General features: G+C 46.7%; 7 protein-coding genes, 1 long non-coding RNA gene and 2 other non-coding genes across 16 annotated transcripts; 5 read left to right on the top strand and 5 right to left on the bottom strand.

The window, feature by feature from the left end:
• Nucleotides 1-2,135: 2,135 nt before the first annotated feature.
• On the bottom strand, nt 2,136-9,985 carry LOC120677311 (probable LRR receptor-like serine/threonine-protein kinase At1g51810). 2 transcript variants are annotated; one of them, XM_039958462.1, is made up of 13 exons: nt 9,857-9,985; nt 9,205-9,739; nt 6,907-7,373; nt 6,488-6,626; nt 6,299-6,370; nt 5,081-5,152; nt 4,942-5,010; nt 4,640-4,791; nt 4,295-4,557; nt 4,016-4,142; nt 3,179-3,247; nt 2,890-3,079; nt 2,136-2,669 (listed from the first exon to the last, which is right to left on the bottom strand). In XM_039958462.1, the coding sequence occupies exons 1-13, from the start codon at nt 9,930-9,932 to the stop codon at nt 2,270-2,272; spliced, it is 2,631 nt and encodes an 876-aa protein (XP_039814396.1). In that variant the 5' UTR covers nt 9,933-9,985; the 3' UTR covers nt 2,136-2,269. The 2 variants fall into 2 exon arrangements, with proteins under 2 accessions (XP_039814396.1, XP_039814401.1); XM_039958467.1 differs by lacking the exon at nt 6,299-6,370.
• A 21,986-nt stretch (nt 9,986-31,971) lies between these two features.
• Nucleotides 31,972-41,645, top strand: LOC120677296. Of its 4 annotated transcripts, none has more exons than XR_005676256.1 (5): nt 31,973-32,503; nt 32,584-32,769; nt 32,906-33,141; nt 37,895-41,365; nt 41,455-41,645. It is a non-coding gene; the product is annotated as an uncharacterized LOC120677296 (long non-coding RNA). The 4 variants fall into 4 exon arrangements; XR_005676253.1 differs by having other exon boundaries at nt 31,975-32,503; nt 32,584-33,141; nt 37,895-38,750; nt 39,452-41,365; XR_005676258.1 differs by having other exon boundaries at nt 31,972-32,484; nt 32,584-33,141.
• A 557-nt stretch (nt 41,646-42,202) lies between these two features.
• Nucleotides 42,203-50,246, bottom strand: LOC120677288 (probable LRR receptor-like serine/threonine-protein kinase At1g51810). Its single transcript, XM_039958437.1, has 13 exons — nt 50,097-50,246; nt 49,445-49,979; nt 47,100-47,566; nt 46,681-46,819; nt 46,491-46,562; nt 45,295-45,366; nt 45,156-45,224; nt 44,853-45,004; nt 44,508-44,770; nt 44,229-44,355; nt 43,391-43,459; nt 43,103-43,292; nt 42,203-42,882 (listed from the first exon to the last, which is right to left on the bottom strand). The coding sequence occupies exons 1-13, from the start codon at nt 50,170-50,172 to the stop codon at nt 42,483-42,485; spliced, it is 2,631 nt and encodes an 876-aa protein (XP_039814371.1). The 5' UTR covers nt 50,173-50,246; the 3' UTR covers nt 42,203-42,482.
• A 12,255-nt stretch (nt 50,247-62,501) lies between these two features.
• On the top strand, nt 62,502-66,540 carry LOC120677272 (protein SAWADEE HOMEODOMAIN HOMOLOG 1-like). Of its 2 annotated transcripts, XM_039958425.1 has the most exons (9): nt 62,502-62,641; nt 63,995-64,080; nt 64,372-64,417; nt 64,492-64,696; nt 64,804-64,873; nt 65,361-65,412; nt 65,674-65,817; nt 65,970-66,089; nt 66,196-66,540. In XM_039958425.1, the coding sequence occupies exons 1-9, from the start codon at nt 62,603-62,605 to the stop codon at nt 66,241-66,243; spliced, it is 810 nt and encodes a 269-aa protein (XP_039814359.1). In that variant the 5' UTR covers nt 62,502-62,602; the 3' UTR covers nt 66,244-66,540. The 2 variants fall into 2 exon arrangements, with proteins under 2 accessions (XP_039814359.1, XP_039814364.1); XM_039958430.1 differs by lacking the exon at nt 65,970-66,089.
• A 107-nt stretch (nt 66,541-66,647) lies between these two features.
• TRNAK-CUU lies at nt 66,648-66,720 on the top strand. Its single transcript has one exon. It is a non-coding gene; the product is annotated as a tRNA-Lys (tRNA).
• A 6,676-nt stretch (nt 66,721-73,396) lies between these two features.
• On the top strand, nt 73,397-79,059 carry LOC120677247 (protein unc-13 homolog). Its single transcript, XM_039958395.1, has 5 exons — nt 73,397-74,091; nt 75,211-76,074; nt 76,376-76,819; nt 77,374-77,563; nt 77,652-79,059. The coding sequence occupies exons 1-5, from the start codon at nt 73,570-73,572 to the stop codon at nt 78,575-78,577; spliced, it is 2,946 nt and encodes a 981-aa protein (XP_039814329.1). The 5' UTR covers nt 73,397-73,569; the 3' UTR covers nt 78,578-79,059.
• Nucleotides 79,060-80,116: 1,057 nt separating this feature from the next.
• LOC120677257 (cytochrome P450 71A1-like) lies at nt 80,117-81,917 on the bottom strand. Its single transcript, XM_039958404.1, has 2 exons — nt 81,015-81,917; nt 80,117-80,923 (listed from the first exon to the last, which is right to left on the bottom strand). The coding sequence occupies exons 1-2, from the start codon at nt 81,915-81,917 to the stop codon at nt 80,258-80,260; spliced, it is 1,569 nt and encodes a 522-aa protein (XP_039814338.1). The 3' UTR covers nt 80,117-80,257.
• An 11,799-nt stretch (nt 81,918-93,716) lies between these two features.
• On the top strand, nt 93,717-96,892 carry LOC120677264 (short-chain dehydrogenase TIC 32 A, chloroplastic-like). Its single transcript, XM_039958414.1, has 9 exons — nt 93,717-94,075; nt 94,169-94,235; nt 94,659-94,687; nt 94,770-94,978; nt 95,114-95,232; nt 95,605-95,709; nt 95,789-95,855; nt 96,322-96,475; nt 96,582-96,892. Exons 1-9 carry the CDS (start codon nt 93,893-93,895, stop codon nt 96,735-96,737), a joined length of 1,089 nt encoding a protein of 362 aa, XP_039814348.1. The 5' UTR covers nt 93,717-93,892; the 3' UTR covers nt 96,738-96,892.
• Nucleotides 96,893-99,031: 2,139 nt separating this feature from the next.
• Nucleotides 99,032-104,459, bottom strand: LOC120677232 (proton pump-interactor BIP103-like). 2 transcript variants are annotated; one of them, XM_039958382.1, is made up of 8 exons: nt 104,297-104,459; nt 102,214-102,568; nt 101,845-102,039; nt 101,583-101,762; nt 101,309-101,503; nt 100,350-100,448; nt 99,755-100,261; nt 99,032-99,669 (listed from the first exon to the last, which is right to left on the bottom strand). In XM_039958382.1, exons 2-8 carry the CDS (start codon nt 102,556-102,558, stop codon nt 99,334-99,336), a joined length of 1,857 nt encoding a protein of 618 aa, XP_039814316.1. In that variant the 5' UTR covers nt 102,559-102,568; nt 104,297-104,459; the 3' UTR covers nt 99,032-99,333. The 2 variants fall into 2 exon arrangements, with proteins under 2 accessions (XP_039814316.1, XP_039814321.1); XM_039958387.1 differs by having other exon boundaries at nt 102,214-102,562; nt 104,297-104,454.
• A 6,197-nt stretch (nt 104,460-110,656) lies between these two features.
• Nucleotides 110,657-110,795, bottom strand: LOC120696353. Its single transcript, XR_005684129.1, has one exon. It is a non-coding gene; the product is annotated as a small nucleolar RNA Z247 (small nucleolar RNA).
• Between the last annotated feature and the right edge of the window lie 30,734 nt (nt 110,796-141,529).

Below are 141,529 nucleotides of genomic sequence, written 5' to 3'. Positions count from 1 at the left end.
GTCTCCATGGGAAAATTTTCCTCCCAGTTCGTGCCCCGTTCGGGCCGGGTCCGTGGGGATCACACAATGGTTGTTGATCCAACATCTGGTGATTAATTCCTAGGCTGGCCGGCCTCGCTTTGTGGTGGTTCGGACCAAATCAACTTGGCAGTTACTTCAACCAACACGTAAGAAAGAATCCTGGGCGCATAATCAAAGGTCGGTGAATCGGAAGGCCAATCTGCCCTACTTTGTTGCCAACCGCCTCGCCCTTCGCCTGCAAGGCACCTCACACTGCCTAGGCATATAAATAGGATGCATCGACCCATTGTAAGCACCGGAATCGAAGCAAGTCCAAATCAACTCACACTGCCTATAAATAGGATGCATCAACACATTTGTAAGCATGGAAATTGAAGCAAGTGCAAGGCAACCATGTAAACATGGGATCTTCAGTCTAACGCTCTCCCAACTGAGCTATCCCCGCTATGCAACGTACTCATATAATGTGAACTGCGATCCACTGAAATTTTTGCACTACTAAATATTTATGGTTTGAAATGAAACACTATTTCATTCTCAAACCTTATTGATTGGTTATGTTTTTCTTTTAAGAAAAAAAAACAGCAAGAGCTCTACCGTTCGTTCCAGGTACAAAAAAGAGAGTATATAAAGTACAAACTTCCCTTTTTGGCCAGCCGCCTAACATAGTACAAAAGCACACCGGATGCAAGTTGAGATAGATTGCACGGTACAAGTAAAAAAAATCCACGGCAATTAATCAAAACTAACGGAGGGGTCACTATTTTATTTTGGATAACCATGGTTTCATTGTTCTGGTTTCCTTCGCATTTGACAGCCAACCTTATTACCTGTGTGCTCACTAACAAGTACAGATTGAAAATGAATGCACAGACAGGCTCTAATGCACAAACAGGCTCTAATGTGCATTCACAATCCACATCAAGTTCACAGCACAGAAGCCCCAGCGCAGACTACAAATGGACCAAACCATATACTCCCTCTGTCCTCAAATGTATGGACCCAACCATCTTAATTGTGCATTGTTTTTGGGTCTTTTCAAATAGAAAGATATGCATGCAATCATGTGGGGGAGGTACATGTGGGTCAACCTGGTAACGGTTTGGTTTGAAACTGGTTTTACTGGCTTGGGTTTCATCTGGTTATCCTTTGGTTTGGTGGAAATGGGCTGGCAGTAGAAAATAGTTTGGTTTAGTTTGGTTTGTAGGTGAAAGCGGTTTGGTTCGGTTTAAATTGGATTTGAATAGCTGTGTTGCAAATGGGTGCGTCCAGGCATCTCACGTGTGTCTTTTGCCCACACACACTAGGGCTATGGTGTAGCTTCCCTCGCTGCTCAATCTGCTAATGGTTTGAGCCAAAACCAATCTTTGTGGGTTGGTTTTTTCATTTGGGCTGACCAGTTTGGTGGTAATCGGGCTGAGATGGTTAGTGGGTTGGTTCGGTTTGGATTCATCATTTAAATGGGTCAATCTGGTCTGGACTGGTTTGCTCATGGATCCCATCGTCTCATCCGTCGCCCTTATCGGCTCAGCAACGCAGCAGCAGCTGCTGCACGTGGCGTACAAAGGCGTGCCGGGCGCTAAGAAGGCGGCCAGCAAGGCGTACCCAAGCTGCGACCAGTTCAAGGTGGAGCTCTGGATCTCCGACCGCGTTGTGCTCCTCGTGGAGAACTCGCTAGGCGGCTGCATCCACCGCAACTACGCAGCTCCGGCACCAGCTCCACATCGTCGGCGAGGTGCAGCTACCCGTTCGTCTGTCCGTGGATCCACTAGATACTTCTCCCCTCTCCCATGGATCGATAAGAATACTGCTAGGTTGATGGATTCCTAGTTCGATCTCGCACTCTGGTTGCTAGCCCCTCATTCTAAGTGTTCTTAGCCCCATGTATTATGTTAGTTGTACTTCTGATTCTTATCTGATACGGCATATATATGGACTCAACTCTTAAATGGTTCGGTTTGAGATTGTTTTGAAACATTGGTTTGGATCGGTTTTTGAGGCGTGTAGTTTGGTGTGGTGCGGTTCAATCAGTGAGCAAACTAGTAAATAATTTGGGGTGGCTATGGTCCGGGTCTCAGACCATTAGCAGCAGGTTGACATGTGGGGGAGGTGCATGAGAAAAGACATGCTAGTTTAATTAGCACATTCCCAATGCTTAATAATTAGAGGTATGGGAGTCTTCTACATAACCACAATCTATCCTAAAAACGCTAAAATGACTTACATTTGAGGACGGAGGGATTAGACCTCATCTCACCGATGGACCAAAAGAGGGAATCAAAGCCGCATCATCACGCTGCACCGTTCGCGTCAGGACGCTGCAGTACTTCACCCGAGCATCCTCCAGCGCCAGGCTGTCCTTGAGCTGCACCACGACGTCGGCCATCGTGGGCCTCGCGGCGCTGGCGTCCACCGTGCACGCCATGGCAATGTCCACAACCATCCACATGGAGCTGACGTCGAAGGCGCCTCCGAGCCGTGAGTCCGCAATCGAGCCGATGTCGCCAGCGGCGATCCTCTGTTTCACACGCTGGACGATGTGACCAAGGCCAGGCAGCAGCGGAGGCTCACCGGTGGCTGCCTCAAGTAAGACGATTCCGAAGCTGTACACGTCGCTGCTCTCATTGAGCCTTCCGGTGAGGTAATACCTGAGAAAGCAGAAGCCAAGAACGTCAAAGATCATTAGAGCACCAAACAAGCCTTATCACGTAATCACATTAAATCTAGAGGCTGTGTGAAAAGGAAAACATGTTGCATACAACAATGACAACTTTGCTAGTTTTACTGCATATTCGAAATTTCGAATACAAGCTACAATTAAAAAGGCACCAAAATGTTATAGTGCACCGTAGGGAGAGATCGACATACTCTGGGTCCATGTAACCAGCAGTGCCAGCTGCAGTGGCTGATATGTGTGTCTGAGTATCGCTAAGATATGATCTGCTAAGTCCCATATCTGCTATTTTCGCTTGCAGATTTCGGCCCAAGAGAATGTTGCTGCTCTTCACATCCCGGTGAATGATTGGTGGGCTGCATCCATTGTGCAAATAATCCAGGCCTGTACATATAACAGGAATACCTCAAGTTGAAAATATGAAAGAACATATGCCAGATAAAAAAAATGCTCACAAAATATCCAGTTGCCTGTACACCGTACCTTGTGCAGCTTCAAGCACAATTTGTACACGTGTTCCCCAGTTCAGGATTTCAATAGCAGCATTTTTACCTTCATTGTACCAGAAGAACAGAACGATGTTAACAACCTTCACATGTCAAGTTCAGTAAATTTTTGGAAATACAAAATTCATCCAGGTTTCTTGTTCTGATTCTCACTTCTCTATGCTAGAAACAAGACCAACCCTTTGACTACAAAAATATACGCATTGGCTGAAGTCATACAGCAAAAGGAAATAAGGTGTCATCAAGACATCCACAACCAATGAATCCTGAAGGGTACAATGGTTGATGGTCGAGTTAGATGTGATACATCGTGCTGACAGAGTCAAGTCATTCCTTTTCAAGAACGTGGATTGCACGTGTCATTCCTCATACCTAGGCACAAAATTTGTGTCCATGCTGTTGAACCAAGACATGTAGATACCCCAAAAGGTTTTTTTTCATATATTGATTGAAATAACTAAAAAATTTATTTGAGATGGTTAAAAGTTTAAAACATGTACAGATACTAAAACAACCACATAGTCATTTTCCCTAATTAGTACTCCCTATATTTGCAAATAAATGAAGCTTTAAAATTATGTGGCTAGACTTCCTAAACTTTGACCACTAACATACACAAAACTATATAAGTTAGTCACATGAAAGTAGTAAGATTAAACTTGTTATGAGAAACACTAAAAAAAGGGTTAGACATTTTAGTAACATACTGCTTTGAAAACTAACACTCAGAGCTTCTTATTGGAGACCATATCATGTCCAAAGCATAATATATTCAGGACTAGTGTGAGTACTCGAATAAGTTAGGAAGATAAACCTCTCAGATGATCGTAAAGATTGCCTTGAGACATGTACTCATAAACAAGGGCTAAATGATTTTTCTCCCAGCAGTAGCCAACCAAAGAAACTATATTCCTGTGATGCACCTTTGTCAAGCTCTGGACCTGTGTAACGACATTACAAACATAGGAAATATATGTTAACTGCCACAAGCTCCTTGAGTGTTGTGTGACTCATGCAGTTTATTCACGTGTGCCATGCAAAATTACATTTCTGGTGAGTTATGAATATTTCATGGTGGCTGAAATATTAGTACCTCAGCTAAAAATTCATCTAGCCCATGTGATGATGACTCAGAGCGCATCTTGGCAGCAACCATGGTACCATCTTCTAAACGACCATAATAGACTAGTCCAAAACCTCCTTGTCCGATGAGCCGTTCAAAATTATTAGTAATATTCTCCAGCTCCTTATACGTGAACCTCCTATTCTCAGAATCTTGTAGGTGGTCCCCTTGACCTTTTCTACTCATTGGAGCACTCTCCACTTGCTGTTTTCCTATGTGATCATCTATAGAAACTGGTTGCACAAGTATGAGATAACAGAGATACTAAGTAAACAGAAAATATACATGCAGGGACTAGAGTAACAGGATGCACACCATTAGACTTTCGTTTTGCTCTCCAGATGAAACATGCAACAAAAAGTGCAGCCACAACCAGTACAGGGACAACAACTGAAGTAATTAAGACAGCTGCATTTTTTCTTGATGAACTTGTCCTTTTGTCACATGCACTTGTATCAGAATCATATCTGAAATACATAAGACAAAAGGGCAGATTTTAGTATGGGGGAGTAAATTGTCTTTGCCTGCTCACATGTTTAAAGATTGCAGAAACCGATACTATCCAAAATTCACGAGTATAGTAAGGGGAAAAGGAAAAAAAAGAACAAAACCATAACCTGAAAATAAGTGATCCAGTGTAATTTGTGCAAAGGGAATTGCCACTCAGATTGTTGCCAGACACATTTCTGTGAAAAGTGAAAAGAATTTGGTAACGTCCCTGCTAGTTATAAATTGTACGCAAATATATCTACTTACAGAACTCGTAGGGAGGGCAAACTTGATAAGGAATCAGGTATTGGTCCACTCAAGTTGTTATAAGATAGATCCCTGAAATATTTACACCATTATAGTGATCAAGCCCAGAAAATATAGACACTTATTTCAAACCCTACACTGATGAGTTGTGAAAAAAAACTGGGTTCTATTTATATACAGTTACAGCATTACATGTTCCCGATTGTTTAGCTGATCATTGGGATAAAAAAGCCATGCAGAGAGTTCTGGAGCATAATCATGACAAGTATGAATGTATGATTGTTCATCACCATCAGTAATTTTCTCATTTCAATATGAAAATCAAACATGATGTAGGGATACTGTCAAAATCATAGAGGAATATATGTTAAAGATTGGAAAATTATGTAATTTACAGATTGGAAAGAAAATGAACATGTTGGTATGCCAAATATGACCATCATGAAAGAGACGCTCTCCAATAACAGTCTCATCTATTTATGACAAACTATATACAGTGCAACATGATGGAGCATGCACCCCAGCGTGATTTTGTTACTAGTACGGAGTATGTTTAGCCTAGCTTTAGTTTCAACATATTGTGACTTCCAAGCTGAAGTTATAACCAAACATATAGCATTGACTCTTCCTGTTCATTGTGCCCCATAGCATAAATCAACAGTGTAGTGTTAACAAGGTATCAAGAGAATACACCAGGTTCTCTAAACATTGAGTCATCTTCTTAAGAGAATTCCAAAATACAATATATATTTTGGGTAGGTCTTTAGGATGTTGATAAAAATTGTTAGAAATCACTCCATCTCTCTTGAGTGTATATCACAAACATACTAGCTTTTTCACTGGTGCACACACACAAGCGAAAAACAACGCAAGTAATCTTTGGTCAATGCGGCCATATACTAGCCCCTCATCGTTTCTCATTAACATATATAGCTGATACAGGGCTATACAGCTCCATGATATCCTCCTAGTTAATGCAGTCGATGCCTCCTATGATTCTCCCATATTCTCCTTAACTATAAACTGAAATCTAGCTAGCACTAACAGCAATGAACCTAGACAATAGCCGAACCTGGACACAATTCTCTGGTAACAAGATTAATGCTAACATATTCAATCATGCTTAGATGCACAACGGGATTCTCATTCATGGAAAATTCAGATTTCTGACAGAAACTGTAGAAGGCCAAGGACATGAGCAGGTCATGTAGCACTTACAAATTCTCGAGTGCTGTAAGCTTTGAAAAATTTGTAGATAAGACACCACGCAAGTTGCTATTGGAGAGGTCTCTGCATTGCAATTTGAAATCCAATGTTGAGATCAGACGCACCAATAATAAACTGGACTACTAGTACTTGTAAAATGAAAATAAAAGAAAATGAAAGCATACGCTTTTGGATACTCACAATGATGTTATCCTCGTAGTGTTACCACTTGTATTGCTGCATTCCACACCATCCCAAGCATAAATGGTTGGGAAACATGGATCGCCCGCCCAGTTTTTCTTCACGCCATACTCGAATTTGATAGCCATGATGGCGTCAACTTGTGAAGAAAAATAAGTCAGAATGGATGTGTGAGAACTGAGTGGCAAACATTCAGGTTCGTGGTTTCAAGGCAGGTGCATGTGCAAGAGGAGAAAATTTATTTTTCGAAGCATAATGCTTAGCAAAATAACATTTAAACCTCACTTGCGTTTCTTAAACAGGGAGAGAAATCCACAGTAAGACGACAAGGGGTGAACCCATATCGGCAAGATAACCTTAAGCGTCATTTGATCGAACACCGTGAGCGCAGGCAGGTCAGAGGTGAAGATCGAACTCACAGTCATTGGGAAATGTCGTCGGAGTGTCAAAGGCAAGCAGAGTGTACGTCTCAATCGCATTTAACATCGGGGGCGGCTCGGAGACAGCAGCAACGACGAGGGTGATGTTATAGTTGCCGTCGGCGGCCCTGTACCATCCGGAGCTACGCACGGTAGAGGATGCCAGATACGGCGGTCTGTAACTCGGCGCCAGCAGGTTGCCGTTGAAGTAGATGTCCAACTCCCGGAGCTGGGCGCTCTGGAAGTCGGCCAAGTGAAGGAGCACCATGAATGAGTATGCGGGCCTGTTATCCTGCCATGTGTAACTGAGTGTTGTGTTGTCGCCGGTGGTTGTAGCAGCTGTCTGGAGAACAGCCACGGGCTCGACGGAGATCGGATCCGGCTGCATGTTCTGTGTGGTGGAGATGTTCCTCCATTGTGGGTCGACAATCGGCCACCACAAACGGTCGTATGGATCGTCAGGAAACCTTCATAAAATCAGTTAGAAGGATGTTAGCCACTGTAGTCCGTAGAGTTACCATATACAGGGGAGACACGTGGCCATGGATGTTGTAACTTGTAAGGTCGCATGATGTTGTAAACAACTCAAATCAACAAAAAGTAGTCTCATCGAATACTTGTAGATGGATAATATAATTAAGAGTGCTCAAGAGAGTAGAGTTGTGTAAGGCCCTGTTTGGGACCGTGAGCATGATAAGCGCAAGCGGGATAAACATAATGCGGCCTGCTTATGCGATTTTGGCAGCGCAGTACAAATCTCGCTTATTACCTCGTATGCGGCCAGTTTAAGCAAGCTGTTCGGCAGGATTTTTTTTTTTTGCTTTTTTCGCGGATAAGCCCCGCAAACACGGTCCCAAACATGACCTAAGAGCGATAATCACTTATGCTTTAGATTTGTGCTGGAAGAATTTCTAATCGGCTTTGCGAATATCCTATTCTCCTATCATGATTGCATCAAACGCTATCTTCTACAATTTTTTTGCGAGGTTCATCCACACGTTGTTCTTGCTACAATGCAAGCTCACGTTATACTCAGAATTATCCTTTTTAAATTTCAGGGTTAATGTGCGTAATTAGGGGTACCAAATTTTTACACACTATATCTACATGATAAGCCCTCTAACATTCTGTGTTTAATTAATATTGACGAGCTTATGCTTTCTTAGGTGAAATTTTCACTATTTTTGGTGTGTGTATATATATATACTACCTCTGTCTAAAAATATAGCAACTTTTAGATCTGATCAAAGTCAATATTTTCATCTTTTGACCAACTAGTAGAGATGTATGACACTACTTAATTTTCCTTGCATGAAGCAATGATGTCATTTAATTTTCTTACAAAAACAATACATGTGTTTTTCCTTCCATAAAACAATGATGTCTATTATTATCCTTCCATTATAAATACTAACATGAATTATGGATGAATACATATGCAAACAAAAGTAAAGTATACATCAAAAGAAAGTAATACGCGGGTACAAGAGGTGGATATAGAAAATTGCTGGTATAAAAAGTATTAGAGTTTTGGTGGAAATATTTTTTTTATCAATTTTATATTTGATAAGGTGGGCCTAATATTTGTGAGAATTGTTTGAATTTTATATTATAGTATGTATATATAGATAGATAGATAATATCTCTAAAAATAATTAGTTTTAAATAGAAGAGGTTATATATTATGATTGTTGGTTTCATTTGAATCAACTACTACTAATTTTTATATTGTCAATCTTTATGGTTCTTGTACTATTCTTGGACCGAGGGAATATGGAACAATTTACCGTGACCTTGGTTCCGAGGTGGTTGCGAAAAATGCCTCAGTTAATAGATTTTGCCCGCCTTGGTTATAGTTATTGTAGTTGTGACGCATGTCATAACTTCGTCAATCTTAATAATTTGCTAGCTCGGTCTCTCGGAGGTGCTTGTAGAGATATAATTGTGTACATGTATTCACAGGTTAAGTGTGCGTGCGTATATAAGAGTCTGCCTCACCTCGGTTCTGTGTTTTGAGGAAAAAAAACTGCCGCCGACCTTGCTAGCGGTTGTCAAGCTGAATTTAATTTTCCATGTTTTTTTCAGTTGCGTAAACTCTGTACTACTACCTTCCTTCCAAAATATAGGTCATTTTGACCTTTTTAGATTATAGTATTTGTTATACATCTAAATATAATATATGTCTAGGTACAGAGTAAAATATATGAATCTAGGAAAATCAAAACGATCTACGTTTTGAAACGGAGGGAGTAGTAGCGATGTGAGAAAGTATATGACATACTCACATACATACCATACCTTGTAAATTCACCACCCATGTTTTTACGTCCGAACATGGACATGGTCTGGTTGGCCATGAGCGCCGGATACAAGGCGTCCCCGAGGCGCCTCAGCTCCAGCATGGACAGGAACGGCGCGCCATGGCCGGTGTTGAGCAAGCACACCGGCGCCCAGCCGGCCCACGCGACGAAGAGCACCTCGTACGCCTCGTTGTCCTTGACGCGCACCGTGTCCCAGTAGTTGGCCCCGAGGTGCACGTCGAACTCCATGGCCGAGCTGTCGTTCCTGCCGTCGTGGTTGCCGTACGAGGCCCCCAGCCGGGCCAGGTACTTGGCGCCGGCCACCGTGGGCAGCGCGTAGCAGTTGCGCACGCCGGACGGGAAGCTCCTGACCGTCTGGAAGCGGCGCCGCCACTGCCGCTCGTACTCGGGGGCCACCTTGAGATTCTCGCCGGCGTCGGCGTATGTGCCGTCGGAGACGTAGACGATGCCGCTGTCGGGATCCTTGTAGCCGCTGTACTCGTCGTCCAGGCCGCAGTCGATGCTGAGGAACCCTGCATTCTCATACACACATTCATTCAACGCGAAATGAAACGGATAAGGAAAGCAACAAGCACACAAGATCATTTGTGAAAGCTACTGCTAGCAAAGATTATTGTAGATCATTTAACCTGGCTGGCTGGCGACATGAACCGCTTGGGCACTCAGCACCACTAGTACTGCAGCAAGTAATACTAGGAACGCCATCGATCGAGATCGACAAGTCGGAAATTTGGGACGTTTTGTTAGCTTGGGCAATATGGAAGATGAGGAGTATATAATAAAACGCCGGTCAAGAAAGAAGTCTCCTAATACAACCAACCGAGCTACTGTTAACTGTTCTTGGGCCCTGCCTTTTTCTGCAAAGACTGGATCGGAGTGCATGCTGCCCAACGAGCGCGCCTTATAATTTCGATGACATTGCTTCATGGTATGAATTTCGATGAAATGCTGCATTCCCTCCGTTCAAAAATATAAGGTATATTTCAACAATTTATTTCCTATAGATAACACTGCATATTTGTAACATATACTTGGCAACCTCTTATATAATTGCTGCATCAACACTTCCCTCGATGCCATCGAAAATTTAACGCATCCCCTCAATGCCACTGGACCCACATGTCATAGACTCAAAATTCACCCCCTCAGTACCATCGAGTGGCATACAAGGAATGAGTTAAATTTTTTAATGGCATTTAGGCCTTGTTTAATTCGCGAATTTTTTTGATTTTTGACACTGTAGCACTTTCGTTGTTATTTGATAATTAATGTCTAATTATGGACTAATTAGGCTTAAAAGATTCGTCTCGTGATTAGTTAGACTGTGTCATTAGTTATTTTTTCAACTATATTTAGTGTTCCATGGATGTGTCCAAAAATTCGATGTGACGAGTGTCGTAGAAAATTTTTTGAAAACTAAACAGGACCTCGGGGAATTTATTCCTTCAAAAAAAGACTATGGCCATAGATGAGAGTCAACCGAGCTTCACCGACCGGACGACGCGCAGCCCGGCCAGTCAATTGTTGACCATTCCACGCGGTCCCTGACAAAACTAAATGACACGGCACGGTGACGCACCCGGCCAGCTCGTCCTTCGGTCGCCGGGGCTACGACGATGGCCGTCAACTCATACTGTCGCGCACTTCTCGTCAAACAGTTGCACAAGCGAAAAACGGATTTTACTCACGCGAGCTGGCATGGTTTCTATCCAGGGCCGTGTTTGGATAATATCGTGAATTTTTTTTCAAAAAAAACGAATGTTATTGTAGTATATTTCATTGTTACTTGACAAATAATATTTAATCATGGACTAATTAAGCTTAAAAAATTCATCTCGTGCTAATCAGTTAGACTGTGTAATTAGTTATTTTTTTAATTCCATTTAATGCTCCATGTGTTAAAAAATTCGATGTGACGGGTACTGTAGAAATTTTTTGAGAACTAAACAGGGCTTAAATGAAGTTTATTTGCAAAACTTTTTCGCGGATGTGTGTAACTTTTCGACAAAAATCTAATAAGCCAAGTTTTGTCATGATTTATTACAGTGATGCTACACTAACTGCGCATAATCATCTCTTAATCGTACGGTGATTTAGGTCTCGTTTAGATGCAGTAAACTTTTTGAAAGGGAATTATTTCATATTTAAAGTACTAAATATAGATTAATAATAAAACTACGAGACGAATCTAATGAGTCTAAGTAATTTGTCATTAGCATATATTTACTATAGCAATTAATATACAAATTTAGTGTCTAATCCTGATATAATTAGACCCATTAGATTCGTCTTGTAATTTACAAACAAACTATGCAATTATTTTTTTATTTCGTCTAGATTTAATACTCCATACATGTAAGATTCTCATTCGATATGGTAGTTTTGAAATTTTAAATTTTATAACTAAACAAGATCTTATTTTTACAACATGTCAGGTATACTGGTGGAAAATAGCTGACATAAAGTTGTTTTGATGGGAGAGAAAGCTAGCTTGGTCCATCGAGGCTGTGTTCACTTTCCTCCTATTTCTCCAAACTTTCCATCACATCGAAATAATATCGAAACATTAAATATAGCAAATGACCCATGTATGGAGTACTAAATATAGGTAAATAAAAAAACTAATTGTATAGTTTTGATGTACGCTGCGAGACGAATCTTTTGAGCCTAGTTAGATCATGATAGGACAATATTTACCACAAATAAACAAAAAATTCTATAATGTGCTGCAATGTCCGATGTAACTTTTTCTAATACCTTTTCAACGATCTAAACACACCCCGAGTTTTGTGCTCTGACCTGTCAGTCTTTTGTACTGTATCTGTGCTCGTCAAACAAACCTTGACCACTCATTCAAATAATTTTTAATTTTAGAAGCTTTTAACATAATAAAATATATTTATTCGGAGCCCACAATAAATTTTAACCGGCCTGCTCCCTAAATTTAATAAACGCAAGCATGTACAACGTCATTATACACTATTGTGCAGTCATGGTACTCCAATCGTTTTAAAAATTTAAACTGAAACCATTATACATCTAATATCTTGCCTCCGTTAACCTGCAGATGATGTACAACAAAAAATTTGAAATATACATATACATATATAGTGTACCTCGTGATGTACCATTTGAACGCACACATGTACATCATGAAATAAAAATAAAATTTGCATATATTAGTTTGAGGGGAAAGTTACCAACCACGCAAGCTCTGATGATACACAAAGCTTTACAACTTAATACGCATTACATTAATTATAATATTAACATAAACAAGAAAACAAAGGACGTGATCTTGAAACTGCTCCAACAAATAATCAATTAATCAACCGGGACCTACTCCTAACTATCAAATAAACTCATCAAGTCACCTTGCCTAAACCCGTTGAACCTGGAGTAATTTACAGAGGAGTGGAACCTGAAGAGCTTGTACATGATATATAAATTTATACAAGTAACATGCACATACTATCACAAAGAATTAATGAAAAAATAAGAAAAGAAAGAGCAAGCTGTCATCTAGCTCTTCATCTCAAAAACAAAACGAGCTCTAGTGGCACCACACCAAGAGACGAGCACCTTCCATCTCCGCAATGAACAGAATATGGAGACTTTTTCCAAATAATAAATCGATTCACGAAAAAATAAATAAACAAGAAGCCAAGGAGAGGGGAAGAGCATGAAGCAGTGACACCACGGGCATGAACTGGAAGCGCTCGGCCTCCTTCGTGAGCACCATGGCCGTCTGAGTGGGCACGTCCTTGTGCTCGTTGACGGCCGTGCAGTGGAGGTCCGGCGGGACCTCCTCGGGGCGCGCGGCCAAGAGCCATTGGGTGGCGTCGGCGTCGCCAAGGTTGATGACGTGCACGATCTTCCCCGACTCCATCGCCTCCAGGATGGACTGGTTCGCAGCGGCGCCGGCGAGGCTCAGCAACTGGCAAGAGGTCGAGGAAGTGCCGGCTCGTGCGCTGAGCTCGCAGCGTTGGGCACGACCGCTGGGCAGGAGCAGCGTCCGGCAGAGGCCCGGTGAAAGGATGGAGGCCCAAGAATGGGGTTGAATTGTGACTTTTTTTTAATTTTCTAGTGAGTCCTTATCATAATCTAGTATTATCCAATCTATAAATTTGAAATCTATCGACTAAAGCACACTAGCAATGGATTCTTAGGTGAGTAAACTCACTAACATGCTCATCTTTGCCTAAGGTGAAACACACTAGCAACAGCAAACCTTAAACAAAAGTCACACCATCATGCGATTGTCCAGTCAAGTGACAAGCAATTAAGAGTAAGAATACAATCAAAGAAACTTAATTGCTTGAAAGTAAATGCAAGAGACACGAGACAACCAGATTTTTTCCCATGGTATCGAGAAGTTGACGCTCCCCCCTAATCCACGTTGGAGCACCCACACAAGGGTATTGTTCCCTTGCCCCACGAAGAAGCAAGTGATCACTAAGAATGCTCCTTCTCCATCTCCGGAACGGCGAGCTTCACACCGTGTACAAGCTTCTCTTCTTGGGGCTCCCACAAACTCCAAGAGCTTACCAAGAACCTCCCGATCACTAAGACCGTCTAGGTGCCGTCAAATACCAAGAGTAACAAGTTCCTAAGCCTTCACTTGACCTACACTCAGTTGGCCCTAAGCTCAAGCACACTTGCTACACTTGCAAAGGTTGAATTCTTCAAGTTTGGAACACAATCAAGCTCTAGATCTTCATCTCTTGGCTCAAAGCACTCTCTTCTCTTCTCTTGGGTGGCCTCAGGTATTCAATGCGTCAAAGGCATCATAAATGAGCCTGGAGGTCGACTTATATAGTGTGGAGGAGCCCCCATAGTTGCTGCAAACCCACTGCACAAAAATCAGGACCATCGGAATATCCGATGCTAGGCATCGGTTCAACCGGTCTCTTTGCGTCCAAATAGTAGCCGTTGGAAGTTCTGACATTGTGCACAGGCTGCGTCATTGCACCGATGCATGCTCCGATAGTGCATCGGTTAAACTGGTGCAAAAAGATGTTTTGGTTCCTCCAAAACATCGTCTCTGGTCAATAGTACACCTAATGCACCGATGCCTTCCTTAGATGTGTCGGTTAAACCGGTGTTGAAGGCAAGTTTTCAACTACCCAAACATACTCTCTGGGTAATGGTATGTCAATTGCACCGATGCTTATAATTGAACCGTCGGTTCAACCGGTGACTAAGAGTATCTTCACTTGATTCTAGTTTGCCCTGAGAAATTGAGCCGACGTGGGGTCATCGTTCTTTCGGTAAGCTTCGGATGCACCGATGCTAAGGCATCGGTTAAACTGGTGCTGCGGTTTTTCTTGTTTTGAGGCTAAGTCGGATTTGATTTCTTCTTCGATCGTTTCTTCTTCCAAGTGTTGTATTGATTTCTTTGGACTGTCTTGAGCTGTATTTGAGCGAGTGTGCAAGATTTTTAAGGCGAACTCAAATTTGGTCAAGCTACTAACTCAAAAACTCCTCTTAATAGTACGGTCAAGAACTAAAAATTATGAAACCCTAATTAAATCAAGTGTCCTTCATCTCCTTGTGACACTTGAGACTAGAAGGGTCCTTAATATTCGAAAATGAGTCCTTGGCTCGCATGATTGTTTCGAATTGAGGAATATCCATTTATATTTCATATGTGACTAAACCAATCATTGATTTTTCCTTCAAAACACACGTCGCATACGGTTGTCATTAATCACCGAAACTTACCATTAGCATCTATCGGCCTAGATGCGCTTCAACCTCCCTCTTTTTGGTGATTGATGACAACACAAAGTAGAGATACAAAAGATATGAAAATGAAAGCGATAAACAAGCAAGCATTACTGAAATAAGGCACATGTAAGGACATGTCAAGACAGAGCATACACAATATCCAAATAAAATGTCCATACACAAAATCCATGAAGATCCAAACATGCCACAAACCACCAGACTCCCCCTATCTCTACTCCCCCTATCTATCTCCCCCTTTGGCAACAAAGCACAAAAAAGGAAGGCAAAGCTAATCCTGGGCTAGAGAAGGCGGAGTCCTCGAGCTCGGTCCGGTGGTGAACTGCGTGGCGGTGTCGTCGTCGTCGTCCGTCCAGTCGTCGTCAGCCGAAGAGGTCTTCTGCTCGACTGGAGTCATTGGAGTAGCAGAAGTAGGCGGCGCAGAAGATGCAGCTGGCTCTGAGACGACGACCGTGGAGTCCATCGGAGGAGCAGACGTGACGAGAGTCGAATTTGGCGGAGTGGGGCGAACAATAGACGGACGGATCGGCTCAGGCTATGTAGGAGACTCGAAAGTGAGTGACTGAGTCGAGGGGTGCTAAAGCTAGTGCAGGATCTGCTGCTGCCTAAGGAATTCTGCACGCTGCTCGGCGGTTATCACACTCTGCTGTGGAGCAAGAGCAGGAGCTGGACTGGCAAACACCCCGGTATAAAGGAGAGGAGACATCGGGAAAGACGTGAGGGGTGTCTGAACGAAGCCGCCAGCAGGTGGAGGAGGTGCAGCAGGGTCGAACTGGAGCTGCTGAGGTGTAGGAAACTAAGGCTCTGGAAAACTAGTGTGACGGTACAGCTGTCCAAAGCATCCCGAGAAGAAGGTGAATATCTTCTGCTGAATCTGGGACTGCTGCTGCATCTGTAGCCTCATGGCCTCCTATTGCTGCCTTATCCCCTCAAGGACAAGAGCCTGGGCCTCCTGCTGACAAGCCTAATCCACTGCCATCCTCTGCTGAGCTTCAGCGAACCTCTCCTGCTGGTCAGTGAGCCTCGAGAGTATAGCCGCAAGTGAATCTGGCTGTGTGACCTGAGCAGCTGTAACAGGAGGAGCAGGAGCTCTGGCAGCTCCACGCGAGGATCCTGCCTCGTCGTCGTGAGCACCTCGGGGGACGAAAACGGTCAGAATGTAATCCACGTCATCATCTGAGTCCTCAGAATCTATAGCCAGGTAGTGCGGGAGTTGGGACTTTGCTGCTGCGAGTGAGGCATCCTCGGCTGCCATGGGATCATCCGCAATCCTGCACTCAGCCAAGTCACGCTCATCTAGCCTCTGTTGTGCCCTGCTGAAAGCATCTAGGCCCCTAATTCGAGTTTTGGTAATTAATGACAACGGTTTGTGGATTAACGATTTCATTTGAGATAATGAGTATAGGTTGATCCACGGATGAAAGAGATCTGGTTGTGAACGTATGGAGTTTTGGAGATGATGAGCAAAGCACGGGCTCAAGACAAAGGTAAAATAGGGCTTTTGTATTTTACCGGTCACACGGCGTTTAGTGGATGAAAAGTGACCGGATTTGTTGGATAGATAGCCGTACTATCAAGAGGGGTTGTGTACTCATGCTTGACGGGTCTTTAGTGCCATTTTGCTCAAAATGTCTAGTTGCATGGACCAGAGGCTCTGCAGAGAAGTTCTCAACCGCAAAAATACACTGCGGACGGTCCGCCAAAGGACCGCGGACAGTCCGCCTGTGTTGGGCAGTATTTGCCAGAGGCAGTTTCAGTCAGGTGGCAGTGTGAAAGTTCAAATGCGGACGGTCCGCCAGGATTCCGCGGACAGTCCGCGACTGGACAGAATGGTGGGGTCGGCCAGACTTGACTTATATTGGATGTCCCTCTCACTCCCCTCCACCAAACCGCACACAACATCCAAAAGCTCTCTCTCTTTCTCTCTCAAGCACGTGGGGGAGACGACAAGGTCAAGGCTTTTTGGCGTGGTTCCCGGATGGTCCGAGCACATCCCCGGACTCTTCTCAAGATTGTGCATCATGTCCTCTCGGTATTTTTGACGAATCCCTAACTCTTGTTCTTGGATTTCTTTATTGGAAAGAGTTAGGGTTAGATGCTCCGATCTATTTTTGGACCATGGATTCTTGAAAATACTTGGGGTATCCTATTCCTAGTGATGAGGAGATGCTATGGTTAAAATTTGGTTGGTGGATTTGAATCAAAACTCAAAATATGGATGAATCAAAGTTAAGGGCGATTTTGTGTTCCTGCGCAGAACAGATAGGTCGCGGACAGTCCGCCTGCTAGACGCAGACGGTCCGCCGTGGTAGTTCATGAACCGCGGACGGTCCGCGTTCAGAAGTGCGGACGGTTCGCAAGTATCGGATTTTTCAGATGAATGCTGAATTGACTTATATCTTATGGATTGATCCTATTGCTTTAGTAATTGTTCTTATGGTTAAATCTTGATCTCAGGCCACCCCGGAAGATCATCAAGGCCACTACTTCTAAAATCAAGAAGGCAATGACTTCCAAAAGACAAAGAGACAGTGATGACTCCGATGATGTGGACTATGCTCCAAATGTCAGTGAGATGGCTGCAGCTTCTTCAGTAGGAGATGCAGGTGATGAGTCTTCAGAGGAAGAGACTGAGGGGATTGATGATGATGTTACAGATTTGATGGGGCTAGATCTACCTAGCCGACAGTGGACTGCAGAGAGCTATGCCAGTGCAAGAGTAGTGGATCAATTCAGCTTGCCTCGTGATACCAACATTCTCTTCTTCAAAACCGAGGTACAAAAAGATGTTTACTTTGGTCATCTAGTTAAGAAGAATGTATTCAAACATCAGACCATTGACCTAGGCTATATGAGACAACAACAAGTCATGTCTAATCTAGTAGATAGATTTCAGCAAATAGGGTTAGCAAATTTTCTGCAACATAGGTGTGATTGGAATGAAACTGTGATACATCAGTTCTATGCCACTCTAGAGATCAACATGGTTGAGGAAACATTTCGGTGGACAACTGGCAAGAGAACATATTTTGCTACATTTGCATAGTTTGCTGAGGCTAACCAGTTGGATTATAATTTCATTAATAGTGAGCAAAGTATGAATGTTGTGTTAGAAAACCCTCTAGATGAGAATGACTACCCCATGTTCTATGAGCCTGCACATCTTGGAATTGCTAGAACCTTTGGGGGCACTCAGGGTTTGAGGCATCATCCTGCAGTGATTAATAAGATTGTTAGAGTCACATTCATGCCTAAGAGTGGAAACAAGGACAAGATTAGAGGGCACTATTGGAATGTGATATCTCATATAATGAACGGAAATAGAATAAATGTCATTGCTCTTATCATGGATCAGCTTGCAGATTTGAGGCTTAACATGGAGATGAACTTATATTTTGCTCCATACATTATGTCCATCATCAAGGTTAAGTCTAGCTTCAGAGGGTTATGTGAAAGCAAGCACACTCCTTTCAGGCCATTCAAGAATGACAATGCTTTTCTTTTGAGGCCTTTGACTCCTTTCCCTGGAGATGATATGGATGATGAAGCACAGGGGCAGGATGATGATAGTGATGATGATGCTCATATGGGAGCAGCTGCAGCTCAGCATGCCATGCCACCACCGCATCCTCCAGTACAGCAGCAGTGGGCCCCTCCAGCTGGATATTTTGACCCATACTTTGCATCCATGCTGGAGAGTATGTCCTCTCAGATTGCGGGGTTGGCTAGTCAGATGCAGAATCAGATGAACCTCAACTTTCAGAACATGCAGCAGCAGATGTTCCAGCCCATGATGGCTCAGATACAGGGGTTTCAGGAGAGTTTACACTCAGATATAGCAGCTCTTGACTCACGTTTTGAGGATTTGGCCTCTTTTGAGCAATTTGAGCAGTTTGAGCAGAGACAGGAGCAGCTAGAGCAGCGCTTTGATACCTTCAGCACAGCCTTCACTGGATTTTCTGACCACTTCTACTCAGTATTTCTGGCTCCAGTGCCGCCTCCAGAGTTCTACCCGCACCAGCCGTTCTACCCACCGCCACCTCCTCCACCGCCGATGGATTGACTTTCTTGGCAATTGATGGCAAAGGGGGAGAAGGAGCTTTGGAGTGCTTGGATCTAGGGGGAGCTCATGGACTTCTCATGGAGATCATTCGCTTTCGGCTTCCGCTTGCCACTCATGTCTATTTGTGTTGAACTATTGCATTACATGTCTTTGATTTGTGTCTTACATGAACTTGGTTTGAGATTTGTGTTTGGATTTGAACATTTGGCTTGTAATGTGTGATGAACTATGTAGATTTATGTTACTCTTATCTACTTATGTTCATCTTGTGGTTTTGAGGTTGTGCTAACCAAGCTAAATTTCATATCATATATATCTTGTATCTTGTATGCCTCGATTTCCACTTGTAGGGAAAACTCCGTCAAAAGTTTCAAATATATATATGTGTACTTGATATTCATGCAAATTTATATGCAAATATCAAGGGGGAGTTCTCTCTACTCATCGAACTTGGTGAATTTATTCATACCATATTCTGAAATTTTCAAGAAAATGAGTAAGTTCTTCCAAAGTTCAATTCCAAGTCCACCTTATGCCTAATGTATAAAGTTGACTTGAACACTTTTATCTCTCCAAAATTTAGTGTTGTCATCAATTACCAAAAAGGGGGAGATTGAAAGCATCTAGACCCCTAATTCGAGTTTTGGTAATTAATGACAACGGTTTGTGGATTAACGATTTCATTTGAGATAATGAGTATAGGTTGATCCACGGATGAAAGAGATTTGGTTGTGAACGTATGGAGTTTTGGAGATGATGAGCAAAGCACGGGCTCAAGGCAAAGGTAAAATATGGCTTTTGTATTTTACCGGTCACAAAGCGTTTAGTGGATGAAAAGTGACCGGATTTGTTGGATAGATAGCCGTACTATCAAGAGGGGTTGTGTACTCATGCTTGACGGGTCTTTAGTGCCATTTTGCTCAAAATGTCTAGTTGCATGCATGAGGGCTAACGGCGTTTTTAAAAAGATTTGATGAAGACTTAGTTTGAGAGCTAACTGAGTAACGGCGGGCAGTCCGCACCTGAGGGGCAGACAGTCCGCACCCGTTCCAGAGAGCTTGCAAAGTCTCTGGTGGGCTCGCGGCCGGTCCGGCCCAGGTGGGCGGACGGTCCGCCACTTTTCTTCAAAAAATGTACCAGAGAGGGTGTCTCTCTGGTGGGCTTCAAAGTTGAACGGCGGACAGTCCGCCAATGGGGCGCGGACGGTCCGCCGGCTAATCTCAGATTTGTACCAGAGATGTTGTTTCTCTGGTTTGGGCTGAAAAGTAAACTGCGGACGGTCCGTCCTTGGAGCGCGGATGGTCCGCAGGCTAATTCAATTTTGTACCAGAGAGCTTGTTTGTCTCTGGTGAGTCAGATCTCTTAACCGCGGACGGTCCGCCCCTGGGGCGCGGACGGTCCGCCGGGGTTTAACGGCTAGTTCTGACATGCATTAAATGCACTCTGACTCACTAGTTTATAACGGCGGACGGTCCGGTTTTTGAAATGCGGACGGTCCGCGACTTCGCTGAAAAGAGTGTAGCGGCTAGTTTTTGGAGGGATGTCTATATATACCCATTGCCCGACCTTTGGGTCACTCTCTTGACCATTTGGACTGCATACTTGACATCATAGAGCTAAGACATCCCTCCCTTACACACCCTTGCTTAGAGATTGTATTCTTGAGGGTGTGAGAGCTTCCTAGTGCATTGCATCAAGAGTTTGAGCTTTGTGGCATTAGGGAAACTTCAAGCAAGCGTCATCAACTTGTTACTCTTGGGAGTTGCCGCTCCCTAGACGGCTTGGAGAAGAGGATTTCGTGGAGCACCTCCAAGGAGATTGTTGAGGAGCCCCGATTTCGGTTGTGAGAGGTCTTGTGCTCACCTCACCGGAGTGGTGAAGAGCAACTCTAGTGGAATCGAGGTGTGGAGCGGTTCCTTGATTCAAGCCGTCTCAAGATCAAGAGGTTCTTGATAGAGTAGCGGTTGATTCTTGGAATCCACCTCAACGTGGATTAGGGGTGACCGGCAAGTCATCGACACCACGGGATATATTCTTGTGTCAAGCTTGGTTACTTCTCTTGCTTACTTTTATTCTTGTTTTTACTTTGAGCAATTTACTTTACTAGAGCTTAATTTGTATCTTGTCACCCTAGGTTGCAAACCCATCTAGAGATAGCAATAGCATGACATAGGGCTTTTCTTTGTTACTAATTAAATTTCTCTAGTGTTATTGGCTTTAGTTTTTAAATCGCCTATTCACCCCCCTCTAGTCGGTGTTCTTGATCCTACACCTGCGCTGGCCTCTTGGGCCACAACGACCGTCGCGAGGAGCAATAGGAGAGTAAAGGTAGAGAGAAAAATGGGAATTCACACCGGCGAATAAGGGAGCACCACACACTAACCTAGTAACCTGTTACCTGTTCGCCCCGACACTGCTACAATCCTTCTCCGCATATGACAAAGTGACATGTTTACAGACTGGGTCGAAGTCTAGGCTCAAACGACCTATGCATTAGAAAAAGCATTGAGAACAAGAGATGCTGGCTTTAGCCGGGTGGGGCTCCCCTCTTTTCTCTCTTCTTTTCATTTGTGTGTGTTTTGTTCTCGCGGTGTTCACACTACATGGAAATTATTTTTTAGGAAAAATAAAATATTTTTTAAAAAAATGTTTAAATTTGGAAATAAAGATGTTCCATCAAATACATAAAGCACCCTCGACCCCTGACCCCCGAACAATTGAAAAAAGGATCATTGGTAATAGGATGGCAACGGGGCGCACCCTCGAGCCCCGAACTTCAATCCTTACCCGGACCCCGAGTTGCATATCGGGGCAAAATCCATCCCCCACCCCGTTGGGCCCCCGAAACCATGGGTAAATGGGTAATCACCCGATCAGAAATTTGAGTACACATGTGTGTCAACAAAAGTTGCAGGACCTCTCAAAAAAAAATTGCAGGATCATTCGTTTTTGACTTGATCAAGTAAAGACGAAATCAAATCCGCTAGTTCTAAACTTCCAATTGACCAAATCAAATCGGCAGGCTCATCGGAGGAAAATAATCACATAAAGCACCCACGCAATGGCCAACAAGCAGCTTTCCAAACTTATGGACGCAAGCAAATAAATACAAGGGAATCAGACGATGTTGGCGTTAGTGCAGCTTGCAACGAGCCAATGAGCTTTCACTCTTCACGATGATGTGGTTGTGGACGTGGACGGGCGTGTGGAAGGAAGAAAATAAATTGGACGGTGGACGGTGCACGGCCGGAGTACATCTGCTGCAGCCTGCACGGCGATGCTTGCCCATCGGCCCTCGTGGATCTTGGCCTCGCGCCCTCTGCATGATCCCCCGTCGCCCAGAGTCCTGCAGCTCGTCATCTCGCGCCCCCGTCACAGTCCCTCGCGGCCTCGTGCTTTGATGAGAGAGTGGACAAGAGCGACAGCACTCAGAGTAGGTAGTAGCGTTTGCGTGAAGTGGGATAAGGTTAGGGTTCCTGGAAACGTTGGATTTATATTTTATATTACATCCATGGGCTCTTGGGCCGTATTGTTTTATGGGCTAGAAGTTTTTAGCATCTATTTCGGGTGAACCACGGGGGAAATCACAAAAATCTATATCTCTTGTAAAGATGATCCCCGCTCACGACCATTGATTGCTATTTCTCTGAAACCATATTGAGCCACGTCACCTTTTTTGTTTCAACAGTTCGATGTTAGGTACAAATTACATTCAGACCATCCGTTCTGGAATACCAATGTTCTTGCACTTCCTCTCCCTCAAATAATTTCACTTCAATTATTAGAAAAACCATCAATCGCACCATTCAACATTAATCACATCACTCAAACGTCATCGATTTCATTTCAGTTATCAGCCTCCTACAAGTCTTATAGCCCTTCTCGATACCCCCCTCTCTATTCTATCTTTAGCAAGAGAGGCCTGTCCAGGACCAGACAGATCCCCTCCCCAAAGAGGAGGGGGAAGGTGTGAAACAGACCGGGTCCCCGAAAGGCGAACCCAAACCTCTGTATCGTCGTGATAGTCCCTGGATCAGTAGCTATCACATACAGAACCCATTTCATTTGAATATCACAGATATAACTCACGTTTACAACATCACATGGGTTTATTTATTACATAATCCAAAAGATTGTAATACGAATCTCAGAGTACAAGCCCCTTGGGCTAAAAGAAAACAATCAGAAAGCAGAAACGATATCTAGTATTCTGGTCAATCTTCATCTTCACGAATCATCTCCACAGGCAGCTCGGAGTGTAGCTCGGGCCATCCTTCACAACATCTTCCTTTGTCGTCCTGTCGACTCCTTCACTCGGGTCCTGCATCTATCAGGCTATCCCCAAGGACAGGATAGGTTCACGTCACCATCCGTATACAAGCTTTATGTGGATGCAAACGGTATAAGAGTAATGCCAAGGATAGGCTATGTTTTCCTATGCAAGCAAAAATATATAAGTCATCCAAACACCTTTCAACACGGCAGCTCCGGCAACCCGGACTCCCGGTCTCCTATCTTCCACTACAACTGTCTCAACCCTGTTTCGGTGCGGGAACTCCCTCTCCCAGCACCTCAGCTGCTATCCAAGCAGGAAAAATGGTACTAGAGGGAGGTAGAAAAGTATATGTGGTTCTAGCTACATTTGTGGGGCCAGATCTAGAGTTGTACATGACCGAGTACGCGGCTATACGTATAGTTTTCAACCTACAGGGGTTGTACACATGTACCCACTCGCCCCGTAACCAGCCGACCCGTCGACCGACTGACTCCGAGGCACCAGTCAACGAAACTAACGGCTACGGCACCATCCTACTCCCGGTCTGGGGTGCGTCCTCCCGCAATAGGTCGCCCGGGGCTGTGAAGCTATCTAGAATGGAATCTCCATGGATCCTGCGATCGGGGGCTATAGGGTCCTGCCCTCTCCCCCTGACACTGAAACACTATCCTCCTGCAGTAATGGTGCCGCGCATAGCTAGCTCGGGCTGGGTCCCCCCTCATAAAGGACAAGTGGTGTGCACGTTTGACATAGTTCCGTCACTAGGGCCACAAAGTCAAGTCCTTCATCCAGCTGAGGCGAGCGTCTTCGTCCAAAGTTAGCATCCCATCAACACGGTCCGCAATCGATACCCATTACAGGTATCTCCTCCATAACTACACCTCTACTAAGTTCCCACGGCCACGGGAATGGTCTAGCACCCGGCACAGGTGCCCGTCACCCATTACAGGTGCTCACAGGATTGAGCCCAACACACAATCCCCGGCTCCCGATCCGAAGATCAGGGGAAAGGGTCCGCTCGCCCCCGCTGTAACCTAATCACCAACTCCCATATATGTGGAGGCATCTTCCAGCAAGCAAGGACTATCACATCATATATTCCCATACCCCAATTCTCACTCATAGTAGCAATAGCATGCATCAATCAAAGCTAAGTACGGGAAACAAGGAATACGGAAAGTAAATGGCCATGCAAGCTCATCTCATCACTCAATTTGGGAGCGTAGCGTATCTAGCAAGCAATGCCTAATAGGTATTCAATCGCGAATGGGCGTGAACCTGATAGGTCTTCGTGGTCTTTCTTGGTCCTCTGACGTCTTCTGGTCGTCCGATACGTCCTTCTGGGTCCTCCGGGTGTCGGGGTAGTCCTTCTGGATCTTGTGGTCATCCGGGACGTCGGTCAACTCCTCCACATCAGGACCTAGTCGTAATTACGTATAAGTACAGGGGCCAAAGTGCAAGAATGCACAAAATAGGCTCAAAAGAGATCCAACTCACAACAAAACCTATTCTAACGCATAGATCATGATTTAGAAGAATTATGAAACTGGTTTCATATTTTTCGGACCTCCGGTTGAATTATTTTGAATTTTCTACGGTTAAAGCATTTTCTGGAATTAAAAATGATTATCGAAAAAGGTAAAACACGGAGGTGACACGTGGCAACACCAGAGTGTGCCACGTGGCATGATGACATCAGCACAACGTCATCATGACGTCACCTGGGGGTCAGCTCTGCTGACGTTAGCGTTGACCAAGTCAACGATGACCGTTGACGGGTCAATCGGGTCAGTGGGGTCCGCGTGTCAGTGGGGGCCCACAGGTCAGTCTCTCAGTAGTGACTTACAAGTGGGACCCGCGTGTAAGAGCAAAACCAAAAAAAGAAAAAGGAAAAAGGTTGTAAGGGCTAACAGGCCGAAAGCAAGATGGCGGCCCATCAAGGCTCGGCTCACACGAATGGGTAGCTCGGCCTGCGGCTTGCAAGCCGGCTTAGGTTCGGCTCAGGAAGGCGGGCCGGCTCAGGGTACGGCTCACAGGCCGACTCGGGCTGCGGCTTGCAGGCCGGCTCGGGAAGCGGCTCGGGGACAAAGGTTGGCACTGGTCAGGCGGCTTGAACGCAAAAAGGAACGGCTCGGCTTCGGGCTTCCTAGGCCGAAAATGTCCCGTCTTCTTTTCTCCTTTCCTCTTCTTCTTTCTCCTTCCTCATTTCTTTTCCTCCTCTGCTTCTTTCTTCTGGCGGCGGACAGGTTCGCCGGCCCTTGTGGGTCGGCAAGGCGGGGTAGAGGCGGCGAGGTGGTCTCGCGACCCATGGCGGCGACCGACGATGGCTCTCCGGCGGGGCAGAAGTCTGGCGGCTAGGACAACGGCGGCGGGCGGCGGCGGTGTGGCGGAGGATGACCGCGGCAAGGTTGAAGGCGAAGCCGTCCCGCTTGCCAGGTTGTGGAACACATGGTCGAGGGCCAAGAACACGACCTGGAGGCGAGGCTGGGGCGCACGCACGTGGGCACTTGGAAAGCCAAGGCCACCGCGGCGGCGCACATGGCCGGCGGTGGCGGAGCTCGCCGTGGCGTGCCAAAGGCAACGCCCCAGGCTTGCTCGGGGTTGGGCCGCGCGCGCATGCGCGGGCACCGGGTTCCCAGGGCCGCGACATGGCCCTGCCGAGCGAGCTCGGCATGGCGATATGGGGGCAACGCGATGGCGGCGGTCCGGTTTGGCTTCAAGGCGTGGTGAGGACGGGGACTCGGGTGTGCGCGCTCACAACGAGACGTGGCGAAGAAGGCTCAAGACGCACAGCGGCGAGAACGCGCGTGTGGGTGCATCCCAGGTGCTGTGGGAGCCAAAGGCTCGGTCTCTGGCCGGTGCTTGCGTGTGCATGGCCGTGTGTGCGTGCTCAAGGGCGTGGCAAGCGTGCGCGGTCTCCATGCCGCAACGTCGCGACGTAGCAACGACGGCAGGGCACGGCGCGGACACAGTTCAATGGCGGCTCAGGACAAAGTATGCACAAACGAGGCAGAACGGCGGCCAGGCCAGGCCCTCACTAGACAGCAGAAAGGATCGGCGGGCAGAGAGGACGGCGCTCACCGGCGGGCTCGAGGTAGACGAAGGCGAGGCCGTGGCGAGGTGGCGCAGGGACGAGGCGAAGCCGTGCAGGGAGAGCCGCAACGGCGACGTGGTCGAACAGGCGCAGGCTCGGCGTTGACGTCCTCCGGCGGCGGCGCTCCGGCTCCTCCTTGGCGGGGCTGGTGTCGCGTCCTCCTCTTCCCTTTGCCCGGCGGCGTCGAATCCCAGTGGCGGTGGCGTTCCCCGGCCGCGGCTCCTTCCTTCCTTCTTCTTCTCTCCCTCTCCTCTTTCTCTGTTCTGGCGGCTAGCGGCGGCGGACCAGGGAAAAGCACTTGGGCTCTAGGGTTTGGGCGGAGGCTGCGGGTTTTATAAGCGGGTCAGCTAGGGTTCGGGGCTTGGTGCGGGGCACGGACACCGAGGATTGACGCCGGGGGTCGGTGGGCGCGCGGAGGCTACGTGGCAAGCATCCAGTGGCCTCCCGCGTGGAACCTATGGTTTCTGGGGTGCGCGGCGCGGGCCGAGGGAAAAACGTGGCGCGGCAGTTTCGTCCGCTTGTCGCGACGCGGGGATGGCACTGCGCGGGAGCAGGTGGAGGCGGCGGCGCCGGGCGAAAAGCTGAGAGGCGGAGCGGCCTCCGCGAGGAAGAGAAACAGAGAGATTGGGGAAAGCTGCAGGCGGGCCAGGGCGGTCAGCGACCGCGGCAGTTGGGCGAGGCTGACAGGTGAAGCCCACCTGTCAGTGGCGGCGGTCGAAGAGACGTGGCGCGGGCGTGGGCTGGCGAGCGCGTGCGTGGCGAGCAGGTTGGCAGGCCGGGCTGCGGTGCGCACGCGCGAGCTGGGCCGCGGGGCGGTGGTTGGGCTGCGCGAGCTGGGCTTGCAGCTGCGATTTGGGGCCGGCGTGCAGGCTGGTTTGAGCTGAAAACAAAAAGGACCAGCTGGCCGGTTGCAGAGTTGGGCTAGGCTGCTGGTGGGTTTAGGTGCTGATGGGCTTAGGTGGTTTTGGGTCCAACCGGGCTGGTTCGGTCCCGGGTTCGGACTGGGTTAGGGTCGGTTCAGGATAGGGTTTGGATTTAATTTGAATGGCCTAATTCAAATTAAATCCAACACAAGTGTTAGGAGCTGAAATTAAATTGAGGGGCACACCTCAATTTAATTTCCACACAATTTTCACACAATAAAATAAATCCAAATCCAGATTCGAATAAACAAAGTAGAGCCAAATAAATTCGATAACTCCAAATATTCTCACACTAGCAATACATTATCCTTAATTATATTAGAAATTTTTAATTACTAGGATTTTTTAGAAGGTAGAAATCCTACTTAGGTTGATATTTACAGCATTGCCATGAATTTTTTTTGAAATTCACATTTTTCGACTTTATAACATTTCGGAAAAATCCGGGATGTTACAAGATGAGTCCACGACGGAGGTGAGCGCGACAAATGGGCGGAGGGTGGGTGGGTAGGCAAGACGAGCTCTGCTCCGGCGGAGGCGCCCTTGGTCACCGGAGAGTGCTCGATGGGGGACGCAAGCGGACTGGGGAGGTGGGTCGAGAAGGAGGAGGTGCTCGAGTTCTATCCTCGCCGCTGTCGCCGCTGCGGGTGGGGGAGAGGAGGGGAAGAAGAGGACTTCGTTGCGTACAGCTGGATCCGCGTGCGGGACGAGTTGGGTAGGAGAGATGTGAGCAAGAACAGGCCCAGACTTGGCCTGCTGGTGCTGGACCTTCGCCACTTTGTTTGTTGGGTTATCTAATCGAGTTCTATTTTTCTATTTGTTCGATTTGATTTTTACAAATTATTATTGATTGAGAATTCATTAGAAACTACTCTTTTAATCCCGCAACAATATGCGGGAAAATCACCTAGTTCTATATATCTTCCGGAACATAATATCTTATGTAACTTCAACCAATGGTTATAAAACGAGCGGGCTGCTGATTAATCATCTGAGCGCTGGCATCAGGCAGCAGGAGTATATGTGCCTGCTCTGCTCCACGCATCTAGAGTGCAATGAGAAGTTGGATGGATTCCCTTTTGAATTTGAAACTTTGATTTTATTTTTCTTTCAAACCGTAAGTGTGTTTTAGATTCTTTTCGAACCACGGTGTTATTTGGAATTTTTGCAACAAAACAAGATCCAATATGAATATATTTTGGCTTCTCGACTTTTTATTGAAAATTCTACATTCAAATTATAACGCTTCTGTTGGGGATCCCCCCCTGCGAAGGTGGCGAGACCCGAAGGTCGGTCGAAGGTCATCTTGTCCACTGTCCGTCAGATCACTTTCCCTTTCTCTTTGGCGATAACAGGCACGATGATCAGTCCCAGGAGCCGAAGGTCCGGGGAACTGATCAGGGCCACGTCCCCGAAGGTGATGACGAGAACCTTCGGGATGAGGCGGATGGCTCGGAGCAATGAACGATGAAGCCGAAGCATTACCAAGCCTGCCGAAGGTTCTTACCGAAGGTTGCCATATATCATGAAACATGTGATCCAGGTAGAAGTGTACAAGTTGAACTGTCTTACCCAGGGAAATTACCAAATACCCCTGATGTAATCTCTTAACCTCCGAGAAAACCGGAGGGGCATTCTTAGAATGTCGTAATAAGGTTGGGGGTATAAATACCCCTCCCACCCAACATTGTACGGGGTTGAACACTTTAAGAATTACTGTGCAGTTTTGATTGTGCAAACTATTCCATTGTGTTCCTCGTTGCTTGGAACCTTCGTTCTACTTTTTCTGTCTGGCGATCAAGCTCTAGATCCCAACAGCTTCAACATTTTAAATATATATGTTCAAAATTGTAGATATATTTGCAACAATATTTTCATGTGAAATGTTGAAATAGTTCATTAGAATTGTTGAACTAGGTGCTTTATTAATGTTGACTCTAGTGGCTTAAAATGTTGACTATACCAGTTTACTATTTAAACATGGTAGATCATAAATATTTACAGCAAAAACTATCATGGTCGCATAATAGGGGTAGAAAAGCAAAGAAAGCTTCACCTGCCGCCGGCCTATACTCCTGTCATCCTACGAGTTGTTGTGCTGCATGTGTCATGTGTGGTTAATGGCTGCCTGCTGTAAGGATCACTGGGGTGTCCGACACTAGAGGGGGAGGGGGGTGAATAGGGTCGCTAATCGCTTTTCTATTCTAGGGCTCAATCTAATTGCATAAGATAAACCTAACACGTCCTACACATGCTAGTTATGACTAAGGTTTATCTATGCTACCCTCTACTTACCCCAAAAGACTTGCAAACTATAGCCAATCCTAATCAAACTAACTAGGAAAGTAAAGGTAAGCAAGAAAGAGTAAATGCGGAAACGTAATGCGGTAAGTAAAACGGTAAGGGAGAGGATATGCAAACTCCCGTGAAGACACCAAGACACACGATTTAACGTGGTTCGGTTAGGACACCAAAGTCCCTCCCTACGTCCACGGCCACTTGCTCACAAAGAACAAGTGGGATGCCGAGTCTCTTCGCTTGATCACCGTCTTGCCACGCCTCCAAGGCTCCCGACAAGCAAAGGCTAAGTGACGCCAAGTCACAAAGACGAGGTCACCGCCACCGTCTATCTCGAAGCGTCACCACGGCACCATCTTCACTATCTTGGAGCTTTAACACCAAGTAGGGGCCTCCTTCCCCGCACAAAGTGTCGTTGCCACTCCACACCAAGTCGGAGGGTCACACGACAAGTACACAAGTTGCTTGCCGCAGCAAGACTTTCTCTCAAGCTAGTTCTCTCAAGAACTAAGCCTAAACAAACACTAAGCACTCTCACAAGTGTGTTTAAGCCTATATGATGTACAATGAAGCTCTATGGTGGTTGGAGATGATCTTTAGCTCTTGTATACTTCCTTGAACTCCAGCACACTCAAATGACCCGGCCTTGGGGGTATAAATAGGCAGCACAAGCAAATATAGCCGTTGGAGAAAAGCTGCCAGAAATGTGCTTAACGCCGGTTAATCCGACGTACCCCAAAAGCCATCATCGGTTCAACCGGTGTATGTAAACTGCCACTTGAAAAACTAGCCGTTAGCAATTAACCGGTGTATCGCCGGTTTAACCGATGTAATCAACCGGTGTATGTAATATTAGCGTCGGTTTAACCGGTGAGTGTAACTTCTTCACGTTCCTCCAAAAACCACCTCTCTGGACAACTAAACCGATGCAATTGATCGATGCATCGTCGGTTCAACCGGTGTATGTAATTTCATCAGTCTTCATCTGCCAATGCACCGACGTATACATTTTCTTCAACGTCGGTTAATCCGATGTAAAACCCTAGCCCGCAGACCTTCTCTGTGATTGCACCGGTGAGTTCATTTTGCCCTACGTCGGTTTAACCGGTGATAGCAAAATGCCTCAATTCTTGTCCCTTGGACCGAAGAGCTTTCAGGGCGCTGCCCTGAGACCCGCGAGGGGCGGCTCCCCCTCGACCCCTGTCCGCTAACCGGGTAGCGGAACCCCCGTAGGGGCGGCCCTTCGGGTCTAGCTACGTCTATCTTCTCTTTGTCATCACTTGAACCTAAAAGCCTGGGAATGTTTATCTTAACAATCATATTAGTCCAAGTATTGTGTGTGTCATCAATCGCCAAAATATTATATTTGGGTGACTAAAATGATGGGCTGACTAAATTTCCTCTCCCACTCCCTCAATTTGGTCACCCTCTATTTAGGCTACCAAAAGTAAGGCCCACTATTTTTTAGTCTATTTAGTCGGTGCTGCTGGAGTAGAGACTATATTTTGAGTGACTAAACTTGAAAAGTGTGTGATTAAAATAAGTTTTAGTCACTCAAATTTAATCACTCCACTGGAATTGCTCTTGCAGCGCTCGAAAAATCATCCCCGGCTCCGCCCGAATTTCAGGGCCCCACCCCGCTGTCTCCATGGGAAAATTTTCCTCCCAGTTCGTGCCGTGTTCGGGCCGGGTCCGTGAGGATCACACAATGGTTGTTGATCCAACATCTGGTGATTAATTCCTAGGCTGGCAGGCCTTGCTTTGTGGTGGTTCGGACCAAATCAACTTGGCAGTTACTTCAACCAACACGTAAGAAAGAATCCTGGGCGCATAATCAAAGGTCGGTGAATCGGAAGGCCAATCTGCCCTACTTTGTTGCCAACCGCCTCGCCCTTCGCCTGCAAGGCACCTCACACTGCCTATAAATAGGATGCAATAGGATGCATCGACCCATTGTAAGCACCGGAATCGAAGCAAGTCCAAATCAACTCACACTACCTATAAATAGGATGCATCAACACATTTGTAAGCATGGAAATTGAAGCAAGTGCAAGGCAACCATGTAAACATGGGACCTTCAGATCTTCACTCTAACGCTCTCCCAACTGAGCTATCCCCGCTATGCAACGTACTCATTTCTATTTCTATATGTTAAAGCCGCACCGCTCCTCAAGCTGTCGGTTGGCCACGACAGTAAAAAAAATTTACTGCGTCCGATTGCAAATCTACGGCTCCCATTTCACCTCACCCGGCACCCTATCCGTCCTTTGCTATTACGGTAAAAAAAATATCCCCGCTTCCAGACCTTTCTTCTCCCCCAACACCGCTCTTTAATCACCTTCCCCCGTGAGGAGGTGGTGGACAGCCAGCGCTAGTGGCGGGAGGACGCGGTGTTGGCAAGGTGGCACCGACGTCGGCCCGCCGCCAGACCAGGCGCTAGCTCGCAGCCGGCCCTCGTCGTGGCGGCCCGCCAACCCGCCTCCTCTACACGCCTCCGCATCGTCTCGCCGTCCCCGTGTGCCCACGGCCTGCCCTCGTCGCGGCCGCCTGCCAGCTCGCCTCCTCCTCCACGCATCGTCTCGCCGTCCCCCCGTGAAGTCGTCCGGCTGCAGTGCGCTCAAGGAGGCTGAGGCTCGCCTGTCTGACGTGCCCCTCACCACGCCCTTCACCATCACATCCTTGCGCCTCGAGACAATCTCCAACATCGCCGTGCACGTCAAGCTCCGCAACGGCGCCGTCGTTTAAGGGGAGGTTGACCTCCACCTTCCACCCGGCTCCTGTGAGGATTGAGGGCACACACCGGCCTGCGAGTGGCCAGCCACGGCCATGGCTGACCTTGGGAATTCCAACGCAATGTGAGCTCGCTTCTTCCCGGTACGACCCTTGAGCACCACCTCCCCAATTCTCCCTCTCCCATTCTCGCTGCCGATGCCTCTCACTTCCGTCTTCTTCAGTGAGCAGTGAATGATGGTTGTGATTCTACAAATACGTTGTCCTCCTGCGCCTCCTGCACTCCTTATGATTCAAGTGCATACACCTTGTCAGCAGCTTCCAAAGTGTTCGACAGAATGCTTATGAGGAGGCCAACATGAAGATAGTAGTTGTTTCATCTGCACATAAACAACAGGTCTACCTGCCTGGTTAGAATTTTCCCTCTACTTTGACTGGTTGTTGGTTCGATCTATACGATTTACAACTTTAATACTTTATTGCTTATGCTCTACTACTTCCACTGGACTGAAGTTAATAGATGAGAACTAATTTGTATTGCCACAGGTACATTCATCTAGGACACGAAATTCTTTTCTACTTCACCTCCTATTGACCTCTGTGCTTTAGTTTCCTTTTCCCTTTGGGTGGACAGAAGATTGACCCAGTGTGGAGTGGTCTGATTTGGGAGAGGAGCAATTCGATGGGAACGGGGCTGGCAGTCTAGCAAGCCAGTAGCTCAGTGCTTGCATCCTGCAGTGTAGCCACGGAAGCATTCCTCACAACTGAACAACAACATCCAGGTTTGCATATTATTCAGATTTCTGACACATGCTTACACAACGTTTTGCTACTGCATTTAGACAGCGCAATATGTCATGAGATTTATGTATTTTAGCTACTCACCGTATATCCTTATATTTGCAACAAGAAAATTTTTGTTTTTTTAACTTATACGATCCTTCAACATTCCAAAGAACCTCAATTTCTCTTTCTGCTTTATTTTGTGCACTGCCTGGGTTTTTTTTAAAAAAAACTCGGCCGGGTGGGGAAAGACCGCCCCACCGGTATTAGCTTAAGAAGAAGCCTCGGCTTCCCCGACCGAGAAAATCCCCGAACCATGGCCCCGCCCTGACACTGGGAGACGTAACCCCTGGGAACTACCTGCCTGGGCCATGTAAGGGTCCACAGGCCGACCTGGGTCGTCTCACAACCAGTGCTTTGGCACACGGGGCCAGTGAGGGGATTTTTTTACCCTCAGCCTGAAATTCGCTCCCACTGGGAGTCGAACTCAGGACCTGAGGGGTGTCGCCGGAGTGACTAACCAACTGGGCTAGCATCCTTTGGCCTGCCTGGGTTTTTCATCTTTATTGCTTAGTAGATCAGAATGACAAAGACTCTAGAATCAAGTTATTTCCACCATTTATATCATAAGCGTGCTATGCCTTGCAACATCATTAAATCCATTTGCTTTGCATCTATCGCAGCAAAACAAGATGCCTAGTGTGGCAGAACCGCCTAAATTATCCCGGCTCAAGTGCGCAGGCCATCACCATAAAGGCAACATGAGCTTAAACGCATTTCAAACGGAACAATTCTTGGTCTGTCGGGTAACATCCCGATACAACCACCGATTCTCGGATCGAACAAGCATACCCCGCACGAAGGCGAGTCCAGAGATATTACAACCACAATTTTACAACACAGGCATAGTAATGATTACAAACCAGTTAAAACCATTATTACAAAGCCAACTTAAGTAAAACAGTTATACAAACCATAATTTAAGTTCAGAGTTTAAAACAGCGGAAGATAAAACACGACGGCTACAACACGTCGCAAAAGGACACCAGGCTAGCCCAAGCATGGTATCACTCGTCATAGTTATTGCCGGTCGCAGACGTATCCCACTCTACGGACCAGCCAGGAGGCAACGAGCAAGGGTAGTTTAAGCTAGCGATCTGATCCTCAAAACTCATACCTGAAAAAGAGTTTCAACAGCAAGACTGAGTATTCTAATACTCAGCAAGACTTAACCGTCAACGGGTATAAGTAGCCCACCTTAGCTAGACTATGCAAGGCTTTGTGAGGCTCTGGTTTTCTTTTGCTGAAAAGCAATAAAGAGTATGTCCTTACTTTCAAGTTTTAGCTTTCAAGATTCTAGTTGATTAACCATTCTATGTAAGCAACTACTATCCAATCATGGTAGAAATCTAAGCAAACATCAAGATTGATTAAAGTATTGTTGCTCTTCTTACTCTGTGTGGCAAAGAGATCAAGCAGTCTCATTTCATCGTGAGAGGCGGACGATTCTGAATCGAAATTCAACCTTGCAAGGATAACCTAGTACACACGTCTGGAACACCGTCGGGTCATTCCCAAACAACCGTTGACCTTTCTTTCCGGCTTGTGGATAGGGTCACTCTCCCCGACTACAGGGCTCCAAGGCCGAACCTTGTCCCTTGAAGTCGTAGTGTTGCGCAACATAAAAATAAAACTTATCCCTACTGAGAGAGTGAAAGGTATATCCACTCCCCGGTCCAATCGGCTACTAGGCTTGCCGCGTACCATATTTACGGCATGTGACTAGTACTTTCAAAAACTTAATCAGCACTACCACACACCGCGACCTTAGCAAGTTCATCAACACAGACGGGTCTCACATAAAGTCATGATATCGATCACAACCCCGTCCATCGTCCTTATATTGATAACAGAAAGTAAACAGACAATTCCTATAAAGCTCGCGAGTGACAGGCAATCACTCGACTTTTACCGGTCCTATAAGCTTAGCAAGTAGTCGAACTCAAGTCTAGTGTTCAGTACATAGGTTCCTAGGATCATGCATCTAGGGTTTCAATTCAAAACCTAAGAACTGTAAATGCACAAGTAAGTAATAACAGTAAATGATAATAATTTGAAATATAGGTTATGTCCGGGGCTTGCCTTCTCGATAGTTGCTAACTATTTCAGCTCTAGGCTCTTCCGAACTTTGGTCCGGGGCTTCAGTTAGTTCAGCAGTGTTTACTTGAGCTTCGAGATCACCTCCGTCAGACTCCGGGATCAGCTCGTACGTCCCGTCCGATAAGGCAGTCGTGTCTATATGTAATGCAAGAACAACATTAAAAACAGACATGGACAATCGTTTATAGAGTAGTTAAATAACAAATTTAACTACACAAGGCATCATGATCAACAGCACAAGCAAGTTATACTAACTTCATAAAATGAGTGGTGTTTGATTCCTATAGCATTTAACTCAAGGTTTGCTAATTAAATCAACAACTCAGATCACAAACAACAATAAATTTAGCAAAAATTACCCTAAACAGAACATGAACAGACTAAGCTAGCCTACAAAAATCATGTCAAGACATGTAGCCAATTAATCACAACAATTCTTTCATTCAGATAACATCTAGATCAAGCTTGAATTATACAGGTCAAACTAGAGCAAAGTAGAAGCTCAAAATTTAACAGGAGATTAATACAGAAATGAACTAACTACAGTGAATTTTTCATGATTTTATCTACACAGAAATAAATAAGAGAAAATAGACAAAACAGAACAACATATTAGTAAGATATAAATTTAGCTCCTGTTCTAGTCATGAACTGAGGCTCAAACTTCCTGGACAAACTAAGCTACTCAGAAAGAGCATGCATAAATAAATTCATGATTTATTATGAACAGAAACTATTTACCATAATTAAAGTCTACTAAACAAAGGTTAAATCAAATAAATAGCTACACCAAAGAACTAATCATGAAATTTTTATAGCAAAACAAGTGTTACAAGAGTGAACTACCATAAAAGTTTCACTGCAAGACATGGCTTTATACAGTAGTTAAGAAAAAGATGAAAACAACGAATATTTAAGCACTAGTAACACAAATTAAATTATACAGAAAAAACTTGCAACTAAAGCCTAACATATTATGGTTCTACTGCATAGAGCTCTTCAAGAGGATTCCAAAACATCAAGATTTGCTATTTTACGAATTTTCTACGAATTGATATTGAATTTCAAAGATCACAGCAAACAATTACAAACAAGTCCCTATAGCACTATTCAAATGTGTCACTGACTACGCAGATAACCCCCTGGGGTTTTTCAAATTCAAACACCGACGTCCCTAGCCGGGTCAGAGAGGGGAGGCGGGGTTTGACCGGCCATTTCCCGGCGAGGGGCTCACCGGCGGCGAGGTTAGAGGGGTGTGGGAGCTTCACAGGTTCAGGACGCACCACTGGGTGGTCTTGGGGTGCGGGGAGGGGCTCGGAGGCGGCGGCTCGACGGAGCAGGGCGGCTCGGCGGCGGAGGCAAGCGACGGCGAGGGTGCTCCGGTGAGGATTGGGCGAGGGGAAGTGGCCTGGGAGTTGCGCGGGCTCACGGCGGAGCTCGCTAGGGGGTTAGCGCGGTCGGAGGAGCGGCGGTGAGGCGGCTCCGCGGCGGGGGTGAGCTCGCCGGGGTTTCGAGCGGGGCGGCGGCGGCGTTCTGCGGTGTGAGAGCGAGGAGAGGGCAAAGGAACGCACGAAATCGAGTCCTGGGGTTCTTGTAGCACTAAGGCGCTCGCTAGAAGGGTGCGGCGGGAGCTGTCCGCGGCTGTCCACGGCGACGGTGAGGTGGCGGCCGCCTGGGCGGCTCTGGAAGCGGCGGGGCGCGTGGCACGGGAAGAAGAGGGCCAGCGCGAGGCTAGAGGGCGGTGGAGGAGGTCGTCCGCGACGCGTGGGTGCCAGCGCGCGGCGAATTAATGGCCGGAATGGCTGGAAAGGCGCCGGCGGGCGGCGCTGTCGGTGGACGGCGACGAGAAGCAGAGCAGGGAGGTGGAGGTGGAAGAAAAGGGTCGTTTTGCAATTACCAAAAGTTCCAGGGACTAAACTGTAAACTAGCGATAACTTTTAAACCAAAGCTCAAATGGAAAAGTGCCCAACATGAAAGTTGTTCAACTTTTCAAGATCTACAACTTTGATGTTGTGCAAAAATTTATTTGACCAAAGATTCAAGAGCTAAAATTAAAATCATTGAAGGGATTTTGAATTCTAGGAATTTTGTCTTTTTCAAAGCAAATTCACTTCAAACATAGAGTTAAAAGTAAATTTTGCTGCCATGCATTAAATGCACTGAAATTTTGCAAAAACACCCTCCACAAAAGCTATAAACAGAAATAACTAAAGAAAGGACCTTGCATAAAATCATAATTACACATATAGCCTTTTATAATTACAAAAAGATCCTTTTTAAGCAAATCAAGCACATGATACATAGCAAACATACACAATTACTGTGCAGACACCTATTTAATTACTGTGCAGACACCCGGGGTGTTACACCTAGGTGATAGATAAATGATCCTTTCAGGAACATTGGTTCCGAGCCTTTAAGAAACAGCAAAGCTTACTACTAATAGTGTTGCCTTTACCAAGTTGTAAGGGACTGTTTAAAATTCTAAAATGGCTAGATCCCCTTTTAATATTTTAAAAATTACATGTCATATATTTTTAAATCATTGAAATCTTTATAACAGATTTCTAATAGTTTGAAATTGATGTGCAGCACATGTCTGATTGAAGCTATATAGAACCTCAATGGCTAAAAGATTAAGGATGCCTTAAGGTAAATTATTTTTCATGGTTGAAGTATTCAGATGATTTCTGTTCACATAGTAAGTTGCTCCCTTTTAGATACAATGTGGACTTTTTCATCATTTATGCTGTGCAAAGATGAAATAGATATGAATCTGACTCAAGCCAGCTGTTGTAATTTTCTGAAAAATAGACTTCATTCCGCAACATAATTATTTCTATAGAAAAGTTAACATGGAACAAAGGAAAAGTGGTTTGTCAACCATATTGTCATGGTATATATTTTTGCTGTCATTCCTGAACCTAATTTCTACAAGGACCAAAACAAAGGGTTAGGTTTTTAATGGTTATGAGTTTTATAATTTCATTGTTGCCTCATTGAAGTATTTGGGTTACGAACCTCAATCGCTTTTACAAAATATTGTTGGGATTCTCATTGGAAAGTATTATGAATTAAATTAGATACTGCAAGTGCTAATATCGGAAGAGGTAAAGTGCTAATATTGTAAAGTAGCATGAATTAAATTATATACTACAAGGCTAATATTGGAATTGCCTCTTCCGATATTAGCACTTGTAGTATCAAATTTAATTCATGCTACTTTCCACTTGAGAACAAAGTGCTACTGCCTCACATAGTTAATTTGCCACCACACAGGTGATAGTGAAAGGTAGACTACAGGTATGGAAAGATTTAGCTTTACACTTGATAACTTTGTGGACGACTGCATTGCCATTACTAATAATCTAACAACTGTACTACTCATGGTACTGGCAGAAGAGTGAAAAAAGTCTGGTGCTACCTGTAGTGTCTAGAACGTAACTTGGTAAGCTTATCTTGCTTCTCCTCTTTTTTTTTATTAATAGACAATGCTACAAATAGCAATTGATTGTTCGCTCATCCATGCTGCATTGCTGCATATTACTAATTCCACTGTTTGCCCTTACATCTATCAATAAATAGTATGCAGTGTACACTATCTAAAAATATTACCTATAATTCCACTGAAGTTATAGATAGTAGAAAGTTCCTCTGACAGTATCTCTTATGATACTTCTCTTTCTTTTTTAGGTTCTTCTCCTTTTTCATTACTTTGGTCTTCACTTTTTGTATTTGATTAATGCCTTCTATATACCTTGGTCACCATTTTCTTATTACAAAAAAATAGAGCTGTGTGAAGATCCAGATATGGTTAGAGAAGCCTTACACTTTAGGAGGGAGAGAAGGCTGGGGCTAGTCCCCCCTATCCTAGCTTTAGTATTGTTATGTGTAAATGCACTTCTCTGTTTAGATTCCTGCTGTACAAATAAATAATATCTTCCCTGCTTAGATGTTCCATTACAAACATATAAATTTGATATTTACTTCTACCGGGGAAAAAATAAGAAAAGGACTATTTGACATATAGAGAATATATTAACACTTCCAGGTGAAAGCTTGCTATTTGACATAGTATTATCCTTCTACTGGATAGATATCTCCGTAATATATTGCATACCATCTCCATTTCCTTTTGGTTTCGGACAGAGAAATACCTGGGAGGTCCCTCGCATCTCTGGTCCTCCACATGTCATCCGTGTTCAGCAATAGTGCTCAAAGTGAATTGAAGGATTTTAAACTGAACGTAAGCAAGGGCCTGACTTAATTCGGCATCTTCTATTATTGATGCCAACTCATGGCCTGTTTTGTTTGCTCAGTCGTATTTCAACTATGTAGGAGTTTTCTACAAAGTGTTATCGGTATGCAATGCTATAACAGTTCTTGTCTCTTCACTATCCACTATGAAATTGTATTTTCTTGCTGAATGTCCATGTATACTGAACCACATATGTGAAAAATTTATTACATTGTGATGTGTTGCTGAATTTGCAAAACACAAAGATTTTTTCCCTTTGTGCAAAACACACATTGTGATTGTGGCAGCTGACAAGGGAGGGTCTGCAGGATTATAGCTTCTTGTGCTTATGGCCTATAGTTGTACCGCAGTCACGGGTTATAAAACTACTGCCATGTTTACACCATGCCGTCCCCCACCATTGTCTGAAGTAATACATCATATGTAGCGTAATGGTACATCAAGAGATATATGAGTAGTACTATAGCAAGCAGGTCTCACTATACCTTAATTTACTAGGTGATGCAGATACTGAGTGGTACTATTACCAGAAAACTGGTCTATGGTTGCAGGCAGAGGGTTTTAAACGGATTGTGACAATGTTCTAGTGCTCTATATTGTGCCGAGCTGCTCTACAAGACTACAATGGTTGGAAGGCTGCTAGAAAGTTACTGGACTCAAATAAATCAATTGTCTGGGCTACAGACTGCCCTCGCTCTTATCCGCTCGGCTACAGTAGAGGGGGAGAAAAGGGCGACACCGAGGCGGAGAAGGCTTCCGGCGGCGATTTCGCCGGCCCCCCTCCTCTCCGGCGGCCGGTCCGGCGTCGGAGGGGGGGTGGGCCGCGGAATCGCCGTGCGGATGTATATAGACTAGGATGTAGGTTTCCTAGGTCTAGGTTTGGCTCGCCGTCGCTGCTTGGCGGCGGAGCTAGGTCTAGCTTGCCGGCGTGTGTCGGTCGAGCTTCCTCTGCCGGAAGTGGTGCCTGTTGTGGACCTCTTCGTCGGCAAATAAGTTTCTCCGCTGGAGGCGTCGGCGGTTCCTGCATCTCCGGTGCGGGCGCCTTTGCTCTCCGGCGTGCAGAAGTCTTTTGTCCTCTCCTCTTCTCTGGTGGTGTCGATGGCGTTGCCGTCGGCCACGGAGACGTTGAATTGAGGTACGTTCTGGCCCGTGTCCATCTCTCTGGGTTGGGATTGGACTTCTTGTGCTCCCCTGTGTGCTGCTGGGGTAGCTTCCTTTTCCGGGTCGGCATGGTCTTTGTCGACGGCGGATTTGTTTTCCGGGTGGGTCGCTTTGTTGTTCCATGGTGGCCCACTGCGGATTGTGTTCGACGCGGGTGGATTTCTGGTTTCCTGCTGCTCCTGTTCGGTTTGTTCGAGTCTTGCTTCGGTTCGCAAAGGAGGAGGAGGAGTTGGGTGGTCAGAGGAGGAAGCTGGACGGCCGATGGTCACGTATCGAGGATGTCTTGCGGTTTAACTTCGTTTGTCAGCTTCATCGTCTGGGAGAGCGGCGAAGACGGCGGTGTTGTGTTCCGGTGCGGGGTGCGGCAGATCGACGAGATGCTCAGGCAGCTGGATCCGAGGAAGGACTTCTTTGTAATTTTCTTTTACTTAGGGGCCCTTCTGCAAAAAAGGGGGAGCACTGTACTTGTCTCTGTTGTCTTTTAATATGATGTTTTCCCTTCTCGCAAAAAAAAAGTTACTGGACTCAACAGCTGGCGGGAAGTTTTTCCAGCGAAAAGCATATCTCCGATCGTTCAAATCAAAAGATGATATCCTCCCACTATTTATCATAAAAAAACAACAGCATCGTCATGTTTCAGACAAGTATGAATTAAACTGAACTCTGCCTTCTACTTCATGAAAGTCATATCACGCACTGTTTCACACTAATCAAATGGAAAAATCACTTGTAGGTGATCTAATCACCGCATGATATTCTACAACCACCAGAAGCTCCAAAAAATTAGAGATGCTACGTAACCTACTATCCGCTAGAATATTTATATGTCTAATAATGTTGTGCTCAGCTTACTTTTGCCTTGATCAGACATCAAAGTAATACCTAGCTATATAATTTATTAATACATAACTGATTACAAATAAATGCTACTATCACGTGGTACTTTAGCTTAAAAAAGCCCGGGCGCGCCAAGGCGCGTGCAAAGTACTTGTATAATGTGAATTGCGATCCACTGAAATTTTTGCACTACTAAATATTTATGGTTTGAAATGAAACACTATTTCATTCTCAAACCTTATTGATTGGTTATGTTTTTCTTTTAAGAAAAAAACAGCAGGAGCTCTACCGTTCGTTCCAGGTACAAAAGAGAGTATATAAAGTACAAACTTGGTCCCTTTTTGGCCAGCCGCCTAACATAGTACAAAAGCACACCGGATGCAAGTTGAGATAGATTGCACGGTACAAGTAAAAAAAATCCACGTCAATTAATCAAAACTAATGGAGGGATCACTATTTTATTTTGGATAACCATGGTTTCATTGTTCTGGTTTCCTTCGCATTTGACAGCCAACCTTATTACCTGTGTGCTCACTAACAAGTACAGATTGAAAATGAATGCACAGACAGGCTCTAATGCACAAACAGGCTCTAATGTGCATTCACAATCCACATCAAGTTCACAGCACAGAAGCCCCAGCGCAGACTACAAATGGACCAAACCATATACTCCCTCTGTCCTCAAATGTATGGACCCAACCATCTTAATTGTGCATTGTTTTTGGGTCTTTTCAAATAGAAAGATATGCATGCAATCATGTGGGGGAGGTACATGTGGGGGAGGTGCATGAGAAAAGACATGCTAGTTTAATTAGCACATTCCCAATGCTTAATAATTAGAGGTAGGAGAGTCTTTTCTACACAACCACAATCTATCCTAAAAACGCTAAAATGACTTACATTTGAGGACGGAGGGAGTAGACCTCATCTCACCGATGGACCAAAAGAGGGAATCAAAGCCGCATCATCACGCTGCACCGTTCGCGTCGGGACGCTGCAGTCCTTCACCCGAGCATCCTCCAGCGCCAGGCTGTCCTTGAGCTGCACCACGACGTCGGCCATCGTGGGCCTCGCGGCGCTGGCGTCCACCGTGCACGCCATGGCAATGTCCACAACCTTCCACATGGAGCTGACGTCGAAGGCGCCTCCGAGCCGTGAGTCGGCAATCGAGCCGATGTCGCCAGCGGCGATCCTCTGTTTCACACGCTGGACGATGTGACCAAGGCCAGGCAGCAGCGGAGGCTCACCGATGGCTGCCTCAAGTAAAACGATTCCGAAGCTGTACACATCGCTGCTCTCATTGAGCCTTCCAGTGAGGTAATACCTGAGAAAGCAGAAGCCAAGAACGTCAAAGATCATTAGAGCACCAAACAAGCCTTATCACGTAATCACATTAAATCTAGAGGCTGTGTGAAAAGGAAAACATGTTGCATACAACAATGACAACTTTGCTAGTTTTACTGCATATTCGAAATTTCGAATACAAGCTACAATTAAAAAAGCACCAAAATGTTATAGTGCACCGTAGGGAGAGATCGACATACTCTGGGTCCATGTAACCAGCAGTGCCAGCTGCAGTGGCTGATATGTGTGTCTGAGTATCGCTAAGATATGATCTGCTAAGTCCCATATCTGCTATTTTCGCTTGCAGATTTCGGCCCAAGAGAATGTTGCTGCTCTTCACATCCCGGTGAATGATTGGTGGGCTGCATCCATTGTGCAAATAATCCAGGCCTGTACATATAACAGGAATACCTCAAGTTGAAATGTGAAAGAACATATGCCAGATAAAAAAAATGCTCACAAAATATCCAGTTGCCTGTACACCGTACCTTGTGCAGCTTCAAGCACAATTTGTACACGTGTTCCCCAGTTCAGGATTTCAACAGCAGCATTTTTACCTTCATTGTACCAGAAGAACAGAACGATGTTAACAACCTTCACATGTCAAGTTCAGTAAATTTTTGGAAATACAAAATTCATCCAGGTTTCTTGTTCTGATTCTCACTTCTCTATGCTAGAAACAAGACCAACCCTTTGACTACAAAAATATACGCATTGGCTGAAGTCATACAGCAAAAGGAAATAAGGTGTCATCAAGACATCCACAACCAATGAATCCTGAAGGGTACAATGGTTGATGGTCGAGTTAGATGTGATACATCGTGCTGACAGAGTCAAGTCATTCCTTTTCAAGAACGTGGATTGCACGTGTCATTCCTCATACCTAGGCACAAAATTTGTGTCCATGCTGTTGAACGAAGACATGTAGATACCCCAAAAGGTTTTTTTTTCATATATTGATTGAAATAACTAAAAAAATTATTTGAGATGGTTAAAAGTTTAAAACATGTACAGATACTAAAACAACCACATAGTCATTTTCCCTAATTAGTACTCCCTATATTTGCAAATAAATGAAGCTTTAAAATTATGTGGCCAGACTTCCTAAACTTTGACCACTAACATACACAAAACTATATAAGTTAGTCACATGAAAGTAGTAAGATTAGACTTGTTATGAGAAACACTAAAAAAAGGGTTAGACATTTTAGTAACATACTGCTTTGAAAACTAACACTCAGAGCTTCTTATTGGAGACCATATCATGTCCAAAGCATAATATATTCAGGAATAGTGTGAGTACTCGAATAAGTTAGGAAGATAAACCTCTCAGATGATCGTAAAGATTGCCTTGAGACATGTACTCATAAACAAGGGCTAAATGATTTTTCTCCCAGCAGTAGCCAACCAAAGAAACTATATTCCTGTGATGCACCTTTGTCAAGCTCTGGACCTGTGTAACGACATTACAAACATAGGAAATATATGTTAACTGCCACAAGCTCCTTGAGTGTTGTGTGACTCATGCAGTTTATTCACGTGTGCCATGCAAAATTACATTTCTGGTGAGTTATGAATATTTCATGGTGGCTGAAATATTAGTACCTCAGCTAAAAATTCATCTAGCCCATGTGATGATGACTCAGAGCGCATCTTGGCAGCAACCATGGTACCATCTTCTAAACGACCATAATAGACTAGTCCAAAACCTCCTTGTCCGATGAGCCGTTCAAAATTATTAGTAATATTCTCCAGCTCCTTATACGTGAACCTCCTATTCTCAGAATCTTGTAGGTGGTCCCCTTGACCTTTTCTACTCATTGGAGCACTCTCCACTTGCTGTTTTCCTATGTGATCATCTATAGAAACTGGTTGCACAAGTATGAGATAACAGAGATACTAAGTAAACAGAAAATATACATGCAGGGACTAGAGTAATAGGATGCACACCATTAGACTTTCGTTTTGCTCTCCAGATGAAACATGCAACAAAAAGTGCAGCCACAACCAGTACAGGGACAACAACTGAAGTAATTAAGACAGCTGCATTTTTTCTTGATGAACTTGTCCTTTTGTCACATGCACTTGTATCAGAATCATATCTGAAATACATAAGACAAAAGGGCAGATTTTAGTATGGGGGAGTAAATTGTCTTTGCCTGCTCACATGTTTAAAGATTGCAGAAACCGATACTATCCAAAATTCACGAGTATAGTAAGGGGAAAAGGAAAAAAAAAGAACAAAACCATAACCTGAAAATAAGTGATCCAGTGTAATTTGTGCAAAGGGAATTGCCACTCAGATTGTTGCCAGACACATTTCTGTGAAAAGTGAAAAGAATTTGGTAACGTCCCTGCTAGTTATAAATTGTACGCAAATATATCTACTTACAGAACTCGTAGGGAGGGCAAACTTGATAAGGAATCAGGTATTGGTCCACTCAAGTTGTTATAAGATAGATCCCTGAAATATTTACACCATTATAGTGATCAAGCCCAGAAAATATAGACACTTATTTCAAACCCTACACTGATGAGTTGTGAAAAAAAACTGGGTTCTATTTATATACAGTTACAGCATTACATGTTCCCGATTGTTTAGCTGATCATTGGGATAAAAAAAGCCATGCAGAGAGTTCTGGAGCATAATCATGACAAGTATGAATGTATGATTGCTCATCACCATCAGTAAATTTTCTCATTTCAATATGAAAATAAAACATGATGTAGGGATACTGTCAAAATCATAGAGGAATATATGTTAAAGATTGGAAAGAAAATGAACATGTTGGTATGCCAAATATGACCATCATGAAAGAGACGCTCTCCAATAACAGTCTCATCTATTTATGACAAACTATATACAGTGCAACATGATGGAGCATGCACCCCAGCGTGATTTTGTTACTAGTACGGAGTATGTTTAGCCTAGCTTTAGTTTCAACATATTGTGACTTCCAAGCTGAAGTTATAACCAAACATATAGCATTGACTCTTCCTGTTCATTGTGCCCCATAGCATAAATCAACAGTGTAGTGTTAACAAGGTATCAAGAGAATACACCAGGTTCTCTAAACATTGAGTCATCTTCTTAAGAGAATTCCAAAATACAATATATATTTTGGGTAGGTCTTTAGGATGTTGATAAAAATTGTTAGAAATCACTCCATCTCTCTTGAGTGTATATCACAAACATACTAGCTTTTTCACTGGTGGACACACACAAGCGAAAAACAATGCAAGTAATCTTTGGTCAATGCGGCCATATACTAGCCCCTCATCGTTTCTCATTAACATATATAGCTGATACAGGGCTATACAGCTCCATGATATCCTCCTAGTTAATGCAGTCGATGCCTCCTATGATTCTCCCATATTCTCCTTAACTATAAACTGAAATCTAGCTAGCACTAACAGCAATGAACCTAGACAATAGCCGAACCTGGACACAATTCTCTGGTAACAAGATTAATGCTAACATATTCAATCATGCTTAGATGCACAATGGGATTCTCATTCATGGAAAATTCAGATTTCTGACAGAAACTGTAGAAGGCCAAGGACATGAGCAGGTCATGTAGCACTTACAAATTCTCGAGTGCTGTAAGCTTTGAAAAATTTGTAGATAAGACACCACGCAAGTTGCTATTGGAGAGGTCTCTGCATTGCAATTTGAAATCCAAGGTTGAGATCAGACGCACCAATAATAAACTGGACTACTAGTACTTGTAAGAATGAAAATAAAAGAAAATGAAAGCATACGCTTTTGGACACTCACAATGATGTTATCCTCATAGTGTTACCACTTGTATTGCTGCATTCCACACCATCCCAAGCATAAATGGTTGGGAAACATGGATCGCCCGCCCAGTTTTTCTTCACGCCATACTCGAATTTGATAGCCATGATGGCGTCAACTTGTGAAGAAAAATAAGTCAGAATGGATGTGTGAGAACTGAGTGGCAAACATTCAGGTTCGTGGTTTCAAGGCAGGTGCATGTGCAAGAGGAGAAAATTTATTTTTCGAAGCATAATGCTTAGCAAAATAACATTTAAACCTCACTTGCGTTTCTTAAACAGGGAGAGAAATCCACAGTAAGACGACAAGGGGTGAACCCATATCGGCAAGATAGCCTTAAGCGTCATTTGATCGAACATCGTGAGCGCAGGCAGGTCAGAGGTGAAGATCGAACTCACAGTCATTGGGAAATGTCGTCGGAGTGTCAAAGGCAAGCAGAGTGTACGTCTCAATCGCATTTAACATCGGGGGCAGCTGGGAGACAGCAGTAGCGACGAGGGTGATGTTATAGTTGCCGTCGGCGGCCCTGTACCATCCGGAGCTACGCACGGTAGAGGATGCCAGATACGGCGGTCTGTAACTCGGCGCCAGCAGGTTGCCGTTGAAGTAGATGTCGAACTCCCGGAGCTGGGCGCTCTGGGAGTCGGCCAAGTGAAGGAGCACCATGAATGAGTATGCGGGCCTGTTATCCTGCCATGTGTAACTGAGTGTTGTGTTGTCGCCGGTGGTTGTAGCAGCTGTCTGGAGAACAGCCACGGGCTCGACGGAGCTCGGATCCGGCTGCATGTTCTGTGGGGTGGAGATGTTCCTCCATTGTGGGTCGACAGTCGGCCACCACAAACGGTCGTATGGATCGTCAGGAAACCTTCATAAAATCAGTTAGAAGGATGTTAGCCACTGTAGTCCGTAGAGTTACCATATACAGGGGAGACACGTGGCCATGGATGTTGTAACTTGTAAGGTCGCATGATGTTGTAAACAACTCAAATCAACACAAAGTAGTCTCATCGAATACTTGTAGATGGATAATATAATTAAGAGTGCTCAAGAGAGTAGAGTTGTGTAAGGCCCTGTTTGGGACCGTGAGCATGATAAGCGCAAGCGGGATAAACATAATGCGGTCTGCTTATGCGATTTTGGCAGCGCAGTACAAATCTCGCGTATTACCTCGTATGCGGCCAGAATAAGCAAGCCGTTCGGCAGGATTTTTTTTTGTTGCTTTTTTCACGGATAAGCCCCGCAAATACGGTCCCAACACATGGCCTAAGAGCGATAATCACTTATGCTTTAGATTTGTGCTGGAAGAATTTCTAATCGGCTTTGTGAATATCCTATTCTCCTATCATGATTGCATCAAACGCTATCTTCTACAATTTTTTGCGAGGTTCATCCACACGTTGTTCTTGCTACAATGCAAGCTCACGTTATACTCAGAATTATCCTTTTTAAATTTCAGGGTTAATGTGCGTAATTAGGGGTACCAAATTTTTACACACTATATCTACATGATAAGCCCTCTAACATTCTGTGTTTAATTAATATTGACGAGCTTATGCTTTCTTAGGTGAAATTTTCACTATTTTTGGTATATATATACTACCTCTGTCTAAAAATCTAGCAACTTTTAGATTTGGTCAAAGTCAATATTTTCATCTTTTGACCAACTAGTAGAGATGTATGACACGTACTTAATTTTCCTTGCATGAAGCAATGATGTCATTTAATTTTCTTCCAAAAACAATACATGTGTTTTTCCTTCCATAAAACAATGATGTCTATTATTATCCTTCCATTATAAATACTAACTCGAATTATGGATGAATACATATGCAAACAAAAGTAAAGTATACATCAAAAGAAAGTAATACGCGGGTACAAGAGGTGGATATAGAAAATTGTTGGTATAAAAAGTATTAGAGTTTTGGTGGAAATATTTTTTTATCAATTTTGTGGGTCTACACCACTTTTGTCAAATCTTAAGGCTGACTAGTGGGATCTCCATGAGGGGTAAGGTGGGTCTAATATTTGTGAGAATTGTTTGAATTTTATATTATAGTATGTATATATAGATAGATAGATAATATCTCTAAAAATAATTAGTTTTAAATAGAAGAGGTTATATATTATGATTGTTGGTTTCATTTGAATCAACTACTACTAATTTTTATATTGTCAATCTTTATGGTTCTTGTACTATTCTTGGACGGAGGGAATATGGAACAATTTACCGTGACCTTGGTTCCGAGGTGGTTGCGAAAAACGCCTCAGTTAATAGATTTTGCCCGCCTTGGTTATAGTTATTGTAGTTGTGACGCATGTCATAACTTCGTCAATTTTAAGAATTTGCTGGCTCGGTCTCTCGGAGGTGCTTGTAGAGATATAGTTGTGTACATGTATTCACAGGTTGAGTGTGCCTGCGTATATAAGGGTCTGCCTCACCTCGGTTCTGTGTTTTGAGGAAAAAAACTGCCGCCGACCTTGCTAGCGGTTGTCAAGCTGAATTTAATTTTCCATGTTTTTTCAGTTGCATAAACTCTGTACTACTCCCTCCGTTCCAAAATGTATGTCATTTTGACCTTTTTAGATTATAGTATTTGTTATGCACCTAAATATAACATATGTCTAGATACAGAGTAAAATATATGAATATAGAAATATAAAAACGATCTCCATTTTGAAACGGAGGGAGTAGGAGCGATGTGAGAAAGGAAAAGTATACGACATACTCACATACATACCATACCTTGTAAATTCACCACCCATGTTTTTACGTCTGAACATGGACATGGTCTGGTTGGCCATGAGCGCCGGATACAAGGCGTCCCCGAGGCGCCTCAGCTCCAGCACGGACAGGAACGGCGCGCCATGGCCGGTGTTGAGCAAGCACACCGGCGCCCAGCCGGCCCCCGCGACGAAGAGCACCTCGTACGCCTGGTCGTCCTTGACGCGCACCGTGTCCCAGTAGTTGGCCCCGAGGTGCACGTCGAACTCCATGGCCGAGCTGTCGTTCCTGCCGTCGTGGTTGCCGTACGAGGCCCCCAGCCGGGCCAGGTACTTGGCGCCGGCCACCGTGGGCAGCGCGTAGCAGTTGCGCACGCCGGACGGGAAGCTCCTGACCGTCTGGTAGCGGCGCCGCAACTGCCGCTCGTACTCGGGGGCCACCTTGAGATTCTCGCCGGCGTCGGCGTATGTGCCGTCGGAGACGTAGACGATGCCGCTGTCGGGATCCTTGTAGCCGCTGTACTCGTCGTCCAGGCCGCAGTCGATGCTGAGGAACCCTGCATTCTCATACACACATTCATTCAACGCGAAATGAAACGGATAAGGAAAGCAACAAGCACACAAGATCATTTGTGAAAGCTACTGCTAGCAAAGATTATTGTAGATCATTTAACCTGGCTGGCTGGCGACATGAACCGCTTGGGCACTCAGCACCACTAGTACTGCAGCAAGTAATACTAGGAACGCCATCGATCGAGATCGACAAGTCGGAAATTTGGGACGTTTTGTTAGCTTGGGCAATATGGAAGATGAGGAGGAGTATATAATAAAATGCCGGTCAAGAAAGAAGTCTCCTAATACAACCAACCGAGCTACTGTTAACTGTTCTTGGGCCCTGCCTTTTTCTGCAAAGACTGGATCGGAGTGCATGCTGCCCAACGAGCGCGCCTTATAATTTCGATGACATTGCTTCATGGTATGAATTTCGATGAAATGCTGCATTCCCTCCGTTCAAAAATATAAGGTATATTTCAACAATTAATTTCCTATAGATAACACTGCATATTTGTAACATATACTTGGCAACCTCTTATATAATTGCTGCATCAACACTTCCCTCGATGCCATCGAAAATTTAACGCATCCCCTCAATGCCACTGGACCCACATGTCATAGACTCAAAATTCACCCCCTCAGTACCATCGAGTGACATACAAGGAATGAGTTAAATTTTTTAATGGCATTCAGGCCTTGTTTAATTCGCGATTTTTTTTGATTTTTGACACTGTAGCACTTTCGTTGTTATTTGACAATTAATGTCTAATTATGGACTAATTAGGCTTAAAAGATTCGTCTCGTGATTAGTTAGACTGTGTCATTAGTTATTTTTTCAACTATATTTAGTGTTCCATGGATGTGTCCAAAAATTCGATGTGACGAGTGTCGTAGAAATTTTTTTGAAAACTAAACAGGACCTCGGGGAATTTATTCCTTCAAAAAAAGACTATGGCCATAGATGAGAGTCAACCGAGCTTCACCGACCGGACGACGCGCAGCCCGGCCAGTCAATTGTTGACCATTCCACGCGGTCCCTGACAAAACCAAATGACACGGCACGGTGACGCACCCGGCCAGCTCGTCCTTCGGTCGCCGGGGCTACGACGATGGCCGTCAACTCATACTGTCGCGCACTTCTCGTCAAACAGTTGCACAAGCGAAAAACGGATTTTACTCACGCGAGCTGGCATGGTTTCTATCCAGGGCCGTGTTTGGATAATATCGTGAATTTTTTTTCAAAAAAAAACGAATGTTATTGTAGTATATTTCATTGTTACTTGACAAATAATATTTAATCATAGACTAATTAAGCTTAAAAAATTCATCTCGTGCTAATCAGTTAGACTGTGTAATTAGTTATTTTTGTAATTCCATTTAATGCTCCATGTGTTAAAAAATTCGATGTGACGGGTACTGTAGAAATTTTTTGAGAACTAAACAGGGCTTAAATGAAGTTTATTTGCAAAACTTTTTCGCGGATGTGTGTAACTTTTCGACAAAAATCTAATAAGCCAAGTTTCGTCATGATTTATTACAGTGATGCTACACTAACTGCGCATAATCATCTCTTAATCGTACGGTGATTTAGGTCTCGTTTAGATGCAGTAAACTTTTTGAAAGGGAATTATTTCATATTTAAAGTACTAAATATAGATTAATAATAAAACTACGAGACGAATCTAATGAGTCTAAGTAATTTGTCATTAGCATATATTTACTATAGCAATTAATATACAAATTTAGTGTCTAATCCTGATATAATTAGACCCATTAGATTCGTCTTGTAATTTACAAACAAACTATGCAATTATTTTTTTATTTCATCTAGATTTAATACTCCATACATGTAAGATTCTCATTCGATATGGTAGTTTTGAAATTTTAAATTTTATAACTAAACAAGATCTTATTTTTACAACATGTCAGGTATACTGGTGGAAAATAGCTGACATAAAGTTGTTTTGATGGGAGAGAAAGCTAGCTTGGTCCATCGAGGCTGTGTTCACTTTCCTCCTATTTCTCCAAACTTTCCATCACATCGAAATAATATCGAAACATTAAATATAGCAAATGACCCATGCATGGAGTACTAAATATAGGTAAATAAAAAAAACTAATTGTATAGTTTTGATGTACGCTGCGAGACGAATCTTTTGAGCCTAGTTAGGTCATGATAGGACAATATTTACCACAAATAAACAAAAAATTTTATAATGTCCTGCAATGTCCGATGTAATTTTTTCTAATACCTTTTCAACGATCTAAACACACCCCGAGTTTTGTGCTCTGACCTGTCAGTCTTTTGTACTGTATCTGTGCTCGTCAAACAAACCTTGACCACTCATTCAAATAATTTTTAATTTTAGAAGCTTTTAACATAATAAAATATATTTATTCGGAGCCCACAATAAATTTTAACCGGCCTGCTCCCTAAATTTAATAAACGCAAGCATGTACAACGTCATTATACACTATTGTACAGTCATGGTACTCCAATCGTTTTAAAAATTTAAACTGAAACCATTATACATCTAATATCTTGCCTCCGTTAACCTGCAGATGATGTACAACAAAAAATTTGAAATATACATATACATATATAGTGTACCTCGTGATGTACCATTTGAACGCACACATGTACATCATGAAATAAAAATAAAATTTGCATATATTAGTTTGAGGGGAAAGTTACCAACCACGCAAGCTCTGATGATACACAAAGCTTTACAACTTAATACGCATTACATTAATTATAATATTAACATAAACAAGAAAACAAAGGACGTGATCTTGAAACTGCTCCAACAAATAATCAATTAATCAACCGGGACCTATTCCTAACTATCAAATAAACTCATCAAGTCACCTTGCCTAAACCCGTTGAACCTGGAGTAATTTACAAAGGAGTGGAACCTGAAGAGCTTGTACATGATATATAAATTTATACAAGTAACATGCACATACTATCACAAAGAATTAATGAAAAAAATAAGAAAAGAAAGAGCAAGCTGTCACCTAGCTCTTCATCTCCAATAAATGCTTGGGCACGCGGGCACCGGGCGCAGATTCCCTGACTTCACCATTGGAAAGTCAGGGCTGACTTTACTACCCCGCGATGCCATCCGCTTCCCATCCTACGGGCTGCTCGCCCTCCACCCGCTGCTCCTCCTCCTCGCCTCAGTCCACTGCAGCACTCAGCTTTGCATCCCGACGGCCCGACGCGCACCATCTCGCAGAGGGACGTCCCTCGCGCATCACCTCAAGCCCTCGGCGCGGCCGGCAACAGCCACCAGCACGCGCACCACGCACGCGTCGGCGGCTGCGGACACACGCAGCAGCTGCCGCGCCACCACCACCATGCCGCCCGGTGCGCCGCCACCGTCGCGTGTCCGTCCGCGCACGCTCACAGTTCCGCCAGCAGCACCAGCGCCCGCTCGTCGCCCTCCTGCCGCCGGCCCCCGCGTCCAGCGACAGCTCGACGGTCTCGTGCGCCGCGCCAGCCTCTACGGTCAGCGCGCGGTTCCGGCCCACAGGGAGCAGCGCGCGCAGCGCTGGACGCGCCGCGCCCACTGCCGCCGCCGTGAGCGCGCGGAAGAGCTCGGGGCGCGGCCGCTCTAGGATCGCCGGGTCGGGCGGTCCCGCAGATGCACTGTGCTCGCCCTCGTGGCGTCGCCCGGCGCGAGGGATAGCAGCACGTCCGTGACCGCGTCGACGATGTCGTGCGCGTGGGTGTCGGCGACGAGCAGCGGTGGCGGAGCTCGTCCCTGCAGATGGCGAGTGCGCGGGCGAGGCCCAGGCACGCCTTGAGCTGGCAGGCGCGGTGGACTCGTCCTCCAGCTCCGTCTCCGGCGCGGCGAATGCATCCCTGCCGCGAGACCTGTACGGGCTAGCGGTGGGGGAGTCGCACGCGTGCGGGCTGCACCGGGCCAACCACACTGCCGTGTGTTCGAGCTGCCCGCCGCGGCGCCGGCGGCCTACAGGCCGCCCGCGAAGCCCCGGCCCACGGAGATCTCGGCGAAGGCGAGCGGCGAGGCGACGGCGCACGCGATGGCGTTGGAGGCGGAGCCAGAGGCGGGCGTGCAGGTGACCGTGCCGTTGTAGCCGGAGGTGGGCACGTAGGTGAGCGGGCAGGGCAAGGTGGAGGAGGAGCAACGGGTGGAGGGCGTGGTGGTGGTGGCGCGTTGGCCGACGCGTGCGCGGTGCGCGTGCTGGCGGCCGTGGCCGGCTGCGCCGCTGGCCCTGAGGTGCTACGCGCCATCGGGAAGCAAAGCTGAGTGCTGCAGCGGACTGAGGCAAGGAGGAGGAGGAGCAGCGGGTGGAGGGCGAGCGACCCGTAGGATGGGAAGCGGACGGCATCGCAGAGTAGTAAAGTCAGCTATGACTTCCCAATGGTGAAGTCAGGGAATCTGCGCCCGCGGGCACCTCCACAAGCGCAGACGCCGCACCGGCCGCCCGAGCCCATCCCCGAACGCACCGCTCAGCCCGCCCTGCGCCCTGCGCCCTGCGCCGCGCCGCCCGTCTGCCGACGCCCCTCGTTGCCGCTGTCCGACCCTCCACCTCGACCGGCCGGGAAGCCGCGGGGCAGGGGATCCCTGAATCGGCAGCCGTCGACGTCAGATTGGTTGGCGGCAAGGAGATCGTTGGCAGCTTGGTACCACTCGAATCACAGCGTCGCAGCGTGCAGGCGCAGCGCACGCCACCGAGCCACCCACCCACCGCCCCATGGCCATGGGCGGCGCGTTCCCCCCTTCCAGTGGCTGCGGCGGAGACAACAAGCTCATATTCTACTCAAATTCAAAATAATTTTTTTTGCGAAAAGGGAAGTGATATATATTAAAAAGAAGCACAATACACGTCCCCTTTTACAACCAGCCCCCTAGAGAATAGAGAAATTACACAGAAGACCCTAAGCCTACTGTTCATCTTCCTCCATTGCTCTGCACCGGCCGGTCGAGCATCAAGTGCCATCCTTTTTGCTGCCATCGCCGAGGAGGAGCAACACATGTTGAGCCGCAATAGCCAACGGCACGGAACCACCGCCGGGCCGCATGTATCCCACTGAAAGATTATCGGCCTCCTCACCAGTAACTGCAGCCGAAAAATCTCTCCGCTGCCGCCAGCATAGGAACCGGCGACCGGAAGCCAAATCCCACAAACAGGGAAGAGTAGAAGCTCCCACCCCTTCGCAGAGGTTAAGCAGAGCAAAAGCCGCAATGGAATCGTTGTTGCCCTCTTGAATCGATCGAAATCGAACAAGGGGACCAACAACGATGCATCGGCAAAACCAAAAAAACAGAGGCCAGCTAACCTCGTGCTTGTGCAGCTTCAAGCCCTGTTTGTACATGTGCTCCTCCGTTTAAAGTTTCCACAACAACAATTTTATCATCGCTGTATCAAAAAAGCAGAACTGTGTTAGCAACACCACATGTGTAAACCTCAGTATATTTACAGATTGATAAATGAATTTTGCAGGCTAGCCAAATTTACCTTCCTTGCTAATGCATTAACAGAGTACTATAATTGTGTTACCAACAAGTGTAATGCTCCGCAGATTTACGAATAGATTTAGTAAATATGGTATTCCATCATTATATATAGTATTCAATCGATATTCCAAAAGACAAGGGAGGCCTGGGGATCAAGGACCTGCACACCCACAATCACTGCCTACTTCAAAAATTCTCGGTGAAACTCCATAGCTCGTCTTCCTCCCCTGGAATTCTTGGTTCCTCACCAACTATGATGGACCTCTTCTCGGGACCTGGGTGACACCAAGCGATTTGATACCCCTGTCTGGCCTACCATTGTGCTTGGACTATAGGGCTTCCGCAATGCCACCTCGGTCACCATTGGCAGCGGAACTTCTACCTCCTTCTGGTTTGACCTCTGGTTCGACAACATCCCTTTAGCTGATCGTTTTCCTGCCCTTTTTTCTCACTGCCGCCGCAAGAATGTCTCCATTGCTAGAGTCCTCTCCTTCGACAATTTGTGTTTGGATCTCCAACCTCGGCTCTCCTGTGCAGCGTCCTCTGAACTTGCAGACCTTTCCTCTTTCCTCAAATCGATCCCGTTGGATCCAACCTTGGATGATGTTGACGGTTCTTAAGTGTTGTTTTCGACCGTCAACTCCTACAAATTTTTACCGGAAATAATCATCAAACTTATATATAGGGCTTATGACTAATTATTTCCACAAGTTTTGGTGAATTATCATCTGCAGGCACCCACATCTGTAAAAGGGAGAAAATACAAGTGAACACGAGGAAGAATGCACAAAAGATCAACACCGAGATACGGTACACTTCTCTTCGGCTTTGTACCTCTACAGATACGGTACACTTGGAGTACATATTCGAGTTCTTCTATTGAGTGAGTTCCAGTTAAGTTATCCTTTTGTTCTCATTCGTTTGCGGGTTCATCGTCCGTTCTTGTAGCGGATACTCTAGAAGAGGACCCCTGATAAAGACGGGATAACCCTGCGCGACTCTAGAGTAGTAGTCGAAGGCATAGGCGTGGTGTCTAGGCCTTAGATTACCTTTGTTTGCCTCGAGCTCAGCTGGTATTGTGGGGTAGACAGTAGGTGGTGACAACCCTGTCAGTCCTTGAACCCATCTTTAGATCAAAACCACACTACCTTAAGGTCTCTCTATCTCTTATCTTCTTCGGGGTAATCTAGTTAGAAGACAGTTACACACCCATTCCTCGTGAAAAATACGATACCCTGAATACTCCCGGGTGAAGTGCTACAACGGTATTTCCGTGCGCTTGCGGACTTCTCTCTAAGAGTTAAGAAATACCAACAGCTGACACTCATTTTCTTCGCGGCTCCGTATCCACTTGTTTTCACTACTGCTGCCAAGGGCGACGCCACGTTCAAGTTCCCTGGTGCACTGGCACCAGGGTTAAAGTTTATTTACCACTAATTAGGTCTCAAATTTCCATATAACTCTAGAAAATTGTACAAGTCACTTGAGCAGTATGCCACGGTCATTCTAGCACTAGCTTCGCCCCTTACTGCTGCAAGCTACTTTCTTTCCATCTCTCATTTGGAGGATGACCCTTTCGCTACTTCCATTTGTCACAACCTTGCTCCCTCTCGCTGCCGATCCTTTCTTTGGTTGACGCATCATCATAAGCTCAATACTCATATCCGACTGCGCTCCCGTAGAACCAACAACAACGGCCGCATCAACCTATGTAATGTGATACAACGATTGTCCTCATCCCCAAAGTGACGAGGCCCAAATATCTAACAAACTTCAGACCAATCAGCCTATGTAATGTGTTATATAAAATTGCATCCAAAGTGTTAGCTAATATGCTCAAAGGTCTGCTGTCAAATATAATTTGCAGAAGAGCAAAGTGCTTTTGTCCCAAGAAGGCTAATCATAGACAATGTGCTTATAGCCTATGAGTGTATGCACTCAATTAGATGGCAGCATGCTAAGACCCCCTTTTTTTGCTCTAAAGATCGATATGATGAAAGCATATGACCGGGTTGAGTGGAACTATTTGCAGGGAGTTCTTCAGAAGCTTGGATTTGCACAGGGTTGGATTAATAGCGTTATGTGTTGTGTCACCTCAGTCCGTAACTCAGTACGTATAAATGGGGAACAATTAGAGCCTTTCATACCATCAAGAGGGCTGAGGTAGGGGATCCAATTAGTCCTTACCTATTTTTGCTTTGCGCAGAAGGTCTGTCATGCTTACTGAAGAAGGAGGAACAAGCGGGTCGCCTAAAGGGGGTGAGAAATGGTGCCTCGGGACCAGCTATATCTCATCTTTTATTTGCAGATGACAGCATTTTCTTCACTCGGGCTAATGAAAAATGTGTTAACTCCTTGAAATATGTTTTGCAGACTTACAACCGAGGATCGGGCCAAAGGATTAACCTGCAAAAGTCCAGCCTATACTTTGGCCAACATTGCCATGCTAATATAAAAAAGAAGGTAATTGACTCTTTGAATGTACACAATGAATCTTTCCAGTCCACTTATCTTGGCATGCCAACATATGTTGGTAAATCGAGAATGAACAGTTTCAACTATATTTCAGAGAGGATGTGAAAACACATACATGGATGGAGTGATAGGCCTTTATCTAGAGCTAGGAAAGAACTCGTGCTTAAATCTGTGGCACAGGCCATCCCAGTTTATGTCATGAGTTGCTTCCAGCTGGCGTATGGTATTTGTGAAAAGATGGGGGCAATTGTTTCAAACTACTGGTGGGGGGTTGAAGGGGGTAAAAAGAAATTGCATTGGTGATCCTGGGGTTGGTTGACTACTCCAAAATTCATGGGAGGATTGGGGTTTAGAGATATGAGGATTTTCAATCAAGCAATGCTAGGGCATCAATGTTGGCGGCTACTGACGGAATCTAATTCTTTGTGTGCAAAAGTTCTGAAGGGGAGGTACTATCCAAACTGCTCCTTCACGGATTCGGGTCCCACAAGGTCGAGTTCTTTTACGTGGCGAAGCTTGATGCATGGAAAAAGCCTCCTGGATCGTGGGCTCCTTTGGTGGGTGGGCAACGGAGAAGAAATCAGAGTTACAAAAGATAGATGGATTCCTGATGCACCCTGTCATCCAATTCTCCCAATTGTCCAAATGTCTGATGATCTGAAGGTGAGCTCCCTGATGGATCAGTCCTCTAAACAATGGAACGAGGAATTAGTTTGGATATGTTTCAGACCTGCTGATGCAGAATGCATTCTAAATATTGATCTAAGTCATAACCAGGTCCTATATTGTGTATCTTGGCCTCTAACAAAGACGAGCACTTACACAGTTAAACCAGTTTATATCTTGGCTAAAAGTGGGGAAGTACATCTAAAGGCTAGTGCCACCGGTAAAGAGGAATCATCAGATCAGTTATGTACTGCAAAAGAATGGAAGCGTCTTTGGAGTATTAAAGCTCCACCCAAGATGAAAATTGTTCTGTGGCGATTTGCACATAATTGCCTTCCAACTAGACAACAACTCAGACTTAGAAACATCCCAGCTTATGATTTATGTTGTCATTGTGGAAGATATGAATCTATTGAACATGCTTTCCTCACTTGTCAATATGTTGCTGAAGTCTGGAGACAATTGAGAAGGAGGTGTGGTTTCAGGAAGCTGCTCAAATCTTTTATATCACCCAGGCAATGGATTTTTTGAAACTTTGGCTGACTGCTCAGAGTGAGAGGCCTCTATATTTGTGATATCTCATTGGCATATTTGGGAGGTTAGAAATGTTGTTCGAAACGGAGAAAGTGAGATGCATCCCCACTATATAGTTGAGAAATTAATGGCATACGTCGATATGGTATTGCCGCATTTATATAATCCCGTCGTTCCCAACAAGTGTGATTCTCATAAGTCTAAATACTGGGACCCACCACCTGGGGATGGGTTATGGTGAATGTAGACGCAGCATCTTTCATAAAACTAATCGAATGGGGTTGGACATTGTGATCAGAGACCACAAAGGGGATTTTCTGGCTGCTTGCAGGTAGGGCATTGACAGGATCACAAACCCGGAATTAGCGGGAGCTATTGCTTTCAGGGGGGCGATTCTCTTTGCTTCTTAGATCTCATATAACTAGGCCATAGTAGCAATAGATTGCCTCTCCTTGATCCAAAAGCTCCATTCAGAGACCATGGACCGATCCCATACAGGAATCATTACCTAAGATATCAAGAAAGCGGTACATGTTTCTTCTGTTATCTTCACTTTTATCTATGTTAGCAGAAGTTGTAATGAGGTAGGCAGGTAGCTCATGTACTTGCTAGGTCAACCGATCAAATCTCTGAATCGGTCTGGTTTCATGTTGCACCAGAGTTTCTCTGATCTTCTCTGTGTAATGATCGGTTAAGTGAATGAAAGGCTATTGTTTCAAAAAAAAAACAACGGCCGCTGCCACTTCTGCAATGCGGATGAGGATGTTCCTCGCCCTTTTCCTTCACTGTCCGCGTGCAGAAAACTGCTGGCACCTTTTGAACGGCTCCTCTTCCTTTGTCCTCTCCATTGAACACCTTTGGTTTACTCCCATCCCGGGACCTATTATACCCAACCAGATTTTAAGCTCAACCATTATCACCGGCATTTTGGGAATGTTTTGAAGTGCAGGAACTCCAAGGTGTTTAACAACCTCGATGACTTCGACGAGGACATCGCCCGACGCTGCTCCACTGATCCTCAACTTTGGGCCAACCACGCGTGTTCAACTTCTACCCGCTCGTGTCTAGATAACTGGAGTCTTTTCTTTCGTTCCATGTGACTTCTTTTTTCTCTTTTTGGTTATTCCTTTTCCTTCCTCTTTGGAAGGTTTGACGGTTTTATCTGTTTTTTCCTTGTTTCTCTCTCATAGTTGTATTCCCGTACACTCTGTATTCTGTTCATTTTTTTCTATGGCAATGGGTCCGCCGTAGTTCGTGTAAAAAAAGGCGTCTATGCGTCGTGGCTGCCGGCACAAAAATTTCCCATCCCCGCAATTTCTTCGAAACACCGCGTTACTCGTTGGAGTCTCGCTTGCCGTTGACTGATAACAAAAAAAAAGCCCAGAGTCCCGGACTGGCGGGCCCACCGCGGCCCGAGCCCAGCATATATTCGGTGGGACCATGTGGCCACTTCCAAAGCTTCCGCTGCACTGCTCTCCTCTCGCCCCGGCCCGGGCATGCATTTTCCCTCATCTTTTTTTGTTGGGTTAATTGGATCCATGCCATTACAATTTTGCAAGTTCTCTTATCTGCCACTACAATTCACATATTTCGAACGATGCCATTATAATTCTCATCTTCTCTGAGCCATGCCATTTTATACGTATTTGATGCCCTCGGACCCACTCACAGGTCTCTGTATTTTCGTATGGTCCAAAATGCCCCTGCTACATCTACTCTCTCCACTGGCTGACGTGTGGGCCCCACTTCAGCTGCTTCCTCCATTTCTTCTCCAATCGGCCGGCGGACTCCGCGGCGGCAGCAAGGGCCACAGAGAGCTGCGCCTGGATGAGGGACGGGGTGGTGAGGAGGTGCTGGAGGAGATTCGCCTTGATGATGGCGCAGTCGGAGGTGGGGAGGCGGTCGGCGGCGTCGTTGGCCTCCTCGTCGGACTTGGGCCACCGACGGCGGAGCAGGTTCTTGAATGGACCGAGGCCGCGAGGCGGGCCTAGAGGTCGTGTCGCGGGGAGGCGGAGAGGCCGGGGAGCGCGAGCGCGAAGCCCGGGGAGGCGGGTTCGGAGGAGGTGCTCTGCTCGGCGGCGCGGCGCGCGGCGGCGTCGAGGGAGAGCGACTGCGCGAACCAGCCCGCAAGGACGTCGAGCATCTCCGGCGGCACCTCCATTCTGCGCCGCCGCTGCTCGGCGATCTGGGTGGGATTGGGAGATCGGGGGTGGGGGTGGTGGCCTGGTGGGGCGGGGTGGGGACTGGGGAGGGTGAGACGAGATGAAATCCGGCGAGGGGAAGGGTCGGCCGGCGGTGAGGCCAGGTTGGGGAGCACCAGGGTGGCGAGAGCTACCTTTGGGTGGCTTCGGTGGAGGCTGGGGTGGTCGGGAAGGGGGTCGCGGCGGCCGAGGCTTAGTGGCGGTGTTGTGCGGCGGCGGTAGCACTCCGGCGAGGGGAAGCAGCGGTGGTTGGGTGGGCAAGCTTCAGGAGGTCAAGGGCGAGGTAGCTATGGGGTTGATGGGGGCGGAGGGAAGCCGGAGGGTGGTCGTCGGCGTGCACTGGGCTCGGCGGCGGCAATGGTGGCCGGCGGGCGAGCTTGGAGTGCACAGGGTGTGTGAGGTGAAGGGAGGAAGGAGTGGTGCGGCCAGGCTCTCGGCAGCGCACGCCACACCGGCGTGCAGGCGCGCGGCAGAGCGCGGCGCGCGCGTGGAGCAGGGGCGGAGCGCGCGGCACGGCGACGCCGGCGCAGGCCTCGGAGGCGCAGCGCGCACGCGGAGCAGGGCGAGGCGCGGCACGGCGCGCGCGCGAGCGGAGCAGGGGTGGAGGCGCGACAGACGGAGCTGCCACGGCGCGCGCGTCATGGCGTCGCGCGTGCAAAGCAGGGGCGGCGGCGTGTTTGGTCCACGGCGGTGCAGTCGCGGAGCATGGGCGACACAGAGGCGTGGCATGACGGTGCGGCCTCGGAGCAGGGCCGGCGGCAGCGAGCTCCGCTCCCGTGCAGAGCACGGCCTTGTCGACGCATGACGACGAGCAGAGGAAAGGCGAGGAGGGGAGAAAAAAGGACGGAGGAAGGAGATGACATGTGGGGCCGGCAGTCAGTGAATGGGATAAGAGACCGATAGCAGGGGCATTTTGGTCTATACGGTAATACGGAGACCTGCGAGTGGGTCCGAGGGCATCAAATACGTATAAAATGGCATGGCTCAGAGAAGATGAGAATTGTAATGACATCGTTCGAAATAGGTAAATTGTAATGACAGATCAGAAAACTTGCAAAATTATAATGACATAGATTCAATTTTTTTTTTACCTGCGCTCCCCGTTACCCGCCAGCGTACCCGTTGGAATTAATTGCAGGGCGTCTCTTTTTGTTGACAGGTCGGAAGCCGCCCCACTGACTCCCCCCTCCCCCTCCCCAAACCTCTGTTCCTCGCAGCGCGGCGACCTCGGCCTCGGCCTCCCCGCCGCGCCGGCGAGCCATGGAGCGGCGTTCCTCCGTCCGCTTCTCGCCCTCCGAGGTGCGCCCCCCGCCCCCCGCGCGACATTACCTCTCCCCTTCCATCCCCCGCGCCGCCGCCGCCGCGGTGGTTGGGTTCGTACTGTACTGTTCGTCGCGTCCTTCCGCGCCCGGTGCGGGTTGGGTTCTTGGTGCTGGGGGGGAGCCAAGAACCATAGCAAGGACTAACCGTGTGAGGATGGCCGGGGTCTCTTGCGCGCAGGATTGGTGTGGTTAGCCGCGCGGTGCTCCATTGTGGGTTTTGGGTGGGTTTTTTCCTGGGGGGTGTTCTTGGCCCCCTCCCGTTTGGGTCCCGTTGGCCGGCTTCTTGGGCAATGCGAGCTTCTCTTCTTTGGAGGAGGGACTTTGTTGGGATTCCCTGCCGCTCGTGCCTTGTCCGCGATCGCACCTTTTGTGGGGTTTGTGGGCGAGCATTCCGATGATTATGTGCAGGGTTCTTGATTGCATTGCGAATCGTTCGGTGCGACCTGCGGTAGGCTGTACCAACGGAGATTTGTGATATTTTGGTGAATGAGTGGATATGCTAGGGTTTTTTTGTTCATGAGGGAAGAGTCGATGCCCCCCCCCCCCAATGGTAGGGTCAAACTGCATATGTTGGTAAGGTAATCAATCCGTGCTACGTGACAAAAAGGATTGTTTGATTATTGCATTGGTTCATTTACATGTAAATTGGCCATGGCGGTAGTGAATACCAAAATGGATTGCCAGCTGTGGCGGATTCTTTACCGTGGGAATTTGTAAATATTTTGCTTAATGGGTAGTATTGATGAGGTTTGGCTTTTGAGTCCAGTCTCAATTGATGCCCCAGTGGCAAGGGTAAAGTGTTGGTTTAGCTAACCAATTGGTGAAATGGGAGAAAATTAATTGTTTGATTATTGCATTGATACATTCAGTTAATGCTTGTGAAAGCATACATGTTGATAATCAAACTACTAAAATGTGCCCCCGAATCCTATTCGTGTTGGCATTTGATAATGGCGGGCAGGAACTGTGTCGAAAACTCCAAATGTTATTGTACCCAGGGAAATGCAATTGTGCTAACGATTCCAAACTTACCACACAGTATCTACCCATCCTAGATCCCAGTTTGATGGCACATTGCAGGCTTATAATGCAATGAGTTTGGAAGTATCATGTGCTGAGGACTGTTAGGTTTGATGTCATTAACACTATAAATTACCTATCCATTTAGGCCCACCCGCATAATTATGGATCCTCCCTGCATCCATCAGTACACTATATTGATACAGAGTTGGTGTTGTATTTCATTTTGTTTGGCGTATATAACATGCTAGTATATTAGATGTACCCCTCTGCATTTTCCATGACAACTTAAAAGTACTTACTGGTGCAGATTGCAAGGATGGAGAAATTGGCTGCCGAGAGAAAGGAGCAAGTCTTGGATAACAAGTTCTGTCAGAAACTTGCAGAAGAATTTAAGTAAGTCTCACGTTGTTACACTGTGTTCCAACTGCTTCTTTAGTTTGAATTGTTACCTAAAGAATACAAATTTCGATCTAAATTTTCACACAAACCATATAGCACGATTGGAGTATCTTCTACTGTTCTCTTCCAAGCATGAGTCCCTGGTAATCTTTTGCTTGACTGTATTGATACAGAGTGTTGTGAAACCGGAACGTTTTCCTTTTATATTTTATACATTGAGTTGCATACCGTAGTTTTAGAGTGATGCTGCTGATATCTGATTTCATTTTCTGCTCTTCTATGCAGTTGTTCTGCTGGCCGAGCTGGAAGTAAAGTATTACAGGCTACACAGGTGATGAATCTTAATGTGCCCCCATATATTACCAACTGCGCACTAGCATGACGTATTGACATCTTTTTCAACAGGTTCAAGGATGGTTCCATGATAAGTTTCCAGAATCAGCCACTAAACCTATTTGTGTACCCGCTGTTCCTCAAGAAAAGGCTTCAGGCTCAGAAGTAAACGTAAAAGTTTCTGAGAAAAAGTCTGCAGCTTCTGAAGAAAAACTTTTCCCTCTTGATACAAGTATTTCAAACAACGAGGATGAGGTTTCTCCTGTTTTTCCATTAGGTATTCTCAAATTCTCAAACATAAATCTGTTCATACTGGAAACTTTATGTTTTGGTGCTTGGTTCATGCAATGTTATGAAGTTTTCTTTGGCCTGCCTTCTTTTCAGAAACTAAAGATAAGATTCCTGATCTTGAAGAGCTGGAGTTTGAGGCTAAGTCTTCAAAGGATTCTGCATGGTAGATATCCTTTCACCAGCAACTATCTGTTGTCGTTTCCTCTTCTGTTTCTTGCACATACTTGCAATGATCACCCCCCCCCCAACCACCACCACCACCACCCACACACACATTTGTTGAGGTTATGATACCCTGGTATACTGTGACAGTACTTTGACATCTGCTGTTCAGTATGACCTTGGTGCATACCATGATCAATAGTATAAGTGATCTCATTATTGGATGTATTCGTATTGAGCCTGCAAAGGTTTAATACTCATAGTTTATTTGCAGTACTCTTGTAAAGCTTGTTATATTGCCTTAAACTATGGTACTAATCATAGATGATGTTGGCAGTAGTCAACCTAGACTTTTAACATTGCTAGATGGCAGATTAGGATGCTTATGTGTGCATGATGTTGGTAGCACCATACCCCCATGGGTTTGGCTTTCAGGTGCTTGGCCGCCAATTTAAATGTCATCACATGCTATTTTTTGTGCTATGCAGGTACGACATTGCCCTTTTCTTGGCACACAGGAGGAACAGAGCGGGCGAGATAGTAAGAATAACTGATATTACATGTGCATACTTTATCTTTTCAGCCCCATGGTTTATTTAAGACTGGCTGATTAGTGGATTGTCAATTATTTGCTCTTTTTTCATAATCAAAGTGTGACTGTTTTGAGTTTTTGGGATGCTTCTTCTCTATTGTAATTTTCTTGAATGCTTCATTTGTTATTTCTGTGTCCTTTACTGTTTGCATATTCAAGTTTTGGCTTCATCTTTTTTGTAACTCAATATAACTGTACTGCTGTTCTAGGAAGTCCGGGTGAGGTTCGAGGGTTTCGGGGCAGATGAGGATGAGTGGGTGAATGTGAAGAAGTGTATCCGCGAGCGTTCCATTCCTTTGGAGTCCTCGCAGTGCAGATCCATTGTTGAAGGAGACCTTGTCCTCTGCTTCAGGGTAAGTGGCTTATTGGAAAAAAAAGAAACTATTTCGCTGGAGTACAGAAGCATCATAAAACCTGGTACAGTGATAGCATTAGATTGTGTGCTATGCCGGGCTTCCTTTTATTTTCCCCTTAAGTCCTTCCGTTGATTTGATTTGAACCTCAGGAGGGAAACGAAGAGGCATTGCATTTCGACGCACATGTTCTGGAAGTTCAGCGGAAGCAGCATGATATTAGGGGGTGCAGATGCATATTCCTTGTTGAATACGATCATGATCGAAGCCAGGTATTCTCGACCAGTCAACCATGCTCGAGCCAATCATGTAATCGTAGATTGCTTCAATTGCTCTTGTTTTTGTTAGTGTTAGAAACTTCTCTTTGGCTGATGGCAGGAGAAGGTGAGCCTGAGAAGACTGTCCCGGCGTCCAAAGTACTTCTGAAGGCTGGGCTCCTGATATATCTTGCTGCGCTTCTTCTATAAGATGCACTTCTATCTGGAACTGACTGGAATGCGAAACCTAGGTGAAATTAGGGGATGAACTCTGTTGCGCAAGGCTCTTAATCATGTGTATAGTAACAGCCGGGAGCAAGGACGCTTTTGCATTCCACCCTCCGTGGCACGGGGCTGCTGTAATGGCTGTTGGTGGCCGAATTTTGTAAACTTGTTTGGGTGCAACGGAGAGGGGAGTACGGCTTGAGCACTTGTTGGTAGACAAAATGCTGTTTATGGCCCAGCAGTTTCTTCTTGTTTCTGCATTTCCCTCGTTCTGTGTATGCGAAGTTTGGGAGGTGCCTGTTTAGCCGGTTAGTTCTAGTATACCTTATAGGGCACATCGCCGTCAAAGCCCGTCTAGCTCAGTCGGTAGAGCGCAAGGCTCTTAACCTTGTGGTCGTGGGTTTGAGCCCCACGGTGGGCGTTTTCTTATTTTTACTCCCTGGCTGTGTTTGGTAAACCATTAAATCAAGTTTACACAAAAAAGCCGAACTTCCGCATTGAGTACTAAATGTAGTCTATTTGCAAAACCTTTTCAGGGACGGATGTAATTTTTTGAGATGAATCTAATGACGGTAATTAATTGATGATTTGCTACAATAATGCTACAGTAATCATCTTCTAATCACGCGGTCAAATGCCTCATTAGATTCGTCTCGCGATTTACACGAGGGGTTGTGGAGGTGATTTTGCAATTAGACTTCATTTGATACTCTAAATTAGTGGTCAAAGGATCAAAAAAAAATTCGCGAAAATTTTTACAGCCTCAACCAAACACAGCCCTACTCTTTTTGGCTGAACCTGAACTGCATTAGTTTAGTTTGTCTGTATCTCAGTCATTCGGTGGGACAGATCGGTGGAATTATTTTTTTTATCATTTGTTTTGTCTACATGTGCCATTGCAGTAGCGACGTCGCATTTCCACTTTGAACTTCGAAGATTTCTCTTTGCAGTTGCAGAGCTCTCCCCTGTTCCTTTTCCTTCTCTTCGAGATGATTCTCCCCCTTTTTCCTCGACGGCGTAATCTTGTGTTTCGTCGGCGGCGTGGGGCGTGGGAGGCATACAGGCCAGACCAGGCACAAAGACACGCGTTGCTCTCTCTCTCTTGCTCAACTGGTTGAGCAGCCAATGCCGAAAGAGCAGCAGCAGCAGCAGCGTGGTTCCAGAAGGATACCCGACCTAGTCAGTGCCTTCGCCTGGTGCCTTCCTTGACCGAATGTGTGCACCGCTGTGCTCTACTGTATCTATCCTCCCAAAATACACCGAGGACGCGCTTACCCGCCGCCGCCAAGCCAGAAGGCACCTACTCTCCCCTGCCCTCCCGACATGTGGGCCCGGACCCTCGGTGCCGGGTTGGCTGACGGATGCTATACATGTCTCCTCGACTGATTTTCCTCTCCTCTTTTTCTTAATGGCTGACAGCTCAACCCAACCCAACCCAACACAACACAACACACTCACAAACACATGTGATATATACATGTGTGTAGCTATATAGATATATATATAGTACTCTCTTTGATTCTAAAATGTAGGTCGTTTTGATTTTTTAGATTTATAGTGTTTGCTAAGCATCAATATAACATATGTTTAAATATGTAGTAAAATATATAAATCTAAAAAAATTAAAACGATTTATATTTTGGAACGAATGGAGTATCTACTGCGAGAAGCCGGCTGCCTGGCATCGCGACCTGTGAAAAAAGCGACGCCTCTCCCAATCACCAATTTGCATGTCTCCTGCTAATTGATCTATTACGAGCTTCTTCTACGACTACTAATTGCTTAGCGACGCGTTGTTCCTCTTCCCGCCAGAGGGACATTCCGGCCCAATCGCACATGCAGAATACTCTGCATCACGGTCTGACCTTGAGAGCTGGGCATGTGATCCCAGCTGTGTGCCCCCGCCGGCCGAGTAAACATCCTCGTGCCTGGCCTTCACCGAATCATCGGCCTCGCTTCTCCACCAGGCACTATAGATGAGCTTACGGCCCGAGGCCCGTTAGCCCGGCCCGAGCACGGACGACCCGGCACGACCCAAGCACGGCACGGGCCCGAAGTCACCGGGCCCGGGCCAAGCACGGCCCGTGCACCAGGCCGTGCTTGGGCCGCCAGTTCGGCCTGCCGGGCGGCACGGCACGGCCCGCCAAAACGACCTCGGCCCGGTCCGGCCCGGCCACTCCAACGGTCGGCCTGCCCCTCCCGGCCTCCCCCGCGCCTGCCAACGGTCGGGAGCGAGCGAGCGGCCGCGGCCCAGGCAGCCAGGCTCCCCGCGCCGGCCCAAAACGACGCCCCCAGGCCCCAGCCTTATATGACCCCGCCGGCGCCCCTTCCCCATCCCTAACCCTAATCTCCATCCATTCCCGACCCGCCCTCGCCCCCGCCTGCCATCCCCTTCGCCGCCGCAGCGACTCAGCGGTCGCCCGTCGGGCGTCGCCGCGTTGGACTTCGCCTCGCCGCCTCGTCCTTCACCGCCGCGTCGCCACCTCGTCCTCCCCCCTCTATCCTTCTCCCTCACCTCGTCCTCGCCCGTTTGCTCATCTCTGTCCACCGCGTCGTCGTCATCCTCGCCGCCGTCCTCCGTCGAGCTTGTCTTCTTCCATCTCTCCGGCGCCGGGCTCCGGCTTTGCAGGCAAGTACATCCTCCTCAAGACCTCAACCCCTCTCTCTAACCCTAGCTGTTTAACCCTAACCCTAACCCTAGCTAGCTCTTCTTTACAGTAGCTGATGCTGCATTCGCCGTGAGGAACGGGGCCGGGAGCGGGGATCTGACGAGCCGCGGGGGCCGGTGGCCATGGACGACATCGACGAGGCCGTGTACCCTGCAACCATCAACGAAGATCTGGTTGACTATGGTCACGTGCCCGACGACGTCGACGACGCGGGTGGCGCTGATGCTGCTGCCTTCCTCGGGCTTGGCAACGTCACTGAGGCTGCCGCGGCCCCTGTGCCGCCGGTAAGTGAGTCTCAGTCCTGTGGATCTAAGCGTCGATCTCCTGTCTGGGATAATTTTGATGAAATCTTGGATGATAAACGCGTGCGTATTGCTGCTGTTTGCAAGTTTTGTCGCCATAGATTGTCTGCTAAATCTGCTGCTGGCACTGGTCATCTGCTTAGGCATCAAAATGCATGTAAAAAGAAAGCTGATCATGCTAAAATGGTTCAAACTAGGCTTGCTATGAACCCTGATGGATCATATAGGAACTGGGAATACAAACCTGATGTTGCTAGGGTTGAATTATGCAAATTGATTGCTAGGCTTGATCTGCCTTTATCTGTTGCTGATAATGATGCTTGGGATGATTACATTCAACGTGCTCATAACCCTAGACATGTTAGAATGTCTAGGTTTTCAACTAGTAGAGATCTGGAGAAGCTTTTCATTGACACTATTAATAACTTAAAACATATTGTCTTTCCTGGTGTCAATTCTATTTGTTTGACCTCTGATATCTGGTCTGGTAATGCAAAGGAGGATTACATCACTGTTGTAGCTCATTTTATCAATTCTGATTGGCAACTTAAGAAACATGTGATTGGTTTTAGATTGATTGAAGAGGCTCATACTGGTACAAACATTGCTGGACGTATCTCTGATGTGGTTGAGGCATTCGGAATGACTGATAAGATCTTTGCTGTTTCCTTAGATAATGCTTCTTCTAATAATAATGCTATGCAAATTTTGGCTCCAATCTTTTTTGGTTACTTGGGTGTTGATACTGATCCTGATAATCCATCTAAGAAAACCTACTATGTTGTGCATCAGAGGTGTGCTTGCCATGTTATTAATCTCATTGTGAAGTCTGGTTTGAAAAGGCTGAAACCTTATATAGAGATCTTTAGAACTGCAATTAGTTATTTGAATGCATCTAATAAAAGAATTGCTGAGTTTAAAGACTACTGTTTGCTTAAGGCTTTTGAACTTAACTTGAGCTGGCTGCACTCTTTTTTCCTTTCTAGGGTTTCTCACAAGGGTGAGTTTTACCTAGAAAGGTTTTTAATGAGGCAGCATTGCACAAACAGCTCTTCCCAATAATTTGAACTTATCTCTGTTTGTCTTGGTGGGTTTGGGGGGTTTTGGCCTTTTGGATTTGGGGGTGTTTGACTTTGTGCTTTGAATACATATGAAATGTGAATAATTCATGTCTAGATTTGAGATCTGGAATTTTTTTGAAATCTGTTGAGATGTTTTTTGGTGACGGGCTTTTGGGCCGCCCGGCCCGGCGTCTGGTCCCGTGCTTGACGGGCCAGCCCGGCACGAAAATCGGCCCACGGGACGTGCCTTGGGCCGATCCCTGGGCACGAAGCCTGTTTAGGCCCGGCACGACGGCCCGTCGTGCCCAGTCATGCCGGGCCCATTCGTGCCGGGCCGAAGCCGGGCTCGGGTCGTGTCGGACCGGGCCGCCCGTATGCTCATCTATACCAGGCACCAGCGTCCAGCAGCCAACACTCCAGTTTCTGCACACAAGTCCAGAATGTTTCAAACACGTACAGGCGTACAGCCAATGCCTAGAAAGGACACGACGGTTGTTTCCAGATGATTGTCTTTTTTTGAAATGGTCTATCTTTTTTTTTCAAAAAAAAAGAACATAAAAACAAATGGTATTGCTGTGTTCGCCTCCGTGAACAGTTTCAAAATACTTTCGTCGTGTTTAGCCATCTAAAAATGAGCTTGTTTCCCGGTTAGCGGTAGTTAGTTGTCATGGGGTTAATTCCCACAGAACGGAGAGAATTCACTACACCACACCGCGCACATGCTAGGTGACATCCTGTGGCGGTGGAAAAAGAGAAGATCATTTCAAAACCAGATTACTAGTTCAGCATTGGATACACTGCCAAAGACATAAGAAAGTCGGCGGGTAACATAGATATAGGGAAATATTCAGTGCAAACCACCTTCTCGGTGGAAACGTGAAAACCCTGTGAAAAAACAGAGCTGGAAGTTTCAAAAAAAATTCAAACGATGCACATCCATAGTGCATCATTAGATGTATTTTGTGTCAAAAGTTGAGATGCAAACTCAATCTATAAAAATTCAAACAAAAACGACAAACTCAAAGTGCATAAAGCACTAGAAGACAATTTTGTCCCGTAGTGCACTTGCATATGGAATTTGTTATTTTCATATGAATTTTTTCAAAACGACTTTGCATCTCAACTTTTGATACAAAGCACACTTAATGATGCACTATGGATGGGCATCGTTTGAAATTTTTTAGGCACTTGTAACTATAATTTTTAAAATAATTTTCATATTTTCACCGAGAAGGGGGTTTGCACAGAATATTTTGCTCATAGATATACCAGGGAAAATGGACAAACTAAGAGAGTAAACAGAAAGGGCTGATGGCAATAGCTCGACTACGTGATCATGATTGGAGATTAGTACCATACTAGTACCATAGACTAAAACAAACCCCATTCTTGGTAATAGGATTGTACTTTCCTTATTTGTTGGGACAATAATAGCCACTTGTGTCCATTAATTTTTTTCCATGATCTTTTAGACAATGGAGAGTACACCTAAGAAGAGATTAGCTCATCATCTTCCCAAACCCATTCTCGCAGATTTTGAGAAGCACGATTAGCCGCCGAGTCCGCATCAATCATGCGTGGTAGACTCGGTGCACGAGACAGCTGGCACGGACCGGACAGCCGCGACTCGCAAGGACTACCCAATTATCGCCATCACCCGGGGCACACACAGGACACAGCTGGTGACTGCGCGGCGGTACGTAGAGTAATGGCGATAGTGGAGGATGCTGTTTTGGCTGTGGGTACTGTCACGGCGTACCCCAGACTAGCATGGCCTGTTTGTTTGTTGGTGCTTCATGAAGCGTTGGCCTCACCCTCTTGGCAAAGGTAACCCACCAGGCACCAGCCAAAGCTGCGAAAAGATAACAGATATCTTTGCTTATTTACATTTTGTTTTTTCCTCACAAACTGGTTTTAGCACTCAGAGTACAGTGCCAGGAGGCATAATGCTAGGACTTGCTTGCAAAGTAACTCTTGCACCTTAATAGTGCTCCATTATTGTTGTTTTATGATTGTATATATTATATTAAATGTATTTTCTTCACTTTTTTATTAAGGTAGAAATTTTTTCTAAATGCTACTCCCCCTTGATAATGTGGAATTTGTTTGATGTGTTGCCAAATCTTTTTGCAATAGAATCTTATAGCTCTCCCTATTATTGTAATCTCTTCAATACAACACGGTACTAAGTAATTTATTTGGCGCCATTTTTTCCTGTTAGCTAATAGAGTAGTGTTCTCTTCCATTTTTTTCTGCTTTACACATAGTGCACACCATATTTTCTATGAAGATAGAAAAAACTTTTAAATATAGCATCATAAACAGCCACTTTAAAATATAATGGCCTCTTCCTAATTTTCAAGAGAATTCAAAGATATGCCAATTTTAAGTTAACAATACACTCTTTTTTTTAATAAAAACTCCCCTTTTCAGCTTTGGGCAAGGAGTGAATGCATTTTGCAAAAAAACTTGACCATCACAATAAAAGCTATGCTTGACTATAATATGGATGCAGAAAAAGATATTTATAATGTAAAACTTACTAGTCGATCTCATTAATGTTCAACAATGTTGTAAATGAGTTCTCACTAACTAAAAGTATGTTTAACCCCAAAGCAAGAGTCTAGACAGCGGTATGCTTGCGATGCTTTATATGGGTAATAAGTGCGCGTGCTTGTGTTCATATTTCATTGGAGGTGCCTGTATATTATTATATTTATATGAGTACCCACGTTCAATATATCTAGCTACTTCCAATTTTGATCTACCACGCGATACTTTAGAGTTTTTTTTTTTCGATTTATTATTAGATATTCGGTATCTATGCCAGTGTATGAACGAACATATGTCTCCAACTGCACAACTATGTGTTCTAGAAATAAAATGGAAGTGACCACGAATGCACGCAGCGTTCACCAAAGAAAAGCACGGTAAAGAAACCTTAAAAAAAACACACGGTAGTGAAAAGCCCTGGCCCTGCAAAGCAATTCCGGCTGCGAGTACCTCTAGCAATTTACCTAGCGAATTCCATCTCTCCTCCCTCGCTGCCTCGCTGGGGGTGGGGGAGGACGAGCAGGTTTCCCTTCCCTCTTTCTCTCTCCTCATCATCCCTCCCCCGCGGCGAAAAGCGGCCCCGTCTCTCTCCTTCCCTTTCCCCTTTCTCTCTCCTCTCCCCTCCCCACTAGAGAGAGAGAGAGAGAGCGGGACCGCCGACGCCGACACTGCCGACGCCGCCGCGATGGCTCGCCTGTTCCGCGAGTCCCGCCGGGACTCGTCCCACTCCTCCTCCTCCAACGGCTTCCTCCCGCCCGCGGCGGCGGCGGCCTCCTCCTCCTCGGCCCTCCCCTCGCCGTTCCCGGACCTCGGGGTCCCGCTCTCGGCGGCCGACCTCCGGGAGGCCGCCTACGAGGTGCTGGTCGCGGCCTCCCGCACCACGGGCGGGAAGCCGCTCACCTACATCCCGCAGTCTTCCGCGGCGGCGGCGGCCCCGGCGTCCCCGGCCTCGTCCGCGTCCTCGGCCTCCTCCGCCTCGCTCCAGCGCTCCCTCACCTCCGCCGCTGCCAGCAAGATGAAGAAGGCGCTGGGCCTCCGCTCCTCCGCCTCCTCCAAGGGCGTCGGCAGCCCCGGGAGCGGCGGCAAGGCGGCCGGCCCCCCGCGGAGGCCCGCCACGGTCGGGGAGCTCATGCGGGTGCAGATGCGCGTCTCCGAGCCCGCCGACGCCAGGATCCGCAGGGGGCTCCTCCGCATCGCCGCCAGCCAGGTAGGATCTCGCGCTCGAGTAACGAGATTTCCGGTGGAAATGTAGCTCGGGGTAACGCTTGTTCGATCGATCCTGCCCGGTCGGAAATCAGTGGTGCTGATGTTGGTGGTTCGTGGTAGTAGATCTGGAGCGAGTCAAGCTTGCCATGGTGTTCTCGGAGTTTGTTGGAGGGTCGCCCGAAAATTCAAATTTAGCTAAAAATACACCCATTTTCTTCTCTTTTTTTCGTTTTTGGTTTTGGCATTTCTGGTTGGGCATTGGAGTGCCATTGCCAAATATGCGCCATTCACAGGGAGGGGCTGAAATGGTCCTCCCCCTCTATTTTTTTTTAATTGTAGATCTTGTATTTTTGGTGTCGGCTGCAGTGGGTATTGCCTTTTTTTTTGGTAATTCATTGAATATAGAATTCAATCGCTCGACTTTATAATTAGGAATAACCTTTGTTGGCACCATGGTTCTTATCTTGGCCTGCGGTTTTCGTCATAAAGTGGCGATGTGAAATAGGGAGGCACATAGTTCATCCAATTTGATGCGTGAGGGTGTCTTATTTGATTTGTTTTGGAGGAGTAAATCTGCAATTCATTTGTGACCATTCGAATTACAGTCGACAATGAAACCACTTCACATTTTCCTGAATTTATTAGGTGTTGCTTCTTGATATTAAACCACACCTTGAGCTTACTGAATTGACAGCTTGGGGTTTGTTAGACAATTTGTAGTGACAAATTTAGTTCTGTGCAATCTGATCATGGTTGATACTCCACCTCATATCTTGGATTTCAGAAGAGTTGTTAGTACAACTGTAATAATGTTGTTTAGAGTATAATGATTAGAAGATGATCTCCAAAGTTTGGATAGGCAATTAGGCATGATATAGTAATCACTCTAATGATTAGCATTGTTTGCTTGGTTCATAACTCATATGTGAACATCAATGCTGGCCTGTTTGGAAAAGATGCAGTGATGCACGCTAACTTACATATTCACAAAAATTTTCGGAATTTCTATGCACTATTTCTGTTACAATATTGGACACATTATCAGTTTGATGGGCCTCTGTGGGGGTTGACCTTACACTATAAAGTTTGTTAATACACTTTTACATTTTTCATGATACAGCTTGGCAGACGTGCAGAATCTATGGTATTGCCCCTGGAATTCCTGCAACAGTTTAAGGCATCAGATTTCCCTGATCCTCAAGAGTATGAAGCATGGCGGAGTAGGAATCTAAAGCTTCTTGAGGCTGGTTTGCTTCTTCACCCACTTGTTCCACTGAACAAATCAGATGGTTCTGCACAGCGGTTGCGCCAAATTATACGTGGTGCATATGATAGGCCACTTGAAACTGGGAAAAACTCCGAGTCAATGCAGAGCCTACGCACTTCTGTCATGTCCCTTGCTGGAAGGTCTCATGATGGAACTTCTGATGGATGCCACTGGGCAGATGGTTTCCCCCTGAACCTGCATCTCTACCAAATGTTGGTAGAAGCTTGCTTTGATAATGATGAGGGCACTGTGGTTGATGAGATCGATGAAGTGATGGAGCTGTTGAAGAAAACCTGGGTTATTCTTGGAATCAATGAGATGCTCCACAACCTTTGCTTTACTTGGGCATTGTTCAACCATTTTGTTATGTCTGGTCAAGTAGATATCGAGTTGCTTTGTGCTGCAGAGAATCAGTTAGCTGAAGTTGCTAAGGATGCCAAGACCACAAAAGACCCAAATTACTGTAAAGTATTAAGTTCAACATTAAGCTCAATAATGGGTTGGACTGAGAAAAGACTTTTGGCATATCATGAGACCTTCAATACAAGTAATATTGAGTCTATGCAAGGCATTGTCTCCATTGGAGTGTCAGCTGCTAGGGTTCTTGTTGAAGATATATCCCATGAATATCGTCGCAGAAGGAAAGAAGAGACCGATGTAGCTCGCAGCAGGGTAGAGACCTACATAAGGTCTTCACTCCGCACAGCTTTTGCCCAAGTAAGTGTTGTTAGTCGTAAATGTTGTCCTCAATCATGGATTCAATATATATGAACAGTGCTGTTTCTGTACCTCAAAATACCTATATCTTTTCATCATGTTTTGTCTCGTCGATTTTTGCTCACAACCCATGCCATGTATGGTAACAGAACAGCTAGAAAGTTAAAAGAATCCTGGAACAATAGAAAACACTTTCCTCAATCTCAAGTATGGATGGTCTGAGATGCTAAGTCATGTAACATTGATATTTTGGTAGAGTGTACCAGCTCTTCGTTTTTTGACATTACTTTGACCTTTGTAGAGAATGGAAGAAGCGGATTCAAAACGTTCATCAAGAAACCCTACTCCAGTTCTTTCTATCCTCGCAAAGGACATCGGTGACCTAGCTATAAAGGAGAAAAATTTGTACAGTCCAATACTGAAGACATGGCATCCTCTTGCTTCGGGTGTTGCTGTTGCAACCCTTCATTCTTGTTATGGAAATGAGCTGAAGCAATTCGTAGCTGGGCTTACAGAGCTGACGCCAGATACAGTTCAAGTGCTTAAATCAGCAGACAAATTAGAGAAGGACCTTGTTAATATTGCTGTAGAAGATTCTGTGGATAGTGATGATGGAGGCAAGTCACTGATCAGAGAAATGCCTCCATATGAAGCTGAAAATGCAATTGCTAATCTGGTGAAAGTGTGGGTAAAAGAAAGGGTAGACAGACTCAAGGGATGGGTTGACCGGAATTTGAAGCAAGAGGTGCTCGTTTTACCCCTTCTCATCATCAAACCTTAATTTCACGATATAAGTACATACAATTGTAGATGCTGTGTGCTGTTGTAGTTTGAATTTTAATATTATTTTCTGCATATATGATATATCTCATGTAGCTAAACATGCTGCTGTATCAATTTGTTATATACTCCTACTTGGTTATAGCGGACCCTTTTTTTAATCTCCAGTATCCATTTGCTGATGCTATTTTTCTTTCATGTCCATTGTTCATTTGCCGCTCATGAATGGTTAGAAACATCTGAAGTGAGCCCATACCACCAACTTTTGTCAGTCATATTCCAGTGTCATTCTTGCTGATTTTAATTTTCAGGTCTTGAAACCGCACACAGCCAATGTGCAAACTGAATACATTGGCTTAGTGCAACTAGTTATTCTGAACAGTCTTCTGGGAATAAAATAAATTTTGATACTTGATCCGCAGTACATTATATGAAGTTCTGTTAGGTCTAGCTTGAAATTTGTTTATATAGGCTTTTATGCTTTCTCAGCCACTGAACCTAACAATATCTTATATGCAGACCTGGAATCCAGGCGCCAACAGGGAGAATTTCGCTCCCTCTTCTGTGGAGATGCTTCGGGTTATTGGTGAAACGTTGGATGCATTTTTTGAATTGCCTATACCAATGCATCCAGCTCTTCTTCCTGATCTGACAAGCGGACTCGATAGAAGCCTACAGCTTTACGTGTCTAAAGCAAAATCTGGCTGTGGTAAGTACTAGATAAATATGGGTTATATAATTTGTGTGAATGGTATTCCTTCGATGAGTCCCATTTCTGCTTTTGTATCACTGAACAGGAACACGGAATTCCTTTATGCCCCAATTACCTCCATTAACGCGATGCGAGGTTGGCTCCAAGTTATTATTCAAGAAAAAGGAGAAGCCGCAAAATCTGCAGGTTCGTGTATCTCAAAATGGAACAGCAAATGGAAATGATCCCTTGGGCCTTCCTCAACTATGTGTGCGCCTGAACACACTTCAGTATGTCCGAGGTGAGCTTGAGAACCTAGAGAAGAAGATAAAAACATGCTTGCGGAATGTCGAGTCAGCTCAGGCAGATATCACAGATGGATTGGACATCAAGTTTGAGCTTTGTCAGGCAGCCTGTCAAGAAGGCATTCAGCAAATCTGTGAGACTACTGCATATAAGGTGACATTCTATGACTTGGGCCATGTTCTCTGGGACACCCTTTACGTTGGTGATACCGCAACAAACAGGGTGGAGGTACTGTTGAGAGAGCTTGACCCTGTCCTTGAGACAATATCTGGTATGGTGCACAATAAAGTGCGGAACCGTGCTATAACCGCGCTGATGAAAGCAACTTTTGATGGTTTCTTGCTGGTGCTTCTTGCTGGTGGTCCTTTGCGTGCTTTCACCCGCCAGGACTCTCAGGTAATTGAAGATGACTTCAGGGCCCTCAGAGATCTGTATTTGGCTGATGGGGATGGTCTGCCAGAAGAATTAGTTGACAAGGCCTCCTCTCAGGTCAAGAATGTCCTGCCCCTCTTCAGAGCAGACTCTGAAAGCCTCATTGAGCGATTCAAACGGATGATGGTTGAATCAAATCGGTCAGCGTCCAAGAACAGGTTACCATTACCTCCAACGACAGGACATTGGAGCCCGAATGAGCCTAACACAGTCCTGCGAGTTCTATGCTACCGGAGCGATGAGACAGCTACAAAGTTCCTGAAGAAAACTTACAACCTACCAAAGAAGATTTGATTCGGGTCAGGGGATAGATCACATACCGTATGTACATTTTACACCGTCACCATCAAGAAATTCACTCAGGGTTATCTATGCCTCTGTCACACACCCCCTGCTGATGTGCTGAGGACCCCACTGTAGAGCTTGCACCGAAAGAGCGCATGATAGATTGCAACGAGAAAGTTTAGTTGTGGTGCCGAGATGGGTGTTACTGGGGTGTTTTTGGCGGTTCGTGTCATGGGTGGATTGGGGGCAGATGGTGGATTACTTACAGCTCGATTTGTTCATTATATTATATATGTTTGCCTAATCCAGTTCTTTTTGCTGACCTGGTGCTCGTGTATTTTGATTCATTCTAGCTTGTAACAGATATACCCAGCGTGTGAATAAGTTGTGTGCTCGCGTGCTACCGTCTGGTGCTTTTGACGTGACATTTGTATATTTTTACTGCATTCTGCGCTCAGTTTACATCTTTATTGATCATGTTCTTATTGGGATCTCTGCTTTTCTGATCAAGCGATTGTGTCTTGACGATGGGTTGTAATGAGCTATCTTGGTGCTCTTGGTCAATGGCTTGCAGACTTGCAGTGGAAGGACCTGTTTGCTATTTCCATGCTGATTTCCTTCTTTCGTTACTCAATGGCCATATTTGGATTTGAAACTTTGTGATGAAGTAGGTGCATGTCAAGAGAGGGAGATATCGGGCATGTGCTTGGGCGAGAGTGCTCAAACGGGTCATATGATTACGCATTAATATAAGTTATCCCTAGAGCTGCCGGCCCGGCCCTCTCACGCCTCGTGTTGTGTTGGGCCTATATTTTTAGGCATGGTCGGCACGATTGATATGCTGGCACGACAAATCTATTATTAAGCTCAAATATGGCACGCTGGCATGTCTTTATGTCGTGCCAGCTCAAGCACGGTTCTCCGGATATTTACAATTGGATTTATATTCATCGATGCAGAAATATTACTATTGCAATTAGAAAATATATAAACTATTGATGGTAGAAAAATTATGTGGTTTTCTTGAATGAATAATATTCCCTTCTATGATTGCTGTTAATTAGAAAGGAAGATTAACTGTCATAGTGGAACAACGAGCTACGTACCGGCCGATGGGTTGTTTCCGTGCCGTGCCGGTCCAAGCACAGCCCAAAATATGGGTCATGCTATACAACCCGTCGTGTTGAGACCCTAGGCATGGCACAGCCCTCGTGTTCGTGTCGTACTGGTATGGCCCAAAATATTTCGTGCCGTGCCGTGCTTTGGGTCGTGTCTAACGTTCGTGCCGTGGCCCGCCCAAAAATAGCACAGCCCAAGTCTAGTTATCCCTATAACAATTCGGTGATTAAACAGGCTCAACCACAATGTAACGGTGTTCTGGGCATCAAATTGTACTTGTAATTAGTTATTTTCGCTGTCCAAAACAACATAATTATAACTGGGTATTAAACGTCGGTGTAAACTTAAACATCTTCTAATTCATGATTGAAAAGTCTGAACAATAGGCATTGCTCTGATAAAAGCACACAACAGGACCTATGACAAAGCTTTAAAAGTTAAGCGGTTTACAGCACTGAAAATTGGTTTCCACACAAGCAAAGTTTTGAAGTTCTTCACAACTCCAAGCTAATTGTAGTGATGCATATATATGAGTGGAAACTACATATATTTTCCCTATATATATGATGCCTAAGCCAGCGCCTTCCACTTGGGGACGAGGACAAGGGGAGCCCGCGGCGGCGTCGAGAGCCCCGGCGCCTCCACCATGTCCAGTTCCGCCGGGCGCGCGCCGTCGCCGGGGAGCTCCCAGTCGAAGTGGCGCAGGAGGCTGGCGAGCGCGAGCTCCAGGGCGGGCAGCGCGAAGTTGATGCCGGGGCAGATCCTCCGCCCCGTGCCGAACGGGAGGAGCTGGTAGTCGGTGCCCCTCAGGTCCACCGCCTGGGCCTGGAGGCGGCGGCCGCCGCCGCCGGCGGCAGGCAGGAACCGTTCCGGCCGGAACTCCTCCGGCGCGTCCCACGCCGCGGGGTCCCGCCCGATCGCCCACGCGTTGACCAGCAGCGCGGTCCTCGCCGGGATCTCGTAGCGGCCGCCCTGCACGGCCGCGGCGGACATGGACTCTCGCGGGAGGAGGAGCGGCAGCGGCGGGTGGAGCCGGAACACCTCCTTCACCACTGCTTTCAGGTAGCCCATCCCGCTGAGCTCCGCCTCGGCGACGGCCGGCTGCTCGGCGTCGTAGCCGGCGACGCGCGCGACCTCGTCCTGAACCTTGGCCATCACCCGAGGGTTGCGGATGAGCTCCGCCATGGCCCATTCCAGCGCCACGGCTGTTGTGTCCGTCGCCGCGGCTATCATATCCTGCGCGCGCGCGGATCAAGAAGGGACGATCTCGATCAGGAGGACGTGCATGGTTTTCGGTAATTAGAAGAAATGATCAATGGATCGTCACCTTGGCGATGGCTTTGATGCCATCGTCGGAAAGCTCGAACCCTTGCTGGGCGCCTTCGTCCTCCTGCCTCAGCTGCAGCAGGACGTCCAAGAAGTCGCCGCCGTCACCCTGCTCCGGCGGCCGCCTCGCCTTCTCCTCGTGCTCGGCCACTATCTCCGACAGGAACCTGTCCCACTTCCCGTTCATGTCGTCGATCTTCTTCTCGAGCCCCGTGACCCGCCTGAACAACCTCGCCGCCGCGTCCGGCAGCACGTCGTCCGCCTGGAACCCCGCCACCAGCGTCGCGTTGTGCGCCAGCAGCTGCCTCAGCCTCTCGGCCGTCATCCCGGCGGCGCCGGCCACCGCGCGGGTGACCACCGCGTTCGTGTAGCCGTACAGGAGGTCCTTGAGCACCACGGCCTCCCCCGCCTCGGCGGCGCGCCGGGCGCGCGCCACGAGCGCCGCCGCCTCGGCGCGCCGCACGGGCGCGAAGGCCTCGGCGCGGCGCTGGGAGAGAAGGTGGACCACCGCGATCTTCCTGGCCCGGCGCCAGTGCTCCCCGTACGGCGAGAAGGAGATGTTGCGGGAGCCGTACGTCTGCTTGTGCGCCGCCGCGTTGTGCGGGCGGGAGGAGAAGGCGAGGTCGTGGTGCCGGAGCAGGTCCGCGGCCGCGGCGGCCGTGGACACGACCAGGGTCCGCCGCCGCCCGAGCTGCAGGAGGAGGAGCCCGCCGCCGGCGCCGTAGCGGAGGTGCAGCTCGTGCAGGGAGCGGTGCGGGAGCCGGCCGATAAGATGGAGGTGACCGACCAGCGGCAGCGACGGGGGCGACGGGGGCAGCTTGCTGCTGCTCCGGCCGCTCTGGAAGACGTAGAGGAAGCCGAGAAGCAGAGCCGCGCCAGCGACGGCGAGCACGAAAGCAGACATCTTCTCCGCACTCTGCCGGCTACCGATGCAGACAAGATTGGACTTAATTTGCTCAATCAGCTCCGTTGTTTATTTATCGTGCTCACTGACTCACTGCTAGGTTAAAAAATTTGCAGAGTCATCCTCAGAAGCATCATCCCTGCATATGATGACCTCGGCAGGGCATTCGACTGCTCCTTTCGTTGCTTTCTCCAAAGTCCAAAATGGTAATATTGGAATCCTAGAAGTATGTTTAGTGTTTGGTTCACCCGTTTTTTGGGTGTGATCCGATCACACATTCACACCGCAAACCAAGTACATAGTGTTTGGTTTGACTAAGATCCGCCTATCAATGATACAAGGCGAACCAAAATTAAGAATTTAGGTGGAGACATTATATATTGTATGTTATATATAGAACATTCCTTGATTCCTATACCTTACAAGTTGTTTGTTAGGGTAGTGTTTGGTTGGAGAGTAATGTAGGATGGAATGACTGCATCCTTGTTTTTAGGATGGAAGGGTTTCTAGGAGAGCTGTTTGGTTGGAGGGATGGAGCAGTCCATTTCTTGTTTGGTTGAAGGGATAGGACGACGTTAGTTTTGGCCCATTATCCTCCATTTGTATGTTTCGCTTGTTAGGTCATCTTCCACCATGAGCTTTTGCTCGCGCGCTTCCCATCCCCGCCGCCAATCCTCGCCGTCGGGAGCGGCTCTGGCCTGTTGCGCTACCACACCGCCATGAATCGAGCCCTCCACCCTAGGTCACCGTGCATCCACCACCCTTCACCCCAAGTCCGCCCCGCCGCCGCCGCCCAAGACCTCTTCCCCGGGTCTACTGCAATGCCGTTGCACCGGAATTTCGCCCCAGATCCGTTGGTCCACTGCACTGTCATTGTCGAGGCCTGCGCCCTCGATCCACTGTGCCGCCATCACCGAGGCCCTCAGCCCTAGTCTGCCGCGCCGCAGTCGCCCCGACACGCTGCTCCCAGCCTCGGCGGCGAAGCCTACGCCCCTAGTGTGCTGCGTTTCGTCACCTAGACCCGCCGCCCGCAACCTCAGAAGCTGGATCTTCCGCCCCGGTGCGCCGTCGCCAAGACAGCCATGCCCTCCGTCGGGTCGCGGTGTGTGTGAGACGCGCGCAACGACGCAAGACGCCATAACAAGGAGCGAGCTCATCCGACTTCTTTTCTCGAACGGGCTCATCCCGAATCTTTTGGCATATTCACTTGTTTGCACTACTACAAAATTTCATTAACTGAGGTGCTTTAAAATTGACTCAGAGGCGGGCACGTTAAAAAATCACCTCGGTTAATGCCTTCGATTAACCGAGGTGGTCATTTTTTATTAACCGAAGCGGTTACAAAAAAACTGCCTAACAAAATCCATTAACCGAGGCGAACGTCTTAAAATATCCGCCTCGGTTAATACCCCTATTTTCGGAGGCGGACAACTTATAGTGGCCCGCCACGATTAATGGACCGAGCCCAATACAAATCCATATGAGCCCGGTAGATGAGAAGAGTATATAAATGAATCAAAACCCTAAATCCACAGAACCCATCCCCACCCAACCACTCTTCTCTCTCTCCCTCCCTCCCCTCCCACGCAACCCCAGCCCCGCCGCCGCCTGTGCCTCCTCTCTCCCTCCCTCCCCTCCCATGCCGTCCCAGCCCCGCCGTCGCCCGCGCCCTCACCCTCCCTCCCTCTGACGCCGAGCGCCTCTCTCCGTCCCCTCTCCCTCTGACGCGCGCGGCAGCCCTGACGGTCTCGCCGGCCGGCGAGCGGGGCACCCAGCGCGCGCGGCGGCCCCGGCGGCCTCGGCAGCTGGCGGCGCGAAGGACGGCGGCCGAGCGCGGCGGCGGTGACAAGGGGCCGGATCCGGCGGCGGGGAGGCCAGATCCGGAGGCGGAGAGGTCGGATCCGGTGGTGGCCGCGGGACGTGGCGGCGGGATCCGGCGGTGGGGAGGCGGATCCGCCAGCGGCGGCAGCGGATGAGTAGTCTGGCGACCCGGCAGCTTGGCGGCGCGAGAAGGGGGGGCGCGAGGAGGGGCAGCGGCCCGACGGCGCGAGCAGACCCGGCGGCTCGGCGGCACGAGCACGGGGAGGATGGATCCGGCCTCGGGGCTCGCGAATCCGGCCTCGGGGAGGCGGATCCCGACGGAGCGGTGGAACGGCGGTGGCGGCTTCCCCGTGGATGGGCTCGGCGGGCCTGTCCACGGGATTTCTATTTTTTTGTTTTTTCTATTTGATTAACCGAGGCGGGCAAGCAACCGCCTCGGAAATGAGTTATTTACCGTGACGTTGTGTCGGAGACGATTATCCAAAACGTCTCGGTTAAGCGTTTTTGCCCGCCTCGGTTAATATTTTTTGTAGTGTTGGGTAGCTCCGTTCCAAGAGTTCTCTAACCAAACACTCTTAAATTTGGGATGGAACGGCTCCAACCCATTCGGCTCCTGAACCAAACGACCCTAGAAGAAGTAGATTGGTACATATCAACGGTCTTTTGATGATGTGCAGAAAAGAGGGGAAGGAAAAAAAAAGGAACAAGGTAATTGTTTCATGAAACATGCGCCCCAGCCTGGTAAACTAAAAATAAGAGCAATGGAACCACTTTCTTACGAGTTGTTATTATGTAACTTGTAATATTTAATCTTTATATGAGCAAATTAAGGAATTGAGTAATTACTATGAAGCTGTTCAAAAGACAATCATTGTAGAAGTCAGCTTAGTAAATTATGTTACGCAGCAATTCATGAGACTATATTTATATACAATACAACAACACTAATATATTTGCCCTTAGTCTATGACGCGTGTATGAGTGATTTTTCACGATATGTGGGCAAATTGGCAGCTACCTTGGACTAAGTAACGTGCAGGGGCCAAGCTAGACCAAATGGGTGGGGGGTGCCTGGTGCACAACTTCATTGAAATACAGTGACTCATATAATATTCAAATAAAGGATAATATATTCTAATAATGACAATGTCATTTTAGTCATTAGTCAACACATATGCAAACTGGTAGAGACTAGGCAACAACACTCACCAGTCATCATCTGGAGTCCATAGCAAAATAATTAAATAAATAATAATTAAAGAGGAAAATGCACTGGTGGTCCTTAAACTAGTTGACCTGATATGTTTAGGTCCATGAAATTCGAAAATGCATTTTTAGGTCCACGATCTATTCAAGTGTGTCACTTGAGGTCCAAAATGCTCTGACCAGTGTTGACTGTCTATGTGGACCGCCACGTCCGATCCAATGGCCGCCACGCGTGCTCCGCTGGCTCGCCTTCTTCTCCCCTTCATGCTCCGACTCGCCGGCCGGATCCGCGCGCGGTGGGGCGGCCAGGGCGAGGGCAGCCAGCACAGAGGCGGAGGATACACACGGTGCGGCGCGGCCCGGAGGCGGCGGAGCAGGGGCGCCCGGCGGAGCTCGCGACGACGGAGGAGGGATCGAGCTCCGCCGCTCCCTCTCCTCTGTGCGCCGGCGAGGGCTCGAGTTCTGGGCCATGGCTGAGCTCGCCCGAGCCGGCCGACATCCCCACGCCCCAGCACAGGTGGCCACCGGCTGAGCAGCGCCGGGAGAGCACAGGTGGTCGCGGAGGAGCAGGGGCACCCGACGGCAGGCCTTGCGGAGGAGGAGGAGCAGGGCCCCACCCCCGACAGCGTCGGCCCCTCCCTCCCCACGCCTTCTCCGTCCCCGATGGTGGCGTATTGGTGGAGGCCTCGGCCGAGCTCTCCTCGGCTTCGCGCCCCTCAAGCTCTGCGGCGGCGATGGCGAGCTGCGCCGGCCTCCGTCCTCCTCCCTTCTCCGGCACGCCCTCCTCCGACCACGCGCGCCACGGGGCCGCGCTGCCATCCCCTGCTCCCTCCACCGCGCGCACCGCGGGCTCGCGCCGCCCGCATCGTCGAGGCGGTGGGCGAGCTCCAGCCCCGGTGTGGGCAGCGCGTGGCTCGGTGCGGACCTGAGCGGTTCCCAGAGCTCTAGCGGCACCGCGTGGACCCCAGGTGGTGGCCGCGACTCTAGGCTCGGGCGGCGCGGAGTCCTCGTCGGTCGGCAGCTTCCTCCCTTTTTCCCTCTCCCTCGTGCGCGGTCGTGGCGTCGCGTCGAGCGGCGGGGGCGAGCTGCTGTGCGCAGGGCTAGGGCGGCGAGCTGCTGTGCGCGGTGGCCATGGCGGCGACGGCCGAATCCGCGCAGGGCCATGGCGGTGGTGGCCGGTTCCGCGCGGGGCCATGGCGGTGCAGTGTGGCGAAGGCGGTCAATGCTGGCGGTCCACGTTGGATCGTTGGATCGGACGTGGCGGTCCACGTAGGCGGTCAACGTTGGTCAGAGGCATTTTGGACCTCAAGTGACACACTTGAATAGATCGTGGACCTAAAAATGTATTTTCGAAGTTCATGGACCTAAACAAAATATGTCAACTAGTTTAAGGACCCCCAGTGCATTTTACTCATAATTAAATAAACATTGGCAAAAGATGTTCCATATAGCAAAATATGTGATCCAACCTGAAGAAAAAAAAGAACAAATAAGTCAATTATTTAGCAAATAAAATGCAGGATTATCCATTGAAAGTTAAATTAAAGTAGATGGTCTATATTACCTCTTAGAGAACATGTTTACGCCCTTTCCATTCCATTGTCATGAAACGATGAATCGTAGCCTCATTGATAACTTTCTTAATTTCTTCTTTCTCTATATAGCAAATAAGTCTATGACTTAAGTGTTCATCACCCATGTGATTAGACAGACTTGTTTTTACAATCTTCATGCCTGAAAAGCATCTCTCAACTATTGATGTAGCGACAGGCAATACTAGCACACGCTTCAAAAGTCGATAGACTAATCGGTACAAACAATGTTTTCCTGTCTCTACCATTTTTTGAGGGAGCTCACCAATAGTGTTTATGTTGGAGAATCTGTTATCTGCTCTCACATCAGCAAATGTAAAGGTGAAGTTGATGGCTAAGGTCCCTCATATCATCTTTGCTAAAATCACCAGGATATAGTTCGTCTAACCTCATCAAAGTTTCCCCATTAAAAGCCTGAAATGATTTTCTTGGATTGAAAGCGGATGAGAAAATAAGCAATTGAGAGGTTCTCACTAAAGCGTCTATCAGGCTCTTGAACTAACCAATCAATAAAATCATTAAAGCAATCCACTGCATAGTGATGCTTGTTAGTAATTTCTGTTTTTTTCTACGCTGTCTGGGATCAATATATGCACTTTCCCTTTCCACTATCTATTTCATGCAAGTCACAAAACTCATTCACTTCGTCTAATAATTTATCCCAACCATCTCTTCTAAATCATCCAAATGGAGTCTAGTTGAGTTCACACATCTAATGGCATCTACAATGTCTCGATCCTTGCGTTGCAATGCTAATGACAATGTATTTGTGACACTTAAAATAGTCAACAAGAGATGCAAATAAAATACAAAGTCAAAAGATTGGAAGTATACCATAAGATTTGATGCTTCATCTCTATTTTTCCGATCTTTGTCATCCTTTTCAATAACCTTTAGCACTTCAACTATTGTAAGAAACATGTTGATTAAACTTTTTAGAGTTTTATAATGAGAACTCCATCTTGTATCTCCAGGTCTTTGAAGACATTGCTCTTGATTTAATCATGTCCCAGTCTCAAGTTGCTCACAACCTAATGCCTTTCTTACTTGTTCACAATTGATATCTCTAATCATATCCCTTCTCTTAGCTGATCCTCCCACCACATTTAGTAAGTAATAAATTTTGTTCAAAAAATTGCTAACACCCTTATGTTTTCTCATGGTTGCCACAATAACAAATTGAAGTTGGTGAGCAAAGCAATGCGCATAATAAGCTGCTCTACTATCTCTCGTGATCAAAGATTTCAAGCCATTCAACTCACCTCACATATTGCTAGCACCATCATATCCTTGGTCTCGACATTCCTTTAAGCTTAGTTTAAACTTAGAAAGTAGAGCATCAATGGATGACTTGATGTGGGAAGAAGTTGTTTCAGTCACATGCACAAGGCCAACAAACCTCTCTTTCACAATCAACACATCTCAAGACCACAACCATTTGCTCTTTGCAAGAAACATCTCTTGACTCATCAATTAACAAGCAAAACACATCATCCCTAAGTTCTTCAAGGATAGATTGTACAATCTCATTTGCAAAACATTCAACAATGTCCCTCTGAATTTCTGGAGCAAGCAAACAACTATTTTTTGTAGCATGTGTAGTCACGACTTCGCGTAAAATTAGATCATGTTCAGCTAAGCAATCATAGAACTCCAAGAAATTCTCACTGTTGTACGATTCTTTGGACTCATCATGGACACGGAAAGGCAATCCTTGCTTCAACAATATCCTAGCAGTGTCAATTGACCCATTTAATCGAGTAAAGTGCGCCTTCTTAGTAGCTTCACTGATCTGATTGCTATGTTGCAATCTATTTAACAAATCATCACACTTCTTCATTGCATTATAGTGTATGCCACCAACCTCACCAATATGTGGTCTTAGCCTTTCTTTCCTATGAAAATCATCCCAAGAATTACCACAAATGCATCATATTCTGCATCTTTCTTTTCTCTAAACAAGAAACAATAAAAGCAATATGCTTTATGCTCCAAGGACCAAACTCATCAAACCATTCTTGCAAAAATCTTCTTGAATTCTCTTTCTCTCCAGTTTTTAGAAGAGGGAAGTTTATGACGTGAGGTTGACAAGGCCGATTCTCCAAGTATTTTCTTCTCACCTTTTCTCTCAGGTTAGGATGAAAAGAATCGATTTCTTTCCTTAAACCGGGGTCATATTTAATCTCCTCATCCCAATTGATTTCGTTTTCAGCAGGGCAGCTAGCTTTCCTCTTAAAATACCTCTCCATAATTACCTAAAATCTAATCATTTGCATCATCAAATTGCAGCATCAATTGCAGAATCAAATTGCAAAATCAATTAGCTAGCTAGCTGGACCATAGTCACAGGATTCGGGGTCGATGGCGCGTTCCACGACCCTGGGACGACGTCCCAAATCAAGGGACGGGATCGAGTAGGGCCAGTGTCCCATTTCTGCCTGGGTCATCGTTCCCCTGCAGCAGGGACAGCATGGATCGAATGGGCTATATTGAACAACGGGTTAGTGGAGAGGTGGTGGAGATAATGGAGGTTGCTTTTGCTGAGACATGGAAGGCAGCCACCACAAGGGAGGATTAAGCCATCTCCAACAAATCTGAGAGCGCAGAATAGAAGAGGAGTTCATGGGCATTCGATTTTACTTGTTTCTGGTGCAAGGGATGGCTCCCGGCTATTGATTTGTGGCCGCCGGCACTGAGTCGCCTGAGCAGAGAGAGAGGTGGCTGCGTGCATGACTGCCTGGGACCGGAGGCTGGCTAGGGTTACATTAGGTGGAGGTGGGCAGTGGGCTACTGAGCTGGATGGGCCGGTCAGCAGGTGCACAGCCCAATTTACTGTTTCTTATTCTTTTGCTTTTAATCCATTGTATTAATCATCTGATGGGCCTTCTTCATGGCTCATCGACCCGGGCCATCGACCCTAACTGATTGGGGTCCATCGTTCCGAAGTAACCCCTTCGATCCATGTTTTTAGACAGCTGCGTACCGTGACCCTCGACCCCGACCCGCGACCCGATCGACCCAGATTTTTGGTGACTATGAGCTGGACAACACCAACCACCGAGTACCTGATGAAGTGATGATTGGGTGGGCGTGTGGCGTCATGGAGGCCTGCCAGTCTGGCCGGGGCCAGGGGCCGCGGGACGCCGGGACGGCCGGTGGCCGCGGCGGCACTGCCGCGGTGCGTCGATGCCGCCTGCCGGTGGGCGGCAACGCCCTGGACGTATAGCCGCACTGGGCCACTGGCCGACGCCCGGCGGGAGCAGGCGGGGTCGCGAGGCACGCAGCCAGGCAGCGAGGGGGCGAGCCTGGGCGAGGGCGGAGAGCCAACCGAGGGAGCCAGGGAGGGGCGATGGCCAGGCAGGAGGCGAAGCGATCACGAGGGAGGCCGCCAGGGAGGCAAACAGTCGCGACTCACGAGGGAGGCTCGTTTACGAGGTGCAAGCAAGAATGGAAGGAAGCAGTAATTGTGGACTCGTGGTGGATTTTTTTCCCTCTTGGGGCGTTGGCTGGACTAGTGGGGGGTGTCTTTGTTTGGGCCTAGGGGTGTTATAGGGCCAAAATTCAATTACTCGAGCAGGATCCGCGGGCGCCCGGCCATAGCCACTACTACAGAAACATCATACTACTAATTTTTTTGCCTCACGCATAGCTTTCTTACCAACACATCTACGCAACACATATAACTATGTATGGGATGCCATCCTTCTAAACTATCCCATAGAGGATCCTTTAGTCTGAGTTGGTAACACCATCCGAGACTAAATGGTCCTTCGATTCCGGTTGACGGTAACAACTGGAATTAAAGGATGATCCTTTAGTTTGGGTTGGTGGTACCAACCGAGACTAAGTTTAGGCTCTTTAGTTAGTCCCACTTGGAGGTTGGAATTCCAACCGGAACCATAGAGCCCTCTTGCCTCCTAGATTTTGAATTCCAACCGGAACCAAAGAGCCCTCTTGCCTCCTAGATTTTGAATTCGGGACTGATGACTAGATTATTCCCGGGTTCAATTATGGTCGGGATAAATGTTGAAGATCAAAAACTATTTTTGTAGTAGTGAACGGAGGTGCTGCTTAGCGGTGTGGGGGTGGTGGTGGGGGGGGAGGCGAAGAAATGGAGGTGGCCGAGTAGTGGCAGCCTGCCAGACACCACACGGGCGACGGCGCGAGTTTGCTTTTGCTCCGGCGGTTCTTGACGACGTAGACTAGGGATGCAAATGGTACGGATATTTTCCGACCGTATTTGAATTCGATCCGGTCTGGAAGTATTTTTATCCGTCCGTATCCGATTCCGAATATCCAATATCGGTCATAGAAGGTGCGTCATATTCGAATTGGATCCGGTCTGGAAGGATTACAAGAGATTGGGCCTTCTATGACAATTTTCTAGATTATGACGCACCTTCTATGACACCAGCATATAGTCATGGAATGGGTACAATGACAAAAAAAAAGTTGTAATTGTCACTATCTAGTGTGGATTGTGACAACCTAGATTGTGACAATTACAGTTTTTTTCTTGTCATTATACCCCTTCCCTGACTATATGCTACTGTCATCGAAAGTGCGTCATAATCCAACAAATTTGTCATAGAAGGCCCAATCTCTTATAGCGTATTCGAATGCTCAAAGCTTATATTTTTATGATGTTGATATCCATTACAATCTTATCCGATAAAAATTAACACTATCCGTATCCGACTCCGTATTCGAACACAAATATGAAAATAAATACAATATCAGTGATATCCGTCCGTAACCGATCCGTTTTCATCCCTAACGTAGACGAAGCCGAGAAACAGTGCGACGGCGCCGGACGTAGACGAACACGAAAGGAGACATCTTTGTCCTCATTTTTTTCCCGAAGGAATCTTTGTCCTCACTTAGACAACCGATTAGCGACGGAGATAAGAATGGACTTTTCTCAGCTTAATTATAGCGATCATTGCTAGATAAATCTGCAGGCGCCGGATCATCGTATTGGACGCCTATTTCAGCGCATCTGGGGATTTTTTTTTTGTGGCTAAGGCCTGTACTTGTGCTGTTTTGTCGTCACACGTCTACACCGGCACTGGCAGCCGACGAGGCGGAGGCGGCAGAGCCCCCAATCCTGATTCTACCATCGACCGGTCGTTTCCAAATTCACGGTGGATTCGCACGTGCCTCGACCACCACTCAACCAGTCCTCGCTCACAAATCAAGCTCGCTGCCCACGTAACCTAACCCCACATGGTGGCCCCCCAGCATTCTATATACCTTTTCAATTTTCTTTCCCCATTCCATCTTCCGTGTCTCCTGTGGATGGTCATATTTTTTCTTCTGAAATTTGGTTTCCAAATTTTATCTCTTTTTGAAAATTTTACTTCATAATTTTTGTTATCAAATTTTTTCTTTCCAATATTTTTTGCAATGAGATTTTTATTTTTATTTTGAATTTTTGTTTTCAAATAATGTTTCTGAATATTTTTCTTTTCAAAAATTTTCACTTAAATATTGATCACAAATTTTGTTTCCAAAATTTTTCAACACAAATATTTTATGGCTTTTGGATTTCTGCTCCCAGTTTTTGGTCCCAAATTTTATTTATTTTTTATTCTAAAATTATTTTTTCGTTCCTATTTTTCTTGTCTCCATTTTAGCGTCCAATTTTTTTACAAATTTTTTCAATTCATATTATTTTATTATACAAACTGCCGACCAATATATTTTTTTCAAAAAAAAATGCGATAGAACTTTGGTGGCGTGCGGAACCAAAGGGCAAAGGCCAATCAAAACAGATGGCATGAGTTACAGGATCCAACAGACCAGTTAAGTGGAGGGGCAAAGCTGAAAACAAAAGAGAATGGGGTGGGGCCTAGTAGGAGCAAAATAACGGAAACTTATTTTGGTCCGAAATTGACCGGACCAGGCCCAACTTACGGGCAACCGCAAAGTAGCATACCCCGGCCGAGCCCGAGCAGCCGCAACAACGGCGGCCACGATGGCGGAAGCTAACTGCTAGCTGCACCGGCGGTTCTTGACGACATAGAGGCCCTGTTTGGGACCGCGGCCACCAGCAGCGCGCCGCTTAAACGCGATCGCAGCTCGGAGCTCGTTTCTCCGATTTTCCTCCGCGCAGTTCAAAGATCCGCGTTTTGCGCTGCAGGCGTTGGGTGAATGAACGCGCGTCTGACGCGAGGCGTTCGGCGGGATTTTTTCCGCTTATCGCGTTTAAGCGTCGCCACCGCTGTCCCAAACACGGCCAGAGGAAGCCGGGAAGGAGGACAGCGCCGGCGAGGGCAAGCATGAATATCTTCTCGTCTACTGATGTAATAGAAAAGATTCGACTTTGCTAAATCAGCTCAATTTTAATTTGTGGAATCAATATAAAACTGGTTTAGTCTAAAAAATCTGTAACTAGCTAGTTCGTTTTAAATAAAAAAAATATAAAGCAATGCCTTTTCTGTAAAATATATAGCGTATCTGTTGGTGCTCTATTTTGGAGTTGGTTGAATCTTATATGTTCATTTCAGTATACTCAGTCCTCAAGAAAAACAATACTATGTGCAAGAATAAACATGTTCTGAATGACTTCAAATAGATCATCAACAGATAGACTACGTTTCTTAGGAAAAAAATAGTAATAACTTTCTTTTTTTTAGTTAAAATGAAAAAGTTATGAACATGTTTAGTTCATGTTGAGAAAAAATAGTATTAGAGCTCAAAAAGATTCATTTTATTTCCAGAAAATAGGTTCAATATGTGGATTAGGGCTAGTGTATTGTGCTAGAGTTTTCGTTTCTTTTTTGTTTGTTTGTGAGTGCATCGACCATTCTGTGGGCTCATGATTTAGGCTAGCGGCGGGTTGCCTTACAGCGCATGGAGTTTATTGTTGGGTTCTTTGTGCTTCAGGAATATTACATTTGTACCATTAACTAAACAGCACAACCAAATTACTGGCCGACATCAGGGCCGTACCGGCAAATTCCGGGACCTATGCGAAACAATGGACTGGGCCCTAGTGGTCTAATGCAGAATTGCGAATACCAAACGACAACAGCCGGCAAGCACAATGTTGTGTAACCATCATCTCTCCTGCTATCCCTCTCGATGTATTACCCAAATGTCTAATCCTAACACCAAACACTCACTAGAGGAAGTGGTCAATAGAGGTCAGAGGGGTTCTCTGTTTTTTTTTCTTATCGTTTGCAAATACTCTACCCATGGCTAGAAATTCATCACTGCATACAATTCGGTTACAGTTGACTTCTAGACTATCGAGTCGCAGTTGCTATGCATCCAATTCCTTAAGCATTCTACCACCTCGTCAGGACTGCTCGTGGATTGATTCCACGCCACGGTAAACCGACCGCGGCCGCCATGGACCGCGAGGCGCTCCGCATGGTCTGCTCGCCGCAGTTCTGGCGCATGGCCATCCTCTGGGCCATCTCCCTCCTCCATTCCTACCTCCTCGTCATCCTCCGCGGCCGGGACGCGGCCACCCCTGGCCGCCGGCGACCGCGGCCCGGCGCCGGCCGCCGCCCCATCTGCGTGGTCACCGGGGTAATACACCCGCCCTCGCTCATGCGCGTGTCCTCCCCCCCTCTCCCTGTGTCTTCCTCCGCATGACGACGTCCCCCGTTGTGGCGATTTCAGGCGACGTCGGGGCTGGGCAGGGCGGCGGCGGCGGCGCTGGCGCGGGAGGGCTACCACGTCGTGCTCGGTGAGTGAGTTGCTTGGAGTGGGCATTCCGTCGAACAGGTGCGCTGCACCTGTGTGTTGCCAAGTACATCGAATCTTACCAAGAAAAATGAACTTCTAGTTTCCTTGCTGCCTTTTGCTCTGATTGGTTGCTGAATTTGTAAAACCTTCTGCGCGGATTCTTTAGCAAGGACTTCCGAGCAGAGATTGTCCTCTTTTTCTTGGTGGCCATGGCCCTCAATGAATCAATGTCTTTGATATCATTGTCCATCAGTTGATTGCACTAGGTTTAGCAGCTCCTCTGTTCTAGATTTTGTTCCATGTTTATTCATTTGTACTCTTGCTACAGTCACTGCAGTAGAAATTTGCCTCGATTTTTGTTCTTGTCGGATTTATTCATCTGTGTTGGTGTACTGAATCGGTATGCACTTCTATTATTTCTCAGCTGGACGTTCCACGCAGTTGTTATATGAGGTATTATATATACCGTGTTTGCACTAGTCGTATACTATGCTATTATTTACTGCTGTAATCATTGCTGTTCTCTGTGAAACAGACTGTTCAAGGAATTCAGAGGCAACAACCAGATGCCCGTCTTGAAGCATTTCAACTTGACTTGGCATCGTACAAGTCAATAAAGAAGTTTGGAACTTCTCTGAAGCAATGGATTCAGGAGACATGTTCAGAGTCTGCTATACAGCTTTTGATTAATAATGCTGGCATATTAGCAAAGTCGCATCGAGTAACCGGGGACGGGCTTGATGAGTAGGTGCTTCCCTTGGTTTTTCTTGCAATTATTGTTGTGCTATCAATACATGTTCTTTTCTTTATTTCAGCATTATATTTTTGTTCTTCCGTTATAGTGGTTAATAACTAAACCTTACTACATGGAAATTTCAGGATGATACAGACTAACTACATTGGTCCCTTCATCCTGACCAGCATTCTTTTACCATTGCTGAAGAACAGCTCGGTACCTTCTCGAGTTGTTAATCTAACATCTTTCACACACAGATGTGGTAAGTGTTAAGTTTCATTATTTGTTCCAACAAACTTTGAACTATTTCTGAACCTATGTTCAACTGAAGCACTGCATTAACAAAAGATATCCTGTTATACAAGTTTCCATGTTATCCATTTTCCTTTGTTGTTTTGCTAGTGTTTGCTAGCTGCATAACTGGCTCTACTGTTTCGAAATTTATATATACTTGTGCCATTTACTCACCATGGCATCCCCTCTAGTAGTAACTCATACATGGTGCTCAATGGAAATGGAAAGCTTAGTTTGCATGTTGGATATATCATATACTACCATTGTACTTGTTTCTCTTTCTCTCACTCCAAGAACGAGATACCCTGTTTGATAAAATGCGCAACTTTTTCCTATGCAGTATCATCTATTGATGTGTCTGAGGATGCATTGAGAGGGATGAAATTTGATCCGTGCTCAGTAGGAGAAAGCTACCCCTTAGCTTCTACTTATGAGTATACCAAACGTGAGTCTGTTGGCTCAATGTTCTAGTATGCTTCATGTAATTCTATCCTAACTTTTGTAAATTCATTGAGTTATTGCAGTTTGTATACTGATGTTCTCATATGAGCTTCATCGACAGCTTCACATGTCATCTGCCGTCTCTGTCATGTATGCACCATCGATCATCTGTCATGATTTTATTTGATTATTTGAAAAACTGCATTGGCCCGTTTGTCCTGGCAAACATTCTTTTTACCATTACTAAAGGTATATGGGCCCGTTTTATTTGTTTGAAATTTGTGAGGATAATAGAGCCTCACTACCCTTTAGGCTACACCCATTAGACTCTAAATGGACCATACTCTAATTATACCATGTTTACCGGGATGCTTGTTCTTTAACCACAGAGAAAGACCTTTCTGTGACATCTGTTTCAGATGTTAGTATATTATTCAATTGGAGAATATAATTTTTTTAATCTTTGTTGTAAAAAGATAGATAGGAAAGCTCATACTAATGTTTCAATACTCTGTATCCCCTACTTAACATAAAGCTTTAGCAATGTTCCCATTCATCCACGAGTAGCAGCTTATCTAACATGCTTCATACGACTTGCTATATGTCTTGTTTTTAGTGCCGCTGATCCTGGTGTTGTGGAAACAAAGATCATGCGAGAGCTTCCCAAGTGTCTTTCGTGGTTTGCGTTCTTGGTTTTGCGCTTCCTGAATCTCCTGCAGGAACCTGATATTGGGGTTGGTTCCGTCCTTGATGCTGCTTTGGCGCCACATGTAAGCTTGTCATTCTATCCGGCAAAGTTTTCATCTTTCACAAGAAATGATGCAATTGCATTTGGTACCAACTTCGAACTCTATAATTCCACGATGTTACTTTCAGGAAGAATCTGGGAAGTATTTCTTCGGAGGGAAAGGGAGAACTATCAGATCCTCCCGACTGTCGTATGACACGGAAGTAGCCAAGAAGCTGTGGGCAGAATCGTGGGCGGTGTTGAAGGATCTGCAGCTTAGAGAAAGTAATTTTGGGAACGGTTAAAAGGAATATGGAAAACCAGATAATTCTGGCATGCTGTAATTTTTCTTATGTATGGTCCGATTTTGGCCCTTCCTTCTAGTGCAACCAAACGCCCGTGCGCTGCTCCCGATAGCAGCGAACAATGTGGCATCTGTTGCTGCACACATTATCTCTCTCCCAAGCCCGTTCCTCCTTCGCTGGTAAATCGGAGTTATTAGAGGTTTGGGTTTGGGGTTGTGTTAGGGTTGGGGGATTTGGGGATCCAATGCCGCTGGCTCTAGAGAGGATAGCCAGGGGTGGTGGCTGGGCTGGCGGTGGTGATAGGTTGTGGGCGGCGAGGACGGACATTGGAGGATGTCCAGTAGGGCGTGCGGTGCCACTATGGGTGCAAGAAAAGAAATTGTTTATGAAGGGTGGGGCTGAAGAGGCGGCGATGGTAAGTAGGAGGAGCGGCATGGCTAAGAGTTCATCGTCGCGGGTAGTGGCGGAGGTTGGCTGCTACAGGGTAGCGGTGGTGAGGGTGACCGAACTGGAAGCACTAAAAGAGTCACCGACCCATGGATAAAGTGGGTGGGTCCTGGCTGTTCAAACTTGGATTTGGACAGTTGGGCTGTTTTTGGTGTGCCTTTCTGTCCAATAGTGCATGTACTACTTTGTCCTAACAAAGAATGCAATTCTAAATGTGCACCTGAATGTCATATTGTTCAGATACTTTTTGTTGGGACGGAGGGGGTACTTGTTAAGCATGGCCTAGCGACTGGCGCTTTTTTGTAACCTTTGCTAAAATGGAAACTTCTAGGATTGGCATATTCTCTTAACCGATAACTGTAATACTTTGCGGCGCTGCAAAAAATAGAGTACTTAGATGCGAGCTTCCCTAAATTAGCACAAAACGTGTAGTGCTTCCAGTTTGTGAGGATGTGCTGTTTCATGCAGCATCAGTTTTGCCCCTGCCTTTTTCTGGCAGTGGTGTACGTGCTATAATAGGTACTAAGCAGTGGCGGAGCCAGAAAAATATTATAGGTGGGGCGGCTTTTAGCAAAACACTAAATTAAATGTAGAAACACACATATTCACACCACATTAGCGCATTCACACATTGCAATTTTACAAATTACAAGCTCAGTTTTAGAATGTTACCTTAAATTTGAAGAATAAATTTTTAGTTCTTACAACTATGCATACATTTGATATCCGCACGCAGAGGTAAATGAAATTACAGGGATCAAAGCAACATGGGAAACAAAATTAACAACAATGAACTAAATAGCTTTCATATCCAAATTATATAGCCTGTTTAGCATCGAGATTTAGCCTAATTGTTCAGATGATTTCCCAATATTGACAGCAAGATATGCCAAGTATAAGAGTTGATGTGCCTAAATTATTCGGATGATGCTTTTGCCGACGCCGGCGTCGGCGCCGTGCCATAGCCATGCCCAGCCCCAGCTAGGCCTTGCAATTGATCCTCCTCTCCCTCCATGAGGATTCAGCGTCTGAGTGGACAGCGGCCCAGCAGGCCAGCACCTGCGCTGCGACCTGCGGCGCCCACGCGGCCAGTTATGCACGCGGCCATGCTGTCCCTCATCAGCTCGCCGCACGCCCGCCGCCACCGCCGCTAGGGCTGCTCCACTCCTCCGCTGGCTGTGGGTGCTGGTTGCTCCGCAAGGCACTAGCTGTGGGTGCTGGCTCCTAGTGCTCAGGTGAAAGGAGTATTGGGCTTTGGTCTTTGGCATGTGTGGGTTCTAGCTAAAAATCAGGCCCAGTTGTGAGCCCTGCGACGGCTTTCTTCCTCCGAGTTTTAGCTCCAGCCTCCAGGGCAGCCATGGAGGGGCAGACGGGAGACGGAGAAAGGCAACTGGGTAGGGGTCACTGGAAAAATATCGGGGTCTTTGGGTGAGCTCGCCGGGGAGTAGCTGGGGCAGCTGCCCCACCGTGCGGTATGGGCAGCTCCGCCTATGGTACTAAGCCCTTGTGAGGATATGCAGACAGGTTTGTGCGGTGTTCAGAGGCGCTCGGGACTTTCTCGTGTTCTGAAGTAGAAAACCTTTCGCAGGCTTAAGTGATGCGTCGAGTTCAATTTAGAGCAACTCTTTGGCAGTACGCACCTTCACGTCAAATTTTGTACGTGGGCTCTACAGATTTTACCCGCGCATTTGAGTTGCCTTCGAGCAGTGACTGCCTGTCTGCCATTGAATCGGTGAGTGAATGGGGAATCTGGCTAACAAACAGCGGCATCAATAAGATGGGGAAAAAAGGGAGATCCTCGCACAAGTTAACAGAGACCAACTGGAAAGACCGCTGTAGTTGCGATGTACCTAAGCAGAAAGGTATTATTCCGGACGGCAATATACGCTTCACTTCAAAAGTCACTTCAAAAGTACACGGGATATCAGCGGCAGTATGTATATAAGATCTAGCAAAGTCGCAACCAAAATCAACTGTATCTTCTCCGACTCCACAGAATATAAGCTAGCACAACGAAAAGCGAACAAGACCGACCCCTCCTCCGGTCTACGTCTCAAAAAGCTGCCACGCACTCTGTTCCTTCTCGCCTGCAAAATTGGTCTCCGCATCATTCAGGGGCGTGGCCGCGGCGGAACAGGCCCTCACTCAACTAGTTACTGGCACTCGCCGGGAGGTAGTACTGGTAGTAGCCCAGCACCGCGAGGAGGGCGACCAGCACAGCAGCTGCCACTGCGGCAGCCGGGCCAGCCCACGACCAATATGACTGCGCCTTCTTCCTTTTAAGGATCGCCCTGGGTGGCGGGGCCTTGCTCCGGCTGACACTCCTGTACCGGGCATTCTCCTGTTCTTTCTTCCCAGTAGTGGAAACTGGGGCTGCTTCCTCCTCGGCCTGGGCTTCCACAGCTTCATCAGACTTAGCATCTGATTCTGAGGGTTCATCGGTGTCAGCTGCTCCGGATTTCTTCTTGGCTTTTTTCTCCTCTTTCTGAAAGAATTAGGTGATTCATTGTTACAGTTTAGATCACATGTCGGTGAACAAGAGAGAAACAAGAAAGATAGATCAGCAGTACCTTCAGCTTCTTCTCAGCATCCTTCTGTGCTCGGGCCGCAGCCTTCGCTGCCTGCTTCTCAGCCTGCCTCTTCTTCCTCTCCAACGCAAGCCTGTTCTTCTCAATCTCCTCCTGCCTCTTTTTTTCTTTCAACTTTGCCACATCAGCCTCTGTAGGCTTAGCCTTTTCCTTTGGAGGCTCAGCCTCGTAATCATCATCAGCATCTAGTGCAGCTTTTGCCTTGGGCGGCTTCACAGACCCTTTCGAACGGACTTCAACCTTGGGAGCTTCATCTGCTTGGGGAGCAGGCACTTCCTTGGCTTGTTTTGCAGGTAACTTTACTGGAACAGGCTCTGGTTCTGCAGCTGGTGCTGGTGCCTGCGACTCAATGAATATGGGCTTCTCATCAGGATTCCTCATCCGGGCATCACGGCTCAGTAGTCGGCTGTTGAGGGAGGCAAGAATCCTCTTCTCATAGTCCTCTCTGAAGGCCTTGCTTTCACACCATTGGGTCATGAACTTGTCGACCTGTCAGGGTAGAAAATGTTTAAATACAGACACATTGGGCATCACATTAGATCAATCCATTATACTATCAACATTTTTAGAAGTAAACCTCAGTCTTGTGGAGCTCTTGCAATTCTGTCAGCATATTCCTTGACGAATAGTCCCTAGCCTTGTTTAAAACAGTGCGGTTTTGAAGGAAGGATGCATTCTGGAACAAGTGTACAAGAACATCATTGAATCACCACACATAATTATAAGTCGGCAACAAGGTCCCATAAAAGGAAAAGAAAAGAAAACAAGACATGCCACCTCAGGTTATGCAATAGGAAGAAAGTTTCAAGACACACTAGACCGACCGGAACAAATCCCCATCGTCAGCTTAAAACAGTCCTGATAAGATCATGCCGCTAAATGAACTAGCATTATGCATTTTGAGTTCAACCTGTAGTTGGAATGCATAACATGAGGCTGTGATGTAATGCGTCGAATCTAATACATGAAAGAACAGAGATAGATCACAAATACGTTCAACTCAAGGAAAGGTAGCACTAGCTGATGCGTTGCACAGCAATAGATGGATGATACACATTAATAATTATAAGAGAGCAGTAAATGGTATGTAAACAATACTACAATAGAGTGTTTCCGCCTCAAACTATAGAAAGTCAACATCCAAAAAAGGCCAACACAAGCAAAACAAAAGAGCAGGCACTAGTATCCAACACAGACATCGCTAAGACGCACACAGCAAAACAAGGGCGTACCCAGTGCCGTAGGCTTCCCGCACTGTGCGGGGTCTGGGGAAGGGTTGTTTTTAAGCCCCAAGCCTTACCCACACAAATGTGCAGAGGTTGGGGCTCGAACCCGGGACCTTCCGGTTACAGACGGTAGGCTCTACCGCTGCACCGCACACAGCAAAACAAGATCATTACAAAAACAGCTACATGTTGCACTGGCACACACAAGTATGAAGCCACAGAAGAAATTCCCTATTAACCCAAAGTATAGCAATATTACAAGGACAGACAATCTATGCATCAGGTATTTTGAATAAACATTAAAACTTACTTTCGCATCTCGCACTGCCCTCAATTCTTGCAATGATTCGTATGCCTTATCCTTTCTGGCAGTTGCTGCATCTAAATCTTCTTGAAGTGATGCAATCTCAGCATCAACAACTTTTAGCTCATCCTCCAGGACCTTAATCTTAGATCTGACTGCTTGTCTTTCCTTCTTTATTCCATCAATGCCCTCCCCAATTATCTGAATACCAGTGTTACCTTTTTTTTCTTCAGGAAATAGATGCAGAAACAAAAGATGAATTGGAGTACAACATACTTACTTTGACCTGGTCCTGTATGGCCTCTTTTTCAACCACTGTATCTTGCAGTTTGGCCCGATTAGCAGCATTTGATATGACTTTTGATCTGGTTTTTTCAAGGTCCTTGATTTCTTTGACCAGACGTTTCTCCTCAGCTAAGGATATGCTCTCATGTACTATACGGTCATTAAGCATCTTGATCTAGGGAGGAGCAATGGACACCAACATATAATTAAACACTGAGCGAGTCGAAGATGAGTTTGCAAAAAGGTTCTGGCCATACCGTTTGTTCAAGCTCTTCGATAGAAGAGCATAAACCTGCACCCTGTGCCCTCATGGCATTGTTTTCCTCACGAAACCTGCCTAAACTGTTCCGAAGAGGCTCCATCTCCTTTATCTTCTCATTCACAACTTCATTATATTGTTTGTTCTCAGCAGACAATGGCTTCAGCTCCGAGATAATACTAGAGCGCTCTGACTGCAAAGAATTTGCAAGTTATAAAATGGAATACATGTCACTCTAGGGCTGCCAAATCCAATTAAAAGCAGATCAAGGCAATCTCACATGCATACATTAAAAGTGACAAGACATGAAATCTCTTGCCGATGTACAGTAATGCATCAAAGAAGACCCTATGTCAATGAGTAATACCTTCTTGGCTCTTAGTGCCTCGATAAGTTTAGAACGAGCTTGGATCTTCTTCTGGAATTCTTTGTCAGCTTGCTCAAGTTTTGCCCTCAGCTTAGGATCCTCAAACGAACGGATCTTGACGAAGTAGAAGGCATAAGTTTGCTTAGGTTCAGGCCACTCATCCTTCGCATCCTTTGGAGGTGCCAGATCAGTAACATTTGTAGTTGTCTCTGAACCAAAAACAGCTGCCTCCTCACGTTCTTTAGCAGTTGCTTTGCTTTCCTTCTCTTGGAATAGGTTCACTTCTCCATCAGATACTTTGACCTCTGCCGGTGCTGTTTCAGCTCCAGCGACCTCCATTCCCATGACCCTGCAGCTACAGCACAGAAAAACTGTCAGTTGAACAGGTTACAATGAGTAGAAATAAAATCAACATCTGAGGAACCTCTTTTCGTGGTTTGAAATACATACAGTTAGCTGAATCTTTATTTCTAAACTACATAGGTTAACTCAACTACAAAAGAAGTGCAAATGGAAACTAAAAGCAGTCAGCCAGCAAACAAACAGAGGTTCACAAATGTTACAGAACACCCAAAAACTAGCCAATCCAAGGCATGTTGATCAAATCACCACAAAAAGATCAAACATAAATTATGTAAACCAAACTAAACTTAAGGTGCGATATAAGGTATGCAGATCACATCACCATCAAATCATCAAAAGAGTAGTTATCTCCAGCAGTTCACACTCAAGGGGCCAATGCCAACTCTTATCCGATCCCCCATCTAAGAATAACTCCTACCAAGCCTAACCAAAGCACCACTTCCAAACATACTCATCCGTTGTTCCTAAGGAGTAGGTTCACCTGGAATTGGCTGTAGCTGCATCCCCAAATTCGAATATCTATATCAGATGGATACGGGAGAAGGGTGGAGGTTTTGACATAAAAGGCAGGGTTTCCTTTTGGGGCTTTACAGTTTTTGCTTGGTAGATCGCGTGTCTATTTCTTCTTTCTGCTTCCCAAAAAGGAAAGGTAGTCAGACAAAAGTGTAGTGGGGCCAGTATGCTGTTGCAATTTGGTGCTGGGTCATGTTACAGCAGAAAACGGACACAAAATTTGGATAAGCCCATACAAGTCATAACACAGTCACAGCTCACAAATTCCCGGACAAGGTGGTGAGGTGTACAACTGAATCACTAGCACACAAATCCCACGCCCACATGCTATATGCCCATGACACACCAAACAGGAACTGTCTAGCATTATCTGATTCTGGCTATCTTTTCTTAGCATAGTTGAGGGTCATGTTATTACTTCATTCTGCAAAAGTTCCACTCGAATCATTTAATTCTAACACAACAGCAGAAATACCGCAGTTTATGCATGCAGTGGCTGAAAGCGACCAACATGAACTCTGGAAATCCAACAGCAGAAGGTAGGGTGATCCTGATAGAGTTGAAATCACTGCACACCTTCAACGGCAGTTGGCCCACTGACAGACCGGGACAGTTATATCACTAATATGGCAAAACCTACGAGCAAACTACAGCAGCAGATTTAACACATGAAACGGAACAAGAACCGCTACTCCTATGCAAGGAAAATATAGAGCTCGAGTGCGATTACTAACGGAGGCGCAAAAAAATTAAGCGCTGCCAGCACGTGCAGGGATCCGACTTAGAATCCAGCCACCACACCCGGTCAAATCCAGGCGTGATCCACGAGGCACCGCAGATCACAGCCATACTACATCTGATCGTCAACCCCAATCCAACAAGCCCACCGATCCAGATCTACCGCCCAGTTCCCCCGCACCCATTTCGACCCACCACAGAACCGATCGCCGCAAATCGCAACAAAAATTACCAACAACAAAAAAAACCCGACCGCTCCCCCAACCCAGACGAGGAAACGCAGCCGCAGCAGATCACGAGGCGCCTGCGCCACCCCGCGCTCCTCCGGGGCCGCAGCCCGGCGGATCAGAGGGGAGGGAAGCAACTCCGGCCCGTCAAACCCGGGAACCACATTCTAGCAAACGACTCGGAGGCGCACGGCAGCGGGGGGGGGGGGGGGGGGGGGGGGCGAGCCGGGAAGCTCACTCACCAGGCGAGGGCCGCGCGGGGAGGCGAAGCGAGGCCGCGCCCGCTCCGATCTGGCGACGTCGGAGGCGGCGGTCGCCAAATCTGGAGGCGCACGGGGTGATGTGGATTTGGAGGAAGGGAGAGAGAAAGGGGAAGGGGTTTGGGCCGCGTGCCTGCTCTGCTACAAGTAGAAGCCGCGGTGGCGGGGGGTTATATATCAGATAGATTTTTTTTTCTTTTACCTCCCACTGGGTTTGTTTGGTTGCAAAATGCTACGGTGAATCCGGGGGGCCAGGCAGGAAATTACCTGATGGACTCGTTTGGGTTTCTGTCTCTCTGCTTCCTGCTCGTGCTGGTCCGCAAAGGGAAAGGAATGGCATGGGCTGTGACGTCCGCGCGTCATGGGCCCGGGCCCGGCTGTCTGTCTGTTTAGATGATGGGCCCAGCTGGCTATCTGCTCTCCGTAAATCGTCCTCTTTTGCCTTTTTGGTTGGACCCTGAATGTTTTTTTTTTGAGCAAATGATTCCTGAGAGAAAACAAAATGTACAGATCCGATCCAAATGGGAGCAAAAATCGTGTGGCTATTGGCTAGTGTTGGACTGGGTTAAAATGCCCCACCAACACTATAATGCACTGTCCTCGTGGGGTTAGGCTTGAAGCATTAGGGTTGTGGCAGCGGCGGTGAACGGACATACAAGGGAGGCAGAAAGAAAAACTCACCACTGGAGCAATATCTTTATAAGAGTTCCAAAAAAAAATATGTCCACCCTCTGCCCTTTTCTGTTTCTTGCTTATGAACAACGGCACAAGGAATCATGCCAAAGTGTTTCCGGTGTTTCTATTCTATTGGGATTCTGCCAAAGTTTAAGGATACACTAGCAACTCGGCGCAGCTTTGCGGCACCCTACCTGAGTTGGATCAGTGTCTAACCACCTTTAGATGAAACAAGCATATTGTGCACTGGTTAAGCTCTATTCTTCTAGTGGTTTCATTATCACTGCAGAATTGCAAAGTGAATCTGAGTGTTCAATTTTTTCTGTACCAAACATCGAAAAGGCATGATAAACAAAAAAAAAAGTACTGGTAACGTCTACAAATTTGAGAACGGCAGAGACCAGAAGTTATGAGGTATCAGCATATCAATCTAATATTGATTGTGTTGTAACTATGAACACAAATTTCTGCTATCCACATAATTTCAGGAAATATATGACATGCAAAAAAGATCACGATGAGTTGCTTCTGCTCCTCCTGCGCACACTGGTCCTGTCTCCATTACACAGAAGACAGAACAATGCAGTTAACACATAATACCTGTAGCTGGGTTGCATGTTAGTTCTCGACTCATCTAAACTTGTGTGAATCAAATTTTACTTGTACGATCTCATTTTCAAAAAAAAAGGGGGACATCTGGGCCAGATAACCACAAGTCCAGGTCTGTTGTTTGCGAAATGTAGGCTGTTGCACGTGTGAATTTTTACAATCTTGGTGATGTACTGATGTGTCAACTTGAGTTGCATCATCCTACGGATGGCCGTACTGAAAATACAGAGGTTAGCGAAGTAAATCTAGCCATGCTAATTTCCGGTGGATCTACAATCACCCATTTCTCTAGAAGTCTGAAACATACATTCATTGAGCTGACAAGAATTGTTCTCAGGTAAAATCACCCAGAAAAACAGCGCACGCACAAGGAATCGTTGAGCTGACAAAAGAATTGTTCCAAGAGGTCATCCAGAAACATAGCGCACCCACGCAAGGTACCCCTATGGGCTTATGTCTGACATGATTTGCAATAGGTTCCTCACACTCTTGAACTCAAATCACCCAGAAAAATCGCACCCACACAAAGTACCCCCATAAACTTGCAGTAGGTTCTCGATCAAAATGCTGCAGGCGCAGACGCCATGAACTTACACGTCGCAGTGTAGTGGGCGGCGCGCGCTGGGAATATTTCCTCCATGTCGCGCAGCTCGTCGCAGAGATCACGCACGACGACGCGCTCCTTAAGCTTGCGATCCATCCTTGCCAGTAGTCTGTCCGTGATCTCGCAGAAACCGGCTGAGCGGTCGGCGCGCCTGACGAGCTGGCGCGCGGCGGCATGGACCGCCCGGGCCTCCTGCAGCGTTGGGGCGCGCCTTGGGTGAGCACGCGGCGGCGGCGCCTGGCCGGGGGCGAGCGAGGAGGAAGAGGAGCCGGACTCGGGGACGCCGCGTGGCGGGGTGCCTGGACCGCGCTTGGAGGAGGAGGAGCCGCGGTCAGGGACTTGGCACGGCAGCGGCGTGGCGCGGACGTCCGACTCCGAGGAGGGGCGGGTGTGGTCGCGCGACGAGGATTCTGGGTCCACGACGACGGGGCGCGCGCGCGATGAGGAAGGGTCGACGACTGGGTGGGGGAGCGACGAGCAGGGTGCCGCGGCGAGGGAGGGCGCACTCGTGGTGGAGTCGACGACGGGGTCGCGGGCGCACGGCGAGGTGGAGTCTATAAGAATTTGTGGAAGCGTTCAACCCTCTCGGGCCGCTTTGCATGTTTATATAGGGTGGAAATCACCTCCACCGTAGTTTACAAGATCTGGTTACAACAACCTGGCTGTCATCTACAGGTACATGATTTACAGGATAACAACTACAACTAACTAGCTCTAGGTTGTTGTAACACGTGATCAGATTCTATTTGTTACATTATCTCTAATACTCCTCCTCAATCATAACTTTCCTAAGTTGAGATTGCGCCTGAAATTTTCCAACTGTCGAACCGGAAGGGATTTAGTAAATCCATCTGCTACTTGATCAAGTGTAGACACAAGTCTAATCTGAAGAAGATCTTGAGCTACTCGTTCTCGGACAAAATGAAAATCCACCTCGATGTGCTTGGTTCTTGCATGAAAAACGGGATTGGCTGAAAGATAAGTTGCACCTAAATTATCACACCATAGACGAGCTGCTTTAGGAGCTTGAATACCTAGTTCCTTCAGCAAACCTTGGACCCACATAATTTCTACAGTTGCATTAGCCATCGACTTATACTCTGCCTCTGTACTCGATCTAGATACAGTAGACTGTTTTCGAGCACTCCAAGATATTAGATTGGACCCCAAGTAAACAGCAAAACCTCCAGTGGACCTCCTATCATCACTGCATCCTGCCCAATCAGCATCTGAAAATGCACTTACAAGTGTAGATAGAGACCTATGTATGTTGAGTCCCACACTGGAAGTATACTTCAAGTATCTCAGAATTCGTTTGACAGCACTCCAATGAACTGTGGTTGGGGCGTGCAAATATTGGCAGACCTTGTTAACAGCAAAAGATATATCCGGCCTTGTCAAGGTTAAATACTGCAATGCCCCTACAATGCTTCTGTATTGAGTTGCATCTAGTGGACCGAGTTGATCTCCTGCAAAGGCCGACAGCTTTTCTGTAGAAGACATAGGCGTATTCATTGGTTTGCAGTTGCTCATCTTGGCTCGGCTTAGCAAATCATTTGTGTACTTTTCTTGTGTCAACAAAATGCCTTCACCACTCCTTTTCACTTCAATTCCAAGGAAATAGTGAAGATCACCGAGATCTTTCAATGCAAATTCAGTCTTGAGCTCCCTGAGTAATGCTGAGGTTGCATCGGGTGATGAGCTGACCACAATGATATCATCAACATATATGAGCAGAAATATCACTACTCCTCCTTTGTTGAAGAAGAAAAGGGACACATCTGCCTTAGACGGTTGAAAACCAAGATCATGAAGCTTCATACTGAGCCGAGCATACCAAGCACGAGGAGCCTGCTTGAGGCCATATAAAGCTTTGTCTAACTTGTAGACATAGGATGGATGAGACGAGTTTTCATACCCAGGTGGTTGCCTCATGAACACTTCTTCTTCAAGGAAACCATGAAGAAACGCATTCTGCACATCTAGTTGGCGAAGACTCCATCCATTTGATACTGCAAGAGCAAGCACAAGTCGTATTGTTGCAGCTTTGACTACGGGACTGAATGTATCTTCGTAGTCAATACCGTACCGTTATTTGAAACCTTTGGCTACTAACCGGGATTTATACCTGTCAATGGAACCATTAGGTTTTCTCTTAATTTTGAATACCCACTTGCAGTCAATAATGTTTCTTCCAGACTGCCACGGAACAAGGTGCCATGTGTGATTCTTCATCAATGCTTCATACTCACAATCCATGGCTTGTTTCCATTTGGGATCACCCAGGGCATCAGCAACAGTAGCAGGTTCTTCAGCTGAAATAGAAATACCATACCTAATTGTACCATCGGTGTACAATTTTGGTTTGCGGATGCCACCTTGAGCTCGTGTGCGTGGCCGCTGGGGCTCAGCTGATGCAGCCGGCGCAACAGGCAAGGGTGATTCAGCGAGTGCTGGTGAAGTCGTAGCTGCTCCAGTGGGCTGGGAGCACGTGTCCACGTCCCCTGTCGTGGCCAGACCTTGACTCGGAGAAGAGGTATCACAAGCAGGCCCCGTAGGTGCGAGCGCACCGGACGGAGAAGCTCCAGGTGCCGCCGGCGAGCGATCTGAGGCGGATTCGCTATCACAGCCGCCGGTAGGCGAAGGTGGTTCTGCTCCAGTTCCCGTGCCTGTCTCCTCCTGGCCAATAGCATGCGACATCTCTTCCAAAACATTAGTGTTAGGCAAATTATCATTAGGTAAACTGGACGAGCAATTAATCTCATCAGTGCAATGCAATGTTGAACTCCTGGAAGGGAGGGAAGGAAGAGTGAGATGGGACGGAAGGAGATTAATCTCCTCACGAAGTCGAGCACCAGCATTATCATGGAGCTCGGAGAAGGGAAAAACTGTTTCATCAAACACTACATCCCTTGAGATGTAAACACGGCCTGTAGCAATGTCAAGACACTTGTAGCCTTTGTGCATATTGCTATAGCCAAGGAATGCACATCGTTTGGATCGGAAAGCTAGCTTGCGTGCATTGTATGGCCGCATGTTGGGCCAGCAGGCGCACCCAAAGACTCTCATCATGGAGTAGTCTGTTTTTTCCTGGAACAGACGAGCAAGGGGTGTGGAGTAGTTAATGACTTTGTTTGGTGTGCGATTGATGAGATAGGTAGCAGCGAGGAATGCCTCATCCCAGAATTTCAAAGGCATAGAAGCTGTTGATAGGAGAGATAATCCTACTTCAACTATATGGCGGTGTTTGCGCTCGGCTGCCCCGTTTTGCTAGTGTGCGTGAGGGCAAGACACAAGATGGGTGATCCCAACTTTGCGAAAGAATGAGTGAAGTTTTTCATACTCTCCACCCCAATCAGATTGTATCGCTATGATCTTTCGATTAAAACGTCGTTCAACAAGAGTCTGAAATTCATGGAATATAGAAAACACTTCAGATTTATGCTTAATGAGATAGATCCAAACAAATTTACTGAAATCATCGATGAAGCTAACATAATACTTCTTTCTCCCAACCGAATCAGGAGCTGGACCCCAAACATCTGAGAAAATTAATTCTAAAGGAAACTTAGACTCGCTATTTGACTGAGGATAGGGAAGCTGGTGACTTTTGGCTTGCTGGCAAGCATCACACACAGACTCTTTATTGACATCTTTGAAACATGGAAGCTTGTTCTCACTAATAACTCTGTGAACTATGGGAAAGGCTGGATGCCCCAATCTGCTATGCCATCTGGACTCAGAAGGCTTGACGGTGCTCAGAACTTCCTTGGTCGGTGCAGGAAGGGGATAGAGACCTCCCTTGCATTTACCTTCCAAAATTACTCTCCTCCTGGCCTGGTCCTTGATTAGGAAAAAATTGGGATGAAATTCAAGGAAAGCATGATTATCAGAAACAAGGCGATGTACGGAAACTAGATTCTTTTGGGCTTGAGGAACATGAAGAATATTGTTTAGATGAATATTGCGATCAGGAGTATGAACAATTGCATGACCAACGTGATTAATGCTCATACCTGCTCCACTGGCCGTTCGGATCTGCTCGTTCCCATTGTACTTGTCGTGGACGCTCATCTTCTCAAGGTCATTGGTGACATGATCAGTGGCCCCCGAGTCAGTGTACCAATTCGTATCAACCCCGTAGGCGTGCACAGCAGCGTTGGCGTTCCTCTCATCTGGTACATAGTCGGGGTCGAAGCGATGCCAGCAGTTGACGGCGCTGTGTCCTTCCTTGAAGCACACTTGACATCTGCCATTGTACCGCTGTTTCTTACCCTTGTTTTGGGTGTTATTGCCACCATTGCTGCGTCCTTGATCGCCACTGCCTCGGCCACATGAGTTGTTGCTGAAGCCGATATTGCCGCGGCCGCGTCCTCCCCGGTTGGATCCACCACGTCCTCTGGACGCAGCATTCACCGAGGACTGTGAACCACCTTGCCAGAGATCCAGGCGACTTTCAAAGCTCAAGAGTTGAGCCTGAAGTTCGCTGAACGTGATCGGCTCCACTCGTGCGATTAGAGCAGACACGAGAGGATTGTACTCCATGTCGAGGCCGACCAGGATGTTGCTGACGAGCTCATCATCACCGAGGGGTTTCCTTGCCGCCGCCATCTCGTCGGCTAGCTGCTTCATCTTGCCGACGTACTCCACGATGGACATGCTCCCCTTCTTGGTGGTGGCGAGTGCGATTCTTGTGTTAATCGCACGCGCTCGTGTTGTGGACGAGTAGATCTCTTCCACATTAGACCACAGCTCTGCTATAGTTTTGGCTGTGCCGATTTGCGTCAGCACGTCTCGCGAGATTGTTGTCAGCAGGTAGCTTAGAACCTGCTGATCCATCGCGATCCACTTGGAGTAGTCAGGGTTCAGACTCTTGATGGTCTTGTCACCACTCTTGACGTCGATCTCCTTGGGTGGACAGATTTCTGTGCCATCGAGAAACCCCTCAAGTTGGGCTCCCCTGATGGCCGGAAGAACTTGCATCTTCCATAGCGCAAGATTATTCTTGCCTAGCTTCTCAGAGATTGGAAGACCGAGTGCAGGTCCGACGGAGGAGGAAGCACTTGAACTCGCCATCTAATCTAGATGTGTTTGTAGAGGTTGGCTCTTGGTACCATATAAGAATTTGTGGAAGCGTTGAACCCTCTCGGGCCGCTTTGCATGTTTATATAGGGTGGAAATCACCTCCACCGTACTTTACAAGATCTGGTTACAACAACCTGGCTGTCATCTACATGTACATGATTTACAGGATAACAACTACAACTAACTAGCTCTAGGTTGTTGTAACACGTGATCAGATTCTATTTGTTACATTATCTCTAATAGAGTCGGCCTTGGAGCCTGGTACCACGAAGCGGGGAGCCCCTGAGTAGTCGATGATGATGGGAGTCACCGCGAAGCGCCTTGCTGCGTCGGCTTTGGCGGCGGAGGGGCTGGCGGCTTTAGCGTCGAGGCGGACGCGCGCCGCGGCGAGGCTGTAACAGAACTGGTCCAAATTAAATTGGTTTAAGTATGCTAATTATTATCTTAATAGTTAATTAAGTTACCACGTACATAAAACGGTATAATCTAACAGTCAGTCGGATCAAGCCCGATCAATTACGGTGATCAAGGATCGAAAAATACTGGAAGTCTCGCACAAAGACAAGTACAGATGATTACAAGCAAACAAAATTTTTTAAATTAAAGCTATAATACAGAGCTTTACAATTAAGTTTGAATAAAAGTTATCAGAGTTCAACCTGCAACGGAATTTAAATAGAAATTCAGTTTAAAAACAACGATACTACAAAGATATGAGAACGTCACATCGAACCCACCGACGTGAATCCAGTTAACTTCAACCAGTAGCACCTACATGAAAACAAGGTAAAAACAAACTCTGAGTATACTGATACTAGCAAGACTTACCTAACTAGTGGTATATACTTAGCCGACTCCTAGACATGCCAAGCTTTTTGGCTCTCGAGTTTATTTTGCTCAAAAGCTACTAATAGTGGATCCTTACTTTTAATATTTTAGCTCAAGTTTAATTTAACAAGTACCAACTAGATTTGACTGAACATCTAGAGGAAGCATGGTTGATCACATTAATTTTCCAAGAGTATCATAAATATATCACATCACAATGCCATTCTCATTCCATTTCTTTACTACGATGTGACAAAGAGATAAAGGCTCTTATAACCGCGAGTCACGGCGAATCGATCCGATATAACCTTGCAAGGTGGACCTAACTCACACGACACATGCAAACCACGCCGGGCCACACACATCAACTGTTCTCGTCATTACCACGACACCTGAACCACGCCTGCCAAAACCCGGGTGAAGGGCCCCGCACGGCGAACTCCAAGAGAACCCGGAGGCGACATACACTCCAACACCCGCCATCATTCCACTCCCAGAGTAGCAAGTCGCAATTCAAGCTATCGTTATAAATCAGGTCTACAGCTTGCCGGTTTCGACTACCTCCTACTTCCGGCATATGGTTAGTACTGTTCAATCCTCGATCAACACTGCCAACAACGGTACGGTCCTCAATCGACTCAGACGGAGACTTACTTTCTATCCATTTCATATACATAACCGAACTCATTTCCGTCTGGTCTCCATTTTTCTTCTTCACTGATTCATTCTCAAGTGACTTTGCCAGAAGTAACAAGGTCCTATATCTCGCGAGTGACAGGAATCACTCGACTTTTACCGAATCCTAATTAAGCATGGTAGTACTAACGACCTTGACATACTAGTAGAGTAACTGAGGGAACCTAGGGATCATGTATCTAAGATTCCAATCAACTCCTAGAAGCGTAAATGCACAAATACTTAAATAAACATTGAATACTGAAATTAAGGGTTATACTCCGAGGCTTGTCTGGGGTAACACTATGTTAATGTTGGTTAGATGATACTTGCTTGGCGAGCATCTTTCTTTGGTCATGCACATCAGGGTCCATCCGTCCATCTTCTAGAGGTCTCCACCATTCACCGTCTTGTGGTTCGGTTCCGTCGTCACGTGCTTCATGTCCTCACGTTGTACATCTAGCGTACTTATATGAGATCCAAAAATGCTGATGTATGAATGCATGGACAATGCATAAAAAAAGGGCAAGCAAGACAAGCACAAGGTCGCTATTTTGCATGGGTATGAGCATCCATAGAAGTGAAGATTAATTAAACATCACACAAATCGACCATAGAGATAGCAACACATCAAGAATGGTACACAACCAGCAGGTTATATAATAAAGTGTTTCACTTTCCAAAAAGCATTACTTAAACTTATTTTAGAAAAGCTAACCCACAGTGCAAAGCAGGAAGGGTTAGACTAGAACTTTATTAACTAGCAAGCAAGTTTAAGCAAGGTGCATAAAAACAAACCACATTCTGGTCTAACAAGGTTAACACGATTTACATATGATCAACACAAAATGCTGAAATTAACCATGCAGAAAAGAACTATTTAGCAACAAACATAAAAGGAAAGGCTATAGCTAGTAGCTAAACAAATGCAAAAACTTGACATGCAGCCATAACCTGGTAGCAAAACTTTTCAAGACGGTTAAGGTATGGATAAGGTATGCAACAAAAATTTCCCAACAATTATTGATAACAGAAAGCATTTATTTTAGCCTCAACAAGACAATCTGAACAAAACAGATTTGCAAACAAGCACATAGCTTCTGGACATGAAATTTTTACAGTGAACTAAGCATTCAAGGAGTAAGCTACTGCATAAATTTCATAATTTTCCGACTTCCAGAACTGTAGATATTAAATAAACAAGCGTGAACAAGCATTAACCATGATTAGATCAATACATCACAGAAACATTAACCAAACAACAGGTTTAGCATTTTTCCTAAGCACTACATGTCAAAACAAAGATAACCCAACATGTTTTATATTTTTCTCATGCTCCTAACTCCATTTATGAATTTAACAATCTACAAAAAATATTTATCTAGCATAAATAAAACTGCACAGCAAAAATTGTCAAACAACACATTTCATGGTTCTATCTTATAGAGCATAAAAATAAGAAGATAACAAAACTGATTTTATATTTTTAGCATTTTCCTACTATTTTCTAAGGATTTTCAAAGATTCAAGTGATTTGGTCCCTAAAAGACTATTCATATGAGTCTATGACAATGCAGAAAACACTATGAACTTGTCTCAATTGCTGCACGAGGTCCTTGGTTGCGATTTGGGGCAGAGGAGGTGCTTAGGGGGGCTCGATTCCGGCGAGAAGAAGCTATGCCGGCGACCGGGGAGTTATGGGGAAGTACGAGGAGATCACTTACAACCGATTTGAACCAAAGCCGGGGCGGGAGGTGGTCGGGAGGGGGCTGGCCATGGAGCAGTGGTGGAGGCGGTGCTATAGCTCGATTTCCGGCGAGGGGGTGGCCCGTGGAGGTCGGTGAAGGGGCTGGGGAGGTAAAGTGGGATGTGGGGGAGCTCACCACGGCGTCGACTCGGGGGGAGGAGGACCAGAGGGAGGGGCTCAACATTGGGGCGGAGCTTCGAGCGGAGCAGCAGCTCCGGCGGCCCGGAGATGGCCGATTCTAGTTGGGGTTGGGCTCAGCCGAGCCCGAGGAGGGGCGAGGGAGGTGGAGGACAAGATGGGGCAGGCCCTGGCGCGCGGAATCGAAGGGAGCTGCCGCAGGGGAGGGCCGGCGGCGGCTCTGCTCGGTTCAACTCGACTCGAGGAGGGAGAAGGAAGGGGAACAGGCGCCGGGGACTCGAGGACGATAAGGCGCACGAGTGGAGCTCGGGGAGGATAAGGCCGAGGACGGTCGGCATGGGCAGCACAGGGCGACGGTGAGCAGGCGCTCGCCGCGCGTCAAGCGGGCATGGGTACCGGATGGGAGCAGGTGAATATTTTTACTCCTTTTACTCAAATTTGACTTGATTTTGACCATAGAAAACTCCAAATTTCATATTGGAACTTGAAGTTCGGTCAAAATGAAAGTTTTATAGAGAGCAAAGATCTACAACTTTGATGTTGGGCGAAAATTGATTCGAGCTTTGGATTTGGGAGAAAACCATGATTAAGCTAAGCTACGATTGAAATGTACTTAGCATACAAATTAATGCTAATGACCGAGTTTCTGCTCATGATTAGCGATTAATGCATGAAATTAACACCTGGGGTGTTACAGAGACGCGCCTGCAGGAGGCGGCTGACCTCTTCCTCCGTAGCTGGCTTGGGCTCTGTGATGATGAAGGTGTTGCGGACCTTCTGCATTTGCTGGCGGCGGTGCTGGAGGCGATGGCTGTAGTCGGAGACCTTCTGGAGCTCATCGTTGTTCGTCACAATCCAGCCGGCTTGCTCGCTCATTTCGTCGGCGAGGAAGAGGGCATCCGTGGCCTCCTCGAGCGAGTCGAGCCCCACGAAGGCGGCATGCACGACCCCTGGGGCAGCCTGGGCCTTGAGGTCGAGGAACTCCTGGACGGACATCACGAGCTCCACCGCCTCCATTGCTCGTCGGAGCGGTTGGTGCGGTGCGGCGCGCCGCGGCGGAGGGGAAGGAAGGAACAGGACTAAAGGAGCGTAGTGTGCCGGTTTGTCAATTGGGTTGGATTGGGCTGGACTGGGGCTTGCGGGCCGGATCCTCTATATAGTAGATACTCCAGGTGCTGCCGTGGCATGCACGGATCTTAGTTTTTTCTCTTTTTTTTTTGGATGAAATTTGTGAAACTACAGTGGGACTTACAGATACGTACGTGGAAATGGATATGTTCGTATCCGCTACAACGCAAATGTAGATTCTACTTTACGTTCAAAAAAGATGTAGATATTTTTATATCCGTATTTCTTTCTAATACAATACGTAACTAAAGTGGACATATCTGATTTTTCTTGTCATCATATTTAATTATTGGAATTCGGAATCTGGCTATTTGATGCTTAATAGCAGCCTACTCGTATTGCATTCCTTCATCGGTCCCAAGGCTCCTTCCTCGCTCAATTTTGTGATAGCTCATGCTTATGTGGCGGTACAATCTAAGGGAGGATGCATTTCGCAAGTAAGAAGGCGAACAATTATATTTCAATGGAAAAAGTCTAAATTACCCTCTCAAGAATGCTAAAAACATGGATAATCCCTAAACTACTTTCAGATTCAATTTACCATTGGTACTATGATATTTCATTCAGTTTACTCGTTATTATGATTTTTTTTTTGTTTCTCGACACACCAGTAGGGTTTTAATTTAAAATTTCATGGCGCTGTAGGCAACATCATAAGATATATTAAAAATATATTATGACCTTTTCATCATTGCTTTTCATACAATTTTGCATCCCAAGGATTAATTTATTGTTGAATGCCTTAGCCTATTGAAATAATAATAAAAAATCATAATTTTTTTTTAACATATGTCATGATGCCTGCTACCAAAGTTTTAGTGTGAAGAAACAATTTTATTAAGGAGTAAATTGAACTAATTGACATAGCTGTCAGGGTAAATTGAACTAAAGAATAGTTTTACAGGATATGCAGATTTCGTTCATACTTTGTTTTGCGGTCGGAGGGCAAGGAGGAGGCCGGAAAGGGGTGATTGGGGGCTGGCGGCGAGGCTTTGGGTGGCCAGAGAAACGGCCGATTCCGTGAAGAGCTTGGCTAGGGGCCTAGGGCTAGGCTAGTTCGGCGGAGGTGCTGGAAGGGGTAGCGCAGCTTCTTGTGGAAGGAACAGAAGAACATCGGCCGGAGATGGTCGGAGCGGGCAGCGGAAGTGATCTGCTCGGCTCGAATCGTGCAAGAAGAAGAAGAAGCTTAGGGGAGAAGGAAGAAAGGGGCGTTCTGGGGGATAAGGGCGTGCGAAGGGAAAAACCTGGTCGGGCTCGGTGGGTGCTCGGCCGGCTTGACCACACAGAGTGATACCCGGCGAGCGGCGGACAGGTGGCCATCAGGCTCTGCCCGGTGGACCGAGGAAGGAGAAAAGGAGATAGAACCAGGGTCAAGACTATTTGACCAGTTATTTTGAGAAAAACTTTCCAAAGAACTTGAAAATTGACCAAAACAAAAGTTATAGAGGGTTTCAAGATCTTCAAGATTGATTTCTGAGAGATAAAGGAGGTCAAACGGAGGTCAAGTGAAGCGTCCCCTCATAAGAGAAGACTTAAATGTGATACAAACATCAGTCCCATGAGGCTGATGACATATTTATTACATCAGATGGTTCATCACCGTACAACTCTACACGGTAGTGAGCAGAGAAGCGCCACTATCGCGAGGATTACAATCCACACACACGCAACGATATTAAATACAAAAAAGGGGTCATCAGAGTCTTACGCCATGCGGTATCTCCTGCGGGTGACCCTAATCCACAGGCAAGGCTGGGTGTAGGACGGTACCCCTACTCAACGTCGTCAGGTACAAAGTCTGGATCTTCTTCTGTAAAAATAAAGAATGGGGTGAGTACAAACGTACTCAGCAAGTCCAACCACACCCACGGAGGGGGAATAAACAGAGTATAATGCACAGGGTAATTCAAGGATAAGGTTAAGGTTTACTTTTGCGGAAAACAATATTTCATGCAAGGGTTCATTTGAAAGAAAGCATTTCCACAAAAATAGTTTTCTTATACCGAGTAACACAAAGGGTTGATACACACAGGATCTAAGTTTTAAGACTGCTACCGGACTCCTCATCCGCCGTAGCACACGGCACCATTGCCGGACACTTTCCCAAAACAACTCACACCAACCCATCCATTCCAGAAGAAACACTAGTTGTGTGACCACACCGTAACCCGCCCAGTACCGTGGGCACAGCTATTCGAATAGATTCTTAACTCTGCAGAGGTGTGCAACTTTACCCACAAGCGGGGTACCGCAACACGAACACCTTAGTGTCGGTGCAGATCCCAACAAAGCCATTACCCACCTTAGCTAGACCTGACTAGCCATCACGGGATGCACCAAGGGGTCATCGACCTTTCACCTAGGTTTAACCGGGGCATAAGTCACACGGAGCTTATCCCTTCTCCTTAGTCACCCGTTGCTCTCAGCTCTCCTGATGGCTATCAAACTAACTAGTGGGATTTATGCTAAGCCGTTGCCCATACAACGGTCGAGTGGTTTGCACGATAGTGGAGTTAGGTGAGATGACACACCAACTCGGTCCTTAGTGGTGACAAGATGGATATCTCCCTTCCTTGCCCTACCACACAAGCACGAGCACACCAATCGGCAACTCACACAGAAATGCCATCCATCCCGTCTAGACTCATCTTTCGAAAATCCACTTTTATCCCTCCCCCCACACCTTTTCTTTATAAAACAAGTTGTATAAAGTATCAGGTCCTAAGCGTTCTAGTATCGATTAACGTCCAAGCAAAATCAGACATTAATCTAGGTGGTCAAGGAATGGTCATAACAAATCAAGGGGTGGCTATCCAACCGTGTTTTCATGCAAGCAAAACATATGCAATTTTGTAAAACAGGCCAAAGGGTTGTGTTTATAAAAACTAGGACAAAAGCATGCATCAAAGGGTGGGATTGAACTTGCCGTCTTCGAATCCTTCGGGGAGGTCCTGGTCGAAGCACTGTCCTTCGGGCTCGGGGACGCAGAACTGGTCCTCGTTCGCTGGCTCGCAATACTGCTCGTCAACGGACTCTCCTTCGTTTACACCGTGGTCTACGACGCATACAAACAAACACACAATCAAGAAGTGGTTTCTTAATGGCATGGACAAAACTATGTCATGAGAGGCGTGGTAAAGTTTTAGGTAGATCCGAGGTCGTTTGGCGCATGAAATGATAGGTTACATGATGGTTTAGGGGTTAAATAAGGGTCCAGGGGCTTGTTTGTAATTATATTTGAGAAGGCAGGGGCTTGGTTTGTATTTTAGAAACTATTTGGGTCATTTTAAAATGGGTCAGGGGTTTATTTATAAATATGTTGCATAGTGGAAGGGTTTGTTTGTGAATATCATAAAGGATAGGGTGTTATTTGAAAGAAACCAAAGGGTGGAAGGGTTCTTAATTAAATAGAATAGAGGGGAGGGGGTTATGGGCAAAAGTGCCCTGTCTTCTTCCTCCCCTCGCGCTGAGAAGCAGGGGAGGGCGGCGCACGCCGGCGGCGGCCCTGGACTGGTGGCCTGAGGGCTCGAGGGCGGCCGGGGTCATGGGGAAAAGAGAGGTGGGGCCATGAGGGGTTGATTCCCTCTCCAATTTCATGGAAGGGGGTCTGCAGGAAGGGGCGCGGCGGCCATGGTCATGGCGGCGAACGGCGGCCATGGGCGGCGCAGGCAGGGGTGGCGACTACGGGACGAGTCGGCAGCGAGCTGGCGGCGCGGCACGCTCGGCATGTCGCGTGTACGCGTGGGCGGGGTGCGCGCGCAAGCGGCAGCAGGCAAGCGCGTGGGCAGCAGGCACGCGTGTGCCGTGCGTGGGGTCGGCCGGGGCAGAGCGTGCGCGCGTGGAGCGAGGGCGGGGAGCGGCCGGTGGCGGGCAGCGTTCGGGGGGGGGCGCGGGAGCGGGGCAGAGGAGGAGGGGGAAAGGAGAAAGAGAGAGAGTAAGAGAAAAAAGAAAAGAGAAAAAGGAAGAAGGGAAAAAGGAGAAAAAGAAAAGGAAAAAGGAAAAAGAAAATAGAGAAAAGAAAAGAAAAGAAAAATGGGGGAGAAGAGAAAGTGAAGAAGGAGAGGGAGAGTGAGCGCGCACCGGCGGCGATTGCGGCTCCGGTCGGCCACGCGCAGCGTTCGCGTGCGCGCGCGGAACGAGGGCCACTGAGAAATTGTTTGGGGATGGGACATCGGTGTTTGGAATAGAGAAAAGGTTCCGGAAAAAAAATAGGGTTCGGGGTTTAGGGGGGTTTTGAGCTCAATGATGAAAAGAATAATTTTGAAAATAACTTAGCGCGTGATTTATTTGGTAAATTTTTCCGGGGTGTCACATCAAGGCTGAATTCAAAATCAGCTCAAAAAGTGGGGTTAAAATAGGGGTCTGACTAGATTTTGACTGGGATTTTTAACTTCTAAACAATGTTTTCAGCAAAAAACAACACATACCACATTGAAGTACCAAGATTGGACTGCAAGTTTTACATTGGCCAAAAGTTAAGTGTTTAGACAAAATAAATTATTAACATTCCTCAAATATGGTTAAAAAGTTTAGCCAAATACACATTGTTGTCAAAACATTGGTCAAACATGTAATTAGCAGAAATTTGCGCAAACATAATTAAATTTGAGTGCATGTGATGATATGAAATTTAAAATATAATTATGCATGCACAATTAACACTAATGATAATATTTATGCTAATGACTATGTGTTAAGTACATGATTAGCGACTAATGCACAGGATTAACACCTTGGGGTGTTACAACATTGGACTTCAAAAGTGAGGGAAAAAGTGATACAATAAGGAAAAACCAAGTAGCTGGATTTTCAGCACATCTCACAGTTGTTATGGATCACCTGCTTACTCTTTCTAGAAGCCAGAGGTTATACTATACATCGTGAAGGAACAAAAATTGTTAAGTTCATTTTAAAAGCTTCTGGATAAACGGATCAACGAAGCCCAAGCCCTGTGCCCCAGGGGTTTCTGCTTCATCCAAAATCAGCCCCTCCTTGTCCCTATCCGAATGACCAAAAAGCCCCCGACGAGGCCTTCGTCGACACACCAAACCAAACAAATCCTCCATCCCTCTCCCCACCACTGTCCTCCAGCACCAGCTGCTGTTCTCGTCGACCCTCCCGGCGACGAAGGTGAGCGGCCTCCCCTCCTTCCCTCCCTCCCTCCCTTCAGTCCCTTCTCTTCCTTAGATTCTCTTCGTATGCGCGATCGCCTCTTTTATCGCATGATAGGTGAAGGTTTTTCTGGGTGCTTTCCGTGCCCATGCTTGTTTCCTCTCTCGGTTGGACTCGGGAGGACTAGAGAGCATAGCTGTAGGCGTGTCGATATCCTGATTTAGAATATCTGATTTGTTTCGTTTGTTCTGATGTATATGGATATATCTCCATGATGAGAACACTTTTTTGCACATTTCTGATCTTCACTTGCCCTGTAGTCTGATTCTGTTCGTGCCTAGTCATAATTATTCAAGAAAATTTTCTTGACTCTTATCTGTGGTGATTGCTTCTGTTTGTCCCTACTTCTTTAATTTCTGTTGCTATTGCTACTTTAAGACCAATTCATGTTGCTTCAGATACTTCAACTGCTAACGTGTAATGCTAAACTCCTTTTCTGATATATGATAATAGTGCAACTGAAAGGGCTAGATTCAACTGATTTTATACATGTTGATAGAGCTCAAACATGGTGGTTCTTTCTGTGCCTGCGCTATTTGCAGTGTTGGGTCGAAATGGTAACTCTGGGTCTGCCTGTCCTATTCGTCTTGTTGTGTTGGTTGTGATTTGTTGGTGTAGGCATGTAGATGTCCTGATTTCCTGAATCTCTGATGGTGTGTTTTTGCACATTTTTTTAACTTCAGTCGCCCTGTAGTAAGATTGTGTTTCCTGCCTAGTCATCAGTAAGTCATGAAATTTATAATTTCATAAAGTCATGAAATTTATAATTTCATAACTCTTACCTGTGATGTTTACTTTTGCTTATTCCGACCTCTTTAAATGTTGTATGTATTGTTAGTTAACACCCAATTCATTTAGCTGGCGCTGTTGATACTTTAGCTTTTAACTGTTTACAGTGGTATTTTTGTTGAGTAATGGTAAACTACTTTTCTAGATATAGGATTAGATTGAACTGATTGTATCACATGTTGATAGAGCTGGAAATGGTGGCTTTTTCTGTGCCCGTGCTTGTTGATGCGTTGGATCAAACTGCAAGCTGAGAGTCTGGGATCCCTGTTCGCTGCGTTGGGGTCGATTGTAATTTGTTGGTGTAGATGTTTAGCTTTGAAGATTTATATTTTCTCTGATTACTGTTATTTGATTGGTTTGGATAAGATATGGATGTGTTGAATTTCCTGTCCTGAATTCTAGAATCTGGATTAGTTTCCTTGAATTTGATATCTCTGGTGAGAATATGTTCATGTGTTTTTGCACTTTCTTAGCTTTTCTTTCCCTGCAATCAGATTGTGCTTCCTGCCTAATCATAAGTATCCATAAAGTTTTGAAGTTAACACTTAACAAACTCTGTTATGGTGGTGCTTGTTTTTCTTTCTGCCTCGTTGATTGTTGTTGCCATTGTTAGTTAACACCAATCCATGTGCTTTTGCTATTGACATGTAGCTTTAGTTGTTAACAGTGGCATGGTTGTTGTGTAATGTTAAAGTCCTTGCTAATATAGGAAAATGGTGCTACTGATAGAGCTAAATTTAACTGATTGTATACATGTTGATAGAGCTGGAACCTGGTGTCTCTTTCTATGCCTGTACTGTTGCTACATTGGATCAAACTGTGACACTGAGTCTGGCTGTCCTGTTTGTTGTGTTGGGATCGATTGCAATTTTGTTTGCATGGACATGTGTGTTACTCAAATTTCTAGTATCTCTGATACTTCCATTGGATTGGCTTGGATAGATATTTTGTATTTTCTGTCCTGATGTTTTGCATCTCTGAATAGTTTCCTTGGATTTGATGTATCTGGTGAGAGTCTGTTTGTAACTTTGCACTTTTCTGAGCTTTACTTGCCCCTATAGTCAGATTGTGTTTCGTGCCTAGTCGTAAGCAGGGTTCACCTAACCGGTGGGAACCGGTCCGGTTTGACCGGTTACCGGTCAAACCGGTCCGGCCCGGTTCCGGTTTGGGCCGGTACCAAACCGGCCCAAATTCAAAATTTAAATTTAAATTCAAAAAAATGAAAAATTCTCAAAAAATTCCTAAAAATACTTCAAGGTGCGACAAATCTAATGGTGTCAAATTTTCTCAAAAATTCGTTCATTTAGTATAGTTTGCGGGGATTTGAAGTTAAACAAAAAAAACGTGCATACAAAAGTATACAAATACATTGTAAAAGTAGTACAAAAGAGGGTTGGAGGGTTCATTTCGACTAAAATATGTTATACCAACATTTATTTAGTATACTTTGCGTGCATTTGAATTTAAACCAAAAAAGAAAAAAAATTGAATTTGACCGGTTACCAGTCAAACCGGCCGGTATACCGGCCAAACCGACCGGTATACCGGTACGAACCGGTTGAACTGGGAAGTTTGAATTCAAATTTGAATTTGACCGGTTCTGACCGGTAACCGGCCAAACCGGACTGGTATACCGGAATCGGACTCCTCCGGTTTGGCCGGACCGGTCGGGAAGGTAAACCCTGGTCGTAAGTATCCATGAAATTTCGAATTTCATAAACTCTGGTCTGGTGTTGCTTCTTGTTTCTTCCTTCCTCTTTGGTTTTTGTTGCCATTGTTAGTTAACACCAATCCATGTACTTTTTTCTGTTGATACCTAACTTTAGCTGCTATCAGTGGCATGATGGTTGTGTAATAATAATGCTAAACACCTTTGCTGATATAGGATAATAGTGCAGCTGAAAGGTAAATACAATTGATTCTAATACTTGACAGACCTGAAACGTGGTAGCTCTTTCTGTGCCTGTGCTCGTTGCTGCATTAGATTGAACTGGTAACTCTAAGTCTGGTTGTCCTGGTATCTGTGTTCAGATTGATTGCAATTTGTGGGCATATGCTTGTTGTGGAAATGTGTAGTATCTTTGATTACTTTCATTTCAATTGGTTTGGATAGATATGGATGGGCGGAGAGCTGCTTGTACTTTGTGCAACTGGTCTGTGTCACGTGTGCACGTATGTTTTGCTCGTGCAAATTCAGTCACATTTCTCAGCTTTAGTTCTTGTAATCAGGTGGAATTTTGTGTGTTGTAATAGTAATACATGCATTAAAATTCAACACTTTATCTTCTAGTGATCTTCTTGCTTTGGTAGTGACACTGCCCATTGTAGTTGTTGGTATTGTTAGTTCACACCAATGCAGTTGCTGCTGTTGATACTTCACTGTTACAGCTTATATTAATATATTCCTTGCAAAATCCAACTCCTTCACTAACTTATGATAAAAGCGAACTGTTTAGAGCTGATCTTTATTGTGTTACAAAAATGCAGCGCCATGGCTCGATTCCTTTTCTTTCTGAGGTTTGCCCGTCGTCGTCGTCGTCTGCAGGCCACCCTTCGCTTGCTACGTTCCGCAAAGCGGCACCTGTCCCTTGTCTCCACACCTGCAAGCCAAGGACGGAAGGACAAGGCCATGGTCAGGCTGCTGCGAAGGCTACGCGCCCCCCTTGACGCTGGAGGCTATGATGAGCATGGTTTACTCACAGTGGAGCAAATCGAGTCGCTACACAATGAGACTCGTGCCTTCCTCAGTGCTGAACCCCACTTCCAGGAGGAGGCGGCGCATCTTCGCCACAATGTCGCCAGGGAGATGATCCCTGCAACAGTGGAGGCGCTTGGCCGTGCAGTTATTCCTTAAACCAACCGATGAGTGCAGTTATTCCTTAAACCAACTGATGAGTGCCTATGATGGTGGGAGATGCATTAGAGCAGTCGATTTGGGGTAGTTTGATCGGAATTGTTTGTGTTTCTCAGAAAACCGTGGATATTTTGCAAAGCTAGTTGTATGAGAATATAGGTTACTGTCGGTACCCTGTAGCAGGGATACCCACTTGTATTGCAGTAAGTCAGAACTCGCGTAGTCATCCGTAACTACGCGGTAAAGGGCGGAGCAATCGGGGGCCACAGGTCAGGCTCTTACCTCACCGGGCCAACGGCCCCGGATCCGCTCTCCGCTTTGGGACGGGTCCGGAGACGCCACGTGTCCCCGAGGAAGAGAAGCTCCGAGCCAACCACCGAGATCCCGGACCTCCCATAGGGGTCCGGGACCCCCTCACGCCCGTCCGAACCTCCGACGCGCGTAGAGCTAACATACCACCGAGGGGGTCCGGAGCCACCACGTATTCCGTGGGCGCGGGCGCCAGTCTTCCGCTGGAAGACTCGCCCACCCACCGTATTCAATGTGGGTGATTGAGGCGTGCTCTGCCGCCGCGGCACGCGGGGCAGACCTTGTCAGTCCTCACTGTAGACCGCGCATTACCGAGGTACACAGTGAGGCCGCCTGCGCCGCACCCGCGCAGAGCCCGTCTGCCGCATTAATTGGATATGACGGCACGTCGCTTTTCCATCATGTCGCCTACGCCGCAAGCTACACAGCCCGTTCAGCTACGTGGCAGGCGACGCCGCAAGCTACGCCAGGCGCTGTTCCGACAAGACAGCACCTGGGCATGCTGAACGGGGGATTCTAGGAGCAGGCAATGAAATACAGGAGTGAGATCTCCTCTACCTGCAAAGCCATAATGTATGAACTGTATGTTATCTTGTACTACATCGTTGGGCCCACCTGTCGGGGTCCTAACGCCCATGTATGTGCCTCCCTTAAGATATAAAAGGGAGACGCTCGTTGTACAGGACAGGGAAAAAAGAGAGCACACTCAGACACGGGCTGGACTCAGCTCTAAGCTCTTCCAGACTTGAGAAATACAACACACAGTGGACGTAGGGTATTACGCTCCGGCGGCCCGAACCACTCTAAACCTGCTGTGTTCATCGTGTTCTTGAGAGAGATTGAACTAGCCGCTAGCTAACCCCTGAGTACTCACCCTCTGGGCTGAGGCGGGTGCATTCCGCCACCCGGCTGTGGTTTGCCACACCACGACATTTGGCGCGCCAGGTAGGGGAATAGCTGGTTTCAGTTCATCTCTTGCTCATCTCCATGGTTCGGGTGGACGATGTGGAGATGACAGAGGGTGTGGCGTCCTCCACGCCACACGCCTCTCACGTTCCTGCTCCAGGGGCAACCGTGCCCGTGGAGCAGCCACCGTCGGCGGTAGCACGCGTTGCTCGCCGGCAAGAGTCATGGCGCCCGTCAAGGGCCCCCTCACAAGCTGCGAGCGGCGGAGCGCTGGCGGCGGCTAGGGAGTTGCTTCGCAACCCTCCGACTACTGCAGCCTTGCCGGAAGCCCTGAGGCAGTGGCGGGACGACGTTGACCGTCTCCTCCATCTGGCTCAGGCCTCCCCCAGTTCTGCAAGGACTGGGCAACGACCTCCGCTTGGCAATGCGGTGGTACCATACCACAGGCACCAGGGCGGTGCATCGGCGTCTGTGCGCTCCCCCACAGTGAGGGGTGCACGAACAGAAGACCTGCGGGCGGAGCTCAACCGCAGGCACGCGGGTGAGGACGCCCGCATCTCCGTGGAGAGGGCGCGAGAGCGCCGTCTCAACATTGAGGGCCGCAACCTCAATGCCGACTTGGATGTGGTGGCACCCAAGCCTCCGGTGAATGCCCGGATACGGTCGGGTGCCTCGGTGACTGGGGTGGGCTGTGCTGCGCTGGCGGAGCACCTCCGCGTGGGGGCATGGCCGTCCAAATTCCGCCCGCACCTGCCGGAGAAGTACGATGGTACCACTAACCCGTCGGAATTCCTGCAGGTGTACGTTACCGCCATCACAGCAGCTGGTGGTAACGACGCCGTCATGGCGAGATACTTTCATGTAGCCTTGTCTGGGCCAGCCCAGACTTGGCTCATGAACCTCACTCCTGGGACGATTCAGTCCTGGGAGGAGCTCTGTGCAAGGTTCATAGCGAACTTCGCCAGTGCATACCAGCAGCATGGTGTGGAGGCACACCTCCACGCCGTGAGGCAAAAACCCAGAGAGACGCTCCGGGCATTCATCTCGCGCTTCACCAAGGTACGGGGTACCATTCCTCGTATCTCCGATGCATCTATTATCACTGCTTTCCGTCAGGGGGTACGTGACGAGAAGATGCTCGAGAAGCTGGCGACACACGAGGTGGAAAGCGTTACCACACTTTTCTCCCGGGCAGACAAGTGTGCCAGGGCCGCTGAGGGCCACGCATGGCACTCAGCCCCCCAAGACGGAGACACCAAAGCTGGTGACTCCGGTGCTACCGCCCAGGGCGGTGGCAAGAAGAAGAAGAACAAGAACCGGAGTCGCGGGGAGCCGCAACCTGGCGGTCCAACCGTTGCAGCAGCGGCACCAGCTGCAGCGGCAGCGGCTGGGGGCCAGAATGTTCATGGCAAACGCCCTCGCCCGCAAGGTGGAAGTGGAGGTTCATGTCCAGTGCATCCCACCGCTCGCCACAGCGCCGCTGACTGCCGCGAGATCCAGAAGCTCGCGAAGTGGGTCAGTGGGTGGCGTGAGCAGTCCTCCAAGAACGGCTCACCCCCTCCCCGCCAGCGGCCTGGTAAGGAGAAGGCCTTCGACAGCGGGACCGCAGTCGGGGAGAAGGAGCTGGGGTACCAATCCCCCGCTCGGGAGCTGAAGGGCGTGTACCACGACGACAACTCCGACTCCGACAACGACGACCGCCGCAAGAAGCTGTACGTAATGTACTGTGGAAGCTGGGAGCTTGTCTCCCGGCGGGACGTGAAGACCCTTCGCCGAGAGGTCCTTTCGGTGAAACCGGGGGTCCCGAAGGCGGCGCCGCACCAGAGGTGGATGAACACCACCATCTCTTTCGGGCCGTCCGACTGCCCGGAGAATATGTCTGGGGCCGGTGTACTACCTCTAGTCACCACCCCTGTCATATCCAACGTCAGGCTCTATCATGTGCTGATAGACGGTGGGGCCGGCCTCAACGTCATCAGCTATGCAGCATTCAAGCAGCTGCAGATCCCGAAGTCCAAGCTGACTCCCTCTCGCCCATTCTCCGGAGTGGGCCCACATCCGGTGTTTCCACTGGGGAGCATCACACTGCCGGTCACGTTCGAGACCGAGGGGAACTTTCGTACAGAGAGCGTTCAGTTCGATGTTGCGGAGGTGAACCTCCCGTTCGACGCCATCATTGGCTGGCCGGCTCTCTACTGCTTCATGGCCATTACCCATTACGGGTATTTGGTCCTGAAGATGCCTTCCCCTGCCGGTGTCCTCACCATTGAGAGACTGCACGCTCTGGCGGCAGAGGCTGCTCGATCCGAGGAGGACCCATCCACCTCGCAACCCAGGGCGCCTGCAAAGGCACCTAAGGTTCAGCCGTCTGACCCAGACGATGTTCCTGTGAAGACGGTGAAGATCGGAGCGGACTCCTCCAGGACAATGCACCTAAGCTAGCATCGCGGGAAACCTGGAGGAGAAATAGGAAGACGCGCTCATCACTTTCCTCCGGGCAAATGTGGACATGTTCGCCTGGGAACCGTCACAGATGCCCGGGATCCCCAGGGAAGTGATCGAGCACAATTTGAGGATCTACCCCCGACGCCACGCTGTAGGGTCGAGATGGCGGACTAGAGGGGGGGTGAATAGTCCTTTCTAAAACTAATTGCGCCGGCTAACCGAAACTTATGCGGAATTGAAACTATTCGCTTAGCCAAGACTACACCCCTCTAACTATAACTCTAAGGCACCTCCAAAAAGATCCTACACAAAGCAAATGGAGTGCCAAGCTAGTAAGAGCTCTCTTAATAAATCTAATGCCAAGACACACAAGCCTAAGCACTAGTACTTCACAAACCGCGGGAGCTCCTACACAATTCTAATGAGCAAAAGCACAAAGCCAACCTAAGCTCACTAGATGCTCAAGGACAAGGATACACAATCCAAATCCAAGAGCTCAACTTGCTTAGTTACACAATCTAAGCAAGAGCAACTAATTAAGCTACACAAGCTAACTAGATACACTAGGATCTCTACTTCTAGCTACACAAGCAAGAAGTTGATTAGCAATCTACACAAGCTAACTAATCACTAGAGAGCAACTACACAAGCACAAGATATAGAACAATGTAAATACAATGCTTGTGATTTGGAGAAAGCAAACCACCGAGAAGAGTAGACAAAGTTGACACGGTGATTTTTATCCCGAGGTTCACTTGGTTGCCACCAAGCTAATCCCCGTTGAGACAAGCTCCAAGGTTGCCGCCGATCCTCTTGCTAGTGGTGACTCTCAAGTCACACTCTCCCACGTGGAGTGCTCACACCGAGCTCTAGCACATGATCCGGCCGGACCACTTGTTGCTTTTCACGTCTCGCTCAACTAGAGTTGCTCTTCGCGGCTCCCGCGGGGTGAGCACAATACCCCTCACAAACTCTTCTCCGGAGCACCGCACAAACTTCTTGCGGGCTTCAACGGAGTCTCTTGCCACCAAGCCGTCTAGGAGGTGGCAACCTCCAAGAGTAACAAGCACACCGGCTTGCAACACGATCACCTAGTGCCACTCGATGCAATCTCTCAAAGCAATCGCACTAGAATCGCTCTCTCACTCGATCGGATGAATACTATCAAGTTAGAGTGAGTAGAGGGCTCTCAAGCACTCTCACACATGGACACTAAGTCCCCAAAGTGCTCAGCACTCACAAATGGCCGGCCACACCCTCTATTTATAGAGGGAGGCCCCAAACTAGCCGTTACACTCAAATCCCGTGAAAACTGAGTTTTCGCGGACTGTCCGCCTCACAAAAACCGGACCGTCCGCCATTTAAAACCAACGGCTAGAACTGCAATGATTATGTGTCAGAGTCGACCGTTAGAGCCTCGGGCGGACTGTCCGCGCCCCTGGGGCGGACTGTCCGCGGTTCAAAACTTCGAACCAACCGATTTGCAAACGTCTCTGACTAAATCTGGAAGTTATCGGCGGACTGTCCGCTCCCCAGGGGCGGACTGTCCGCAGTTCAAAACATGAGCACACACAGAAACCGCAGTGTTTCTGTCCCAGAAATTTCAGTAGGAGGCGGACCGTCCGCCCCCAAGGACCGGACGGTCCGCAGGTCATTTTGGGCACCCAAGACAGAACAACCAAGTTTCTGCGCCCGTTTCAGCTTTTAAAGGCGGACCGTCCGCCCCCATGGACCGGACGGTCCGCAGGTCATTTTAGACCACCCACAGAGCCAAAACGGTTCTGTTTGAGCTCAACTGAGATAACGGCGGACCGTCCGCCACTCAAGGGCGGGCCGTCCGCAGGTCTAGCGGACCGTCCGCAGGTCTATTTCCAGCAGAAATGTACCTCGGTAAAACGGCCATAACTCTTAGCTCCGATGTCCAAATTAGGTGATCTTGGACTCTATGGAAAGCTAATTCAGAGGGCTACACAACCCAACTGAATTCTTGATCCAAAACACAATGGATCAAAGCAGTATTCCACTCCAAGAGCCACCTAATTTCCGGAGAACACCGAAAAACCTTTCTTACTTCCCAATGTTGATCAACATCAACTCCAACTCTTTCTCCTTTGCAAATGTGCCAACACAACCACGTGAACAACACCATGTGCATGTGTGTTAGCATTTCACAATCATTTTCAAAGGATTTTCACTTGATCTCACCACGCCACTCGATCCTAGCTACATTGCAATGTTAGATCGCTCAAGTGGCACTAGATGACCGATATGCAAACAAGTTTGCCCCTCTTGATAGAACGGCCATCTATCCTAAATCCGGTCATGCACTTCTCTACACAACCTTTGACCGGTGAAATGAAATGCCCTACAAGTCATACCTTTGCCTTGCGCATTCCATTTCATCTTTCCAAATATTGATGCCACACAAGCACCAAACTCCATCAAGCCTTTTGATCATCTTCATGAGTCAACACTTGGCTTGATCCTTCTTAAATGATATGATCCACTCCATATCATCACATGACCTCTTTGGTCCATCGATCTTGACCTTGCTCGCTCTTCACCGTTGCCTCGGTCCATCGGTGCCAAATCTTGCCCAAGCTTCACCGCCTTGCAGTCCATCGCTTCAAAGCCTTGACTTGCCCTTCTCCATTGCAACCGGTCCATCAAGCCAAGCATTGTCTTGATCTTCTCCACTTTGGTCACATGACTCCATGTCATGTCTCATATGCAATGAGCTCCTCGATCACACTATATGAGCATAGCATCAATCCCTTAGCCATTTCTCCACCATGGCACATGTTGCTCATACTAGTGTCTTTGTGTGGACTAATTTCCTGTGTATCTCAACATAAACACTTATTAGTCCACCTAAGTTGTCACTCAATTACCAAAACCAAACAAGGGCCTTTCAATCTCCCCCTTTTTGGTAATTGATGACAACTCTGCAAAGATATGGAAATTAAGCATATTCCAAGCTAGCACTTCACACATGTGTAAATAGCTAACTTGGTTTGGATTTTATGTTTCTTATCCACCATTAAGACCACTTGTAAAGATTGGATAAGCACCATAAAAATCCGACTTGGTAGTGATAACTCCCCCTACATGTGTGCTCAAGAGATTTGGTTTTAAACTCACACACATGCATAAATATGAAATTTGTGGGATTGTTATCACTACTAAGTGATGCTAAGGTATATAGGATAAACCTTTGAAGCGTGATACCAATTTGAGTTGCATCCTTGGAGTTCATTCCTTAGCATCAATGAGTAACTAGACATTCATCAAAAACTCAAGATACCTCATGAGATCAACAATATTAGCAAGGCTCTTGATCCATTTGTAAAAAAAATGTCTAGCTACAATCTATGCATGCTAGTTATCAAATCATCAATTAAGTTCTATGACTAGCATACATCACACACAAGCAATGCATATATAAATTTTAAAACTTATGCAAATGCAAGCAAGCACATGAATATGCACATATCAAATGCAAACAACTAAGTTCATGAGCTTGCTCCCCCTACTTGTGTGCTCCTCTTGTCCAAGAATATTGATCCTCCTCAATATTGCCCCTCTTGATCCATGTCCATGATCGTACTCTCATCTCATCTCTCCCTTTGTCATCCAAGGATAATTCATATCTTTGTTCATTTCTCTCCCCCTTTGTCATCAATGACCATAAAAAGGGCCGAAGCCACATGAAATTGGCCATGTGAAGATCAATGGCTACCACTTGAGGTTGTACCTCTTGTACTTATAGGGTTACCACTTGAATACCCCTTGTAGGCAATCATATGAAGCGTTTGTGGTTTGATACAAAGAGTTGGACTTGGGTAGATGGTTGAGTCTTGAATCTTCATTTTTGATGGACACTTTCAATTTGATTGGAATTGACACCACTTGTAACAACAACATGTGGAAGCATGAAGATTACCTTGAAATGCCACATGTAGGATACTAGTAGGATCCTTGACCTTGATACTTTGTAGTGGGGCTCCTCCCCCTATGTCAAAGAGTTTTGTCAATCTACTTGAATCTTGAGCTCTTCTTGATGAGGATAGCTTTCTTGATTTGAATTGATCACTTAAAGTTGAGGATCACTTGTGGAACCACCATTGTTGTACTAGATCTTCTTGAATGAGTACCACTTGTATGACCATGTATATCACTTGTAGAGATACAATGATATACCTTTTGTTGAATCTAGTATCATTTGTAAAAACATGATGGATCACCTTGTTGAATTTGACATTGATAACCAATTCTTGAACTAGATTGTTTCCATGAGCTTCTTTCTTTTTGACTTGATCTAGACTACTTGCCCAAATAATTCAACTCGGTTTGAACCAATGACAAGCTTCTTCACACCTCTTTCAAAGGGTTATCTTGACAATGTTGAGTTAAACACTTGAAAGCTCATTTTCTAGATCAACTACTTGGGTTTACTAGCTCATGAACATGTCATATGTTACCACTAGATCATATCAAGCATAGAAGCAATAGTGGCATCATAAAACATTTAAATTTATTTTATTTTTCATGAATGATCACTATATATGACTATATGCATTAATCATGTCCTTAGCATAGTATGAATGCATATGTCAAGCAATTTCACCTTGCTATGTTGGAGTAGAGGATAGTCATTAGATTCCAATTTAGCTCTCCAACTAGTATCATGAAGTCCAATTATAATAGCTTGGTGAAGACAATGAATGTCAATATGAAAACCATTCTTCACCCATATGAAATAAATATCCCTTATCATCAAATGCACTATCTTGTTGTGGTTGGCTTGCTTCATCTCTTTGATCCTTGCTTGCATGAGAGAATACCATTTGAATATCACTTGAATTTTCATGAATCTCTCTACTTTGGGTGTTGCTTGTTTTTTTTTTTGATCAACTCATTTGATATTTTCAACTAGGAATCTCCAATGACTCTAGATCACCACTTCCATATTGGCATTCCAAGCACCTTGCTTGTCAATCCCATTGTTGGGCGGCTTGGTCCCTCTCTAGGGAGAAGTGATCTATCCAAGAACCATTCTTGATACTCATTTGAGATGAATTTAGTTGATTGATCAGACAATGGACTTGTTATGATGAGTAATTTTGGAGTCTGCTCTAAGTCCTTTTCTTTCTACTTGAGGTTGGTCTTGATTCTCAACTTGAGTACTAAAAGTGTGCCAAAAATACTTCACAATCAAATGGCCTTGTACCCAATACTCGTCATGCTTCTAGATTATTTCAAAACCAAACCAAGGTTCCTCAACCACTTGTAAAGATGATCAACTTGAGGACCTTTCAATTTAAGTGACTCAAGATTAATCCAATATTTGTCACTTTTCTGGGCAGATTCAACTTGTCTCAGGCGGACCGTCCGCGGTATACTTGGCGGACCGTCCGCGCTTGCATAGTGGGCATATCATCGGTGTAACCGAAGCTTACCGGTGCATCTGGCGGACCGTCCGCGATCCATGGGCGGACTGTCCGCGCTTTAATTTTCTGCTGATCAGAGCCTCTGGTAAACAAGTCTCATTAACTGCGGACCGTCCGCCTCTTACCCGCGGACTGTCCGCACTACCAAATTTCAGACATCCCAGAATTTTTCTAAATTTCACAATTTCAACTTTGAATTGGGATCATTGCTCAAATAAAATTCCAAAAATCTCAAAACTAGCATGAACACCATCCAAAGACTCATATGAGTGAGTAAGAACGAGAAATCAAAAATAAATCAAGTAAAATCAAGAAAACTCATAAATAGCCCATAAAAGCCTCAAAAATTCAGAATTTTGTACCAAGGAGTGCACAAAAGAACCAAATGTCATAAGAACTAGTTTTCAAGCCACATTTGAGAAGTAAATGACTTTTAACTCATTTTTCAATTTGCAAAAAGATTGTTCATCCAAAAGCAAGGTTTAACACAAATAAGTTAGCAAGCCAACAAATATTTCCAATGAATTTCTCACAACTAGAAAAAGAAACTTGTATGTTGTAGCACTTGGACTTCATTGTTTTGATTTGGCATTGGGTTGTATATATGCAAAGAAAATTTGAATTCCTTGATTCAATCATAAGATCAAGAATATGAATTTTATTTGAATCAAGCCTCCAATGCCTTTGGTACCTACACACATTCATCCACGTTTTGATGGTACCCAAACTAGGTTGGGTCCTCTCAAGTTAGGAGCAACATACTTTGGCAATGCCTTAGTATGAATAGCGGGATGTTTTGCAATACTAACAAATGAGGTACCATTACCATCCTTTCTAAGCATAATATTTGCATCAATTGAAATAGGCTTAGAATTGTTACCTAAGGGACATGAATAAGCCATGTGTCCCCTTTCCCGGCATAAGTAGCATCTTCTCTTTTGTTGAGCCTTTTCTTCCTTACTCATTTGATGCTTCTCATTGCCTTGCTTCTCATTGTTTGCTTGAGCCTTCTTCTCAAACTTGTTTGGGCAACCCGAAGCTAGGTGACCCAATATTGCACAACTATGGCACTTGATGTGAGCATGTGGATTCTTCTCTTGAATCTTGTTCTTGCTCAACTTCTTGGCATCTTGAATGTGAGTTGGATGCCTTGTTCTTGCCTTGCCACCCCTTCTTGTTCTCTTTTTCATCATCTTCAAGTCATCAACTTGATCATCATGGTTGATCTTGACTTGAGGTTGGGGTACCTTCTCTTGCTCAACTTGTGGTTTTGGTTGAGGTTCTTGTTGCTTCACCAATTGCTTGGTTGGGCACATTGAGGTGAGGTGACCCCAAGTGCGGCACTTGAAGCATTTGATATGTTTAAGCTTCTCTTCTTCCTTCTTCAACTTTAGCTTTTCTTTGTTGGGGCAACCATTTGCAAGATGTCCCATCTCATGGCATTGAAAGCACATGAAATGAGATAGCTTCATTTCTTCTTGCTTCTTCATCTTTCTATTATATTTATTTTTGCTCCATTTCTTGCCTTTGCCTTTGCTCTCGATGGAACCAATGCCACTCATGTCACCGAAACTTCTTTGATTTTTGATTATGCTTTCAAGGGTGACTTTTGATTTTGTCCATCTCTCTATCTTGTTGCTCAAATACTTCACTTGACTTTGGAGCTCTTTATTTTCTTCTACAAGGTTAGTCTCATATTGCATAGTAGAAGAAGAACAAGCATCTATATGTGAAGTACATGGCATAGACAATAAATCATCACATGAGGTGGATACATGTTTTTTGCCTACATCACAAGGGTTAGCAACATTTTGCAATTGATCCTTTGACCCATGTGATGAGCTCTCACTAGTTTTAATTTCTTTATTAGAAAGCTTGCTAGTGAGTAAAGCATGATCTAGTACCAAATTTTCATGAGCAACACTAAGCTCCTCATGAGTCAATTTTAGCTCCTCATGTGAACAACTTATGACATAAAGTAGATGCTTTTGTTGTTCACATGTGTCTTTGAGAAAAGAGTTTTCTTTTTCAAATTTGATTGTTTTGGCTAACACTTCCTCAAATAATTTAGTCATGCTAGCATATCTATTCAAGAGCTCATCATATGAATTAGGATCAATCATATTGCAATTTGATACCTTTGTGTCACCTTGTGACATGAAGCAATGTGATGATGGAGATGAGCTTGAAGTATAAATATCATCCATACATGAGCCAACTTGATCATCAAGTATGCTTGGAGTAGAATCATAATTTGCAACACTTGAATCATCATCAATCATGTCAAGTGAACTTGTTGTAGATTAATTATCATCGTCATCACTTGACCATGAGGTGGAGCAATCTTCCACAACCACCATGTCATGGATGTGCTCATCATCCTCATGCACTTCCTCCTTGGTCTTATAATCATCATGATCATCGGAGGCCGCCCCATATTTCTCATTTAGATAACTCCAAATCTCATGGGCGGTTTCCTTGTCCATGATCTCACCAAGAATGCAATTATGCAAAGATCTAAACAAGATGTTAGTAGCTTGGATGTCTAGATCTAGGCATTTTTCTTGTGTTGGAGTTAGATTTCCTTCATCTAACACATGAGAAAAACCTACATTCACCATCCACCACATTTGAGGGCAAATAAATTTAAAATTGCATATCATCCAATTTTTCCATCGTGCAAAGTGTGTGCCATCAAAAATATGTGGACACTCAACATCTAGCCCATAAGTCGCCATCCTCTCGGGTCGGTAAGGACCACAAATGAGAGACCTCGGCTCTGATACCACTTGTAGGGTCGAGATGGCGGACTAGAGGGGGGGTGAATAGTCCTTTCTAAAACTAATTGCGCCGGCTAACCGAAACTTATGCGGAATTGAAACTATTCGCTTAGCCAAGACTACACCCCTCTAACTATAACTCTAAGGCACCTCCAAAAAGATCCTACACAAAGCAAATGGAGTGCCAAGCTAGTAAGAGCTCTCTTAATAAATCTAATGCCAAGACACACAAGCCTAAGCACTAGTACTTCACAAACCGCGGGAGCTCCTACACAATTCTAATGAGCAAAAGCACAAAGCCAACCTAAGCTCACTAGATGCTCAAGGACAAGGATACACAATCCAAATCCAAGAGCTCAACTTGCTTAGTTACACAATCTAAGCAAGAGCAACTAATTAAGCTACACAAGCTAACTAGATACACTAGGATCTCTACTTCTAGCTACACAAGCAAGAAGTTGATTAGCAATCTACACAAGCTAACTAATCACTAGAGAGCAACTACACAAGCACAAGATATAGAACAATGTAAATACAATGCTTGTGATTTGGAGAAAGCAAACCACCGAGAAGAGTAGACAAAGTTGACACGGTGATTTTTATCCCGAGGTTCACTTGGTTGCCACCAAGCTAATCCCCGTTGAGACAAGCTCCAAGGTTGCCGCCGATCCTCTTGCTAGTGGTGACTCTCAAGTCACACTCTCCCACGTGGAGTGCTCACACCGAGCTCTAGCACATGATCCGGCCGGACCACTTGTTGCTTTTCACGTCTCGCTCAACTAGAGTTGCTCTTCGCGGCTCCCGCGGGGTGAGCACAATACCCCTCACAAACTCTTCTCCGGAGCACCGCACAAACTTCTTGCGGGCTTCAACGGAGTCTCTTGCCACCAAGCCGTCTAGGAGGTGGCAACCTCCAAGAGTAACAAGCACACCGGCTTGCAACACGATCACCTAGTGCCACTCGATGCAATCTCTCAAAGCAATCGCACTAGAATCGCTCTCTCACTCGATCGGATGAATACTATCAAGTTAGAGTGAGTAGAGGGCTCTCAAGCACTCTCACACATGGACACTAAGTCCCCAAAGTGCTCAGCACTCACAAATGGCCGGCCACACCCTCTATTTATAGAGGGAGGCCCCAAACTAGCCGTTACACTCAAATCCCGTGAAAACTGAGTTTTCGCGGACTGTCCGCCTCACAAAAACCGGACCGTCCGCCATTTAAAACCAACGGCTAGAACTGCAATGATTATGTGTCAGAGTCGACCGTTAGAGCCTCGGGCGGACTGTCCGCGCCCCTGGGGCGGACTGTCCGCGGTTCAAAACTTCGAACCAACCGATTTGCAAACGTCTCTGACTAAATCTGGAAGTTATCGGCGGACTGTCCGCTCCCCAGGGGCGGACTGTCCGCAGTTCAAAACATGAGCACACACAGAAACCGCAGTGTTTCTGTCCCAGAAATTTCAGTAGGAGGCGGACCGTCCGCCCCCAAGGACCGGACGGTCCGCAGGTCATTTTGGGCACCCAAGACAGAACAACCAAGTTTCTGCGCCCGTTTCAGCTTTTAAAGGCGGACCGTCCGCCCCCATGGACCGGACGGTCCGCAGGTCATTTTAGACCACCCACAGAGCCAAAACGGTTCTGTTTGAGCTCAACTGAGATAACGGCGGACCGTCCGCCACTCAAGGGCGGACCGTCCGCAGGTCTAGCGGACCGTCCGCAGGTCTATTTCCAGCAGAAATGTACCTCGGTAAAACGGCCATAACTCTTAGCTCCGATGTCCAAATTAGGTGATCTTGGACTCTATGGAAAGCTAATTCAGAGGGCTACACAACCCAACTGAATTCTTGATCCAAAACACAATGGATCAAAGCAGTATTCCACTCCAAGAGCCACCTAATTTCCGGAGAACACCGAAAAACCTTTCTTACTTCCCAATGTTGATCAACATCAACTCCAACTCTTTCTCCTTTGCAAATGTGCCAACACAACCACGTGAACAACACCATGTGCATGTGTGTTAGCATTTCACAATCATTTTCAAAGGATTTTCACTTGATCTCACCACGCCACTCGATCCTAGCTACATTGCAATGTTAGATCGCTCAAGTGGCACTAGATGACCGATATGCAAACAAGTTTGCCCCTCTTGATAGAACGGCCATCTATTCTAAATCCGGTCATGCACTTCTCTACACAACCTTTGACCGGTGAAATGAAATGCCCTACAAGTCATACCTTTGCCTTGCGCATTCCATTTCATCTTTCCAAATATTGATGCCACACAAGCACCAAACTCCATCAAGCCTTTTGATCATCTTCATGAGTCAACACTTGGCTTGATCCTTCTTAAATGATATGATCCACTCCATATCATCACATGACCTCTTTGGTCCATCGATCTTGACCTTGCTCGCTCTTCACCGTTGCCTCGGTCCATCGGCGCCAAATCTTGCCCAAGCTTCACCGCCTTGCGGTCCATCGCTTCAAAGCCTTGACTTGCCCTTCTCCATTGCAACCGGTCCATCAAGCCAAGCATTGTCTTGATCTTCTCCACTTTGGTCACATGACTCCATGTCATGTCTCATATGCAATGAGCTCCTCGATCACACTATATGAGCATAGCATCAATCCCTTAGCCATTTCTCCACCATGGCACATGTTGCTCATACTAGTGTCTTTGTGTGGACTAATTTCCTGTGTATCTCAACATAAACACTTATTAGTCCACCTAAGTTGTCACTCAATTACCAAAACCAAACAAGGGCCTTTCACACGCTGGTGCGCCAGAAGCCTCGGAAGCACTTCGGAGGAGCCTCGTCCCAGTGGGAATCCAGAACCGCTGGGGGCCCAGGGAACTGACGTGGTGGATAAGGGAGAGCCGGACTCGGTCACCAGGGTCCGGACCATTCAAAAGCCAGTCTACTACGTCAGCGAAGTCCTCCACGAGGCGAAGGCCAGGTATCTTGAGACGCATAAGCTTATCTATGTAATACTTATTACGTCCAGGAAACTGCGCCACTACTTTCAGGCACACCGAGTTGTCGTAGTGACCTCTTACCCGCTAAGATCGATCCTGCACAACTCCAGCGCCACGGGCAACATCGCCAAGTGGGCAACAGAGTTGGCTGAGTTCCAACTGGACTTCCAGCCTCGCCATGCAGTCAAGAGTCAAATCCTGGCTGATTTCATAGCGGAATGTACTCCTTCCCCAAACAATTCTGGGGGCCCGGACTTCAACGCCGGACCCCCGGAGCCGGAAATCAGGACACCAGTCTTCACCGAGCCCCACTAGACACTCTTCTTCGATGGGTCCGTCCGCAAGAAGTGGGCTGGAGCTAGTGTGGTCCTCATCGACCCAAACGGAGATCAGCTGAAGTACATGGTGCACCTTGAGTTCAAGGCCACCAACAACATGGCGGAGTACAAAGCTCAGATCTTTGGCCTGACCCAAGCCCTGTCTCTGGGGGTCCGACAGCTTTTGGTGAAGGGGGACTCTCAGCTAATCATCAAGCAGGTCCGAGGTGATTGCAGCTGTAGCAATCCCCAGCTCGCGGCATACCTCATCCACGTGAGGAAGCTCGAGAAGGACTTCGAAGCCTTGAAACTACAACATGTTCCCCGCGAACTCAACTCAGCAGCAGATGATCTCTCCGCGAGAGCATCTACCTGGGCATCCGTGCCCGAGGGCGTCTTCGAATGACGGCTGCTGAGACCTACCGCCCAGCCTGCAAAACTGGGTGAAGGGGATCAAGCTAGCACCTCGAAGCTAGCGGTCCCGACGGCATACCACCTGTGGTGCCCGACCTGGGTTGTGAGCTCCATCGAGGATCCTAGAGACCTCGTAGAGCCACTCCACCTGCTCAGGGAGCTCCCGATGCATGGATCCCCGAGATCCGGGGCTACCTGAAAGACAATATACTTCCTGATGACGATGTGTCCGCTGAGCGTATAGTACGATTGGCTAAACGCTATGCGGTGGTAGAAGGGGATCTCTACCGCCGTGGCGCCAATGGTATCCTCATGCGGTGCATTTCCCAAGAAGAGGGCCGCGAGCTACTCGCGGAGATCCATGGAGGCGAGTGCGGAAGTCATTCCTCATCTCGCACGCTTGTTGGCAAGGCCTTTTGGCATGGCTTCTACTGGCCGACATCACTCCAGGATGCGGCTGAGCTGGTAAAGTCCTGCAAAGCATGCCAATTTCATACAAAGCAAATACACACACCGGCTCAAGCTCTGCAAATGATTCCGCCCTCATGGCCATTCGCCGTATGGGGCGTGGATATCCTGGGGCCATTCCCCCGGGCCGTCGGCGGGTACCGGTTCCTCTACGTCGCCATCGACAAGTTCACAAAATGGCCGGAGGTTACCCCTGTGGTAAACATCACTAAAAAGTCAGCAGTCGCATTCCTCAAGTCCATTGTGTGCAGATTTGGCATCCCAAACTGCATCATCGCGGACAACGGGACCCAATTCAAAAGCAGACTCTTCCAGGAGTACTGCGAGGACATCGGCATCCAGCTATGCTTTGCGTCCGTGGCACATCCCCGCAGCAATGGACAGGTTGAGAGAGCAAATGCAGAGATCCTCATGGGACTAAAGATCCGCACCTACAACTGCTTGAAGAAGCATGGTGCCAAATGGGTTGATGAGCTTCCGTGCGTGCTATGAGGCAACCGGACCACACCCAGCCGAGCCACCGGGGAGACTCCATTCTTCCTGGTCTACGGGGCTGAAGCATGCCTTCCCCCAGAAATTCACCTGGGCTCACCACGGGTCTAGGCTTTTAACGAGTCCATGCAGGAACAACTGCGGCGCGACGATGTGGACTTCATTGACGAATGAAGGTGGCGAGCAGCAATCCGAAATGCACGCTACAACCAGGCGCTCAGGCGCTATCATCAATGATTCGTGCACAGTAGGGAGCTCCGGGCTGGCGACCTCGTCCTGAGGCGGATCCTGAACCGAGCAGGGCTCCACAAACTCTCCCCCAGCTGGGAGGGGTGTAAGGATCACCGGGG

The sequence above is a fragment of the Panicum virgatum genome, chromosome 2K, assembly GCF_016808335.1.
Source record: "Panicum virgatum strain AP13 chromosome 2K, P.virgatum_v5, whole genome shotgun sequence".
NCBI lineage: Eukaryota > Viridiplantae > Streptophyta > Magnoliopsida > Poales > Poaceae > Panicum > Panicum virgatum.
The sequence above is the reverse complement of the archived record's forward strand: the minus strand, read 5'-3'. Positions and strand labels throughout refer to the sequence as shown.

What these genes read in the sequence shown, in the direction of transcription:
- LOC120677232 (XM_039958382.1), bottom strand. Translation starts at nt 102,558, where the DNA reads ATGGGAATGGAGGTCGCTGGAGCTGAAACAGCACCGGCAGAGGTCAAA. An exon ending in AAGAGCTCCACAAGACTGAG is followed by an intron (nt 100,262 to 100,349) that starts GTTTACTTCTAA and finishes CTACCCTGACAG; the next exon opens with GTCGACAAGTTCATGACCCA. An exon ending in ATGCTGAGAAGAAGCTGAAG is followed by an intron (nt 99,670 to 99,754) that starts GTACTGCTGATC and finishes TAATTCTTTCAG; the next exon opens with AAAGAGGAGAAAAAAGCCAA.
- LOC120677311 (XM_039958462.1), bottom strand. Translation starts at nt 9,932, where the DNA reads ATGGCGTTCCTAGTATTACTTGCTGCAGTACTAGTGGTGCTGAGTGCC. An exon ending in CTTACAGCACTCGAGAATTT is followed by an intron (nt 5,153 to 6,298) that starts GTAAGTGCTACA and finishes TAAATATTTCAG; the next exon opens with GGATCTATCTTATAACAACT. An exon ending in AGCAAAACGAAAGTCTAATG is followed by an intron (nt 4,558 to 4,639) that starts GTGTGCATCCTG and finishes TTGTGCAACCAG; the next exon opens with TTTCTATAGATGATCACATA.
- LOC120677257 (XM_039958404.1), bottom strand. Translation starts at nt 81,917, where the DNA reads ATGTCTGCTTTCGTGCTCGCCGTCGCTGGCGCGGCTCTGCTTCTCGGC. An exon ending in GCATCAAAGCCATCGCCAAG is followed by an intron (nt 80,924 to 81,014) that starts GTGACGATCCAT and finishes GCGCGCGCGCAG; the next exon opens with GATATGATAGCCGCGGCGAC.
- LOC120677264 (XM_039958414.1), top strand. Translation starts at nt 93,893, where the DNA reads ATGGACCGCGAGGCGCTCCGCATGGTCTGCTCGCCGCAGTTCTGGCGC. An exon ending in ACCGGGGACGGGCTTGATGA is followed by an intron (nt 94,979 to 95,113) that starts GTAGGTGCTTCC and finishes TGGAAATTTCAG; the next exon opens with GATGATACAGACTAACTACA. An exon ending in ATGCTGCTTTGGCGCCACAT is followed by an intron (nt 96,476 to 96,581) that starts GTAAGCTTGTCA and finishes TGTTACTTTCAG; the next exon opens with GAAGAATCTGGGAAGTATTT.
- LOC120677288 (XM_039958437.1), bottom strand. Translation starts at nt 50,172, where the DNA reads ATGGCGTTCCTAGTATTACTTGCTGCAGTACTAGTGGTGCTGAGTGCC. An exon ending in CTTACAGCACTCGAGAATTT is followed by an intron (nt 45,367 to 46,490) that starts GTAAGTGCTACA and finishes TAAATATTTCAG; the next exon opens with GGATCTATCTTATAACAACT. An exon ending in TCTTTACGATCATCTGAGAG is followed by an intron (nt 43,460 to 44,228) that starts GTTTATCTTCCT and finishes GGTACAATGAAG; the next exon opens with GTAAAAATGCTGCTGTTGAA.
- LOC120677247 (XM_039958395.1), top strand. Translation starts at nt 73,570, where the DNA reads ATGGCTCGCCTGTTCCGCGAGTCCCGCCGGGACTCGTCCCACTCCTCC. An exon ending in ACCGGAATTTGAAGCAAGAG is followed by an intron (nt 76,820 to 77,373) that starts GTGCTCGTTTTA and finishes TCTTATATGCAG; the next exon opens with ACCTGGAATCCAGGCGCCAA. An exon ending in TAAAGCAAAATCTGGCTGTG is followed by an intron (nt 77,564 to 77,651) that starts GTAAGTACTAGA and finishes ATCACTGAACAG; the next exon opens with GAACACGGAATTCCTTTATG.
- LOC120677272 (XM_039958425.1), top strand. Translation starts at nt 62,603, where the DNA reads ATGGAGCGGCGTTCCTCCGTCCGCTTCTCGCCCTCCGAG. An exon ending in TTCTCCTGTTTTTCCATTAG is followed by an intron (nt 64,697 to 64,803) that starts GTATTCTCAAAT and finishes CCTTCTTTTCAG; the next exon opens with AAACTAAAGATAAGATTCCT. An exon ending in ACGATCATGATCGAAGCCAG is followed by an intron (nt 66,090 to 66,195) that starts GTATTCTCGACC and finishes GGCTGATGGCAG; the next exon opens with GAGAAGGTGAGCCTGAGAAG.